At 35.1% G+C, this 125531-nt stretch overlaps 12 protein-coding genes and 2 pseudogenes across 20 annotated transcripts in view; 7 read left to right on the plus strand and 7 right to left on the minus strand.

Annotated features, from left to right (window-relative positions):
• LOC145601190 (uncharacterized) overlaps positions 1-483 on the minus strand; it is a 5615-nt gene extending 5132 nt beyond the window's left edge. Inside the window, exon 1 of the mRNA XM_081657146.1 lies at positions 1-483. This exon is cut by the window's left edge and continues 1086 nt beyond it. The gene's annotated coding sequence lies outside the window, so the exon portion shown is untranslated.
• A 1787-nt stretch (positions 484-2270) lies between these two features.
• On the minus strand, positions 2271-9077 carry LOC145601214 (phosphoserine phosphatase, chloroplastic-like). Its single transcript, XM_081657184.1, has 8 exons — positions 8836-9077; positions 5988-6222; positions 5228-5360; positions 5038-5145; positions 4178-4271; positions 3831-3980; positions 3696-3749; positions 2271-2782 (listed from the first exon to the last, which is right to left on the minus strand). The coding sequence occupies exons 2-8, from the start codon at positions 6211-6213 to the stop codon at positions 2657-2659; spliced, it is 891 nt and encodes a 296-aa protein (XP_081513310.1). The 5' UTR covers positions 6214-6222; positions 8836-9077; the 3' UTR covers positions 2271-2656.
• A 1284-nt stretch (positions 9078-10361) lies between these two features.
• LOC145588377 (respiratory burst oxidase homolog protein A-like) lies at positions 10362-19069 on the plus strand. The gene is made up of 14 exons (XM_081645025.1): positions 10362-10887; positions 11040-11180; positions 11594-11750; positions 11867-12029; positions 14487-14930; positions 15424-15810; positions 16623-16718; positions 16894-17009; positions 17173-17275; positions 17423-17605; positions 17793-17924; positions 18015-18143; positions 18309-18387; positions 18748-19069. Exons 1-14 carry the CDS (start codon positions 10680-10682, stop codon positions 18855-18857), a joined length of 2448 nt encoding a protein of 815 aa, XP_081501151.1. The 5' UTR covers positions 10362-10679; the 3' UTR covers positions 18858-19069.
• Positions 19070-19792: 723 nt separating this feature from the next.
• Positions 19793-22743, plus strand: LOC145588388 (octanoyltransferase LIP2p, chloroplastic-like). The gene is made up of 5 exons (XM_081645036.1): positions 19793-19921; positions 20346-20497; positions 20618-20882; positions 21370-21520; positions 21992-22743. Exons 2-5 carry the CDS (start codon positions 20355-20357, stop codon positions 22321-22323), a joined length of 891 nt encoding a protein of 296 aa, XP_081501162.1. The 5' UTR covers positions 19793-19921; positions 20346-20354; the 3' UTR covers positions 22324-22743.
• A 1095-nt stretch (positions 22744-23838) lies between these two features.
• LOC145588399 (protein MOS2 pseudogene) lies at positions 23839-25764 on the plus strand (annotated as a pseudogene).
• Positions 25765-26132: 368 nt separating this feature from the next.
• On the minus strand, positions 26133-30342 carry LOC145601219 (ATP synthase subunit gamma, mitochondrial-like; annotated as a pseudogene). The gene is made up of 9 exons (XR_014104364.1): positions 30127-30342; positions 28930-28973; positions 28662-28814; positions 27979-28092; positions 27738-27865; positions 27353-27475; positions 27155-27274; positions 26767-26888; positions 26133-26572 (listed from the first exon to the last, which is right to left on the minus strand). The product of XR_014104364.1 is annotated as an ATP synthase subunit gamma, mitochondrial-like (transcript).
• Positions 30343-33045: 2703 nt separating this feature from the next.
• LOC145588411 (uncharacterized) lies at positions 33046-38361 on the plus strand. Of its 3 annotated transcripts, none has more exons than XM_081645056.1 (9): positions 33046-33243; positions 34393-34529; positions 34707-34764; positions 34915-35064; positions 36413-36623; positions 36953-36998; positions 37259-37379; positions 37490-37562; positions 37938-38361. In XM_081645056.1, exons 1-9 carry the CDS (start codon positions 33129-33131, stop codon positions 38155-38157), a joined length of 1131 nt encoding a protein of 376 aa, XP_081501182.1. In that variant the 5' UTR covers positions 33046-33128; the 3' UTR covers positions 38158-38361. The 3 variants fall into 3 exon arrangements, with proteins under 3 accessions (XP_081501182.1, XP_081501190.1, XP_081501198.1); XM_081645064.1 differs by having other exon boundaries at positions 34414-34529; XM_081645072.1 differs by having other exon boundaries at positions 33144-33243; positions 34382-34529.
• Positions 38362-39961: 1600 nt separating this feature from the next.
• Positions 39962-45497, plus strand: LOC145601237 (DNAJ protein JJJ1 homolog). Of its 2 annotated transcripts, XM_081657220.1 has the most exons (4): positions 39962-41585; positions 41631-41826; positions 44816-44874; positions 44976-45497. In XM_081657220.1, exons 1-4 carry the CDS (start codon positions 40087-40089, stop codon positions 45031-45033), a joined length of 1812 nt encoding a protein of 603 aa, XP_081513346.1. In that variant the 5' UTR covers positions 39962-40086; the 3' UTR covers positions 45034-45497. The 2 variants fall into 2 exon arrangements, with proteins under 2 accessions (XP_081513346.1, XP_081513339.1); XM_081657213.1 differs by having other exon boundaries at positions 39967-41826.
• A 202-nt stretch (positions 45498-45699) lies between these two features.
• Positions 45700-53792, minus strand: LOC145601228 (histone deacetylase 5-like). Its single transcript, XM_081657202.1, has 14 exons — positions 53599-53792; positions 51575-51776; positions 50388-50534; positions 50123-50235; positions 49767-49978; positions 49227-49291; positions 48716-48886; positions 48527-48613; positions 47748-47844; positions 47518-47636; positions 46896-47089; positions 46588-46711; positions 46235-46299; positions 45700-46147 (listed from the first exon to the last, which is right to left on the minus strand). The coding sequence occupies exons 1-14, from the start codon at positions 53772-53774 to the stop codon at positions 45982-45984; spliced, it is 1938 nt and encodes a 645-aa protein (XP_081513328.1). The 5' UTR covers positions 53775-53792; the 3' UTR covers positions 45700-45981.
• Positions 53793-58827: 5035 nt separating this feature from the next.
• LOC145588432 (uncharacterized) lies at positions 58828-61503 on the minus strand. Of its 5 annotated transcripts, none has more exons than XM_081645090.1 (6): positions 61295-61503; positions 61120-61207; positions 60916-60996; positions 59967-60051; positions 59329-59485; positions 58828-59010 (listed from the first exon to the last, which is right to left on the minus strand). In XM_081645090.1, the coding sequence occupies exons 1-6, from the start codon at positions 61326-61328 to the stop codon at positions 58895-58897; spliced, it is 561 nt and encodes a 186-aa protein (XP_081501216.1). In that variant the 5' UTR covers positions 61329-61503; the 3' UTR covers positions 58828-58894. The 5 variants fall into 5 exon arrangements, with proteins under 5 accessions (XP_081501216.1, XP_081501224.1, XP_081501209.1 ...); XM_081645098.1 differs by having other exon boundaries at positions 61287-61503; XM_081645083.1 differs by having other exon boundaries at positions 60916-61006; positions 61287-61502.
• Positions 61504-61737: 234 nt separating this feature from the next.
• LOC145588467 (uncharacterized) lies at positions 61738-63149 on the minus strand. Its single transcript, XM_081645119.1, has 2 exons — positions 62852-63149; positions 61738-62758 (listed from the first exon to the last, which is right to left on the minus strand). Exons 1-2 carry the CDS (start codon positions 63105-63107, stop codon positions 62196-62198), a joined length of 819 nt encoding a protein of 272 aa, XP_081501245.1. The 5' UTR covers positions 63108-63149; the 3' UTR covers positions 61738-62195.
• Positions 63150-75051: 11902 nt separating this feature from the next.
• On the plus strand, positions 75052-75831 carry LOC145576119 (uncharacterized). The gene has a single exon (XM_081633912.1). The coding sequence runs from the start codon at positions 75052-75054 to the stop codon at positions 75829-75831; it is 780 nt and encodes a 259-aa protein (XP_081490038.1).
• A 10217-nt stretch (positions 75832-86048) lies between these two features.
• Positions 86049-86917, plus strand: LOC145576137 (uncharacterized). Its single transcript, XM_081633926.1, has 2 exons — positions 86049-86698; positions 86782-86917. The coding sequence occupies exons 1-2, from the start codon at positions 86049-86051 to the stop codon at positions 86915-86917; spliced, it is 786 nt and encodes a 261-aa protein (XP_081490052.1).
• A 10669-nt stretch (positions 86918-97586) lies between these two features.
• LOC145601254 (uncharacterized) lies at positions 97587-102890 on the minus strand. The gene is made up of 4 exons (XM_081657231.1): positions 102638-102890; positions 101972-102211; positions 101232-101265; positions 97587-98339 (listed from the first exon to the last, which is right to left on the minus strand). Exons 1-4 carry the CDS (start codon positions 102690-102692, stop codon positions 97973-97975), a joined length of 696 nt encoding a protein of 231 aa, XP_081513357.1. The 5' UTR covers positions 102693-102890; the 3' UTR covers positions 97587-97972.
• Positions 102891-125531: the final 22641 nt, after the last annotated feature.

Below are 125531 nucleotides of genomic sequence, written 5' to 3' on the forward strand. Positions count from 1 at the left end.
ATTATCAAATGCAACCCAATAATCCAATCAAATTAGTCAACCAAAAGAGCACAATACCATATAAGAACAAAATCTCAAAAACAAATATCACGAACCCTAATTTCACTCAGTAAGATACCCAACTAAAAATGAGAAAAACCCTTTACCAAAAACAGAAAAATGGATTTACCCAACAGATATTTTTATGAACAAAAATCAAAATTTGAAAAATACCCACTTGAAAGAGACAATTGTTGGTGATGCTGATGAACTTAACTAAGAAATTGAAATTCCTGCAATGGCTCCTTTTCATCAATTAATGCTCAATAAAAATAGACTTATTAGGAGAGAGAAAGAGGATTACTTTATTGTAGAGAGAGATTACTCAAAGGTTTGGTAAGCCTAAGCCAAATCTATGACATTGAAACTTTGAATTGAAAAAACATAAAAATTTAAAGCCGTTCTGATTTTTTAATTTTTTTTAATTGGTTGAATTGGACAAAATAAAAATAAAAAAAATAAAAAAAAAACCAATTTGATAATGTTTTGACGGTTGAGCTCGAATTGTAAATGGAAAGAAAAATGAAGAAGGAATTAAGGAAAAAGGTGAAAAAGGTCAAATGCAAAAAAACAAATTAATGTGGGAAAAATACAAGGCTTCTTACTTTCAATATTTTGTGTAAAAAAAAAAAAAAAAAAAAAGAGAAATACGTGTGTACTGTGTTATGGTGAAAAATAGAGAAATTAATAGTCTGATAAATTATATGAGTATTGCATTTATTTTGCAAGTTTTCTAAAAAGATAACATTGTGATTAATAAAGAATGAAGAAAATGTTTAGTACATAATCTTGCATTTTATACAATTAAGTATGGAGTACAGAGTAGTTAATTAGCAAATTGTTGACTTTATTAGGGAAATGTCGAAATATGTCTTTCATGGTTAGGTTTTTGTTAAGATCAATTTGAAATCTACTAAAATTTGATTTCAGGTTTAATTAGTAAAGATTTTACAACAAATTAATCATAGAATTTGTGAATACAAAAACGAGAAAGCATTTGGAAGGTAAAATAAAATTGTATCATAGAAAGTCACAACCCCACAAGGAAAAGAAGGGGTCATAATATTTTGTTTTAAAATGATTTTTTCAATCAAAATAAATTCACAAAAAAACTTATTATCGATTTGAATTCCACAACTTTTTGTAAAATTTGATACAAAAAAATTAACCAGGTTAATATTGTAAACAAATTTTAAAAATTTTTAAAATTGAAAAATTAAAAGTTTATTTTTTCATTATTGATAATATGACGGTATCATGTAGAATAAAATTTAAGGCGTATAACAACCTCTTTATTGGGTAAATCTTTTAAGTAATCAAGAGTTAAAACTCCATTATTTTAGTTTATTGCAAATTATATGATGGCATTTATTAACCCCCAACTATTAATGTGTCTACATTGATGGTTTGAACAATGCGATAGATGGTTTGAACAATGGGATAATGTTAAATTACCCGCACGATAAGGACTACTGAGCCCTAACCTAGGCACCTATCACAGGAAGCCTGACTCACAATGCCCGGGGGCTAAGGGGAGGGGATTTTATGACTGATTAGAATCGAACTTCGCATTTCTAGGATGCGAGGTGACCTTTGAGCCACTGCACCAGGAGGTCTCTCTCATGTTGTAATACAGTTATAGTTGTCAAGATTTCCAATTGTACTTAATTGTGTCCATGCCAACAATTCGATGGAAAAGTTATCATTATGAGATTTATGACAAGGGTCACCACCAAATATCTAACTTGATAAGCAAGTAAGCAACCCACAAATCAATAATCAATGTATATTATCTAGGGAATTATTGATATCGGTGGTCCGGTGGGGCTCTGGGGAGTCCTAGGCTATCAAAATCGTTGTTTATTACGAATACGGAGTATTTTCAAGCTACACGAAATAGTGTACCATTTGAAAATGTCTACTCTTAATGATTTGGGTTTAAAATGAACGCAAATAGCCCTTGGTATGGAGTACCGTACCAATAAAGAAATGTATTGATACTTTAGTAGCAAATCGGACCAAAAAGAGGCTGTGATGACTTACTTGACTGAGCAAACGTTTCGATAAACCTTCTCAAGTAAAATCCTAATTTACCTTTGAATAAAAAATAAAAATAAATAAAAATAAAAATAAAAAAATAAAAAAATCCTAATTTACAAATAACTCTTGTAATTCATTCTGGGCTTCTCTCCTTACATTTCCACTACTCCAGCAACAAATGGGAGCCAAGCAACAACAAAAGTTTAATTCCATTCATAGAAGATTAATCGTATTCCAAACACCATACAGATATATATAGGAATGAAATACAAAAACAAATAGATTCAACGTAAATAGTAAATACAACTCAAGATGGAACAGCATGCATGAACCTGTCTCACCTATGCATACAACCAGACACCAGTCACTTCTTAGAAGAATTTACCGATCTTCAGTGGTGTACGCCTTTAAAGTAGGAGGGTTGTGGACGGTGTTGCAGCTGATGTGTTATGTTATATGTTGTGCATCTATCTAATATTTTGACTGAAATAAAACCTCTATACTTCCTTGCTCTCAAGAGGCACCGGAAGAGCAGGAAATGAGGAACAAATGGTGATACTTTTTCTAGAAGGTTAAGCTAGTCCAGGGAATTGATAAGATCTTTAAAATTAAAAACTAGCCAGTCAGCTTTCGCAGCAACAGCCTCTCGAAGTTGAACTCCAGCAAAGCAGATGAACAAATCAGCACCCCCAGGTTGACGAGCCTACAGTTGCACAAAAACCCGAGTCATATTTATTTGACACAAAAAAAATAAACCCTTACGAAAATACGCCACAAAAGACACACTACAGTATCAAATAGCCAGAAGCCATGCACAATGTAGAAATCTTTTACTCTTTTAGCAAAACATAATCACTTTGCCATGATGCTGGTTGTCGAGATGAAGAAAAAACTGAACAACTGTAAACCTGTAACACTAGCTCGCTCTCTCTATCTCTCTCTCATTACACATCCTCTTAACTTTTTCAGTCAAAGTTTGCAAATTTTAATTGGTATTGCATATGATCTTAAAGCATCTTAAAATAATGAAACACTACGAAGCTTAACACACACACACACAAAAAAAAAAAAAAAAAAAAAAAACAAATATTCGCCTCAAAAACTAGAAAGGTCATAGGAGACATAATGTGAGACAGAATATTAGTTTTCTTAAAATTTACCTCCAATGGCCAGATTTTTTTTTGAGAAGCATGGGTTGTGGAAAGCAATGAAGCTTGGATCAGTAGGGCACAAAAGAAGGGCAACAATATTTTAAATTGATATAGGAATCAAAACAAGAATGGAAGTTCCCAAGCAAGGATGGAACAATTTAACTCAAAGTGGCTGGGGTTTAGAAGTTAGAGCTAACCCAGACTGGTCTGAAGATAAGGGTTACTTGATACAAACTCCAATTCCACTTTTGAACCCAATAGTTTGATGAATTCTTAATCTGCAATTAATTAAACTATTGTCTGAGAAGTCCACTAACTAGCACCAATATTAGAACAGCTAAAAGCCATCTGAGATCATAAAATGCTCTAAAACATCCTGATCCTTTAGATCAACAAAAATCAGCAAGTAGACCTGAAATCTAAATCATAAGTAACGTAAAATAAAATGTTGAAATGAATGGTTACCTCAAGATCCGTAGCTCCATCACCAATCATGGCTAACGTGTTGTACCCACGAGCCTGAAATTCAAGATTAGTAATGGTCCATAAATATTACGAAGTACTTTGTAAATCAATTATAAAAAGGGCAACTAAACAAACCTTCCGTATTTGTTGAACTGCTATGGGTTTTCCTCCACTCCTTGAAGTAGGCTCATTTTCATCGAACCCTAGAAACTCTCCGGAGTCTTCAAAAAGCATTTGATTGGCAAAAATGTTTTCGAGTGGAATTTCAAGGATCGATGCAACAGGCTTCAGGATGAGAAATTTGTAATGAATATTTGGAAGCCAAATTGGAAAAATATGACCAGAACTATTTAAGCTATCACAATTATATATTGAGTCAGCAGTGCTAATTAGTGATAAAGTTTCATCCATTATTCATTTTTGTAATCAGAGATGACAACTAACAAGGACACTAATAAGGTAGTGAATACTGGATAGCATACATTAATCATCTGCCGGAAGCCTCCTGAGATCAGATAAACATCAACGCCCTTAGCCTTAAGCTTCCTAACCAGCTCTGCTATGCCAGGAGATAGTCTGTATATCAATAAGGTTGACTGGTCAATGATATCTACAAAATTCATGAGCAAGATTCATAAACATGGAGTGCGCATTAAAGAACAATACCAGTAGATATATATATTAATAAGCTTCAAATATTAAATTCTAAAACAAGTAACCATAGTCTCCATTAAAGTCAAGTTCTACGCCAACAAAAACCATCAATAAAGATAAATATTTATGTTGCTAAATGCAAATAAAATAAATCAAAATATAGGGGGAAAAAACCCAAAGAAGATGATTATATCCACAATGTCAATACATTTGTTCCAAAATTTACATGGCTAACAAAACGAAGAACAATAGTGAAAAGACAAAAGGAAAATAGTACTTTAATCCAATAAATGGGGTCCGTTATTTTTAAGCAGATCCTGAGATCCATAAACCACATGGCCTTTCAGCTTATCAGAGTTATGAAGTTATCAGGCTATGAATTTAGATACGCAGATCAAATAAAAGTGGCATGGGTAAGAAGAATTGTACAAACAACATGTTACTCTGTCTATCCTATATTCCTATGTACATTAGTGGCTATGTCCGTGTCAACTAGGTGACGCTGAGACATTGAGCACTAAATGTTCAAATCAAAAAGATGGATCAATTTTCAATAATATTTCAAGCCAAGATAAGAGGATGACATCTTGGAGTTCTTTGGCAAGTTACTATATAAAGCATTTGGACATCATAAGAGTTCAGTAATATTACTGAAATTAGTTCATCCACATATTTGTTATTTGCTTACCTTGGAGGCCTCTTCTCTAGGTAATCCTGGAGTTGGGAAAGGGTTGGGTTTATTAAAGATAGCCTAGCAGCTAGTGCCTCTTGAAAGGTAACTGATCCATTCATTGCTCTGCGGAAAGAAATTCAAAAACTTGTATCAGCATCTAATAGAAACCCACCAGGAACCTTCACTGTGTAAGCATAAACTCAACCTTGATGTCCACTCAGCAACTGCTTTTCCAGCTCCACAAAACTCAGCAAATTCATCAATACCTTCATCTACGCACACGGTGCTATCAACATCAAAACAAACAGCATCTACATTTCTCCATAAGTCGAGTACTTCTGCAGAATTATGAAAAAAATGTCACTCACAACGATCATGAAGAAATCAAGTTGTAAGCTAATAAGAATAGTATGATGAGCAAAGTACAAGAACTGTAAAAGGCCTATTCTTATGCATCAAGTATAAACTGTACTAGCTTGCATGGAAATGTCCTAGACATCACCACAGGTGTATATGACTCTTCAAATGGATGCTTTTTGATAGTTTTTCTTTTTAGACCAACTTGCAGATAAATCAATCTTCATGATTAAAAACAAACCCAGGTAAGCATAACAAAGAGAACATATAATCCATCAGAAAACACACTTTACCTATTTTTAGGGAAAATAAAAATGATTCTGGTTCCAACTAAAGATGATCCTCCTATTAAAGCCTTTATTTAGTCTGCAATACGAGTGTACTAGCCTAATAATTAAAAAAAAAAAAATTAAAAAAAAAATCAAGAGTTCATGTAACTCTTTCATTCAGTAAAAGGTTTTGTCTAGAAAAAGAAAAAGCTTCAAATGGTTGTTGCCCAAAAATAACTGTTCAAGGGAGGAGGACAAAGACAAGCTAAAAACACTATTCTACTTCCAATAACAGAAATAAGGACATAAGAGATTTTGATGTAACAGCTCATTGGAAACCTTTGGATGGTAGTGTGTTGTCAAACCGTTCAGTGGTTGAAGCTTCCACTGGCTGGATTGAAGCAGTAACTGAATTTGTCAATTTGGAGCTATTCATCATCCCAAATGCACTCCGATGTAGCTTTCCAATTAATCTCGGAGGAGAGGGAGTGAGTAAAGAGTAATTACACTGCTTTACATGACAAACAGGAACCTTCACAACATGCGCACTCAACAAGGCTTCCATCAAATTTATCTGTTAATGCAGAAGGCTTAATTTAGTTTTAAAGAATAGAAAAATTGTGCACAATGTGCATAAAATTTTAAAAAATAAAGCAAGAAGGTACGTAATTTGAAATCACATACTTCAATTCACTAAAAGTTAGCACACAATACTTCTATTCTTGAAGTCAAGATACCACAAAATCAACAAACACTATGTAAGAGAACCATAATCTGCTATAGTAAAAGAAACCCACTTCATAAATGATCAACTCATAGGAAAAAAAAAAAAAAAAAAAAAAAAAAAAAAAAAAAAAAAAAAAACAGGGTGTATAACTTTAAAGAGGGGGGGATACTTTTTTTTTTTTAATGGAAAAGAAAATATATTAAAATTAGAAATTATCCAACAGCATCAGTTTAGAGAAGCCCATAAGGGGCTCCAAAACAGCAACACTTAAAATGCAATAACAAAGAGCTAAAAAAGAGGCAACGGCAGCAAACCAACGTAGTTTTTAACAAGCACAAGCAGCAGGGAAATCAATTGCTGCTGTCTCTAATGTCTTCTTCATAGACATCTTAGCACAATGAGGGGCAATTGCATGGTTCCTAACATCATCCTCCATGTCTAGCGCCATCTTGGCAAGATAATGGGCCATCCCATTAGCCTCTCTAGGAATCAAAGTAGCTGAAATCAAAGTTGCAACCCAAAATAAGCAGAGCTCCAATGTCTTTCAGAATCGCAGTGAGCTCATTAGTTCCATGCTTCCCCACATCCTCAGGAGTACTTATTAAAGATAATACATCAGTTTCAACTGTCACATTCTTAAGCCTGGCTTTCACAGCCATCTCCATACCACCCTTGATAGCCAGCAGCTCCGCCACAGATGGGTTTCTAGCTCTAATTTTCCAAGACTTGCAACGGTAAACATTATCCTCGAATCATCATTTAACTACATATTATACTCAATCCATTCCCCCCAACTAGTATTGAAAAAGGAATGATAATTAAACTCCTTATACAATCTATTACCTCTGAAAATCCTAGACCATAATACAGCAATCATAATTAACAAATTGCATACATTCACACATATTTAGTTTAGGCCACAAATATACTGTACCAATTAATGAAATTATAGTCACAATCAAACACATTAAATTTATTGGCAAATCAAATCAGAAGTACCAATACATGAATAAATTGATACATTCCCCATAATATAACACTTGAACAATTTCAGTTGAGCAATTCGATATTCTCTTTTTTTCAATAGAAAACTAACAATCTGCAATACCTAAAAATCCCACTTAACATATTTTGAAAAAAAATCAGATTTGAAATTAAATTACAAATTGGCAAAGTAATAAAAAAAATTTAAAATAAATACCTCAAAAAATACAATGGAAATGGAGAGAAAAACGAAACTGGGTTAAATTACAGATCTAGAATTCAGATTCTAATCCAATTAAAGGGAGAGGAGGAGGAGAGAGAGAAATACCAGTAAGAAGAAAATTGTTGGTGAGATGAGCAATACACAACAATGGCTGCCTGAAAAAGCTAAAGAGGAGGGAGTATGGAATGAGTGCTTTTCGTTTTTTTGGGTGGCTTGGCTCGATGGTTACTTTAGGCTTAAGCTTGGTAGCCTCGGACTATACTTTTTTTGAGTGGCTTGGCTTGATGGTTACTTTAGGCTTAAGCCAGGTAGCCTCGGACTATACTTTTTTTGGGTGGCTTGGCTCGATGGCTACTTTAGGCTTAAGCTTAGTAGCCTCGAACTATGAGGTTGTTTGGCAATCGACGGTTGACTGTTGGCTTGTTAGACTAGCTGGAAGTATTAGATGTATGGGTTGGCCTTTTAAGTTATTGTTTAAGCTAGGGGTGGTTACTGGGCGGGTCAGTGCGGGTCATTAGCGGGCCGGGTCAGTGCGGGTCATAACGAATATTTAGCGGGTCAGGGCCAATGCGGGTCAGGGTCGGGATAAAAATGAAACGGGCCATTAACGGGCCTTTACCCACATACTTCTATTTAACTACTCATGTAAACTGGAAACAAAAATACTCCCTTGAACATAAATACTCCTTGAACATCTGAGTCTGCAATCGAGGAAAGCGAATCAGAAGGCTGGGTTTTGTAATGGGTAGACACTGATTTCCTTATACCATCAACACAAGAACAACTAATGGGGATTCTGAGGAATTTGCAAAAATTCTGAGGAATTTGCAACTGATTTCCTTATACGAAATGTCGATTGAATTTGCGGTTAATAGAGCAATTGGGTCGATTCCAAAGAGGGCAGCTACCTCAGAAACCTTAAGGTCAGTGTATAAAGTGTAACCAAGCATAGCAATATTAAGCAAAATATTACAAGCTAAAATCATAATTAACATAATCAACAAAATATTCTAAGTTATCTCTTATCAATCTGATAAAAACCCAGCATGTTATACAATGAGATAGATAAAGTTAGCACCTTTCAGAATTGAATAGCAAGAACAGATAAATCAAAGCAAAAATTAAATTAAAAATACGGTAAGTAGATTGAGGAATTTTGACAAACACATGGTGTGCAACTAAATTTACAAAGTATAAAGCAAAAATTTCTCACTGATTTACAACAAATTCTGCTCGAATTTCAATTAACTAACCTCAATATTAATAGAAATCTCGAAATCAATTGTGAAGCTTGAAGGCTCAAAATCGCAATTGTAAAGGTCGCCTAATAGTGAAGCTTGAAAACTCGAAATCACAATAATTTTGCATTGAAGAACTTAGGGTTTAATGGAGATTGAAGCAAGATCGAAAAGAGGGGAAAGAATGAAAGGAGGTTCTGATTTTTTTAAAGAGAGGAGATGGAAAGGAGGAGAGAGAGTGTTCAACTTTTTATGTATTTAGGTGGTCTTTTTTTTAATGACCCTATATCTATTTTCATTTTTATAGGGTTGTTCACAAGAGCCCATTAATGACCCTTTTAGGAGAGGCCCTATACGAGCCCTGTCCAGTTAGATAATTAGAGGGTCATAGCCCTTTTAATTTGGCCCGACCCTGGTGCCCATTGGACTACCCTGTCCAATAACCAGGGCTAGTTTAAGCCGATTGTTTACAAAAGTGTGTGGTAAAATTATTAATGGTTGTTAGTTGTTTATTAGTGATGAAGTGGGCCAACAAGCCAAAAACCAATAGAAAAAGCTACTCTTATTTTAGCTTTTGGCTTTTGTCGAAAAAGCTAGTTTAAAAGCCAACTACCAAACATAATTTTTGGTTATTTGACCAAACTAAAAAGCCAAAATCTAGGCAAAAAGCCAATTGCCAAACACCCCTATATGCTTTTTGGATGGCTTGGTTCAATGGTTACTTTAGGCCTAGTTCGAGGGCTCGACGGTAACTATTGAAGTATTTTTTTTTAACTCTTTGTCCCAAATTACTTGTATGTTTTCATTGTCATTTGATTTGATTTTAATTTAAGCGAATAAAATTACGGAGTTATGCTGTATTAATGATAGTTAGTCTTGTCTAGATTGTAAGAAATGGATGTAGAGTATGTGTGTAGACTTGACAATTAGGTTGTTTGAGTTAGGTACGAGTTAGGTCATTTCGGTTCGGATCAGGTCAAGTTTTGGTCAATAGATAATCGGATCATATTCATGTCACCATATAATCGGATCAGGTCAGTTCGGCTCGGGTTAATTTTTAGCTTCATCTGTCAGGCCGTGTTCAAGTCACTCCATGAAAATTCCCCAACTTCCTCGATGTTATTTTTCCTTAGATAACTCAAATGTTGATCACTTCCTATGTGAATTATGTCTTTTTTTTATATTTTTTTTTCCGAATTTTATGAGGATTACGTATAATAATGATGCAATTAATTATTTTTTACATATAATTTTTTATGAGCATAGACGCATAGTTGAGGTTTAGTAAAATTAATTATAATTTCTGTTAGCTTAGCTATGCAAGAAGATTAACCTTCTTTTTTTAAAGATCATTATCAAATTCTAAACTATAGAGGTTTCATACTAAAAACCTACTCCAAATAAACCACAATCCAAAAGACTTTGCTTGATGAGTTGATCAATTGCATTGACTTGAGAGTTGAGACTACCACATACAATGATACAAGTATATATATATGCTTCTACAAGTAAATATAAGTTGTACCAACTTTTCTTATGGGCAAGAATAGACACTTAATTATACATACTAAACACTTTGGTTTAACTAAGTGTTACAAGCCAACAACCCCTCATTTTTCTCTCCAATATATTATCTTAAGTCCAAATATTTAATTTTCATAATTAGATATCTTCTTCTACATACATGCAATAATTAAGTGTTTTGTCCAACTCCAATACATAATATCTACTTTCTTTCCCTTTTTACTTCACCTAATTTTTCTATTATACTCTTGTACGTACATACTAGAGCAATATAGCTAGGAATTTCATTTATTTCAACAAATTACTTCAACCCAAAAAACAAAAAATAAGAGGTGATGAAGGATTGCAAGGAGGAGTTAGATTTATCATCATCTTCACATTCATCAACATCAAATTCCACTCTCGGATGTGAGCATGGTGACCCATCATTTTCGTCGTTATCATCACTATGTTCGGATGTTGACGACGAGGGTGTTAGAGAGCATCTAGAGGGTAGTCATCGATGGCTAAGATTTGTTGATGCAGGGGAGGTTGACCCTTTGGGTATGTACGACTCTACCCTTTAGGGAGCCCTAGGCCGAGCATTTATTTATATTAATAAAATGTTACGCGATTAAAAAATAACATAACTTTTACATACGTACTCTATTATGATGATTTTGAGGAGGAAATTGAAATCAACTTAATTGATGCAGGGGAGGTTGATGGCAAGGGTGACATGAGTTGGAAACAAGTTGAGCAACGATTCGATCGGGTTGCCTTTCGTGGTTCCTATGGACATGATGACCATGAGTCTTTCCCAACGATTGATGCCTCACAATTTGGGTATTGCATAGGTGAGACTTGATATAAGTATTGCATTATTTTGGTTAAGGTTGGTGTGTACTTGGTGTGTATGATTTGTTGTTCAAACTTCAAACATGCATGAACACCTTCTATTATTACTAAAAAATCTCAAAGGTGTACACATGAAAATGTGGCCTTCTAGTAGAAGGATCTTAGTTAATTTTCTAGTTGTATTCCATATACTGATATACATATATGGATTAATAAATGTGTTTCGTGTAATAAAAAAACATGTCCACTTACCAATCAACTATTATTAAAAACATCATATACGTACTCTTATATTTTACAGGGTTCTTACTGGTAGCTACGCTCTTTCGCTTCTAAAATTTCAATTAAGTTATTGATTAATAAGATCAAGGACCCTAGCTAATTGATCGATTTTTGTAATTTATGTTTATAGGCATGCAACAAACTGCACAATTTGCTGGTGAGCTTCTAGAAGTACTAAAAGGAAGAAAGAAGCACAACAACAAGCTAACCAAAAAGGAAATTTATGGCTATTGGCATCGCCTCACTAATCCTTCTTATAGTTCTTCATTGCAAATCTTTTTTGACATGTAATTATCAACTAAACCTATCAAATTTCATAGCAAAATGAACGTACTAATGCTCGAAATTAGGTTAATTGCAAATAAACAAAGATTGTTACATTGTATTTGATTCATATTTTCAGGTGTGATAAAGACATGGATGGAAAAATAACAAAAGAAGATTTCAAGCAGATGATAATGTTAAGTGTTACTACTAATAAATTGGACATGAAGCAAGAGGAGGTTGAGCATTTTGCTTCTATGATCATGCTAGAAGTTGATACTCAACAAAAGGGCTACATTAAGGTGAGAAATTAGTCTAGTATCTTGAACGTTTGTTTTAGAGTATGTACTACATTTTAGCATAATGAATTCATATACGACTACATCGTCTGATTTCTATAGTCAAATTGATAATGTAATTTAATTTAAAATATTACAACCAAATCGGAAGAAGATAGTTGCATGAATGCCATCATAAATTCATTGGTTTACCTGTTGCAAACATTGCACATTCATGTTAATACTATGTAAATAAGATAAGGAGAAGTACATATTTTTTCATTGGCGTTAGTTGTATGATTTCTATAAAATTAATATAGTCCGTACATAGAATTAATAAGTAGCTTCTTAGGTATTGAAGGAGAATTATTGATAATTGGAAAAGGACTGTTTAAGTACCTAATGTTCCAAATTCATTAAAATTTGAGATTCCATGATTTTTTTTTCTTTGGCTTTGTATTGTCTATTAGTAGGGCTCAAGTCAATCCATTTTTATGGTTTACTTTGAATTAGAGGATGATGTATGGAATTTGCGTTGATGTTTGTGGAGTAAAGCTTGTCATGGGTCGGCCTGGGCCCGATGGCCGTAGTCAAAAAAGATTGGCCCAAGTCTTAGAAGTCTCCCAATAGTACATTTTGATTACACGACATGGACCCACGCCTAAATAATGGTCGCCATTAGAGGTGGTTATTGGACAGGGTAGCCCAATGATAATAGGGTTAGGGCCAAGCTTATAGGGCTTTTAATGGACAGAGCTATTAATGGACAGGACCCTTATTGGGTAGGGTCAATATAGGGCCAACATGTTTTTCCAATTTAGTTGATAAAGAAAATACATAATGTAAAAATAATTATATAGATCAGATTAATTTGTATTCGTATGTATTTAATAATGATTTTGTCCAATATTTATTTTAATTGATATTTTGTAGGCTCGTCCATTATCGACCCGCGACCCGCATTGTCCCGACCCTATATTGACCCTATAAAATGTGACCCTCTTTGACCCTGACCCGCACCGACCCTGACCGACCGGCCCAATAACTAGGTCTAGTCGCCATACACAATTTTATTTTTTTAAATTATGAAGTCAATTACGAAGTAGTCGGTTCATTTTTAAATAATTGCTCTAATTTTCATGTGAGGAGTTTTATAATAAAATTAGTATGTGGCGCGGGTGATGTCTCAGATTACTAGTTTGTACTTCTTTAATGTAATAATTATGTTCTACGGTTTGTATAGTTAGTGTGTGGTTCAGACGTTGTCTCGAATGTTATTATTATTTTTTTATTATTATTATTATTATTAATTATTTTTACCTCATATATATATATATTTTCTAATTTACTTAATATATTAAAGGAATATATCATGTTAAGACATTAATCAAAGTTGATTGAGATGATAAATACTTATATTTGTATTTTGGAGGTAATACATAATCAATCGTTTGTCAATAGTGATTTTTGTCCTCTTATGGTGCTTAGTTGTATCACCCCTACTCTTTTTACTATTCTATAGTTTATTTGTCAAGCTCTTAAAATTGTGGAGTACGTGTTAGTCAAAGTAGAGCAATTAAAAAAAAAAGAAAGGAGCAAGACATGATTTACTAAGGGCCTGTTCCGATTGACTGAACTGAACTGAACTGAACTGAACTGAACTGAACTGAACTCAACTGAACTGAACTGAACTGAACTGAACTGAACTGAACTCAGCTGAACTGAACTGAACTGAACTGAACTGAACTGAACTTAAATGAACTGAACTGAAATGAATATTTTATAAGAGAAGGAAATTAGGAGCTGAGCTGAACTGAGCTGAACTGAACTGAACTGAACTGAACTGAACTGAGCTGAACTGAACTGAACTGAACTGAACTGAACTGAATTTCAACGGAACAGAACAGGCCCTAAGTAGTTTCAACTTCTAGGACTTTATAATTGTTGCTTAGCAGTGCATAGCATAGCAAGCCCGAAGCTCTACTTATTCAAGGGCAATTATGATTATCCTCCATTTTGATGGAAGTACAACTTTGTATGATATGCTTGTATATCTTTTCATGATTTGACCTAATTACATTTTTCCAATTCGAAGGAACTTTTATTTCAATTTGACTTTTGATGTTGTTAAACAACTACAGAGTAATTAATTATGGGAAATTTTCAATGGTAGTTTTCTATTTTTGTTCATTGTAGCCAATTTTCATTGTGATTATCAATAGTAGCCCTCTATTATTAAAAACTTGCATTTGTGGCGGCTTTATTAAGCCTAAAACTGTTAAATAGCCATTAACCTTAACCATTGAGAATACGTCAATAACATACATCTTTATTCTTCACGAAATAACAGAATCTCAATTATTTATAAGCTCTTTTTTTTTTTTTTTTTGTAAGTACACATTGAAGCGAATCCTACTAAATGACATCATAATAAGCTAGTACTATGTAACATACTTACACATTTGTTAAATTGTTTTGTAGTTCTATCAGCTAAACCAGCTCTTCAGAACAGCCTTAACAAAAGGGTACCTCTCAAAAGAACAGAATATAACAGAGTATACCACAACTTCAAGCTATGATCATCTTAGCATATACCAAGACAATTTTCATCAAGAACAACACATAATAACCAAATCGTTGCCTGAGATCTTGTTTCGAACGTACTGGCGGCGAGCTTGGATTGTAACACTATGGCTGATTGTTTGCATTACTCTATTTACATGGAAATTTATTCAGTATAAGCATAGAGCTGCCTTCCAAGTAATGGGGTATTGCCTAAGTACAGCTAAAGGTGCTGCTGAAACTCTCAAGTTCAATATGGCTCTTATACTTCTCCCAGTTTGCCGTATCTTGGTTACTTGGCTTAGGAGGAGCCCTCGGATTAGCTCTGTTATTCCCTTTAATGATACTATCAACTTCCATAAGGTACTATTGCAATATCGATGTTATTTCAAGTTTTTTCTCTAAATGATAGCCCACATTTCTAAGTACTTATTTGCGATTAGAAATAAGAAAGCACTTTTTTTATTGCTAAGACACATGTACTATATTCGATCATGATCTTAAAAGGGCCGGGGATGCATAAGTTTAACGTCTACAAGTACGAAAAAAAAAAAAGTAACCTTTGTGCTTTTTAATTCAAGGTTTGTGACCCAGCCTACTCACGTTATATTTTTATGATGAATGTTGTTACTTTTTTAGCTGAACCTAGTTAATTGTCTAATAGTTAGACCACTAACATAAATTGAAATATTCATGTAACAACTTTATTTCAAGTCAAACTACAATTTTGAATTTACTTTTTCACGTGAATTAATCACTATAATGAAAGCATAAAGAATTAGATATTATGAATTTAACTTAGTAAAAAGAATTTAATTTGCTAGTACTAACACTTGAATAATATGTTGAAGTGTAGCTAATTGCAGGAGGCATAGTAATAGGGGTGATCTTACATGGAGGTACTCACCTTGCCTGTGACTTCCCAAGAATAACAGGCAGTAACCCAATAGTTTTCCAAAGAACATTTGGGACCAAATTTGGGAACCAACAACCCTCATATTTCCAAGTTTTGTGCACAACTGAGGTTGCAACTGGGATTGCTATGGTCATTATAATGGTCATTGCCTTCTCTCTGGCTACGAGGATGCCTCGCCGCCAGTCACCGTCGTTGCCTCAGCCTATTCGCCGGGTGACCGGGTACAACACATTTTGGTATTCGCATCATCTTCTTATTGTGGTCTATGTTTTGCTCATCATCCACTCTATGTTCCTCTTCCTTGTCACCAGTTTTGCCGAGAAAACGGTATGCTTGCTTATTTTTCTTCTTAATTCATGCATGCATAAAATGCACAAAAATGATGTGATAGAGAATATACATCATATAGACATAGTCACCTTTGGGCTTGAAATGTGGATGAAACATGGGCTCTCCACATACACTGCGCGAAATATTCCACTTGAAAGTAGATTGTGGATGAGATTTGAACCGTGACCTTGTATCACGTTGGCTCTGATACCATGTTAATAAACCAACTTAACTCAAAAACTTAAACGGATGATTAAGGCTTATGACCGTGATATCTACTATATCAATTACTAACTACATACGTATGTAAATTTACCTAAAAAAATTCGTCATTGGTAAGGCTAGACTATAATGGACACGTACACATGTGGGTGCACACCCATGTATTATGGACTTATGGCTACCACGGTACCACCCTAGATAACCTTACATGAATTACAACCATTGCAAACCTAGATCCTCTAGAGTTGAACTCTATAGAGTTCAATAAATCTAGACCCTCCACAATAGATCAATGGCTAATATTCATCTTGCATGCATTTCAAAATAAAAAATAAAAGTTCAATAAAAAATAATTTAAAACTCTCACTCTCACAACTCTACAACTCTATAATTTTCAAACTCTAGAGGATCCAAACTCTATAATTTAAAACTTAGTGATGACTATTGAAAATATTGAATAGTTTTGCATATAATTAGCCAATTATAGACCTAAATTGCATTTTGTAGCCTTTTATAATCATGGAGAGTTTAATAACATCTTTTATGTATTCCTTTCTACAATCTACCTTAAACTTGTTCATGGTCAGACATGGATGTACCTGGCAATTCCAGTTTTACTATATTGTGGTGAGCGAATCTATCGAAGCATTAGGTCAGAGATTCATGAAGTTGATGTTCTTCAGGTAATTATAATCTTAACAATCCCCTATAAATTCATGTTTCAATTTCCATTGTTTCCAATGTACGCATTTAAGCTGAAATATCTTTAAAATTTCTATTAATCTGACTTTTAAAAGGTACTTATATTCATGACAATTCAAACAAGATCTATATTAACCTACAATATCATGTTTGCAGGCCAATATGTATCCAGGGAAAGTTCTAAACTTGAAGTTTTCCAAACCGGCAACACTTACATACAGTAGTGGCATGTATATTTTCATCAAGTGTCCCCAAGTTTCACCTTTTGAATGGTACGTATGCAACATACACAACTTCGTAATATATATACTACCTCCGTGACATATTAGTTGTAACTTTGGTAATATTTCAAAGTTACAACTAATGTGTAACGGAGGTAGTACATACTTAATTTGTACGATTCAAGTATATACTTAATTTGTATGTTCATTTCAGGCACCCATTTTCATTAACATCTGGACCAAATGATAACCATCTAAGCATTCATGTTAGAACCCTTGGAGATTGGAGTTACCAAATCCACAACCTTTTCCATCAAGTAAGCTTTGGTTAAACTAACATTATTATGCAATATTTAAGCGTGTATATTTCTTTTTTTTTTTTTTTTTTTTTTTTTTTTTTTGTAAGGTCTAAACTTTCGAAGTGATCTGATAAAAGTTTGTTGTGTCAATTTTAATTTCAACAGACAATGATGTCAAAACCGTTCGATTATCCTAAAGTATACATCGACGGTCCATATGGAGCAGCTTCTCAAGATCATATTAAGTACGAAGTGGTTGTACTCATTGGCCTTGGCATAGGAGCAACACCTTTCATTAGTGTCCTTAAAGACATAGGAGATAGGCTTCACAAACCATCTAACAATCAAGTAATAATCCGGTGATTTCACATAAATAACACTCTTTCTATCCAGATATAGTTGTCACACACACCATATTAACATATTCTCAAACAATGTGATAATTAATTCTAGACAAAGAAAAATATCATTAAAGTACCGTGTCATAGTATATGTGCACTCTAATAATCTAATTTGATATGAATTTAATGAATAGGTACATGACGTGGAAACCGGTTTCTCGAAAGGTCCTTTGAAGGCTTATCTATATTGGATTACTAGGGAACAAAGTTCTTTAGGGTGGTTCAAAGATGCCATGAACGAAATTTCACAAGAAAACCAAAAACAGGTTACTCACATTTATACCTCTAAATTGTTATTCTTCAATTGATTAATCTAAATAGTAAGAGATTAATGTGTATTATTTGCATTTTTTCAGAAAGTGATAGAGATGCACAACTTTCTTACAAGTGTATATCAAAGTGGTGATGCAAGATCAATTTTGCTAAGCATTATTCAAGCCTTGTATTTCACAAAAAGTGGGCTTGATGTTTTCTCTAAAACCCGGGTATACATTACTCCTTTCATTCTTAAATAATACTCGTATAGTAGATCATATTTGTTTTTGATATACTTTGAGAATGCAAAGTAAGAATTTGACCAATTGAGCCAAGTTGGTGTATAATTCATATTTAAAGCATTTCTCTCTCTTTCTTTTTCTTTTGTTCAATAGGTGCGAACTCATTTTTCTCGACCAAATTGGTTCAAAATATTCTCAAATTTGGCATGTAAACATGCAGGATCCCGTATTGGTAAGATAAAAGTTAAATGTTGTCATGAATACTACTCTACATCTCCATTTATTGTAAATTTTACGTCTTTAAGAGTGATAATTCAAATCATCTATCCCACTTTTTGTGTACCATATATATAAAAATTTAGTTTTATTGATTGATATTTGATAATCAGCTATTCATTTCACCATTATTTGTTCAAATTATGATATAAATTCGCCCAATCAAGGAAAATCATCCGAGTTTTGGTATGACTGTATGCCAAAAACAAGTGTGGCACACAAATAAACATGGAAAAATTGTCACACCATAAAAATGGCATAAACCTATATGAATTGAAGCAAAGTTAGCTAACTACCAAAGGATTGCTTGTTGCAGGGGTATTCTATTGTGGCTCATTGAAGTTGGCAAGGGAATTGGAGGGTTTGTGCACCAAATTTTCTACCAAAACTACAACTAGATTTGTCTTCCACAAGGAAAACTACTAGGTTTTCTCGGTTTTTTTATTTTATTTTATTCTTCAAAACTAGATCAAGATTTATTGTGAATTGTATCATTGTATGTATAGTCTAGGCTAATCCTACCAAATTTTTTAATAAGTGTATGATAAGAGGAGAATACTCATCTATGTTAGATGCACCAAATAATTTGTTCAAATGATTAGAGATTGTGGGATGTATATATAGAAAATTCATATGAATATTCATGTATTATTGTCATAAATATTGACATGTATAGGAGTTTTAATAGCACTATCCGAGAAGAAGAAAAAAAGCATTTTTTCGAGAAATATTGATGATGTTAATTCAATAATACTCAGACTAGGCTGTGGTCGGACTAGGCTGTGAATGTGAATCGCCACAGCCTAGTCTGATTAACCAATTAGGAACAAAGCCAATTAGGACTAATTAACCACATTTTTTGACAAACAACTACTTGACCGAACTACATTTTTTAATACAAAGTATTATTTCTCTCTTATCTCGTGATCATCACACAAAATCACCACAACTTTTTTATTACTCATGTTTATTTTCCACTTAACATCTTTTATTTTTCAATATATCTTAGTATCAACTCTACAATCTTAGTATCATACTCTGATTATTTTAAATTAAAGTCAATTGAATTGCATAAACCTATATATTAGTCAAAGTGTAACACTTACTGGAAGTCCAGAACATCAAACATACGTATCAAATTAGGACCAATTGGTTATTAGTGTAGTGGTGATTGAGACTACATTTGGTAGGGAGGACCCATGTTCAATCCCCGCAACAACAATTGGGAAGGAACTGGAAAACCTAATCACCCAGAATTGATCCCGAATCCGGATTAGCCCAAAGGGTGAATTGGGTGGAATACCAAAATAATAATAAGTAGTAATAATAATAATAATTAAAAAAAAAGTCAAATTGGGGACCTTTAAGTGGCTAGTAAGTTGTTGAATTCCTGTTGGCCGTGTTTGAAAGAGCCAAAGCGACTAATTCTGCGGCTGCCGGAGAATCTACTCGCCTGATTCCGGCCACCAGTCCGCCGCCCTCACATTGCGGTATGATTTTCAATTTTTAAGTTTCAAATTTCACTCTATAACATAAATTTCTGGTTTATAAATTGACCCATTGTAGTAATTTAATGAGCACAGTTGAATTAGTTTGATTTCTTTGAGTATTTTGTGTCATCTGTAATTTATAATTAGTTCACTCTTTCAGTATATAGAGTATGCTATTAATGCTATTTTTATATGATTGTGGATTGATAATTTTTCATTGCAATTGCAGAATTATAATGAAATGGGGTTTGTAAGATAATTTGAGCTTTTCTTCAAAAAAAAAAAAAAAAAAAGGATAATTTGAGCTTAATTTTTAGTAAAGTTTCATCATATTTGGACATTTGTTAGTGAATTTGATTTTGAGTTGTTTCAATTTAATGATGATGGTCAATTGATGGGGTTTCTGTCCCATATTATTGTACAGAGATATACAATGGCTGTTGTAACGCATGACTCGGTAATAATGTACCCAATTCACAGTCGATGGCGGTGTAACCGGGACTCTTATGCTCGTCGTTTAAACACACTTAACCGGGTTTCACTTAGTTTAACAAGTCAGTCAAAATGCTCCAAAAGGTGAGATTAAGTTGAACACCTTTAAGACTCATTTTGACAAGCTTTAACATATTGATTTGATGAACTTAAGTTGGAGTTTAACATTGTTTCTTAATTGGTAGTGTGACCGTTGTGCAACAGATGTGAGTATATTGACCTTCATAATGTGCTTGTACCTTATGGTGAGGCGTGGGCGTTGCAGAAGGCCATTGTTAAAGAGAAGAAAGCTTTGATTGAGAGGAATGAAGAGTGCCCTGATACTCTGATTATGCTGCAACACCCTCCTGTGTATACTTTGGGCACCGGTAGCTCCGAGGAGTTCTTGAATTTTAATGTGAAAGATTCCCCTTATGATGTTATTAGAACTGAACGCGGTGGTGAAGTTACCTATCATGGACCTGGACAGGTACATTTTCTTCTGTAATATAACTCAAATGTCTCTTTTCTTGTATCATTTCTTTTATTGATGAAATTTATCTTGTGCTATGCGTTTAATTGTATTTGTTTCTGACAATGGTTATACATTCATTTTTTGATTATTTTAACTAGCAAGATTTCACCTTTGGGCTAAAAATAGGATATCTCTGTTAAGATCACTTGAAGGTTTATATGTGATATATGTGGAGAGAGTGGGAGATAGCTCAAGTGACTAGAGCTTCCCTCCCAATTTCAGGAGATCCTGGGATCGATTCTCATCCCCGCCCTTGTGGCTCTCTATACACCAAAAGAAAAAATGTGGTACCTGTGGAGAAAAAAGAAAATGTGACTGCAATATTTTCTTTCTGCTGAAAGTCTGAAAAGTACTTGAAATTAGACTTAATTGTGCAGAGTTCTGCATATATCTTTGAGATCATCCCTTTCTCCTATTCTAACTATTTCATGTTTGACTGTAGTTGGTTATGTACCCAATCATCAACCTTCGAAATCACAACATGGATCTTCATTGGTACCTAAGGGCTCTTGAGGAGGTGGTGATTCGTGTTCTTTTCTCAACTTTTTCTATTGAGGCTTCTCGACTCCAGGGCTTTACTGGTGTTTGGGTTGGTACGTGTCATATTCCTTGATTCACCTTATTGTCCATGTCATTTGTCAATAGGTTGCATCCAGTATATTTGAGCATTATGTGCAACTATGCCTGCACGGTTGTGCTTGATGATGTTGGTTAATAGTGTATGTAGTGGAATTTTGGATCTTGATAAAGATTAAATGTAATGGTCATTTGACTTTCACAATGCGTAATTATTGTTCATCATTTTAGTTTAGTCTTTTTAAAAACCTTGCAATCATCTATTATGTCATAGATTCACATATCTATGTCGAATTTTCTGGAATATATGTATAATTTACTTGGAATATAGGTACCAATGTATCATGGTCTAGTTATCCCATAATTTATGTTCTTGTGACTTTAAGGGAGTGAGCAATATCATTAAGTTAGGTGTCTTTCGTCTCCATGTTACGTGTAGAAATCTTCTCTCTAAGTCTGCAGTTGCTCACTTCTAAATTCTAATGCAGGAAACCAGAAGCTGTCAGCGATTGGGATACGGGTATCTCAATGGATAGCATACCATGGACTAGCTCTGAATGTTTCTGTAGACCTGACACCCTTCCAACAGATTGTACCTTGTGGGATACGAGACCGAAAAGTTGGAAGCATCAAGCAACTACTTGGAGAATTCCAAGCATCCCACCATGATTCAAGCATGGATCAACTCAGTGCTGATGATCTTTTACTAATTGACATGGCCCAGAAATCACTGATTCAGGAATTTTCTGAAGTTTTCCAACTTAAACTTGAGCTAGTATCTCAGCCAGCATCATATCTTCTGAAAAAGGAAAATCCTTAGAGCAATGCATGCATGGTTCCCTAAATTTTTTTGCTCATTTTAAAAAATTTCAAATTTAGCAAAATACATCAAATGAGCGGAAAAAAAACCTCTAAGTTGATTCCCAATGAGTGAAAATTGGTCTATCAAAAGGATTACTCCATGCTGTCCTCAATATTCACAATATCAGTACTAGGAATGCACAAAAGAATTTGGCCATCAACTTTTGTAATAGTAGTAAATGTGATTTTGGCATACAGCATGATCAAAGCAAAACCTTGCTACAGGGATAGGCCTTTGTACGGTAAACAGTCAGGATTCCAAAGCACATTTGCTCGCTAGCTTTTTTTATTACGAGTACTTTATACTTCCTCTATTCTAATAATATTGCAATACGGGATATTTACACTGCTTATCACTCTTTTTTGATCATGAAATATAATTTTATACATTAAGCAAAATATAGTCACGTGAGATTTTGTTAGATTCGTCTTATAAAATACTTTCACAAATATCATATTTATATAATTTTCCTCTTGCTTTTTAACATATAAAATGTGCTTTGGGATGTTTAATTTCATTCTTATTGCAATATTATTGGAACGGAAAAAGTACATTTTTTTTTTAATTTATGTGTAGCGAATTGTTAAACCATTTTTACAATTGTACCATACCAATAGATTAATTAAGAGAGATTTCACTAACTCGATGTATTGTTATTTTACCCTTGCTTAGTTGCTTTCAGACTTTCAGTACTTAATTGATCTGTGCTAAGTTAAAAGTAAGCACTTCAACCTTGATTATGAGTTGTTATCTTTCTGTATTTTATTTTTAAAATATATATAAAAAAAAAAATAAAAAAAAAGGTTGTTAAATATCGCCCTCAAATATCTAACTGACACCCGCAAAATAAAATAAAATTACGTATTTATCCTTATAATAATTATAAAAAATAATTAATTTTTCCTCAATTTCACACTTTTACTATACACAAAATTTTTTACCGTTCTCTCTAGTGGTCAACGGCCACCAACGCTCATCGAACAACCACCGTGAGTTTCAAAATCAAACAAATTTTTAAAATTTTGCAAAATCAATTTCGTTAGATCTTATGGACAACGACGAAATACAAGAAACACAACCTTAGACGCTTGTAGAAGGCTCGTCAAACCGTATGAAATCGGTACGTCGCGATAAATTTTTTAAGAAAATTCAAAACCCAGGAAACACCTAGTTTTTTAGAATACCCTAGGCTGAAACGCCTAGTTTTTTCGAAACATCCTAGGCTATTCGAAAAAACTAGGCGTTTCAGCCTAGGGTATTTTAAAAAACTAGGCGTTTCACCTCAAACGCCCAGATTTTTCATACAACCACACGATTGTTCACAAGAACTAGGCGTTTGAGCCTAGGACGTGCGAAAAATCTAGGCGTTTTCCGCAAATTCAAAAAAAATAAAATAAGAAAACATTTTCTCCGTTGGCGATCGACTTTCCTTTGTCCTTACTTGTCATTACCGCGGCTGTGTAGATCGTGAAACCGGAAGAGGTGGTGGTGGTGGTGGTGGTGGGTATAGTAGTATGATGAAGAGGGGGTAAATTGATGGGGTAATTTTTTTGATAAAAAGGGTAAATTTGTAATTTTAGTTTATTTTGCGGGCGTTAGTTAGAGATTCAAGGGCAACGTTTATCTTTCTGTATTTTATTTTATTATTTTATTTTATTTTATTTTTACGAAGAGATTTACAAAGTTAGGAATGTTATCAGGACGAATATATGACGCAATAAATGATACGGAGTAATTGGGTGACCGCAAGGTATAAAAATAGCTAAAATATCATTAGAATTTTCTCTCTCCTCCATCAAAAACCATGAACAAGATCTCTTTCTCTGTATCATCAAATCAATCTTCTTCTAAATCGAACGCCAAAACCAAAAATCCCCAAATTAATCGTGAATCAATCACTGAATTCGACCCATCTCAAACCCTAACCCTAGATAAAGGCCCCAAAAAAATCGCCATCCCGCCAAAACAGAACGAATGGCGTCCCGCGAAGAAGATGAAGAATCTCGATTTACCCCCAATTTATTCAGAAGGAAAACCCCTTGAATTTGAAGTTGAGATTGAAGCTGATGTTGTTGCCCCAGAATCTGAATCGAAAATTTCATACGGGTTGAATCTTCGGCAAGATGCGGTTGATGGTAAGGGTGAATTCGATGTTTCTAATTCAATTGATGCGATTATGCTTAAGAAATTGAGAAATAATTTAGATAAGTTGCCTGAAGATGAGGGTTTTGATCAATTTGAGGAGGTTCCTGTTGAGGGTTTTGGGGAAGCTTTGTTAGCTGGGTATGGGTGGAGACAAGGGATGGGAATTGGGAGAAATGCTAAGGAGGATTTCAAGGTTGTTGAGTATAAACGCCGGAATGCGAAAGAGGGTTTAGGGTTTAGTGATGATGATGTGGTTCCTAAGAAAGTTGATGGGAGTGATAATAAGAATAAAGGAAAGTTTGAGGTTGGGAAAGAGGTTAGGATTATTGGTGGTAGGAAGATGGGGTATAAGGGTAGAGTAATTGAAGTGTTACCGGGAGGCGGTTCGTTGTTTTTGAGGCTTTCGCGTAGTGATAAGGAAGTCAAGGTTCGAGTGGATGAAGTGGCTGAGTTGGGTTCTTTGGAGGAAGATAAGTGTTTGAAGGAGTTGAAGATGCAAGGTTCTAAAGAATCTTTGAGGGGCAGCGATAAGAAGGGGAGTAGAGATTCGTCCAGTGAAAGAAAGGAAAGTAAGAGAGGTAGAAATGAGGGTAGGAGAGGTGATGTTGGTGAAGTTAAGAGTGAATGCAGGGTGCGGGTGGATGAGGAAAGGACTAGTAGTAGTGGAGTTTCTTGGCTTAGGAGTCATATTAGGGTTAGAATTGTTAGCAAGTCGTTTAAAGGAGGAAAGTTTTACTTGAAGAAGGGTGTGGTAATCGATGCAGTTGGAGTCAGGACCTGTGATATATCGATGGATGATGGTAGGGAGATTGTTCAGGGAGTAGAACAGGAGATATTGGAAACTGCTCTTCCTAGGCGAGGTGGTCCTGTTCTTGTTCTCTTCGGAAACCACAAGGGTACTTATGGCGGTCTTGTGGAAAAAGATTCCGAGAGGGGAACTGGTGTAGTTCAAGACGCTGATACACATGAGCTGGTTCATGTGCAGCTTGAACAAATAGCTGAATTCGTTGGAGACCCAGGCGACATTGGTTATTGATTATGTAATCAATGTGGCAAAACCTTGCAACAGGAATAGGCTTATAGGCTTATGTAGGGTGAAGAGTCATGCTGATTATTGTACAAGCAAATTTCCTCACATTTGCTCACTAGGTTTTTTATTACCTAGTAGTATATTTTGATTCATCCTTATGTTATTGGGTAGTGGATTGTAAAATCATTTTTACAATTGTACGGTGCCAATAGATGATTAAGAGAGATTTCACTAACTAGATGTATTGTTATTTTCTCCATGCTTTATACAGTACTAAACTGATCTCTGCTAAATTTAAGTCACTTCAACCTTGATTATGTGTTATTAAATTTTATTTTATTCTGACCTCCATATGAGGGCAATTGTATTGAAATGATTTTCACTCATTACCAGCAAAATAAGCAAAGCCCGCCCTGCAAAGTTCAAACTCCAGTATCCAATCCACAAATTGGGTTTTAAGTGCCACAAATCTCTTTCAACTAAAATCATATTATGGACAATTAATTGGGTTAGAGTTTCTAAAGGAATGTAAGGCTCAGTCTGCAAATCGCAAAGTTGAATTGGAAGTTTGGAACTAGAAAATTCACTTAAATGCAAAACTAGCAAAAATGTGCCCTTAAATACCAATAGAAACATGTTTGATACAGTACATTTGTCCAAGGATGAAAGGGAAATTACAACGCCGGCAGTTCAGCAGTATTGCCGACACAAGAACATCGATTGTTTTGCACAGAACCTCAACCACCATGTATGAATTTTTCAAATCCAAAAAAAAAAAATTAAAAATAAAACCCCTCGGGATGAAGAAAAGGCTTTCTGATGTTCCCAAAAAAATTTGTCAGGGATATTATTATATAGATATGCAGGATTCTCCCAAGGGCCAGCAAAAGGCTGAAACAAAGTCTACACTACAGAACTTATTTCGTCAACGTCAAGGTAAAGCACAGACAATTTCTTCTCGTCTAACCCTCCAAAGCAGACGCTCCAGAAATAATTTCAATAAGTTCAGTTGTGATGGATGCTTGACGGGTCCTGTTACACCACCACAACCAGATGATCAACCACATGAAATGTGAATATGGTGAAAAATAACATTAAATTCAGTTACTTTTCTCTAGAAAGTCTGTTTACTGTTGGCAAAAAATCAGCAACATAACTAAACACATTGCTTTTCGATTACTTGAGTCCATAAATAGCACAATTGAATGCAATAAAGGAAATTGAACCTGTTATAAGTAAGGGTGAGACGATCAAGCACTTCTCCAGCATTTCTGCTAGAGCTGTCCATGGCAGACATCCTAGCACCTTGCTCACTGCAGGCATTCTCCAAGACAGCATTGTACATCACCTGAAACAAATTAATTGATTAAGCAGGGTCCCAAGCAAAATTGGGGAATAATTCTAAATCTCAAATAACAAGGAAAGGCTTATTAGATAGAATAATAGAGCACATAATCTTTTTGGACATCATAGCAAGTGTACATACAAGTTCTTCATTTCTGGAATAAAGGACAACTTAAAAAATTACTATTGAGTACTACTTGCCCTGCCTTATAATCAGGATCCCAATTATGAAGGTAAGAAAATCAATTCTATCTATGAGAATATACTTACACAAGAAAATTGGAATTCTGCAAGATTCTGAAGTATCTCTGACTTTGTCTCTCCACCTTCAATTTCATAAGAATCAAGTTCACCAAGAGTGCCACCAGCCTCAGACTCTCTCTCAACAATCTTTACAAGAAAACAGCTTCAAATCAGTTACCAATAAAAAATCATAAAATGTCATTTTCCTCCAGCTGAAAATAGTACCTCGGGAGACAGGATAGTTGCCACTGTTGGCAAAAATGACACAACAGAGCTGAACTTGTTAAAAACAATTTTCAAGGCATCAAACTGCACATTCTTCAAGATATCATCTGCAACTGCAGCCACCTACAGAGGGAAGTTCAGTGATTCATTGATAAGAAAACATGGCAAAAACATATCACAACATTTACCACAATATACACAAATCATACGTATGGGGCCATAACAGCTCTCTGAGTCTTCATAGACATGATAAAGGAGAAACAACAGAAAAGCCATCATAGATCAAACCCTAGCTTATCAACATGTGATGTGTTAAAGACAAACTAGCACGTGTTACGACTTATGAGAACAGGCTAGTTTAGAAGAAATTTATGTATTTGAAAACCTGAGTATAATTCAGAGGATTCTTTTGCAGATCAGTCAAGCAGAGGCTGATGTCCTTCCTTGAATCACGAATTAGCTGCACTTTGGCCTTCTCTCCCAAAATAACAAATTTTGTTTCTGCTTCAGGATCTGCAGCCACAAAAGGTAAACTTATTTACTAATGACCAGTACAGAAGATCAAAGCTAACAAGCCAACAGAAACAAATTCGATAATATAGCTATACCAAGGTAACGATAATTACCATCATTCAGCTTGCGAAGAGCTCTGCTCACTTTGACTGAAGTGGTATTGATACCACCACAAAGACCTTTGTCAGAAGAGATTGTAACGATAACATTTTTCTTCACAGAAACACCTTTAAGAGCAGAGACGAAATCAGTTACAAACAATTCAAAATATGAAGAGGGCAACTTATCATCAGGCCTAAGAAAGTGTTAATTATTTCTCTCTGTCCCGTCTTTAAGTTTAGATTTTCAAAATTTATAATAATAAAAAAATAAGAAACAAAAGAATCAAATTTTAGTAAATTCATCTCTGCCTATTCTCTAAATTCGGGTCCAACAGGCCATACCCAAACATTATTTTTTCTCTATAAATTTTCTCACTATCTTTCCATGTAATTTACCAAATGAATATGGGAGGAGGGAATCTCTCTCAATAATAGAAGAGGATAAAATTATTGTGCAATACAGGTCTTCCAAACTAAATCCAAAGACATTTGAAAACAAAACAAGGACACCTAAGCCAATTATGTTAATGAATTATGTAGATCATCCTCAACCAATAAAAAAGGACAAGGTCAGAAATTAAGTTAGCACCCACTGATCCACCCTGACTTAAAGCCAACACATAGGCAGAAAAAAGCTATATCAAGCTATCAAAAAACAAAACATTTCATAGATAAACGCAAATGAAATTCCATACTTGGAGTGTCACCAAGAAGTGCTGTGAAAGGCTGCCATAAGCCACGGGAGTTTTCAGTTTTTGTTTGGACTTGTCTTAGCTTTGAGGCAGCAACCATCTTCATAGCCTTTGTGATTTTCTGGATGTTCTTAATACTCTTCATACGGTTTCTAACTGCATTAATCATCCACAAAATAAATAATAAAGCCATAGGTAAAGTCCATTACAGCAAATGGCAAAAAGGAGACAATCACAAAACCATATTAATCAAATTCCCCGTAACGCTCACCAATTTGAGTTGAAATGCATCGAACTCCCAAAGATGTCTGCTCCCTGGAAAAGAAATACCAGAGTTACAAAAAAACGTACATAAAATAGCTGAGTTCCATACATGAGACAGTGTCACTCATTAAACCCAAAAAACCTATCTGCCTTGAAAATTAGGACCCGCTAGCTAAAGCCAGAGGAGGATTTTGGTTATGGTTCATAGGGACCTAGGCCGCCTGGCCATCAATAAATATTTAAAAAGATAGTGTACTACACAAAAAGAATACATTGCTCATCATATAATCTGTTGTGGCACAATGATTAAGTGACTATATTGTTAAATCGAGGTCAAAGGTTAAAATTTTGGCCCCGCTAATTTTTGGTCCAAGATCCGCTACTAAGCTAAATAGTAGAATTCAAAGATAAACTCAATAGCCTAGAGTCATCCAATGTCAATATAAAATATGGACAGATTCAAAATGACCAAACATTCCCCTCATAAAATAAACTCCTTATGATGGTCATCAAACCTCGAAAATACCATTCTCTAACTTAACTATGGTTGTTCCTAACACGGCAATAACATAGTCCTCAAGGCCCAAACACTAAAATATTTTATACAACCAAATACAATACTTCCTCTCCAAATGTCCAACTTTCCAAAAAAAAATTAGCCTGAGAGCAGGGTAATTCTCAGAAAAAGTTATCACTAAATACCTATTCAAATAAGTGGTGAAATCCAGCAAAAATCATAACCCAGCCAACATCAAAATAATTCTAACCTCCATCGAAAACACTATCAATTATTGCAGCATTCACAAGATCACTAGCATTTTGACCTTACTCATAAAAACATAAAAATGAAGCCACTTTAGGGTCCAATTTCTAAAAACCCATCCTTAATTTGACCTAAACATCAATGCCCATCACATAAATCACTACATTATACATCCATAAAACATTGATTTAAAATCAACAGCAACATTTAACATCTTCACCCCCAATCCCCAATTACATTTCAATATAAAATCATGAATCACAAAATGGCAAATTAACATCGAGAATCTACGAAATCAACAAAACCCCTTTTTTCCCACAAAACCAAAACCCTAATTTCCAGATGACGTCGATCGATTCCACCAAATTAACAAAAAAAAAACATTTACAGAAATCAAATAAAGATCAGAAGGAAGGAATAGAAAGAGAAAAGAGATCGTACTCAGAAGAGAGGAGAGAGGAGCGAAGAACATTGATGGGATTGGGTGAAACGATGGAGGTAAAACGTTTACTCTCGCGCCTCAAAGCTGACATCGCCATTGCTGAGAATAATGGAGGATCGAAACCCTAGCTGAGTTGTTGTTGTATAAGAGAAGAGTGAATGAAGAAAATGGAGAAGGAACAAAAATTAGGGATTTGTTATGGGTGCTTTTTCTCTCTCCTCCTGGTTTTCATTCACGCATACACACTCTCTCTGTATCGAAACGCCGTCGTTTACTTGCTCAACGTATCAATTTTGACTTTTCGATTTTAATTTTACATTTTTAAATTTTCTCGTTTTATTATCACTTAGGGTCTGTTCTCTTTGACTGAACTGAACTTATTATAGCTGAATTGAACTGAACTAAACTGAATTTATTAGACTTGAACTGAACTAAACTAAACTAAACTGAATATTTTATAAGAGAAGAAAATTAGGAGCGGAGCGGAGCTGAACTTAACTTATAAGAGTTGAATTGAATTGCACTGAAAATAATCGTATGAGAACAAGCCCTTAATACGAGTAGACCCAAGTTACTTAACCGTACCCCAAACTGGACCTGAAGTTGTGACCCCAAATTCGACCTGAAAGTCTAAAATAAAAAATGATTCGGTCCAATACGAAGAGGAGTGACCCGGTGATCCGTTTTGACTCAATACTCAAAGTGACCAGACTTAATTTTACCGAACCCGAAAGTTATCTGATGCTTGAATTGACCCAATTTTAATTCAATTTATTTATTCAAATAGACTCGATTCCCAAAGCAACCCGATTTGAATATACCGATACTGATATGACTCGAAGCAAAATTAATCGACGCACAAATGACCCACGATGGTGTTAACCCAAACTAATTTACCTAAAGAGAGCTGAATTATAATGACCCGATTCAAACTTGATACTACGGGTCTGTTCTCATTGACTGAACTCAGCTAAACTAAACTGAACTGAACCGAACTGAACTTAATTGAACTGAACTGAAATGAATATTTTATAAGAGAAGGAAATTAGGAGCTGAACTGAATTGAGCTGAGTTGAACTGAACTGAACTGAACTTAATTTCAACGTATGAGAACATGCCCTAAGTCTAAACCAATCTCAAATTGACTTGATCCAAAACTCAAATTGAACGGAACTGAAATGAGTTTCAACGTATGAGAACAGGCCCTAAGTCTAAACCAATCCCAAATTGACTTGATCCAAAACTCAAATTGAACTGAACTTAACTGAATTTCAACGTATGAGAACAGACCCTAAATCTAAACCAATCCCAAATTGACTTGATCCAAAACTCAAATTGAACTGAGCTTAACTGAATTTCAACGTATGAGAACAAGCCCTAAGTCTAAACCAATCCCAAATTGACTTGATCCAAAACTCAAATTGACAATATTATATAATAACACGGACATATATAAAACTCGAATTGACCAAACTCGACAAAACCCAATTGGAAGTTGGAACTACTCCATTGTCAATATAAATAGCTAATTTATTTTAAGAATAATTAGTCAAGACAAATACTATGTATAAGTTCACAAACAAGTATCACATAAATAAAGGTCACAAATAATAAGTTCATATCAGTTTAATTCAAGAGTTATCCAAGTTTAAATGATTTGAATATGTTTTATTGAAAAAAAAAAATATTAATTTCATAAAGATAAGTTTGGGATGTAAAGTCAAAAGTGAAAATTAAGTGATTATACAATCTTAGTGCATGTTCGCTTAATCTTATACAAACAATAAAATGTACTCGAAACCCAAACCCGACTTAATGACAAATAACCCCCAAAATGTTTGGACTTTAAAGGTCCAAGCTGACATACCCAATTTAAGACTTAATTTGGACCTGGTACAATGATCTAGAGTTCAATCCGAGACCGAAGTGAGTCGAACACTATTTGAGGTGTTGTTGACCAGCTTTTGACTATATTGAGTTTAACTGAGCTGAAAGTTACCTTTTTTTTTTTTGAATAGGAGCTGAAAGTTACCTAATACTTGATGACCTAACCCAATTTTATCCCAAGTTATTTGATTGAATAATAACTATTTAAAAATAAATAAATAAATAAATAAATAAAATTTAAAGGTAAGAAGGGGAAAGGGTAAGGAATTTCCAACCTCAAAGTGTCACTAGCAAAAGGATTGAACCTCCAACCTAAAGGTTGAAAAAATGAAAAGTGCAATGTTTATTATGTCTTTATTTTGTAATATGTAACTATGTAAGTATGAATTTCAAATTTTGAGTATTATTTTAATTGATCTTCAATTTATTAATCAAATCTAATCTCAAAAAATATATTAATTCTAACTTTAAAATACTCGAATGCTCTAAAGGTGACACATTTAAACTTTACTGAAAGTCTCAACTAGAAACTCAATCTGACATGAAAAATAAAATGACTAATAATACGACCTGCTGTGACCCAAACTTGACAAAAAATTTAAATTTTTGTTAGAGCACTTAAAACTTAATTTGATTTAAAATGAGTAGATCTAAACTAACCCAATGTTACCCAAACTTGATTACTTGACGATGAGTCGATACTCGACTCCACTTGATTCGACCGAACATACTCTATAATACATGGACCAAATATGTACACCCGAAATGAATCGACCCAAAATACCCAGCCTAAGACCTGATCCGATCTAAAACTGAAACTCAACAACCCAAAACCCAAAGTGACCCTACTCGATTTTAACACCTAAAAAAAATGTTAATCTACATTAGTACATCATAATTAAACTAATTTCAAAATCTTTAACAAACACTTATACGATGTCGTTTAGAGAAAGGCCTGAAGCACATCATTGGCAAGGAGTAAAGTAATAGCGCGCCCACTTTCCATTTTCTCTCTCTTACATCTTCTTACACCCCAACCCTAACTACCTACGTCAACTACTCTTCTTTTAGGAGAGAGAAAACTCTCAATTTTCCAGACCTTACTCATCCTTCAATGGCGGACAATCGAGGAGGTCCTCCCCTCTCTCCGGCTACTTCAATGGCGTCTTCATCGACTTCTTCTTTGCAAACTCAAGCTCTATTATCGCATTCTACTCAATCATTCTTCGGTTAGTTCATTACCTTCTCTCTTTTTCGTGATCCTTTTTTCTGGCATGTTTTGCTGTCATTTGTGTTTTTTAATTGATGTTTTTACCTGATTTTAGCTTGAATTTTTGATTAATTGTTCCAAGAAACTAGTTGAATTGGATGATATTGAGCATTTGAGTTGATTTTGTAATTATTTCGTACTGATTTTGTAAAGATTGTTCTGATTTTCTGCATTGCGTTTTGTTAGTTGATTGATTAAACCGGAAATTGAATTGCGTAAGCCTTGGAAAGTTCAGTTTCAGAGTTTAATTTTGGTATAATTTTAATCGCTGAGCTGTTTTCGCACTTTAAGGTCTGCAGTGAAATGTGAAGGCATTGAGGCCTGAATTGAAATTGCGAGAGATGAAGTTAATGGAAATTATCTTGAATTTCTTGATTACAAACATTACCTCAAGCACTATGAATCGTCGTAAAGCCGGGATGAGATGGAGGTTAGGGTGGTCACTTGTCAGCTCTAAAAGTTGGAGGAGATGTGTGGATTTTGTATTGTGAAAACTGAAAAGAAATCCATGTGTATAATTTGGTTTATGTGGATTTGTAATGCAAACATAGTTGTAAGTTCAATTGAAAACTTTAAAAATGAAGACATACGGAGTACATGTAATTTGCATAAAGATAATACCGGTATTGTCACTTTAATGCCTTTATCTAATGAATGTGAGGACTCTGAGCAGAAACTGTCTTATATTATGAAAAGTACAGAGTAAATCGTAAGTTTGTAAATATAATTTGGATGCGGTTAATAGTGGGTGGCTTGCTCCCAATAGGAGCTTGTTAATGAACTTATCTTCTTATGTTTGTTAAGTGTTGTTGTGAATGTCATTTGTTAATTTTGCTTGATCTCATAATTTTGAGATGACACCTTGTCAATCTTAGATGATTGGTGTATCGGTAACTATGCCACATGGTTTTTATAATTTGATGTTCGATCCTGTTCTGGAAACAATGATAGTATCTTCACTAGCTTGGCACATGATTGGCTTGAACTACCTGAATCTTTGGGGATAAAACATGGATAATTTTTGCTTGCAGTATTTTTTATTGTTTAAAAAAGCTGCTCCAAATATGATCGGAAGCTGTTGATGAATTCAATGATAGGTAATTTTGAGTTCTGCTTTACTTGGCTGTAGTATGGAGAGAATTCTTATGGGGAGCTCTTGCTGGAGGGTTTGGTGAAGGAATGATGCATCCAATTGATACTGTAAAGACAAGAATTCAAAGTCAAGCTATTCTGAGTGGATCTCAGGTATGCAAACACACTGTCATTTGAGATCATTTTCATTTCATTTCATGTATCACATAATAAAGCTCTGTAAAAAAGATCTTAAGCCTAGTTTCACATGTTGATAAATTACATAATGTCTGTTTGAGGAGTGCAGATGCATTATTTGTACGTTATTATTAATTATCTATTTACTTGCAGCACCAAAAAACTGTGTTGCAAATGATTAGAACTGTATGGGCTGCTGATGGATTAAGAGGTCTGCTATGTATTGATTTAATTTATATGTAATTTCTTTGATTTATAGCATTTTATGCTCTCAACCTACTGATAGCTGCCGTAGATGGTGCTAGAGAATATGTCTTGTTTTTTGCTCCTTTACCCTTATCCCCCTTTTTTTTTGTTACAGGATTTTATAGAGGAGTTGCTCCTGGATTTACTGGGTCTCTTTTAACTGGAGCAACTTATTTTGGTTTCATTGAGTCTACCAAAAAGTGGATTGAAGAATCACATCCTAACCTTGGGGGTCACTGGGCCCACTTCCTTGCAGGGGGCATGGGTATGTCGTCGACAGTTTGAATGTTATTGTTGCTTAATTATTGCTATGTGTTGTCATTGGCCTCATGAAAAGTTTCTTAACGGGCTCAATTAGCTTTGCCTGGATTATTAATCATACATCTTACTGGTACAAGGCTATTATTTTAAGAATGAGGTTATTTGACCAATATGTGTGTGTTAGTTTCCGATTAGCAATTGGCAAAAGGTTTGAGCTACTGCAATAATATCATATTCTTATTTAATGCATATAATAATGGGAATTTTTCTAAGTCAATTTAAAATTCCACGACGAGGTTTATAATAGAGTTATGAGAAAAGAGCATATTGGAAAGCTTAAAGAGAATGAGAGAGTTTAGAGAGTACAAGAGAAGGCTTAATTATATTGATGTGATTCTATGAGTATATATAATACGCGAGTAAGCAATAAAATACAACTAGATACACTAGGTACATTAGCTGGGAATTCAGAAAATCTCTAAATAATACAACATTACAACTAGATACACTAGGTACTATTACACAAACTATAAACAGTAACTAATAATGATAATTATCCTTTAGTTTAGAACTGTATTTGTAAATCTCCAAGTAATGATGTGTTTTTCTACACATATAGCCACAGGAAACTGTTATAATCCTAAGTATACACTTAATTTCTATTTAGAGTAACTATTTTGTTGTGATCTTTTCCAACTGTACTTCCTACTAAGTGTAAACCTATGTTACTCGGTCTCTTTCATTTACCTCACGTGTCCGGGACACCGACACTTGGATACTTCATTTTTAACTAAAAACACAACTTTTTTCAAGAAAATGGGCGAGTCCGATGCTTGGACACCCATGTCTAATTTGACACTTCATCCGAGTCCAAGTAACATTGGTGTTATCTATTTAGTATTACAGTAGTTGATAGTGCCATAGATGCGGTTTGGGGTAAGATAATGAGTGGTAGTCTCCGTAATGAAGAGTTGATTTGAACTAGAAGAGGTGTTGTAGCTGTTGGTTCTAACTGGCAAAAGGACCAAAAGCGCTCAGATGATTGAAATATTTAGTGGAAGATTTTTTGTCCAGTGCTATAGCTCTTACTAGCAAATTTAGTGCTTAATTTGTGAATTTAAAACAAGTCTTTATATGCCTTTCAAGCATTTTGTACAAATGATAGGTTTGTGTCTGGTGTTTATAATTGATGATAAAGGTGAAGATCAGAGTATGTCTATAAAATGCATATTTTATCTGCATGAATAAGCTCAATGATTGTGTTGCTAATGTTTTGTGATATTAGCTGAAATGTAGTCTCTTTGATTCTTGTTATACTGATTTTCCATGTTTTATTCTGTAATTTGTTGCAGGGGACGCACTTGGCTCTTTTGTATATGTTCCATGTGAAGTGATAAAGCAACGGATGCAGGTTCAGGGAACGATTGATTCTTGGAATACTGTGATCTCAAAGGCTGAGAGTGGTAAGATTCCTGGAGTGCATATGTACGGTTACTATAATGGAATGTTTCATGCTGGACGCTCAATATGGAAGGAACAAGGGCCAAAGGGTCTATATGCTGGGTACGTTTGCTGTTGGTTCCCTGTTGGTTCCCTGTAAAAGGTTTATCCATATCTTCTCTGCCATCTAACATACATATAGGTGAAAAATTAATATGCTGATCTACTGAACACTTATTCTCCCCTTCCCAGTTCCCACTAAAAAAAAGACAAAATTTCTGCTGGAGCTTGTTTGGTATGTTGATGAACGGAAGGCTTGGGATCAATGTGACAACACTGAAACTTCAATGTCTCAGTATCTACTCTTTTGTGTTCATGTACAACTGCGGAATTTCTTCCCAAATTTGTAATTTCACTCTATTTTAATATCTTTTTACTTTAATATTTGGCAGGTATTGGTCTACACTAGCTAGAGATGTGCCTTTTGCTGGCTTGATGGTAGGCACTTTGATGAAATTCCCTGTTTACATCTTACTTTCACTATGTCCCAAATTCTTATTACACATTGGGTAACAATCTACAAATTGCTAGTTGCTTGCGTGTGTGCTATATGTTCTTAGTGTTATGCATATTCAAGTTAAGTGGTATACAAGTACTTTTCAGAAATTCTTGCCAAGGATTGTTTGATTGAAGATTGGCGAAAGTTCACATGTATGGAGCTATGAGAAAGCTAAGTTTTGCTCCATTTTAATTTGCAGGTAATGTTTTATGAATTACTGAAAGATTTGACAGATAAAGGGATGAAGAAGTGGACATGTGATGCAGAATACCAAATCAATAGTACTATGGAGGGATTGGTGCTGGGAGGAGTAGCGGGAGGTATGGATTCTGGTTATTATCTCTACGTTTTCTGTGGTTAGAAGTTTACATGTTACGTCATAATGTCACAACTTTCAGCTCAAATTAGAAACAACTATGAAACTTTGCAGGTTTGAGTGCTTATGTGACGACTCCATTAGACGTTATCAAGACTAGATTGCAAGTCCAAGGGCCAGATTTAAGGTATAATGGGGGGTCAGCTACACTTGACTTTTCTCTTCCGTGCCATATATATATTATGCATAATTAGACATGCTTAATCTATTAGACTTTATGATAAGTATGTATCTCTTCTTTCTGGACTGACACTTATTTTCGGAATGGACCGAGTAGATTGTCACTAGTGCTACAAATGAGCATGTTCTTGATATGGCCTTCCTTCTAGATAAAAAGGAGGGAAATTTGCTGGAGGATAATATTTTTGTACGGAGCATTTCTGTGTGATAATCATTCGTAATTTCCATTTTCTTATAGACATATCTGTTCATTCTGTTGGGCTTAGGCTATATATTTGATTTGTTTCTGCTTAGGCTATGATTCCTCTAATTTTTCATGTAGGTACAAAGGTTGGTTCCATGCCATCCACCGGACATGGATGATTGAAGGCATGAAGGGAGTGTTCAGAGGTAGCATCCCAAGAGTCATATGGTATGTTCCTGCCTCTGCACTGACATTCATGGCAGTAGAATTTCTCAGAGAGAGGTTCAATAGTGGGTCAGAAAATGAAGAAAATGAAGTTGCAAGCATCTCGGTTGACAAAAAGGGATCTTTGAACTAGTGGCTTAAAAACTCTTTAGAAGACGACATTTTTTTTCCCCATCCATTGATTTACAGATGATATATTGTTGTATAGATTTACGAATAGTTGAGATAGGTGTAGTTCCTGTTATAAATCTGATTGAGATGAAGGAAAAAGCATAGTGAGGGGAGTTACCCAATTTTGGAATCACAAAAATGAAATTTTTTTCTGCTTTTGGTTGCCTTACGCTTTATCTTATTATTTCTGAAGCAAAGCATTTGCCAATGGTAAGGTGGCTTCAAGTGATATGCTCAACTAGGCGATTAAGTGTACACAAAGTGTCGTACAAATCATGCATACTAATTTTGACACGAAAAGAATGATTATTATTGATAAAAAGTTATAGACATTCTCAAAATCTATTAAACATAGAAGCATATTACCAAGGATGCAAAAGCCTTTCTTGGTATATATATAGACATTTACTAGTAGTACTCATATTGTCATTATATGATAACTTATTATTCATATACTCAAAGTAACTAGAGATTTTCTTGGAGGGACATAAACTTTGGATGGCGTATCCCAATATGATTGCATGATGAACACACCTTATTTTTGAATTTATACATGATATCACGGAATAATCACCTTTCTGTACACATACAATTTAACTCTAACTAACCAACTAATGTTTACATTGTACTCATAACATTTAAGTATAACAATTTTTTTCTTAATTAAACGTGGCATTTGACCGGCAATAATGACTTGAGTAGGAACTGAAAATAATTTTAATGAATTTGATTTGCAAAATCAGAAAAAATGAATTTTTTTTATAGTAAATTATTCTACAAAATTGAGAAGTATATAAATACTAATAAATCTTTGTTGATTCAGGTTACATTAAGGGTTTGTTTATATTTACTGAACTGAATTGAACTGAACTGAACTAAAAATTAAGTAAATGTGAACAATAATTAATTGTATTTTATATTACAAGTCAGCATGATTTTTCTTAAAAGACAAATTTTGTATTAAATATCTAATAAAAAATTTAATAAATACTGTGTCAAATTTTTTTTAATAAATATGAAGTACAAAGTACATAATAGGCAAAGTTGGCTTCAACAACATGATTTTAACCACTAACAAGATACATGTAGTAGAATGGACTTAAAATATAGCTGACTAGCTATAGAAACACAAATCATAATTGAAACCCAATACCAGATATTATGTCGGAAATGAGAATCTTTAATATTTTAATATTACCATAAATCACCATGATCACGTGTCTCGATTTTCATGTTGGAAAATTGTTACGTTAAAATTGCAAGATAATTTTAACCCTTAACAAACAACTTTGAAATCATATTTAGTAAAAACTTGCAAAAAAAAAAAAAAAAAAAAAAAAACCAACTTTGATTTGTGTGCTACAAAACACATCGGTTAAGGTCAAGGGTTAATTTGGACCTTTAGGACCAAATTTGAGGTTTATTTGACATAAACGGAGTAACTAATAAAGTATCAAGATTTCCGGTGTCTAGTAGAATCATCGGTGTTGACTTTCATGCATCTAATGAAGAAGTTTATGCTGCTACGGTTGCTAGTCAAAATTCATGCTGCTACGTTTACTTTGTTAAAAGTTCATGCTATCGAGACCAATACTTTGACTTTTGAGACCGAAAATAAAATGCATGTTGGGACGACAATAATTAAGATACCGAGTACGAGTACCTTCTACGAAGTATTTTATATCGAGAAACTTTATTTTTTATATCGGGATGACTTTTGATTAGCTACAGAGGAGTCCACGAGGCGAATACCGTTTTTGTCACTTTCACCCAAACCTCTACCGAACCTCACAAAGACACAAACCCTCAATTAGTTAATACCTCTCTTTACATACACAACACCTACCTACAACCTACCCATCTCTTCTCCGAGCTCAAAACAAACACAACAATGGCGGCAACCGAGAAGAGGTGCTATTACGAGGTCTTAGGCCTCCAACAAAGCTGCACCCAAGACGAAATTCGCAGCGCCTACAAAAAGCTCGCCCTTCAACGCCACCCCGACAAGCTCATACAATCCGGCATCGCCTCCGCCGACGCAACCGCCGCATTCCAAGAGCTTGTTCGAGCCTATGAAATTCTATCCGACCCCAAAGAGCGTTCTTGGTATGATTCACATCGATCCCAAATCTTGTTTTCATCGAATTCTGGAAGTGATTCTAATTCCAATTCTGATTCCCCATTCCCTGATTTGTTTTCATACTTTTCTCCTTCTTGTTACACTGATTATACGAATCCTAAAACTGGGTTTTACAAGGTTTATGGTGATGTGTTTGATAGAATTTATGCGCATGAAATTAAGTATTGTAGGTTGATGGGGTTGAATTTAGGGTTAGTTAAGGAGGCCCCATTGTTGGGGGATTTGAAATGTGATTATAGTCAGGTGAATGCGTTTTATGGGTATTGGTTGGGGTTTAGTACTGTTATGGATTTTGGGTGGGTGGATAAGTATGATGCTGCTGCTGGGGAGAATAGGAAGTCGAGGCGGGTGATGGAGGAGGAGAATAAGAAGGTGAGGAAGAAGGCGAAGAGGGAGTTTAATGAGACGGTTCGGGGTTTGGCCGAGTTTGTGAAGAAGAGGGATAAGAGGGTGATTGATATGATGGTAAAGAAGGAGAAGGAGAGGGAGAAGAAAAGGGCGGAGGAGATGGCGAAGAAGAAGGAGAGAGAGAGGGAGAAGTTGGAGAGGGCTAGAATGTATCAGGAGCCAGATTGGGCTAAGGTTGAGGAAGTGGAGTTGGAGGATTTAGAGGAGGATGGGGAGGGAGAGGAGGAGAGGAAGGAGTTGTATTGTGCTGCTTGTGGGAAGAAGTTTAAGTCGGACAAGCAGTGGAAGAATCATGAGCAGTCGAAGAAACATAAGGAGAAGGTGGCTTATTTGAGGAAGTCTTTTATTGAGGAAGATGATTTTGAGGATGTCGAACAGGTGGATGTTGATGGTGGAATTCAACATGAAACTGTGGAGCCTGTGGCAGAAAATGTGGATGATAAGAATGATGTGGCAGGGAATGTGGACAGTGAGAAGTCTGAGAACGTTGTCGTTGATGATGGTTTTGTGTCTGCAGAGGATGATGTTGATGAGTTAGAAGAGAGGTTTCAGGACAGTGTTGGGTTTGAGGAGGGAAAAAGTAGATATGAACTCCCTTCTGATAAAGAAGATGGCATTGGCAATGATGAATTAAATGATATTAGACAGTCTCCTGGTGGATCCGATGATGAGTCAGTTGATCTTGAAGCCATGATATCTGGTCGCCGGAATAAGAAGCATGTGACTTCAAAGAATGAATCTTTTGAAAGCAATAATGTTCAGAGTGAGGATGATATAGAACCTATGGAGTATAATAACAAGAAAGTAAAAAAGAAGAGCAGAAGAGCCAAGAAAGAGAAGGACAAACCTTCTCAGGCAGAACCATCAAGAGTAGGTGATAATGTTACCAATGTGCCAGTTGTGGAAAACAATGGACTCAGTGCTTCAGATACAGCAAACAATGGGGATGATGATCAAGTTGATCATGACCCACAAACTAGTACCAAGGCCGGGAAAAAATCTTTTGGAAGGAAAGAAAAAGGTACCATCAAGCGAGATACTGAGGCAAAACCAAAGAACTCGTGTAAAGGAAGGAAACAAAAGGTGAGTAGTATAACTAGTATTAATTTTATCCAGTACTTTGTAGCAATTTCCTGCTCATTGTTTGCGATGATCTTTGTTTTCGACATTACTTATATCATGTGCAATTATCATATGCAATAATATCCATCTTGGTAACTTTTTTTTTTCTTCTTATGCGATATCTAGTTTGTATCCTGAAATAGTATTTGGTGTAAAGTAACTTGAGAGATGCAAACATTTGTCGCTGAATGGAGAATAATATTCATTCTTGAGGAAGATTGGGTTATTGTTTGATAGGGAGTAAATATAAATAAAAGATATTCCTCATTGAATAATAATTTCAGTACCATCAAATACCCTTTATGACCATAAGATCCACTGAAAGCTGCTTCTCACTTTCTTGCACATACCTGCTGGACGAGTTGCTTCTCTAGATACTATTCCCTCTACTATACTTTCCTTTTCGGGTGTCCTAAAATAATTTTTCCATTTCCTATTATGGTGTTCCAAAATAGTCCCTCCTTCCTACCATACTTTTCCCATTGAGAAAATTTCATTGGAATTAAGATATTTTGGAACATGTATGATTTGCAATTATTACCTTACATTTGTAATTGTATTTCTATTGGAAATTACATGATTCAATGTTTGAGGAAGAAAAAACATTTGCAATTGTAATCTTTTAGGAAATTACATGATTCAATGTTTTCGGGAGTAAAAACATTTGCACTCGTATTTTTATCCTCATTTTTTCCAGAAAATTGTACCCTTTTTATGCATGAGATTACGGGAAAATGATTTTTGGTCTTTTTTGCAAGAGTGTTTAGAATGCAACAATAACATCTATACTTTTATCTTCTCCCGACATTGAATAGTGTAATTTCCAATAAAAATACAATTACAAATGTAAAATAATAATTGCAAATCATAGATGTTCCAAACTTCTTAATTCTTATGAAATTTTCATATTAAAAATATAGTGGGACGGGGGAAGTATGATTTACCTACCCTCAAAGGCACACTATTATTATGAGCATATGGCTTGCCTGTGTGTAATATGCCCATATTTCTATTTATTGCTTGTTTTATTTCCCAATAGTTAAAACGGAAGGAATTGTGTTCTTGACTCACTTGCAATTACTAAATAGTAAGATCGCATTCGGGATATAATAAGTTCCTTTATTTGGGTCCTCGTTATGTCTTACTAGAGATCAATATTGATCAATGGACTAAAACGAAATAAATGCAACGCTGACCTAAACGGATTGTATAAGATTAGACATAATGTGTTAGATCAAACAAAAGAAAAAACGAGCCGAAGTTGGGCTTGGTGTGGCCGACCAAGTGGAGTGGAAAAGGGGAGTATTAAGTTGCCCTAATTATAGTAATATGATCATATAGTTGGGGTTTGGGAATAAAACATATACACAGTATATTTTACCTAAAAGAAATTACGTATAGTTTTACTCTCCCTCCCGCTCACATAGCCAATTCTATACTCTAAGTCTCCAAGGAGGAGGTGGTTTTCTTCGGTCGGCGGAGGTTTGATCTACACCGATGGAATATTTGTAGAGGAGCTTTAGTTGCGGTTCTTAATCTCCCAAAATGTCTAGTTTGCATAGAGAAAAATCATGCTACGAAGGCGTTACTCTAATCTATTTTGTGATCCTTTGATTGTATATGCATTTTGATCTTGGTTTGAGTGCTATGGATATGATACATGAAATTTTACTCGGTGTAACTCACATACTATATAGGGTTTTAGGTACTTTTAGCAAAATTTCATGTGTCATTTACATTGCACCTTAACCTAGATCAACATGCATATACAATTGAAGGATCATATAATATAGATTAGAGTACAACCTTTGTAGCTTGATATTCTTCAATGCAAACTTGACATTTTGGGAGATCTAGAGCTGCAACCGAAGCTCCTCTACAAATATTCCACCGTTGTAGATCAAACCTCTACCTTCTCATTCTTGGAGAAAATAGTCGGCTATTTGTGAGAGAGGAGACGAAATTATATGTAGTTTCTTTGGGTGAAATATGATGTGTATTACAAGTACTTTATATTCCCAAATCCCTAATTATATGATCATATTATTAGGGCAACTTCCGTTTGGCACACTAAGCCTACTTTGGTTCGGTTTATTTTATTTATTTATTTATTTTTAAAATCCAACATTTTATGTCTGACCTCATAAGATTCGTTTAGGTGGGCATTGTGTTTATTTCATTTTAGCTCAATGGTCAATATTGGTCTCTAATAAGATATAATGACGACCCAAATAAACAAACCTATAACTATTTGCTCTATAATCTCATCCTTATCATATTGTATTTGCCCGTGAGTCGAGGACACAATTCCTTCAATTACTATGACCAATCTACCAATGCTATAACGTGTAGTATAATGAACTTAAATAGATGATATTTTTAAAATAAATTTCCTCATATGATTTAATTAGTAAAAAGAATATCCTTGTGGAAGGATAAATTTTCAATAACATATTATGTATATATGCATAGTTCTATTTCCTATCCTTTAATTTGATATCTTTATATCCTAATATTTACCTATATACTATACTCAATCAATTGATTGAAATGAATCAATTAATTTATTGCTTTTTCTTGTAAGAATAGGTATGATTATTGGATAATCCTCGTTCACGGTTTGCTTTTTTACTACAATTTTATATTAAACAAAATTAAGTTAAATGTTAGACCATGCTAGATTAGTCCTCTTGGAAGTTCTATCTTACATTCTACGGTTGCCTATTTCACATTACTCTCTGCCCTAAGAGTAGAAGAGTAAGCTTGTGGAAAAGTTTTGTACATGAATCTCTAACCTTAAACTTCCATGCTTTAATGAACATGTCTTACTTTATTACTTGATGTTAAGTTGCTGATTGATTTTTTAGGAACAAAGCTCTTACCTCTTTCTTATTTATTTAACCAGTTTGTTTGCATGCTTATACTAAACTTACATTCTGACTTGCTGCAGGAAAAATCTAAAAATCATGAACCTGTATGTGAAAAATGTGGGGAAGAGTTTGAGTCAAGGTAATAATAAAATTTGTCACTAATCCTTGTTTAACTAAACTGTTGCTTTGATGTTTGTCGTAGTCCTGGTTGTTTCAATTTTAATGTGGTGCGTTTGACAGATCTAAACTTCACAAACATTTAAGTGAAACTGGTCATGCAACGGTGAAAATTAGATGATGAATTGGAAATTGTGTTGCATGAACACATTCTTCTCCCTCATATTGATGGTGCTGATTAGCTGCATGAGGATGATTATTCTACGTTCAAGAATAGATGTTGTCTTGGCCTGTCAATTCTTGGGAGCTAATATCCACAAAATCTGTTGCATTGGGATATCTTGCTCGAGTCTCTTCAACATAAGAGAGAATTTTGGATGTAGCCAAATTTTTTTCATGTCAGGATGACCGGGTTATGTAATTGTTTGTGCCATCTTTGGATGGATGTTCTTTATCTGTATTTTTTGACGGGGCAAGGGAGGTTAGCAAAAATTATTTGTACTGTGCTGGAAACAAGAAAGATAGTAGACAGGAAAGAAGAAAGGTAACTCAAAAGGCAAAATTTTTTGTACTAAATGTTTACATGGAACTTCATATAAATTAAGCTGTAAAGAGATATACTCCAATGACTACGTTTTTTGCTTAGCTTGTGTATCCCGTAAGTAGATATTATAGCTTTAACTGCATTACAGAGGTTTCTTTGCAAGAACGATTGCAGACATGCCCAATTTTTATGTAGGCTGTCTGACTCTTGTATGCCCGTAACGGCTGTAAGTACTTGCAGAAATTGGCTTCTGAAGCTGGTACACACAAAATAAATAAAAAAAAAATAAATAAATAAAAAAAAAAAAAAAAAAAACCAATCCTTCATTAATAATAAATTAACAGAAATGCTGATCCGTCCTTACAAAGAACTTTGACATGTTCATAGGACTAAGAAATTGATATGCCCCCCAATAACAATCACTGAGGCAGTACTGTAGCATAGAATTAAGTAGCCAAGCTAATTTACAAATTAGGGCACAACATATTTACAAAATCTAGTGCAAGCAACTTTGCATCATCACTAATCAATGATTATCCAAAATAATGATTTTTACAATAAATTAAGAATCTGCTCCATCTAGAATCAGAGAGGTCTTGCAGCAGCTTCTTTTATGTAAGCTAATGCTTCTTCTTCTGAAAGCTGTCTTCCTTCTGACAGTCCCCTGATCAAGGTATTAGCATAAAAATTGCCAGGAGCACATCGTGGTAATTTTGCAGATTTGAAGGCCTGTACATCATGCAGATCACACCTGAAATAGAAAAAGTCACATCATTTGATACTGGTTTGTGGAACTCATCATTTACAATCCACGGATAACAAGACTTGTAAAACGTACGTCATGGTAAGGATAGGAACACCCTGCTCCTCGCCCAAAAAGACTACATTTCGATACCAACCTCCCTGCATTTGAAAGAAATTGCTTTAATTAGCATAGCAGATGAAAATTTTCCTTGCTCCTACCATCAAAAACAGGAGAAATGGAGTGAAAGGAGGTTGGGGGGAGAATAAGTATAACTAGTGGATGTCAAAGCTAAATTTAGGTCCCATTATCACACCACTTGAATCCTAATAAATATTATGGTAAAATCATGAAATTAACTTGAAGCAGGACTATTAGAATTATATTGCACAATTATATCCGAACTCTGGAATTTAGATGTGCACTTAATATAGGGCTGTACAACTCACCTCAGCAATGGAGAAGGATCCAGTATTTTTAACAGTATTAAGAGCTTCCGATGTAATCCAAGGAGCATCAACATTACAACTTAAGGAATTTTCTTGAAACAAAACATCATTAAACTGCTCCAGCCTATATACAAATCAGAGTTGGCATTTTAAATGTTAGATGTTTGCTGAAGCTGTTAATGACATACCAAGTTGTACACCCAACTTGGGGGGTTGTGCATCCGTGTGTGTGTGTGTGGGGGGGGGGGGGGGGGGGGGGGGGGGGTTGGGCGAGATGATATAAGAAAAGATGGAAAAAGATCACTTACGTAAGTTTATACATGCAGATATAAGATTTTTCCACTGCACTACTTTCAGGATGAAGGAAAGCAACTCCACCAGGACCCCATGTTTTAGTATAATCACGGCCAAAGAATAATCTATGTGGAATACACTTCCACATGATATCTTTTGGTGGGCTACTGTCCATGGAACCTGAACATGACTTTTGCATACCTTCCACCTGATACATCAGCAAATTAAAAAAGCCAAATGAGGACTGACATATACATAACTCACTATCGACTCTAGTAACATATCACAGAACCTTCAGAGTACAACTATAAGATAACTTTACCCAAAAACCTCCTTGAGGACAACACAAACCACCACTCTCCAGACACTGAAAGTTGCCATTTGAACATGAAATTAAATGCAGTAGGCTACGTATATGTTCTATTTTATATGAGACATCTAGAGGTTATACTCTGGTGTTTAATTACAATGGCGTACAGAGAAAAAACAACATAATTACTTTTATTAACAGGAAAGGACATATAGAGCATGAGATTCATGCAAACATAAGTCAGCAGCAGCCACTAATTTAGTCCATCAGACCAATTCTAAAATATTATTTTTAGCAATTACTTGCATGTAGACAACATAGTTTACCTGTCCACCTTGGATATAACAGAGAAGTCTCGGTTTCCACATATTTGAACCAAAAGATGCATACCAAATATCAATTAGCTTCTGCTCAGCTCTCCAAGAGACTGAAGCATCCTTCTGATCTGCACTCCAATAAGACAGCAAATGAAATTAGATGGGGAGGGGCAGAAAAGGGTAGTGGCTGGAAACTTCTAATACTTGCTTGGAAGAAATAAAATTCCTTCTATCCGGACCTTCATCAACTTTCAGTGCTGAAAGCGGTTGTATAATATCCTTGATAGCTTCCTCAATATCTTCAGTTTCAGACTCAGAGCTCACTTCAACCAGCAGCTGTTTGCAGAAGAATTCAGTGACACATTAATGGAATATTGATTGTGATAAATAAATAAAATGGAGGTAGCATATATCTCAATTATAAATCATTTGATAAAATAGGCAGATGAGAAGTCAGGTTAACCTCTAAGAGAATGCTGAGATTGCGATTAACGCATTAAGGGAGATATAGAAGAAAAATATATATAAAAAAATGAAGGTAGATAACAGTGGTAGATGGGTTGAGGTAGTGATTGTGCGAGGAGGGAAGAAAGGGGAATTATCACCCCAAAAATCAACCTCCCCCCACCCCAACACACACACTCAAAACTGAGGTTAATAATAAATGCCTCATCCATTTCCCTCGTTTTACCATCACAACATCATCCCTTCTATTACAAATTTACAATGCCTCATCCGATTTGCTTTTTGCACAATTTTCAATGCAATATTGTAATAATAATATCTCAAGCAACATAATATAAAAAAAGTCTGAATATTACATATTTGGAAACTAAAAATCAAGATGAATCTAACAAGATCTCATAAGACTATATTTTGAAGTATAGAAAAATCGTGAAAAGTATTATATTTCATTCGATTGTAATCTCTCAAGATTCCAAATAGGCTTTGGCCACAAATATATGGAAAATGACAAGCAAATTCATTATGGCCAAGATTCATGAAGTTAAAGTATTACCTGAGATGCAGGCGCTTTCTGGCTTGTTAGCTTTTTTGGTAATTCATTGGCGAGGCTTGGCCAATACACACTCAATTTTTGCCGAACCTATGATAATACATGCACTTTTCATAGTAATACAGGAATATGCCCTCAAAGTCAAGGTGCTGTACATCAAAATTAAATAATAAAAACCACATATATACTCACATTTTCTATGACGCGCCATGTTGATTCAAATGGATAAGCCTCAGAAGATCCATCAATTGGCTTTTCTTCTAACAACACTTGCACACATGCATGAGCGGAATTTGCCAAAGATTCAAGATTATACCCGCCTTCCAAAGAAAGTAAAATTTTACCTTGGGCAAAATCCATTAACTACAAAAACAGAGTATAAGAAAAGAGCAAGTTTTGGTAAGCAACAGGACCTACAAAGAATTCAAAGATAAATTGTAGAATACAGCTATGTGCTTTGTCATCCTTTTATCATGGTTGGTCAAGTACAGTTACCCAACAAGCATTTTGGGGACTTAACTTAGCAGAAAAATCTTTTACCAAGATTGTAAAAAACATTCAACTTAACAAATACCAAACCATTAACATGTAAACAACCAAGCTTACCAGCACTATGCCATAAAGGACAATGATTCGTACCACAAGGTCCACAATGTAAAACACGTTAACAAGCATATATGCCTAAAATTATTTATATACCAACCTTTCTCAGCAAAACAGAGTAGCCATATGGAGAAATACAGCAACCGCCAAGAGGATCACGAACAGCTGTTGCAAAAACACTTTTAATACCTAGAGAAACTTAATAATATAAATCTAGATAAATGATCACAAAATCACATCTACCAGCTACAGATAATGCAACATTTTAAGAATAGAAAAAAAGATCGGAAAGTACCAAACAACTTTTTAGCATTTTTTTTAATTTCAAAACCATCAAATATGGAAGGGAACTCAAGCTGTTCCATGGATTTGCTTATAGTCTAAGCATCCCAAGATCATATTATGACAAGTTGACAACTAAACAGTAAAAGTTTTAAGAGAAAAGAATAGCTGGATGTCATTATTAGACAAAATAGATAAAATTGTCAAAATCTCAACAAAGTTAGCATAAAAAATGGCCTGGGCAATAGTTGAACAGCTTGATTGTTCATCAATGGTCTAATAACTAGGGACTGTTTCGGTACTACACAGTTCACACAGAAATTAATGAAAGCCATTAACCAATTTCATCTTAATCAACCTGCATCAAACCCGGCAGAAACTATAATCATGTCTGGATTGAATTCTTTAGCAACGGGGATCAATATGTGGTCCCAAGCAGCAAAATAGTCTGGATCACCACATCGACCTTGTTCCCAGGGCACATTAATGTTGTATCCCTCCCCTGGTCCTTCTCCAATCATACTAAGATCGCCATCATCAGTTCCAGGATAAAAACATCCAAAGTCATGCCTAAAAATACAACGAGCCAATGAATAAAAATATTAAGGATATATGTATCCTAATTGTTTGAATTCATACAGAGAAAATGAAACACTCGGAAAATGTTACATAACCATTCGAAGAATAGACATAGTAAAATTTTCTAATTTTTACCTGTGTACTGAGAAGAAAAGAACACGAGAATCCTTCCAAAACATTTTCTGAGTGGCATTGCCATGATGAACATCCCAATCAACAATCAAAATTCTGTGAATTCCCAATTCTGCCTGGGAACAAAATATTCAAAAAAAAAATAGTAAAGTCAATCAATAATCAACACAAACAATTTCTTTTTCTTCTTTTTTTTTTTTAAAAAAAAAAAAAAAATTCAGGTCCTTCAATAAACTGATGGAAGGGGGCGTCAGCAGAGAAATCTCACTCTTTCATTCAGCAGATAACTAGCTGCAACAGCCACATTATTGAACATACAAAAACCCATGGGCTCATTTTCCTCGGCGTGATGGCCAGGAGGCCTCACAATTGCAAAAGCAGAATCAAGCTCCCCTTTGGCTACTTTCTCTGCCGCCTATTTGGAATAGCATCAAATACTTAGTTTTAGTTCATAACAACATTAATACAAACAACACGAAGGAAAAACACCCAGTGGCCTAGTCCCCAGCAAAAAGGCAAAAAAAGAAATAAGCCTTTGCAATTGCAAGAGAAACCATGAACTAGCATTTTTGTCCAATACAAATATTTGACGTCCAAAGTTCATAATTTTTCTAAAGATTTTTAGAGAGAAAAGTAATGACAAGAAGTTCCTCTACAATGAAATGACTTTGACTCATGATATTAGAAATATATACTTCCTCCGTTTTTTTAATAAGTGCAACATCACTACTTATGGAAATGATCCCTCTTTATCTCTCTCCTCATCACCTGGGTCCACTTCTTTATCTCCCTTTATCTTTCCTACACACAAAAAAAAATGTACTTCTCCTACACTTCGCACTTGTAAAAAAACAGAGGAAGTATGCTAATAAGGAAGAGCCAAATAGGACTCTTGTAAGAGTTGTAACAAGACATACAATGAAACACCAACAGTAGACAGATCACAGACTGGATCACTGGATTAAATTTAATGGAGTAAAAATAGTCAATGACTTTTCATTAAAGATTTCAGCATAACAGACTCCCTACAATGGTATGAACAAGGCTGCTTGCAGATTTACCTTCCCTCCTTACCCCCACAATATTTACTCCTTTCCACTGACTCTCGGTCTCTTACTTTTTCCACTTTTTTCTTACACCTACTCACTGCATCAACACTCTCTCCATTAAGCTTAATTTGTGAGCAAATAGTAACCATAAAAAACTTACGAGATTTAACGTAGTATCATTATTATTTCTATTTACTAGCCTAAATAGTTTGCTAACTAATTTTTAACACACTTTCAACATTTATAGATTTAAATTATGCCAATTTGGTCACAGTATCCAGATCCTGCATAATTCCATTATAAGGAAAAGTTACCAAATTTTAACAGTGGACAGTGTATTATAACAAATTAACAATCAAGGGCAGCCATTAATTGGAGCAGCTCAGCATTGTGCTGAACTTATTACCTCTATAACAGACCCTGCAGCTAAATAAGCTGCTTCTGATGAACCTTTGTTAAGATAAATAGAATTATATTTCGAAGCGATCCTATCTCTGTGAGAATCAAACTGCTTGGAGCTTATATTGCGGATCAGGTCAACATGGGTTTTGGAGTGAACAGATTGTATGTATTTATCCTCTGCTTCCTTAGCATCCAAAACAACACACCTGAAAAAAGAGAAAGGAAAATATAAAATTTTAGAGTACACATTCAATAATAGAGTTGCAGTATAATGGTGCTCTAAACTATATAAGGTACTCATGAAAAAATAATACTGAACTTGCACAGCTTTACATAAACACTGCTTTCATTTTTCAAGCAACCACAACAGGACCACAAAGAGGCTGCGGATTTGCACAAGACTATATCAGCAAACACTTTTTCTGTACTATCCCTAGAAAAAAAGGTAACATAAAGTTTAGGGTGAGTTAACATTTGAACTTTCTTATATTATTCTTGAAGTTACCGTTAACTGAGATTCAAAGGAAATATACATTGTTATGATTGCAGAAAAATCTAAAAGTATACAACATAGCACTTTCCCACTGTTTTTGCTCTCCATACAAAGTTGTGGATTTGATCATTTACTTAATTCCAAGTTCCAACACAATAGTTGTTCATAAAAGTTAGATGCAAAAGGTGCACAACATCAAGCAATCCTTTACATCTTTTGCACGTCTTCAAAGAATTTGGTAAACCATTCTCTAGAACTGCACACGTCCACAGCCTAAATAACCTATGGATAGTCCATTCTCCTTCAGTCCAGCAAACTCCATATAAAGTACACAACACCTTACCAACAAAATTTAAAGACAATAACAACCTGAACTTCAATAGTGACACGTACTAGACCGTAGACAAACCTCGTCCCACAATACATTACCAAGGCCAATTTATAGGGGCTCTCGTTACTAATTCAAACCAAATGCTTCCACTTAAAGAACAAAATTAAGTGACCAAATCACGAAAACCCTCACAAAAGATACTAAATTTACAAAGAATAACATAGTCCCTACACCGCAGCGCCAAATTCGAACACACAATCAAAACTTCTTTGCGCTCATCTACTAGCAACTCTAAATTAAAAGTCCTAATCATGAATATCATAGTCCCTACTCCGCCAAATTCAAACTCTGCAATCAAAATGTGATAGATCAACCTAAGGAGGGGTAGTATAGGTATTCTACTAATATTAGCTCACTAGGTTTAGAGTCCTTAGTATAAATAGAGAGGGAAGGGAAGGAAATAGGCAGGCAGAAATTTGGTGTGAACCTTTCGGAGAGTTATGGCCTGAAGCCATTATTGGAGAGTTGTGAGCTAAACTCACTATCGAAGATTGATAGCCTTAAGCTATTACATTATCCCTTGTAACCCTTTCTCCATCATCAATCAAACTTAAAGCTTCCATCTTTATTAATTCTTGCAACTTACAAAAATCAGATAATCTACATTATTCAAAGAATCAATCTTTCTCTATAATTTTACTGTTATTAGCATGAGTTAGTAAGCAATAAACATCAGTCCATTACACAAAACTTCTTTCATTGAACCTTACACAAATTCGCGCTTATTTACTAGCAATTCTAAATAAAAAGACCTAATCATGAAGATCCTCACAAAAGATTATACATTTGCTAAGAATACCATAGTCCCTACTCCACCAAATTCAAACTCTACAATCAAAACCTCTTTCATTTAACAATACACAAATCCCCTTGTTCGTCTACTAGCAATTCTAAACAACTTCAACCACCACACACATTACACAAATCATAACACCAAATTCCTCACAAATAATTCATAAACAAATCATCACCCAAACCCAATAAAAATAGTAAGTTCTACTTCAATTTTGCACAACTTTCACACAAAACAAAAAAATTAACACAATAACCACATTAAAAAACCAAAATTCAGCAAAAATAGCAAACAAATAATTGAAATTAAAATTAAAAATAGAAATAAAGGTTAAAAAAAAAAAAGAGAAACCTTTCAGTGAGACCGGAATAACGAAGTTTGTTCCAAATAACCCTAATTCGATCAGGACATTCAGGATGATCATCACCATCAGGAGTAGTATGGTTGCACATTCGTTCATCGTAGACTAACCCTACTCTTCGTCGCACCGTATCATTTCTCTGAGAATGTCCTGCTTCTTCCGCCATTTTTTCTCTCCAATTTTGGTTGCTAAAAAAGTCAAATGTTTATAAGACTAGTCTACTTCGAACTAAAGGAAGAAAGAATCTGAATCTATGTACTTTACTTTACTTTTTTTTTTTTAAAAAAAAAATATTTTTTATGGATTAATTTCAAATTTAAATCACATCTCAAATTTTTTTTTTTTTTTTTTTTTTTTTTTTTTTTCCTTTTGGACTTTGGAGGGATTTTTTTTTTTTTAATTATTACTTTTTTTTTTTAGTAGCAAGCAATAATAACAATTTTATTTTTTGAATTTTTTTTTTGGTGTTAAGTGAGTCACAAGGGCGGGGTATCTCCTAAAATCGAGAGGAAAGCTCTAACCACTTGAGCTATCCCTCACTCTCAATTTTTATAAATTTAATAGGGGTTTTATATAGATTGATTTTGTTATCCGGTGGAAGGTGATCTACTTAAAGTGGTTAAATATATCATGTTCTATGAATGCTTGATTTTTTCTTTTGATCATATTCAAGTAAGTTTATATATATATATATATATTATAATGACTTATTGGGTTGGGATCCAGCGAGAAACATATTTAATGTGAGAAGCATGATGAGTTGAGTACTTTGAAAGTTCAATACGAATCCATTGTAAGCAAATAATAGATACATTGAAAATACACTATATATATATATATATATACATTCAAAATCTAGTTTTATATGAGAATGATATAAGAAAAAACAAAACAATAGGCTCAAGTTAATTTTAGTTTAGGACACAATTCAAAATAGAGGGCTTTGACCCATTAGAAGATGTCAAATCAATGTTTTGCACTATATATGTACCCATCAGCTAGGTTGCACAAGAACGGGTACGGACACGGATACGATTACGAAACGGATACGGTAAAACGTCTATCCCCAAATAAGGTACACGGGTACGGGATGTTAATATTCATAAAATATACTTTTTTAAAAAAAAAGAATTTGACCATATATTTGTCATTTCGTCCTCTCATGATATTATATAGTATCATATAACAACATGAAGGCACCCACATCATTTAACAATTACCTTATTTATCTTACTCTACTTAAAATTTCTCAATAAAAAAAAGTTGAACAACCTATATCATAGTAGGATACTGTCCGAGACGTGTCGTCATGTGTCCCACGGATATTAGTGTCTTGACACGGTGTCCGACCTGGGCACAACAGTTGGATGAAGTGTCCATGCATCCCATCAGATGTACAAATATCTCTCAGCATTGATCTAAACTCCACAAAATACTCAAATACATCTAATATGAATTGATGATACATTAAGTCTTCATTACAAATACATTGATTCTTCATTATACATTTGTTAAGTAAAAAATAAAAAAATAAAAAATTACCAATTAAGATCCAAAATTAATCATCACCTACTAAGTTTGCCATAATAGACTCACGAGATCGTCATAGAAGAGTTTACATTCTTTCAAACGAGTCACAACATCAATTATTAGGGCAATTGCCCTAATATTTTACATCTGAGTGGCAAGGTATATACTTTACTCTTGAGCTGAGAAATCATGGACCATAATTTGAACATGAGAAGTTACCCAAAAATTGCAGAAACGCATTGTATTTGATTAAGACGAATCATCTTTAAAAGAAAAGGCTAAGAGCATATGAGGTAGAAAAGTTGGAGTATTGCAGTGCAAATAAATAAAAGAATACTTAAATATACCTATATTTACCCTTTTGCCACTAATAAAGTGCAAACATTAGAGTCTTTAGATTTATTCAAGCTGATGGTATGTATACTATGTAATGCTTCTCACATAAATTATTCTTCTCACATGAGCTAAACCTTGATTTATAAACAAATTATACATATTATATGGTTATAAACAAATTCTGATTTCAACACCACTTAACTTTTTCATCCAAAAAACCGTTAGTGGGTCCCACATTATACACATGTCAATTGTGCATTGGATTAAAATAAAAAAAAAAAAAAAAGGAAAACCCTTAAAATACCCAGCCACCATTGACGCCGCCATTCCTACAACCGTTCTCCAACCCAGCCTCCACCGCCGTCACCCAATCCCAACCGACCACCCTCGACCCACAAAATCAGCCAGTCGACCACCCATTGACTGTCGAAATCAGCTCAAACGTACCTACGAAAGAACCCGATCCCCGATTTGGTTCAAGATGAGGGTGAGAGGAGTAGGGCGGTTAGTGGGTTTGGGTATGGGTGGGTCGGGGTTTCGGCGGTTTGGCGACGTCTTTTGGTTGGGTTTGGTAGAGGAGTACAGTGGCTGGGCTGGTTAGGGTTGGATTTGGGTGGTTTGGCGATGAATTCGGGTTAGGGAGACGATAATGAGGGCTGGGCTGGTTTGGGTTGGGTCTGGGTGGTTCGGCGACGGCAGGGAGACGATGATGGGGGCTGGGCTGGTTTGGGTTAGGGTCTAGGTGGTTCGGCGACGGCGGTGAGACGATGATGGGGGCTGGGCTGGTTTGGGGTCTGGGTGGTTCGGCGACGTCTGGGAGACAGTGATAGGGGCTGAGTTGGGGTGCCGACCATGGTAGGGTTGAGTTAGGGGCTGGGTTGGGGTGCCAGCCATGGGCGCCGGTGGTGGTGGTGGTGGTTGAGTTAGGATTATAGGGTTTTTTTTTTTTTTTTTGAATTTTTTATCCAATAGTTGATTGACACGTGTACTGTGTAGGGCCCACTTAACAGTTTTTTTGGATGGCAAAGTTAAGTGGTGGTGAAAGCAAATTTTTGGTTTTTTTTTTGTGGTGTTATAATAAAACTTTTTTTTGGTGGTGTTATTATCAAAATTTGTGACAATTTTTGGGTGTTATTTTCTAATTTTTCTAAAGTAAATGCAAGTCTTCATAGCAACCCAAGATACTAGCCTACGGAGTATTACTCTTTCATCAATCAGTGGGCCCAAGGTGGTGATTTGAGCAAGGTGTATATTACATATTTGGTACATATATATTTTAGAACCTGTGTTATGTACGATTTTACAGTACAATAATATTTTCATTATTCATTGATTAAAAAACGTATTAAACGAAATCATTGTTTGTAAAATAAAAGCATAAAAAAAACTATAATTGTAATATTTTATAGTACAAGTAATGTGAGAAGAAAGGAGTATGGAGTAATACTATCTCCGTTAATTATTATGTGTAACAAAGGGGTATTATTTGTAAGACATAAAATATTTCTTTGTTGCACATATTAATTAACGGAGGTAGTATTATTTTTAGTATTTATAATGTTAAAGCTTACTCTTATTCTCAATTAAGTAGTAATATATAATGTTACATAATATTTTTTATTTTTTATTACTACACTTTTAAATTTTATTTAATTATTATGGTTGCGCTTGTGCATCCTTCCTTCTCTAAATATAAGACTAAACTTAACAAACTTCTTTAAAAAAAAAAAAAAAAGTTACTGCAGAAATTTTTTTAATGAGCCATTGACAAGTATAATTTTGGGATAACTATAAAGATTATTTTAGTGTAAATAATCATCCATCATTCTCACGATGATGATGAAAAGGAAAAAAAAAATTCAATCATCCTGCAAGATGATGACGATGGATTAAAAAAAAAATGAATGTTTTATATATATATATATATATATATATATATATATATATATATATATATATATGACACGTTAAAAAATGAACACGTGAAAAAATATGAATGTTTAGGATAAACTGAACATTTATCGTACAATTTATAGAATAGCTAGATCAGACCATGCATAATAAAATGAACATTTCATATAAAAATATGAACACTTTTAAAAAATGAACATTTAATATTAGATGAATACATAAAAATGAACACATCAAAAAATGTTGTGAACATTTAGTATATTAAAAATGAATATGATTTTAATACTATGTGTATTCATATAGGTTCAAATTATTTATATATAATTATTAATAAAATATAAAGATAAAAATAAATCGTTAAAGTATGTTCATTTACTTTGTACTAAATTTTCATTTTTTATGTATTAAATGTTCATTTTGTACTACATGTTCATTTTAAAAGTACCACGTGTTCATTTTATTTTACAAAAATTATACACAATTTCTATTTTAATTATTTTAACTCCATAAATTTAAATATCCATCTTAAATCTTATCTTGGTTCATTATAGAGAAAATAATAATTGATCTATCATGTGATAACTTAGAAAATTACAAATCACAAATGAAAATTGATAGAAGTCAACAATTTTGTAACATTCACATATTTATAAACCAAAAAAAAAAACTCAAAATTACCTCACAATTCACAATCGCGAAGAAGATGATGATAATGGGGATTGATACAATGATGACAAATTGGAAAATGCTCGAAGTAGAAAGACAAAGAAGAAGAATTATGATTGAAGGAAAGTGAGATATTTACTAGTTCATATATTTTTTTTTTTTGAAAGAATTACTAGTTCATTTTTAAAGAAATAATAAAAGAAAGAAAGTTTCAAAATGAGGATAAAATTGAGGGGAGAGATTAATAGAAGTAATAAAAGAGGAAGAGTTAAGATATTAAGAAAGGGAAAAAAAAACGTATGTTTATTTCTGAAGTATTAAATATTCATATATATATGTTGCTGTTGCAGCTAGCTTAGCTACATAAGGGTGTAGCAAAGAATTTGCGCCCACACTTATACTACTATAAATATCCATCAAGGGGCCAAAGGTAAAGGAGAGGTCAGTCTTACACTAAAATGACCATCCTCCTCCACTCTCTCTCCTCTAAATCCTCTCAAAAACATGCATTGTATGGCATCTAACTTGGGCGTTGGAGGCTATGCCCCGGGGTGCGGGGTTCACTCCCTGGGGTTTATTTTGCAGGTCCATTCAAGGACCAAATCCGAAACACTTACATTGCTTTAATTATACGGATTTGAAGAAGTTACGACCTCTATTTTCTTTAGTTTGACTTTTATCTCAAATCATTTTTTATATAAATAACATACACCATCAGTAAGGACTATAATCATAGGATTAAAAAATCGAACACACCACCAAGAAAATAAAACAAAGAACAAATTGGATCTTTCATTCAAACACCATTTTTGATCCCCAAAAACATCACCATGCCTGCAACATCTAATTCTTAGTGAATAGATCAACCAAGTGAGAGTAAACCCTTTCCCTATATGTATCTCTGTTATTAGGGTCGAGCGTGTAGATGATTGCCCCCGGATGGTTTCTCAGCCTTGCAACTGCATACATGTTAATGACAGCGTAAAGGATTTGCAAATTTCATGAAAGCAACTTTGAATGTCGAAAACAGATAATAACACATATAGAACGAATTAAGGATAGAAGAGACTTGAGTTGGTCATACAATGAATAATCTCAAGTAACACTGACTGAATACGGTGTGAACACATAGTAAAAGACTTGAGAGTATAGACATATATATATATATATATATATATATATATATATATATATATATATATATATATATATATATATTCTAAATGATAGTATGACTCGTCAGAGAACAAAGAAGCTTAAGTCACTAGCTACCATACCTCCGGGTATATCTCGGCCATGTCTTGCGATTGGTATTGTAGCCAAGACAGGGATATTGGAGTTCAAGAGGTTCAAGACTGCAGGAAAGAATGATGAGCTATACAACTCCATCTTACCAACTTCATCAATAACAAACAAGTCTGTATCTTCTTTAATCTGGCAAGACAAAATTAGGCTGTCAAAAATCAGATGAGACAGATAAATTTCTAAACAGATATCAAAAGGTTATTATAGATAGTTGGCTGCTGAAATCATAAAATAATTTGTTACTGAGTAAATTTTATTACAACTGAATCTTAAAATGGTTTCAGAGTCAGCACTTGATATACAACGCTACCTTCTATGATTTAATCAGAAAAAAATATAGGAAATTCCCTCCATCAAGATTGAAAACAACAGATTTAAAACATAAACCAGTCAAGTATTCAGCAATAATATACTAGACATAATTTCAGTTGGCTTAGAGTTTTCACACAAGCATTACACGAATAATCCAAGCAGCAACTTTGTAAGGCTTATTATATTTTGTAATGAGAATTTCACTGGATAGTTATATCGCATTTGAAGTAGTCTTGGGGGAAGGGAAAAAAAAAAACTCATTTTCACCTGACAGAAGAGTTAGGACAGTGCAAGTTACCTGCAACTCAGGCAAAGCTATATTTTCAAAAGAAGCTATATCCACCCGATATCTTCCAACAGTAGGCCACCGCACAGATTCAGGGCTGCCACAATACAAAAATGTGTTAGATGTGAAAGGCATTGTTTCATGAGGCTAGAGATATTCTTCAACAAACAATTAAGGTAGATTCTTTCAAAATAACAATTAAGGCAGAGTTTAACATGAACATATAGGCAGTTGGTGCCTTGGTGGGATAGAGGAGAGGCAAAGCATAATTCTCAGCAAACAATTATTTCACAAGGAAGCTGGAAAACACCAGAAACTGTTACTCTTTCCATCGACAAGTGAGAATCGTGTATAGGTAACTAATGTAAGTGAAATGCCCATACAACTGTTCCACTAATTCAAATTTCAAACAGCTCAGGCAGATCATTGCATGCTTTCAGAATTACAGGAATTTGAAAGCATAATCAAACAACCAAAAAGGCATTCATGTTTAAATCGAAACAATACCAAACAATGGAAGACCCTGAGATTTTCAAATCAAAGTTAATCATTTGCCAATTCAATAAGCAAGTTCATAATAAAAAGGGAAATTTCGCCATATATGGAAATAAAGAACCCCATAATATCTCATTTGGTTATCTGGGTTCACAAGCTCAATTTGACTTGGTGATAACATACTCTTTAATAAACTAGACTAAAACCCCTTCTCATATGAAGGATGATATGACATTACTTTCACTCAATTATCCCAATTATAAGCACAAGAGTTGTAAAGTAAACATTCAATTATCCCAATTAGATCACAAAAAATTTTCAAAGCCCCCGAGGATGTCAACCAACTTAGTTGATTAAAGTCATTTTGGACAAATCCCAAAACACGCAATCAAATCCCGTCTACATCATTACCAGACATTATATCTCTCCACACACACAAATATGAAAGGGTTGGTAAAGTTTGTACCTGGGATTGTTAATAGAAGCAAGGGTACCTCGTTGACCATTCACAGTTACCACCTCAAAACCAACCCTCTCATTTCCTTGTCTAATCTCACCTTCCCAAATACACAATCACATCATTATCACATAAGTTTCATATTAATCAAAATTATTACTTTGAATAAAAAATTTGCAGAAAAGGGCAGCATAATTGGATAGAATTACTTACGAGTATAGAAACCTTGGACCTTCAAATTGGGGTTTAAAGCTCTCAGATTTTCCAATACTCTGATTATTAAAGTTGTTTTTCCTACACCCTAATAATCATAGAACAAGAATTTAAGCTCATAAATTGATGAAAATAGAATTATTAATTAAAAAAAAGGTGTTACTTACTGGGGCACCTGAAACCAATATGCATTTTCCAGGAGCTGCCATTGTTAAGAGAAGGATTCAGAGTATAGGAGGAATTGAGGAAATAAAAAAAAAAATTCTACCCCGTTGTCGCATTTTATACTCCGTGTAAGGTCCCCTTCACATCACCTTATTTTAAGAGGTGAACTGAACAGGCCTAAGACTATTGTTATAGAGTACTCCGTACTTACCTCTCATCGTCTTTTTATGTATTATTCAAGGGTTCCGGGTATATGAAGAAAAAAAAAATACCATAAAGACCTCATTTGAATATCGAGAAATATATCGATTTTTGCGTCATTATTTTATGTAGCCGTGAAAAATACTCTAGTAAGGTTTTAAGAGTAAACTCTTAGAAATTCAAATTGAACCCGAAATTGACAAAAGAACATACCCCTCCCATCCTTTTCCTTCTTTTTGCTACATGAACAAAGTGAAAAATGTAAGCTCATTTTTTAGATTTATAAGATTCAGCATCTATATCGTTCAAGGTTCAATCATTTCTCCTCAACAATAACAAGCTAATGTAATCCAAACTTAAGCTTCAAGTTTGTATGAGTTAAGATTCTACCAAAAGGGAGGAAAAAAAGGCGCACGAAAAAGAAAAAAAAACGAACACAATTTTCCATTTCCCACATGAAAAATACTTGTATGATGTAAGAAACAAAAAAAATCGAGTTTTGGGCTTAGTAAAGATCCCTGAAATTAGCCATCGCGCATACTTCTTTTCTGAGGAAACCAAGCTATTTCTGTCCTATATCTACACTGATTCCTGATGTAGCTCACTAATTTCCTGTATGCTGTTTGCTGTACATTTCTGGTATTGCCTAATTGTTAACAAGTTAATGCTGTCCACTGTCTAATTACAGATGATGTTATCATGCTCATCGCTTAGAATAGCTGCTCTTGGGCATCAGCCTCTTGTTTGACTTTGCTTACAAAACTGCCTGCATTTTTTAGTTCCATCAATGCTGCAAATCTATCAAAACTCCTTTGCAATTCTTTCTCGAATTCCAAGCCAGTGTCCTCTATTGCTTTTGAGTTAGTCCACTCTCTTTCAATTTTGATCGGAGAGAATTCAAGTACTGACTCCCCTGTGCTCTTTGGCGATGCTTTGACCTCGCTGCCTGTCTCTATCTCACTTTTTATGAGGCCATCACATGAATTGACAGTGGGTTTTAAAACAACAATGTCGATATTATCCAATTCCCTTCCTCCTAACATATCAACAACCATGTCTTCGGCTTCATGCTCTTCTGACATTGGCTGCTGTACTTGCTGGCTGTATGAAGAATGGACAGCATCATCCCTCGCTGACAAAGACTTTGTTCTTGACGGTTCTGTGATCTCATCTATCACCTCAGAGTTTTGTGCAGGAATAGTTGTCTTGGATGCTCCTAATTTAGCCACAGAAGGACGGAGGACTCCCCACAAGAAAGACTTTTGATTTATTTCTGTGGTAACACAAGGAAACAGAAATAATGACATTAAGTTGGAGACATAAAGTTGTCAAAAATACAAGTTTAAAGAGTAAGGGCAAAGCTTACTGCAAGAATCTTTTGGCAAATGTTTAGAGGAAAAAACAATTAGCTCCACTTCATCAAAGCTAGTTCTCAAGAGATAGTCATGCTCATCAAGATAGTCCAAAAGGGAATAGTATCTTTGCTCAAGGTCACAAGTTGATGCAGGAAAACCTCCATTCTTATTGGACAGCCTAGGAGGGAGAAAATATAGGCCAATGTGAAGCTCACCAGGGACATCGTCCTCAAAGATATCCACCCAATAATCCCTTTGAGGCAGCATGTTTAATGCAAGTGTCTTGGGAAATTGTTTCGACACCTGGTACACTTTCCTGTGAACCTTACAAGGAGGATGTGCTTGAATGTCATTGAAAATATTACAAAGCCCAACATCATTTGTGATCTGAAAAGTTCCCCTGTCGAAGCAAACAAGATTTCACATGTCAGAATAGGAAAGTCAGGTAAGTGGCAATGTTTACAGTTCAGCATATATCAGCTATAATGTGGTAGCTTCTGCTAAATTTGGCTACTGCAAAGTTGAATAATTTGCACTCTTGTCTACACTGGGAGGAGCCAGAAAATTCTCCAATTTTTTCCACAGGGAATGAGGGTCGTACCAAATATATTTAGGGGGCATAAGTTTTCCAAATCTGTGTTTGAAAAAGTTCATGGCACAAGATAACAGGGACCTTAGTCCCTAGGTGCAAAGCACAGATGTGAAACGTGTGCCTCATCAAACTAACGTGCACTTCTAAAATTTAAGAGATTATATACTTTTCATGTAAAAACATGTTGCAGGGATGAAATCAATAGTCAGTGCACCCTCACAAAAACTGCTCCAAATTAATAATCTTCAATATGTCAAAGCAAAGTGTATATCACCTCCACGTCGGGGACATTGCAGGATGGTTAGGTAGATGGCTATCAAACACCATTGTAACTTTTGGAGACTCCCTCCCCTTAGGATCAGTTTTCTTATTCCAAGCCTCAATACAAACATCCATTCCTGGTCAAACATATTAAACTATGAGAAATTCAGTCTGGAAAGTAGTAGGCTGTACAGCACTACAACTTGAGGACATATGTTTTGCAACAAATGCAGTAAACCAGGCTGGTGTTAGCTGGCTATACACCCTTTAGGAGTGGGGGAAAAGGTAAAGGGTTCCCCTCTCCCAACGTGCCACTAGTGGGAAATAAACCCCCAACCTTGAGGTTGGGAGTTTCTCTTTTGCACTAGGCCAAACTTAGCTTGGCACAATGCTTATGTAAATGATCACAACTAAAAAGCTTTCAGAGAGAAAACTGATTGTGACTTTTATAATAAGCATTTTGAACACAAATTCCCTGATTTGGTTAAAATTAAGAAGCCAAATGCACCTGGGTAATTCTGTAATAGACAAACAATTAATCTACATACTTCCATAGACATACCCGATGTTACATTAGGAAAAGTATGGACTAACTGAGAAGTATCCCCTGAGTTTATATCAGTTCTAGAAATATTTTTATTCGGCAAAAGCTCAGCAGCAGGAGTGTTTGCACCAAATTGCTGTGCACATCCATCTGGAACAAAGGTCAAGAAGCTGAGAAAGATAAATTTTGCAACGGCCAGCTAAAAAAATAAAATATAAGAATGATATAGGTAAAGAATCAACAAGTTGATCATGCTTTGGTTGTATAGTAGCAAAAGAAAGGTTTTGGTTGTATCTTACTGAGCACATTTAGTAGGAAAATCTTGATGAAACAACATAATAAGAATCTTCATCCTTAAAGTATCTGACTTGATCAGAAATTAATTTCTCAAGTGTCAACGTACCTGAACTTACAGCAGGCAAACGCTGACCTAACTGCGTGGAAGTATGGCCTGAATTGATATTGTCTCTTTGAGCAGCAGGCTTGGGAAGTTTCCCAAAAGTCACACGCTTAGCAGTCGGACTTTCCCGTGCAGATGCTTCTAGAAAGCGCACACGAAGACAAGTTGAGCACTTGGGAATATGGGATTAAGTAGTACATTTTGCAGCAGAAAAGCAAAAGCTACAAGACAATACAGAATTTCAAAATTCCGAGCAAGACAGTAGATTACTTAATAAGACTTTCTTTTATGACATTCCATGATAATCCATATAAATCACAATCTCATCTGAATCCCAGTGGATGCACCTTTTTATTTAACTAAACATGAATTAAGGAGCTTTTCTTAAACTCATTCCTTCATTTAACAAGGCATAATCAAACATAACAACCAAAAGCAAGTCTATTGTAAATCAGGCAGATAATAAAAATAAAACAAAGGGAAGAAAAAAAAAAAACTCAATTTTATAGTTACAAGATAGTAAACATACATAATTACTTACAGGAACGCGCTTATACATAAACATTGGTTTTGGCTCACTGAAATAGAGAGGCATAAGGGAGATCTTTGTCAAATGGAGGTCACAAACATAAACTCCAGGAAAATGGGATTTAGGCTATAGTCATTCATCAGCTAGTCATGTGGTTTGTTCACAGTTCACTCTTAGCTGACACCGGAAAGGGGGGAAAAAGGCTTAAAATAGGCCATCTTTACACAAGTGAAGTTGGAGTTAGCAGTCAATGAACCATAATAAACAGTGAGAAGAAAAGTGAGGTTATGCCTTGACCAATACACAGAAAGACAATGTCACTCAATCTTAAAAAAATTTCGCAGTTGTAAAAGGGAGAAACTTTTCAGCCATAAGGATCTTCTAGAGCTCGTCAATCTAATACAATATCAATATTTGACGCACAACACAGCCACCCAAAAAAAAAAGGCTATACATGCCTAGAAAAATTAGGACTTACAGCAAATCACCTACCCCAAAATTGCACTCATGGTCTCACACTAGTCTTCAAATTTCATGACTTCAATACGAAGTAATATGCACTCTGTAGTGTAGATGTACCTCATTCTCTTCCTTATACTTACATTAGTCTTACTTTTTTATAAAATAATTCTTTCATCAAACTTAAGCCAATCTTTTCTGTTATATCTTTCAACTTCAAATAATTCATTCCTTGAGACTACGAGTTTGAGAATGGCCATCCTGTTCAAGCTTAGCAACGCAGTAAATCATCATTTTGCTAGCACATACATGAAAATCTAAACAAGAATGCATATTATAGAATTTAATAGCAAGAAATATGAGCTTTTTTGCTCATGCGCTGGTAAGTAATGTACAGATGATGCTTACCTTTTTCCTTATGCATAACATTTGATGTTTGCGTATTTCTAGCTAAGGATCGTCTAGATGTCGATGAATCTTGCCAAGCATGCTCTTTTTGGAATACAGAATTCTCTACCACTGCCAAAGAGATCACAAATGTGTCATGCTTTGATAACATACCCTAGTAAATAGATGAGAAAAGACGATGGAAGCAGCAGCAAAGTGAATCATTGAATTATAGCAAAAAATGACCTTTTCAGGTTACAAAGAACATGTACAAATTAAGCAGTAAACTTTATCAGATAATGTGTTTCCTCTAAAGCCTAAAAGGCCCAAAACAAATTCTCACTTACAATAACTCCAAGGATTTATAAGAGATGGAAAACACTCAATATAAAAAACAATAATAATAAATAAATAAAAATCATGGTAAATTTTCAAAGACTATTTTAAGATTCACAATGAAATGTAATCCTTCTATGCATTGCTCTGTTTTTCTTTTTCATTTTTATAATGACACAAGGCTAGGAAGAGCACGGGGAAATTTTATAATGAAAATCCTTCTACGCATTGTTCCAAGTTTTATTGAATCATACAGCTTACACAAGTAAGCAATACTACAAATTAGAACCTTTCTACTGTTCTCCATCTCCACAGCTGAAGTTCAGAACATGTTTAGACTACACTACAATACTATCAATTACAAACCACTCATACAGAAAGCAGAATTATGCCAATTACATAAAGACAAAGGTATATCAATAGAGGACTAGAGATGTCAGAAACTAGAAAGAGATGGGCATACCAATCAATTAATGTGTGAATCAAAGCTACCCCTGGAAACACTCGTGCAATCATACCATAAAACAATAAATATGACTACACCACAAAGGTTTCTAGCTTGGAACACATATACTGATTGGTTTTGATACTCCATTTCAACCACAATTACTCCAGCAAGAAGAGCAAACCAACAGAATCTTTAGAAGGGTCCATAAACAAACTCATCCAATCCTCATAAATGCAATACCTTTGTTTCATATAAAAGGAATCCAGACCTATATATCATGGGTATATTATTGGAAATAAATGGACAAATGAGAAATCAGGTCAGCTATTATTATCAGACAAAATTTATTTGCAAAAACAGTAATTGGTAACAAGTCTAACAGCTACGACACATCTAGCCAATTTGGTCTTCCACTAGCTTAAATTAAGACTCAAGAGTGCAAACATTGTGTTGCAGCAAAATACAGCTTACAAGTAAACAGACATCACAGGGTCAATTTATATTAAAATTAACAAGCAGAAATTAAAGGACCTAACTGCTAGTAATTGAAACTTTATCTAAGTCTAATTCCTGCAGGAGCAGAAATGGTACCAGAATAGCAACAAGCTCTATTAAACAAGCTTCAGTGGCAAAAAAAAAATGGGAGAGGATTAGACATACAGAATCCTACACTCATTTATCTGTACTTCTACCAGGATTGGGTGTAATACAACAGAAACACAAGAAAACAAAAAAGAAATGAGGAAGAAGAAGAGAATTTGAGGGAAAATGATAGTAGATTGTAGTTTGATGCTATCAAATCATTAAATGAGGTTTACAATCCGAGTCATTCGAGTGCCTGAACAATCCCAGAAACAAACTAAAACAAAGTGAAAACCTCTCAATAATTTTCTGTTTAACCCTCTCTAACCACCTCTATACAAAGCATTTTCCATTCCTTCTAACAAACTCCCTGCCCCCTTTCCCAAGCTAACTCAAATAGACTAATTTGCATTACCACAAATTTTAGGTATCTTTACCCTCTTGCCAACTTTATCTGAGTAGCTTCATAAAGATCAAAAGCATTCTGCAAAATAAACATTTCTTCCTTGCCTATACATAAAAATAATCTCAGAAATAAAAAATTATCCACGTTATGCCCAGCAATTAACCATTTAAACCCTACCAAAAAATAAACAGGCACAGATCTTTCCACGAAATTTTCCAGGATAGAAGTAAAAAGATTCTGAATTGTCTGATACCAGTAGAAGCTAAAGACTTCCTATCTTTTGAACCGCTAGGCAAGCTCCAGTCACTCTGGGGCTCCCTGCGTCGAGAAATCCCAACTGTAGGATTTGGTTTAATTCTGAATGGTGTTGGCGACCTATGTGCAAAAGATGATTTGCTTGGAGAAGATAAGTTGTTTCTCATTGCTTCAGTTTCTAGGACTATTGCTTCCTCAGGTGATATATACTGCACCCTTGTATTTGGAGGGGGCTTCTTGATTGAAAACCTCAGCCCTGTGCCACTAGGCTGTTTGCTTGAAGCTGCAGAACAAATTAGTCATTGCTAGAAAGAATTATACAGATGTTTCCAGAAATTCAAAAGGATACCTGGTTTCGAAGGCAACTGATTTGCAACATTGGAGGAGTCGCATTCTTCGCAAACCCATTTTTCTTGATCACCATTATAAGCTACTCGCATGCAATAGCTGGAATTCAGATACAAACAAAAAGGAGGCCATCAAAACACTCAAAATTAATCAGTTTTTCAATGGAATTATTAATGGCCTTTCAAGAAATCCAAGTTATCCTTAAAGGGCATTACAGCACAACCATCCCCACCCCACCCCCCCCCCCCCCCTTTTACTATCTTTTTACAGTTCATGATGAACAAAAAAAAAGTATGAAGGTTGTAAACAAATTAACACGTTCAGGAAGATAGAAGGACCATGATCCTGACCCTCTTCTTTCCAGCTCTAGCAGCTAATATAAAAAGCGATATTGTGTATGATAATTGATGCAACATTGCTTGTGATTGATGAAGATGCAGTGAAAAGTAGGGACATAATGATCTTAAGGATGTGAACAATCTCCAACTCTGAAGATAAGTATGGTACAATATACCCAAATGGCCAAGAACAATAGCTTCAGAAGTCAACTTCAGCAATCAAATATTGTGAAATAAATGTCAAGAGAGAAGCCTGTCTAAAGACATTAATTAACTTCAAAACAAGATAGAGAATGACTTATAACTAATGGCTAAAATTTGCAATAATCAGAAGATATAAGTTACCATACATGTGTTCACGGGTTACTTTGCATTTAGAGCAAATTCTGAGGGGATCTACCCAGCCAACACTCCCACATATCTCACATGGTTTGTCCTGCACATAAGAGGAGAAAATCTTAGACTGTCAATTTACATAGCTCCTAAAACAGTTGCTCTTGCATGGAGAATATAATGCTCAAGTATCACTGGCCTTTGCAAAATCACGCAACTTTAAGGACAATTAGTGTCTCTAACTATTCAATAGTACAATAAAGATGTGTGCCAAAGAAAGTTAGAAAGGCACATTAGTACAGGCAAGGCAAGGCAATCATGCATGATTAATGTGTTTTGCCAGAGTGCAATTATCATGCATGAAATGAAACTATGAAGTAGACAACTATTCACAAAAGAAACAAGTATTTTAAGGGACAATAACCCCTCTACTTTGGCCATGTCCCTTGACAAAATTAGTTTTTCACGGGTAAATTAGCTCAACCTTTGTTACGATAAAAGGCAAGTGCTGCTTCACATAAAGCAATCAAATAAGCTATAAGAAAGATTCAAACACCAAGAAGACCATTGCAGAACCACGGGATGAAAGGTTATATGTTTCATTTAAGTCAAAATTGAAACGAGGACCTTTCATATGACACTAATCATAATTGAAACGCAATAGAGACTACATAATACAAGTTATCACCGCTGAGCCTTGAGAAAATTATGTAATTGATGGCCCATTTACAGAATACAAAAGAAGTAATCCAAATGAAAATTGATGGCAGCTATTAGCATAATTCACATCTGCCTTCTTTCCATGTGGTGAAGAAGTGTTAACAGATCCTAAAGTCTTGTGTGTCATCACATTGTAGCAAAAAAAAAAAAAAAAGTAACTTAAACACGGCTTACAAGGATTTATAAGAGTCTATCACTTAATAACAAGATGTGACAGCATAAATACACCTAAATGCTGCCATTAAAACGTGGTCTCAGCCCCCACAAGTTAAAACAATGAAAAGCAAAATATACTTTCAAATATGCATAAAACAGGTGAAATCAACAGTATAATCCTTCAGATGCTAAAAGAGCATAAATAACTAAGAAAGACTGTAAGCAAAAAAGTGGGACAAGCTGATATTATCCCTCTTCCCTTCCAAGGAAACTAAGGATATTATCACAAAATAAATCAAACTTAATTAGTAAATAATGCCTAGATCAACACAATATCTGGATGATCAAATGTTATAAAGACAAGACCATGTAATCTTTATATTAATTTGAATGCAACAAAATCAACTAGTAGCTTAGCGACATGACAAAAGTCAAAGTTTCTATCTGCCTAATAATGCATGGAGATTCTACTAATAAGCTGAATTCTTCAACCCATTTTTACAATTTCACCTCTCAACCAGACTAGAAGGATACCTTAAACTTAATAACACAATACCTATTGACATTGTCATTGCTCAACATGTGAACCTCTTTGCACCCAAAGGTCAACAACAATATCCTCTTCCTCGCAACTAGTTTTCTACTTCTAATGTTGTAAACATAGTATCTTAGGTTTTAATATTAAATCTATGCTTTTGAGCTAAGATTTCATTGGCATTTAATATATGTGCTCCTTTTACATCATTGCATATTTCTCAATCTAAGAGGTAATATCTCTCTACACAATGTCACAATTAAGCCTTTAATAAATTAACATATTAAAATAAACAAGATTCAAAGAAAGTATACATAAATAAGATGCAAGACAGTAGTCATTGAGAAGTTAACTAAACACAAATTTGCTATATCTAAAAGTATTAAGTCCCAAGTAATCAGACAAAAATACAAAGAGCTAATTACCCATTTTCCAAGCTAAAGAGAGCACGAAACACGTGAATAGTAACCCAAGGAACATTTACAAATCAAATCTCCATTAAGAACAAATTTATACAAGGTAAAAAAATATTACAATGATAAAATGAATTCTAAAAAAATTATCAACCTGAAAATGCAATAATATGCAATTTTTCCAGAAACTCATACACTAAAAAAACCAAAAAGTGCAAGTAAGCAAATCTAAGGAGAAGAAAGAAACATAGTGAATGACAAACAAATTAATTTATACTTGTGTTCATTCATAGTAAAGCTACAACCCACTTTAATAATCATTCCACAAAGGCACGGAGAACTAGAAAAAAGCCAAACACAAAAGGCCCATACACTTAGTACAGTAAAAATAAGCCTAACATTAAAAAATATAGTTGCACTTTGTGTTATTTATATACTAATACTCATGACTAATGAGCAAGACAAACTAGGAATTCGTGCCTGTAGAATGTTTGTATGAACTCTTTACCACAAAGCCTTGTAATTTTGACGGAACTTGATTTGCATTAATAATAAATTTTAAGCCAAATTTTCCCCACAATTGAAAAAACACGATAAGCAAGATTTTCTAAGTAACGTGCTACCCATTTACCATAACTTTGGCGGAACTTGATTTGCAACATTAATCATTCTGGCCTGTTTTTGACCTCAATAAGCTATTCTTACCAGATTTTTGTGGTAACCCTAACCCATTACTATCCTATGACTTCCCACCAATAAAAGCTTTTTGAACTCAGTACATTATTTATTAAAAGCAACAAAATGTACAGATTTTAAAACTTTGTTCCCAAGTATGATTAAAAAGTTCAGGAGTTTGCTGCTGTGGGGACTGGGATTTAAGGAAAATCAGAAAAGGGTGTGGGTAAATTATTTATAAATAAATAATGAGTAAATTTATGCAAAATCATCAAACTAAGCATAAGTGCAAAACCTAATTATAAGCCCAAATCTTCAAATTTTATTTTTCACCTAATTCTTCCAAAGTCCTCCATTAACAGTTCAAAGCCAAAAATTAAACAAATTATCCAAAAATGTAACAAAATTAGTGAAATGAACAAAAACCCATTTTCACCCACATGTATACTATCACATTGTTCATAATTTTACTGCACCCACAAAGTAAAATGCTAGAAAATACAAAATATATGCTAAAAAATGCAAACAAAATACAAAAAATAGCCAATTTAGGAAATAAATCAAGAAAAAAAAAACCCCCATTTTCACGTTACATTAAAATTAAAATTGCAATTGTGGGTAGTGCAACAACGAAGATGATCAACAACCCAACTCAAAATAAACTCAAAAAACAATAAAAAAGAGTAAAATAATGGTGGGGTTTGAAGGTTTTTACCGTAATTGGATTGTGTGGGTCACCCATATTTGTTGAATATTACAGAAATGATTTGTTTAAGCAATATAAAATGGCAGAAGAAGACTGAAGAGTGAATGCGACAAGAAAGTGGAGGAGAGAGAAAAGAGAAGACGAAGAAGAAGAGTATTACCAACGTCCTTGCATTGACTGGTGGGGACTAGTAATATTGGGGTGAAATTTGATTTTCCGTACACTTTTTTTATCCAGGAATTTCATTTTATTCCTTTATTACAACTTTTCAGCTTTATTTGTTTTTTTTTACAAAAAAAAAAAATTACTCCGTAAATTAATTAGGTGAATGGTTGAAATATCGGATCGAAAACTTTGTACTATTAAATGTTTTCTGCAACTTTTACTATTTTTGTCCGCTAAACATTATGTGCAACAAAAAATATTCTTTCCACTTTTAGTAAAAAAAAACTAGTCAAATGTTAATTTTACCCTCATTTAAAAAATTAAAACACAATTTACTAACTATAACCAAATTTAATTAATCACTAATCTCTCACCCAATTTTGATGAAAAGTTACTGCTTCTGAAGGAATTTCAAGGGGGTGAACAACCTTCTAAGATTGTGTTTACGAACTCACCAATTTGGGTTCGCTTATACTATGTTCCTTTGAACAAGAGGAATCCTACAGTGATGTATGAAATTGGGGAAGCCATGGGGGGTTTTATTGAGCTAGACGATTCAGACCCATTGGGGTGGAGTGAATTTATGCGGATCAAGATTTTGCTAGATGTGAATAAAAAATTGAGACGTGGTATTTTTCTGGCAGATAGAACATCTGACTCTGGGATGAAATGGGTGGACATCAAGTATGAACGATTGGGCGATTTTTGTTTCTTTTGTGGTATGTAAGACCACACTGATAAGGAGTGTATGCTAAAGGAATCTAGTGAAGAGCAAGAGAATGTAGTAGTATATCAATACGGTGCCTGGCTTCGTGCATCTCCACTGAAGAATAATAAAAAAAAAAAAAAACCTATGCTATGAGGGAGAAGGAAAGAAAGTGGAGTGATAAATTAAGTACAATAAAAGGGGGTTACGGTACGACTACGTCAAGCCGTACCACCATCAAGTTGGGTCCGATTGGAGCTGCAAGGAGACTACAATTTTCATCGCCAACTTCCCCTGATAAAAGTTGAAAACAGATAAAAAGACAGGCTATGTTGCAGCTAGAAACTGATGCCACTACGAATAAGAAAGTTTTGAGACTGAGAAAGATTGCTACTGAACAGAGCTTTGGGTTAACAAAGGGTACGAGCGAGGCTGGAAATTTGGGGAATGAGATTGTCCTTCCAGGGAATGGTGATGTTCAGCAGGAGGATGGTGGTAATTAAGGGGGCTGATGTAAGCAGTAGTGAGTGTGAGATAAATAAGGATGTCGAAGGAGAGTTGGGTGACGGATGTGGAAATGTTTCAATATTAGGGGGTATGGCTCGGAGGGGTGATGAGCTTATTATCAGTAAAGAGGCAGGGAGTGGAGTAGGGTCAAATATTGGGAATGAGGGAATTCGAAGAGGGTGGAAAAGATATGATAGAATCGAGGAGGATACACTGATGCTGAGGGCTGACGTTGGGGGTGAGGGTGTGGGGCAAGGAATGACAGGGAATAAAAAGAGGAGTGTTATTAGGGATGGCAACGGGTCGGACTCGAAGCGGATTATGCTAAATCCGACTCCGATCCGACAAGAAGTCGGATGTTAAATCCGACATCCGACTCCGACTCCGACATCCGACTCCGAAATCCGACTCCGACTCCGACTTCAATATCCGACCTCCGACTCCGACTCCGATCCGACCCGACTCCGAGTTTCTTTTACATTATTTAATATACTTTGAGATGTTGGGCTATTTGGGCCTTGACAACCCACACCCAATGCCACCATGACCCACACAAAAATCCACTATCTATTGGAGTCGGAGTCGGATAATCCGTCAAAGTCGGACATTTGTCGGAGTCGGATTTTTTTCTCGGATTTTTTTTAGGATCCGACTCCGACCCTCCTCCGACTCGGAGTCGGATTATTTTAACGGAGTCGAACTCGGATTACTTTTTTCTCGGACTCGGAGCGGATTTTTTACCTCGGATCGGGGCAGAGTAGGGTCGGATTCGGACTGGATTGCCATCCCTAAGTGTTATTTCTAGAGATGGTGAAATGTTATGTTGTAATGAGGAGAAGGGTGATAAAAGAATGAAGGTGTTTGTACCACAATTTACTGGAGACAGTCTAAATCTAGTAGAGGCTATTGGTGGGAACCAATCCCGGCCCTCGAACAGAAATGAAAATTTTGAGCTGGAATGTCCAAGGGATTGGCAACCCTTGGACAGAGAGGACTCTCCGAAATTTATGTTGGAGAGAGAGGCCGAAAGTGGTTTTTTTTTTTTATGGAGACGATTGATTCTACAGTTTTGGAGAAAATAAAAAGAAGATGTGGTTTTGAAAATGGTGTTTGTTTGAGTAGTGATGGTCGATCGGGGGGGATGGGATTTTGGTGGAGGGATGTGAATGTTGCCACTATTTCTTTCTCGAAACACCATTTTGCAGCGGATGTGTTGAACAGGGATGGTGTTCCGGTGTGGAGAGCGATTGGGGTGTACGGTTGGCCGGAAACAGAAAATAAATATAAAACTTGGGAAATGTTGAGAACCCTTAAAACGGATTGTATTATTCCATGTATCATGTTCGGGGATTTCAATGAAATTGTAAGCATGGAAGAGAAGGAAGGAGAGCGATGAGGAGGGAATGTTTAATGGATTCGTTTAGAGAAACCATCGATGTATGTGGTCTAAGAGATTTGGGGTATAAAGGGAATAAATTCACTTGGAAAAGAGGTAAAACACCGGAGTCTACAGTGAAGGAAAGGCTTGATCGGTTTCTTGCGGATAATGATTGGTGTTCAATGTTCCCAAGGAATTTTGTAAGACATCTCCATAGGGAAGAATCGGACCATACTCCTATTGTGCTTGATACAATTAATTACTACGAAAGGGGGAGGAAGAACAATCTGTTTCGTTTTGAGGCGTTGTGGTTATCAAATGATGAGTGCGCTTCGGTTATGGCAAAGGCATGGGCTAATGGATGTGGGACTGAAGCTCATATGCGTATTGCAGGGTGTGCGGAGAAACTTAAGAAATGGGCTGCTAAGTCTTTCGGTGAAACCAAGAAGAAGATTCGGCAATTAGAGGAAGAGCTTCTTAAGGCTCAAGGAGGGATTGTGGATGTAGAAATGTTGCATAGGTGTGAAAAGTTGGCAGGGGAGCTTGGAGAGTTGCGCCAAAGGGAAGATTCGTATTGGTATGCTCGTGCTCGAGCAAATGACATGCGTGATGGTGATAAAAATACGGCATACTTTCATCACAAGGCAAGCTCAAGGAAGAAGAAAAACACAGTTCATGGGTTAGTAGACAAAGATGGGATATGGTGTGAGGAGGATACAAAGATTTGTTCGATAGTCGAGGACTATTTAATTTTGCGGGGTTATTTACTACGAGCAGCCCATCTGATATGGAAGAAGCTTTGGTGGGGTTAGAAAGTCGTGTGTCAGGGGAAATGAATAATGTGTTGAGTGTGGAGCCGTGTGATATGGAAGTAAAGGAGGCACTTTTTCAAATGCATCCAAACAAAGCACCCGGTATTGATGATATGCACGCTTTATTTTTCCAAAAATTTTGGCATATTATTGGTCCCGACATTGTTACATTGGTGAAAAATTGGTGGAGGGGTGGGGTGAATATTGAGGAAATTAATAGAACATGCATTGTTTTAATTCCCAAATGTGATGACCCAAAAAATATGACAAAGTTCATACCTATAGGCTCTTGTAATGTAATTTATAATATAATATCTAAAGTTTTGGCCAATAAATTAAAACCTTTCCTTAATGATATTATCTCTGTGAATTAAAGTGCTTTTGTTCCGGGTCGTTTGATTACTGACAATGCTCTTATTGCTTTCGAAATTTTTCACTCTATGAAGAGAAAGGGGGAAGGCAGAGAGGGGAATGTAGCTCTGAAGTTAGATATATATGGGCAAAGCGTATGATAGAGTGGAATGGTGTTTTTTGGAGAGGGTGATGGGGAAACTGGGTTTTTGTGAGAGTTGGATTAGTAGAGTTATGGATTGTATTCGAAGTATCTCCTTCTCGTTTAAGGTGAATGGTGAAATCTCGGGCTCAGTTATTCCCACTAGGGGGATCCGACAAGGGGACCCCATATCCTCGTATTTGTTCTTGTTGTGTGCGGATGCTTTCTCTAATCTGCTAATGAAAGCGGCGGAAGAGAGGAAGATTAGTGGTGTGAAAATCTGTAATAGGGCGCCAAGGATATCTCACTTATTTTTTGCCGATGATATATAGTATACTTTTTGCAAAAGCTAATCTGCGGGAATGTTCGACAATAGCTGATATAATCAGTAAATATGGAAGAGCATCTGGTCAGAAAGTGAATTTGAGTAAGACAGAAGTAGCTTTTAGCAAATGTGTTTCGAGGGATAGGAGGCAATTGATAGTTGATACTCTTGGTGTTAGGGAAGTGGACAGACATGAAAAATATTTGGGTTTGCCGACCATTATTGGTAAATCTAAAAAATCTGTGTTTTTGTGTCTAAAGGAGTGGATTTGGAAGAAATTGAACGGATAGAAAGAAAAATTGTTGTCTAAGCCGGGTAAAGAGGTTCTTATCAAAGCAGTGGCGCAGGCGATTCCGACTTATATGATGAGAATTTTTAAAATTCCAGATGGTCTTATCGATGAAATTCATACGCTGCTAAATAGATTTTGGTGGGGGTCAAGAGAAAATGCAAGGAAACTACATTGGCAGATTTGGGATAAATTATGCTTACCAAAGGCAAAAGGCGGAATGGGGTTTCGTGATATGAAGTGTTTCAATCAAGCTTTGTTGGCAAAGCAATGTTGGCGTCTTCTCACTAATAAAAATTCTTTGTTGTACCAAGTCTTGAAGGCACGATACTTCAAAAATTCTGATGTGATTAAAGCAAATAGGGGTCATGACCCAAGTTATTCGTGGCGAAGTATTTGGGGTGCAAAGTCCTTACTATGGGATGGGCTTGCTTGGAGAGTGGGGAATGGAGAGAGCATTAATGTGTGGAATGACGGATGGCTGCTAAAAAATGGCTTGGTATCAGACATGGCACGACCACCTGTGGATGATGAAAATATGAAGGTGGGAGACCTGTGTTGGGGATTATAGGTACTACGCAGCGGAAATAATCATGAATCATATTCATATAGCACCTAACCAAGGATCTCATGCATAACACATAAAGAGTAAGAATTATACCTTTGAAGCGTGATTCCACTAGCAATCGAGCAAGAACAAGGGAGACAAAGAACCTCAAACGTGATTCCTCTACTTGGTCCACAGGCACAGGTTAAGACCTCCACTAATGCTAGTTAGTCGCGATCGAACTCTTCAATCGACATTCTACGGAGAGGTATGAGCAACGAACTAGTCACGAACCACCACGAACCACCGCAAACACCACCAGGGGTGATCGGCCGCAAGTCCAAGGGGGGGGGAAGAGGGGTGCCGTGAGAGAGAAAGAAGGAGGTGAGGGTATTGGGATTTGGTTGCCTTGATTCACAATCAACACAATTCACAGTAAGTTGATTGTGACTCTTGTGTCTGCAACCCTAGGCATAGATCTTATTTATAGATCATATCCATAAATAAGAGTCCATGACCAAGCCCAATTCCTAATCCCAATCAAACTACACTAGCCCAATCCTATTCATGATTAGTTAAATACTCATAAGGCCCAATAATGGGCCTCTTACTTGCTTAACCCAATACCTTTGTGTGTGACCTCATAGGATCCATTCTAGCGGGCTTTGGGCTATTTTACTAGCCCAAAGATCATCTCTCATAGTCTAGCAACAGATGATGACGCCCCAAGAGAACGAACTTATTATCTCCATAATAATGATCCTTGATATATCTAGTAATTGCACTTATCGAAGACATAACTCCTTCAATCTCCCACTTGTCTGAGACAAGTGCGCAATATTCAAATTCCTTAAGTCAATGTGTGCCGATTTGATAATATGATTGCATCTCATGTCGTGATCATATTAGTCCGCAAATCTTTTCTTGAAAACTGAGTGAGAATTACAAAACAAATGATTACTGTGTAATCCATTTGAGCACGGCCATGCATTTTCTGAATTCTCCCTCTTCAAGGGGCCAAGACACATTCCTAATTAAATAGGTAGACTCAATCCAATCTTGTGGCAACCAAAGCTCCCACTCAATTTCAGAAATAACCGGGAAACACCCTTTATAATCTCCAGTTATGGGCAGACGTTTGAGTGTACCACAGCCATAACATCCATTGAGTGAAATCAATATTCCACTCATGTCAAAGGAATCCACTAATATATCCGGAAGTTCTATACTTAAACTTCAAAGTAGGTCTATAGTTCGATCATGCATCATTCATGCATATCCATGTGATTGACCGAGCCTCACTATGCTCCTATAGCCCATGAAACCGCTATCCAATCAATCTTACATGCTAGTCCATTATTAGAAATCATTTATGTCCAATTTGATTCTGAACTAGGAACTTAAATAATACATGGATTTTGCTCACCTGTGGGGTTTCATTCACCAGATCATCAACCTGATGAGCCCATCAATCCATAATTATTTTGGACATTTTATTTAATATTGAAAACCATCATTAAATAAGAGAAATAATAAAATTTCTGATTAAACATAATTCTGCAAATGAGTGTATTACATGTGTAACTTATTTTTCTCCAAAAATAAATACAACTTCTAATTACATCATTTGCTTCAATCCAGCTTCACTAGCATGTTTCTCATGCTTAGGTAGTGGAAGGGGTTTAGTAAGAGGATTAGCGATATTCTCATCCGTATGAACTTTGCACATCTTCACATCTCCTTTGTTAACGATTTCTCGAATGAGGTGATACTTCCTCTCAACATGTTTGGATTTGAAATGTGACCTAGGATCCTTTGATTGAGCAATGGTGCCATTGTTGTCACAATACAATTCAAATCCATTTTGAGCACTTGGTACGATATCCAGCTCAGTTAGGAACTTCTTTATCCAAACTGCTTCTTTGGCTGCCTCAACTGCAGCCAAATATTCTGATTATGTTGTAGAGTCTGCGACAGTGCTTTGCTTCGAACTCTTCCAGCTCACTACTCCTCCATTCAGACAGAAAATGTACCCAGACTGTGATCTAAAGTCATCCTTGTCCGTTTGGAAACTCGCATCCGTATAACCTTTGACAACCAACTCATCTTCGCCACCATAAACTAGAAACATTCCTTTCGTCCTTCTCAAGTACTTAAGGATGTTCTTGGCAGCTGTCTAGTGTGCATCACCTGGATTTGCCTGAAACCTGCTACACATGCTCAGAGCAAATGCAACATCCGGCCTCGTACAAATCATGGCATACATTATCGATCCTATTGCAGAAGCATAAGGAGTGATAGCCATACGTCTCATCTCATCCGGCATAACCGGACATTGAGATTTACTGAGCGTAATGCCATGATACATGGGGAGAAATCCTCTCTTGGAGTTTGTCATCTCAAACCTGTCAAGAACCTTATCAATATAAGTCTCTTGACTAAGTCCAATCATCCTTCGAGACCTGTCTCGATGGATCTTGATTCCCAAAATGTACTCGGCGTTACATAAGTCCTTCATGGAAAAACAACTCTTCAACCATTCCTTGACTGACTCAAGCATTTGGTATGTCATTTCCCATGAGTAGTATGTCATCTACATACAAGACTAGGAAAACTATGCTGCTCCCACTAGACTTCTTGTATACACAAGGTTCCTCTTCACTTTTGAGAAAATCAAACTGTTTGATTGCTTCATCAAAACGAAGATTCCAACTCCTGGATGCTTGCTTCAATCCATAAATGGATTTCTGAAGTTTGCATACCTTACTAGGATTTTCTGGATCCTCAAAACCCTCAGGTTGTGTCATATACACTTCCTCCGTTAAGAACCCATTCAAGAAGGCGGTTTTGACATCCATCTGCCAAATTTCGTAATCGAAAAATGCAGCAATCGCTAGAAGTATCCGAATGGACTTAAGCATGGCTACTGGGGAAAAGGTCTCATCATAGTCAATACCATGAATTTGTCTGTATCCTTTCGCAACCAGTCTTGCTTTATGGATGTAGGCATTTCCATCCTTGTCTGTTTTAATTTTGTAAACCCATTTGCAACCAATAGGTTTTACCCCATCAGGCAAGTCAACTAGGGTCCACACTTCATTTTCAGACATTGATTCCATTTCGGACTTCATGGTCTCAAGCCATTTATCTGAGTTGGGGCTCGCCAAAGCTTGCTTGTAGGTAGTAGGTTCTTCATTCTCCAGTAAGAAGATTTCAGAATCCTCAGTTATCAGAACCTCAAAAAACTGTTTGTTTCTGATTCTGGCAGACCTACGAGGGGTAGGAGCAACTATAGAAATATTCTCTCCAACTCTTTGAAGATTTTCGCAAGAACTAGGTTCAAGTGGGACGATAGGAGTCTTGCTAGTCGAATTAGCTTGCTCCGACGCATGATTAATCGATTCATGCTCCCTCGCCTCTGATGTGGTGTTATCCACATCCATTTGTTGCTCGTCTCAAATTTCTTCGAGAATCACTTTACTCCCACTTGGCTTTCTAGACAGGAATTCCTTTTCTAGAAAGACATCATCGCGAGCAACAACCACTTTGTTATCTTCGCGATTGTAGAAGTAATACCCTTTTGTTTCTTTTGGATAGCCCACAAAGAAACACTTGTCTGATTTAGGTTGTAGTTTATCACCTTGTAAACGTTTTACATAGGCTTCACAACCCCAAATCTTGAGATAAGACAACCTTGGAACTTTTCCAGTCCATATCTCATATGGTGTCTTCTCAACTGCTTTGGACGGGCTTCTGTTTAGTACTCTGGCAGCTGTTTCTAATGCATATCCCCAAAACGATATGTGAAGATCAGTAAAGCTCATCATGGACCTCACCATATCAAGTAAAGTCCTGTTCCTCCTTTCTGACACACCATTCAACTGTGGCGTTCCTGGAGGAGTTAACTGTGAAATTATTCCACAATTAATCAGATGTTCATCAAATTCTTGGGTCAAATATTCACCACCACGATCTGATCGTAATGCTTTAATTGTTTTCCCAAGTTGGTTTTGTACCTCATTCTGGAATTCTTTGAACTTTTCAAAGGATTTCGATTTGTTCTTCATTAAGTAGACATAACCATATCTACTTAAATCATCAGTAAAAGTAATGAAGTAGTTAAACCCACCCCTTGCTTTTGAACTCATTGGTCCACATACATCCGTATGTATGAGTCCCAAAAGATCACTAGCTCTTTCACCTATACCCGTGAAGGGTGACTTAGTCATTTTCCCAAGCAAGCATGACTCACAATTTTCAAATGATTCATAATCAAATGAAGAAAGAAGTCCATCCTTGTGTAATTTCTGGATGCGCTTTTGGTTGATGTGACCAAGCTTACAATGCCATAGGTAAGTTGGGTTTGAACCATCTATTTTCTGCCTTTTATGATCAATATTGTAGACATGGGTTGTATATTCTAACACATACAAACCATTAATTAATTTGGCGTTAGCATATAACATATTTTCTTTCGAAATAAAACAACACTTGTCTCTTATTTCAAATGAAAATCCTTCAGAATCTAAAACAGGAACTGAAATAATGTTTTTAGTTATTGTTGGTACATAATAACAGTTATTAAGCACCAAAATAAGTCCAGAAGGAAGTCTCAAATGATAGCTTCCAATAGCAAGTGCAGCAACTTTTGCTCCATTTCCTACTCGAAGCGTTACTTCCCCTTTTGCTAACTTCTTACTTTCTTTCAAGCCCTGCACGTTATTAATGATATGAGCACCACATCCGGTATCAAATACCCAAGTGGAAGATGAAGTAAGATTAATTTCTACAACGAAAACATCAAGTAACTCTTTACCTTCAGTTTTCACTGGTGTATAGTGGGGACACCCTGGTGTATGGCATGGCCAACTACCGCAAAAGAAGCATTCGCTTCCTCTCCTCTTCAGGAACTCCTCAGCATGGTTAAGCAACAGATTGATCAATGTCACCGAAGATCCCTCATCATTATGAGTGAGCTTGACAATGTCAAAACCATCATGGAGTGAGAACAAAATAATATCATGAGCAGAGTCATCATCGATCGGTTTCCCAAGGAAATCCATTTGATTGAACATTTCAATCAATTCCCTTACATGGGCCCTTACTGACTGACCAGGCATGAGTCTTTTAGCCATTATTTTACAATGGACATTGTAAGCCTCATACCTTACAATGTCAGTCCAGGAATAGTAAATCTGAGGGATCGAGTTAACGATCTCTCTTACATTTTGATCATTTATGCCTCCACTACCTAGAGCTCCTATGCCACCTCGACAGATAGCACGAAGACATTTGTACAATATGGTTAGCTCATAGTGCCTGAATCTTCTTTTCCAACAAGTTGGAATAGATTCTAAAATGAGTTCTCTGATTTTCTCTGCAGCTGAAACAATTTCAGCATGCCTTTCAGCTCCATACTTTTCTGTGTATTTGCTCTCAACAGGAATGTATAAACGAGATTCAAGCCCATGGCTTGTGAGAACATTTCTCAACTCCTTTTCCCATTCCCTGAAGTTTCTGAGATTCAGCCTTAAGTTAAGTTTCATTGGTAAAATTGTGTTGTCGTATAAGTTATTCATCTACAAACAAAAACAAACGAGGCAAAGTTCAATAATTATGTTTAATAAACTTTTAAAGTACCATAAGCGATTATAATACTGGTAACTTTAAAACATTCATTCAATTTTTAATTGATCCCTATTGAATAGAATGATTCCAAGATCCTTTATTTGTGCAATAATTGACCGGACTTTGGCCCTACCATCAACTATTACATTTTCAAGGTGAGTAAACTCTTTACTGATTACAACTCTTTGTAATTCTTGGTTAAATAATTAACCATCACATGTTTAATTATTACCCTTAGCTTCAAGGTTCTAAACTCTTTAGGTAACCTTGTTGAGTATAACCAATCAAAAGTGTAAAATTTGTTTTACCCCCACTCCCCTAAGATATAATATGACACCCTGCTTTGGCATGACCCATCATAAATATCAAAGGTTTCATCGGGTTTTTGATTGGAAAAGCTACCTCAATATTACTGGGACCTAGATTTATTATGTTGTGATTATTTAGTGAACTCTAGCGCATCATCAAACAACATAAATAAAATCTAACATGCATAATCTACTAATGCATAAATAAAGCATGACATAGTATGGCCCCTTAATCCTAAGAAAACTAATAAAGCAAAAGCTCCAACTTGAACCTTCATGGATCTCATCCATCTTGCTCCTTTGGGCCTCCACTCCATGGATTCTTGGATTAACGGCAACCTGCAATTCTATTCTATTCTATCTACTACTTAAATAAAATAAAATAAATTACAAAAATACTTAACGGTACGCAGACCGTATTTAGATTACAAAAATACGAAACGATGCGCAGATCGTATTTAGAATCTATGGGCCATACTAGTCTATATAGCAATATATAACATCATATATTATAAAATGCCATATAATAAATCACTCATCATGCTTTCCTAGACTACAACATCGAATGTTCACAGTAAAGGAAACATGGCTCCTAAAATATCTCATATTTTAATTAATTACTGTAATTAGATAATATCATATATTATTCATAACCAATTATAAAATATCATATATTTTAATTTAGGTATGAGATAGAATCAAATCTTATTTTAATTATGGAAGATAAATCATATTTATTTTCCATGATTATCCTAACCTTTAGGAGATTCTATCCTAATTACTTGTCAATCACATATTTTAAATCAATTAATATCCTAAAATAATTATGGGATAATCACATTATTTAATCAATTATTATCCAAATAGAATCTTTTGCTCCATAGTTATCCTATCTTAACAAAATTAACAACTTTAATTTTGTTAATTATCTTTTCAAAATCAAAACTTATCTTTTAATTTTAATTTTGAAAACTGATTTTATTCAAAATAAAATAATTTTTTTTTTTTTTGAAAATTCGCGTCAGCCACCGTGGTGTGGCCAGCCGAAGCCGGCCACGGTGGCCGCACACCTTGCGGTGTGCGCTGCCCCTGCAGCGACGCGCGGACAGCAGCAGCAGCACACCTATCGGGGTGGTGCACTGCTGCGCTGCCCCTTTGACTGACCCGTGCCCAGCCCACCCTCCCTCCTGGACCACCGCTGGTGCGGCAGTCGCCGTGGCTGCGCCACCTAGCCGCGGCTGCCGCACCTCAATTCCCTTTATTTTTTTTATTTTTTATTTTTTTTTAATTTGAAACAAAACAATTTTATTAAAATTAAAATTAGTGTGGTCCATCCAATTTTAAAATTAAATCATATTCAATTTTAAAACTAGGGTTCTTCATGAATTTAATCCCAATTCAATTTAACTTTTAAATTAAATAGGTTGATCATGAAAAATTCATAATTTATCATGAAATCAATTAGATTAAATTCTTTAAACATAAAAATTTCGAATTAAATCAAACTCAAAAACACAAATTTCACAAATTAGGGTTAATGATTTCGAAAATTTCGAAATATTAAGGGGGTGGGAGGGTTCGAATTTTTTGAACTTCATAGGGCAATTTTCGAATCAAATTAGGGCTAATATGGAGCAAATTAAACAACTTTAATGATTCTATATTGTTAAATCACATTTAATATAATAATTGACCCATAATTAAATTATTCTCTCTCCTAATTGAATTAAAATTGTGGATCAACAAAGGTTTAATACTCAATATATGTAATTGCAAGAGGCTAATTGATACCACTGTAGGGGATTATAGGTACCACGCAGCGGAAATAATCATGAATCATATTCATATAGCACCTAACTAAGGATCTCATGCATAACACATAAAGAGTAAGAATTATACCTTTGAAGCGTGATTCCACTAGCAATCGAGCAAGAACAAGGGAGACAAAGAACCTTAAACGTGATTCCTCTACTTGGTCCACAGGCACAGGTTAAGACCTCCACTAATGCTAGTTAGTCGCGATCGAACTCTTCAATCGACCTTCCACGGAGAGGTATGAGCAACGAACTAGTCACGAACCACCGCGAACACCACCAGGGGTGGTCGGCCGCAAGTCCAAGGGGGGGGGGTAAGAGGGGGTGCCGTGAGAAAGAAAGAAGGAGGTGAGGGTATTGGGATTTGGTTGCCTTGATTCACAATTCACTGTAAGTTTATTGTGACTCTTGTGTCTGCAACCCTAGGCATAGATCTTATTTATAGATCATATCCATAAATAAGAGTCCATGACCAAGCCCAATTCCTAATCCCAATCAAACTACACTAGCCCAATCCTATTCATGATTAGTTAAATACTCATAAGGCCCAATAATGGGCCTCTTACTTGCTTAACCCAATACCTTTGTGTGTGACCTCATAGGATCCATTCTAGCGGGCTTTGGGCTATTTTACTAGCCCAAAGATCATCTCTCATAGTCTAGCAACAGATGATGACGCCCCAAGAGAACGAACTTATTATCTCCATAATAGTGATCCTTGATATATCTAGTAATTGCACTTATCGAAGACATAACTCCTTCAACCTGTTATCGGCGGATAGATTGAGCTGGAATGTTGAGGTAATTCAAGGCATGTTTAATCTAGAGATAAGAGATTTAATCCTTGCAATCCCCCTGCCTAATGTGCCTAATGTGGACTCTCATCAGTTCTGGTTTCTGGCGAAAAATGGAATATATTCAGTAAAATCGGACTACTGGCTGGCTAATCTGGGCGCGAGTAATGTGGGTGATAGTGCTGAAGAAGAAGAGTTGTGGAGATCTGTCTGGAAATCAAAAGGTCCGCCAAAGCTCCATCATTTTATCTGGAATGCTGTGAAAGGAAACATCGCTGTAAAAGAGAGACTCAGTCAAAGTGTGTATAACGGCATCAGGAGTGATATGCCTTTGCATGAGTGTATTGTGGCTGCTGAAATATGGAAATATAGTGAGTATCGTGAGCTGCTAGTTGAGGCGCCACGATCTTGCTTTGCTGAAATATGGAAATGGTTATGCAGGAAGTTCAAGGCGAGTATTGTAAGTTCAATGGCTGCTCTAATGTGGGCAGCATGGAGGGGCAGAAATCTGATTTTATTTCAAAATGAAACACCTGATGCAGTGTTGCTAACTGCGGGTTTCTTGCGGTTGGTGCGTGATTATAATAATTACGCTAATAAGGTGTTGCGGTTCCCCTCTGTTCGTATGCAGCCTTCAAGTTGTGCTGGTGGTCGTGTCCACCTAGGGGGGTTATTAAAATAAACACGGATGCTCATGTTTCGGCGGGATTGAAATGTGGGTTAGGTGTTGTCTTGCGTGATGCTGGTGGCAGGATTGTAGCTGCTGCTGTGAAGAAAACTCCCTATACTTCTCATGAGATTGCTGAGGCTATGGCGGTAAGATATGCAGTTCAGTTGGCATGGAGGTCGGGATATACAAGATGGTCGAAGTGGAAAGCGATGCATTGAATGTTATTAATGCAGTGAAGAGGAATGCTCATGGCTTAGCTCCAATTTATCTTGTCTTTGATGATATTAGGAATGGTAGTTTGTTGTTTGATAGTTGTCAATTTAAACATGTTAAGAGGTCGTGTAACACGGTGGCACACTTGGTTGCTAGGTGGGACACCGGTGAAAACTTTGAACTTGTTCGTTTGGGGTTTTTCCCCCAAAGCGTTATAGCTTTGGCGGATATTGATTTAGCTTAATAAAATGACAACGCTACCGTCCGTTCTTTCAAAAAAAAAAAATCTCTCACTCAATTTTTACCCCAACCACCTTCATCTTCATCTTCCCCCATATTTTCTCTCTCCTAATTCCATATCATTATCTCTCATCATCTTTTTAGATCTTCTTTTTCTCTCTCTCTTCAACTTTCAAGAAATTGAATTCTTGATGGGTTTGTTGAATTGGTGGTGATTATTTCGTAGTGGGTTTCCGTCGATCTATGGGGGCTTTCGTGAGAATGGTGGTGGTGGTTTTGTGGGGGTTTCGTTGGGCTGAAGATGGTTTTGTGGGGGTTTCGTTGGGTTGATGGTGGTTTCGTGGGGGTTTTGTGGGGGTTTCGTGGTGGTTTCGTGAGAATGAAGTTGGTGGTTTGATGGTTTCCGTCAAATCTAGGGGCTGGTGGTGGTTTCGTGGGGTTGGTGGTGGTTTCGGGAGAATGGTGGTGGTGGTGGTGGTGGTTAATTCCGTCAGATCTAAAATGGTGGGGGTTTCGTGGTTTCGTGGTGGTGTCGTGGGGATGGTAGTGATGGTGGTGAAGCCGACGTTGAAGGCAGCGGCGGTGGTGTTGGTGAAGGCGGTGCCACGGTGGTGGTGTTGGTGAAGGCGGTGTCGCGGTGGTGTTGGCTGGTCTTAGGGGTGGTAGTGGGTGGTTAATTAATCATCCAAATATTCTCTCTCCACCTTAATTACATACCCTTAGAATACATTAATCACTATTATCAAATTTTGCTTCGTGAACCGCAAACCCTCCCAAAGTTGCAGAAAACATTTAACGGAGGTAGTATTTATTATTCAAGTTCGGTTGAATCTAATTCGTGTTTTGTTTATTTTAATAAATAAATGAGTCCAATTTGAACAAATTTTAAAGCTTGTTTAATGAATGAGTTGTGTAGACACCCATTTGTGTCTCCCCAAAACCAAACCCAGTGATGAGTACCTTTCACGTCGAATCATAATCGAATGAAGCGAAAGTGTGGAAAGTCTAGTGTTGCGGATAGTTTTAATTTCTTTTCTCTTCTCTCTGTTTTTGAAAACTCATTTTAAGAAAACAGCCAATCCAGTTTGGTTGGTCAATGATATGGGTCCAATAATAGTGTAGTTGGATGGGGCTTCACAAGAGCTTTCCAACGATATATTATAAGCCCAATTCCGATGAATATTGAGGAAGTTATGGTCAATTTACTGAACTGGGCCCGGTTTGAGCTTTATATGTGGCCCAATGATCTAGGGGAGGGCTTAATATGATTTATCATTCCTAATGCAATTAGGAATGGTTTTAGCCTTCTAGATTCTTCTAGAAGGTTCTTTTCATTCCTAATTCAATTAGCATTGATAAATTGACTTTTGTTGACTTTTCAGAGTTTTGATTAAAATCAAAAAGCATTTTCGAGGAAAAGATACGATTTTATCCTCCAGTACGGCAAAACTTATCTGATTTTCAAAAACGCGTCAAAAACAGGTCTGGCGCCTGACTCCAGGCATTGGCGCCTAGAACCAGGCCTGGCGCCTGGCGCCAACCATTGGCGCCTAATGCTAGCCATTGGCGCCTGGTGCCAATTAGCTGGTTCTGGCGCCAGCTCTGTTTTGCGTGCACCAACCTCGTTTTTTGTGCGTCAGACTCTGTTTTGTTTATTTTATCTTTTTGGCTGATTTTCTCTATAAATAACGTATTAAAAACTCCGTTTTCATTCACCAACAACCAGATTTCATCAACAATCAGTTTCAATTATAATCACCTACAATCAGTTTTCATTCGCAATCATTAATTCTCTGATTCTCTCTTAATTCATTCATCTCTCTTCTCTTTTCTAAAATTGCTTTTCACATACAAAATTCCGCATTCACAAGATCTAGAAACACCTAGCCATATTCGAAGTTGCCTTCGCCCTAGACGTGAAAGGTTTCATTTCTGAGGGTTTGGTCCCAAATCTCTCTTTCAATTATTTAATTTAATTGTTTGTTTATTATTTTCCTTGAAGTTACTAACGTGTGTATTTTGTTATTAGAAAGAGGTACGAGGCATCAAAGTAAGTACTTTAATGATTTTTATTGATGTTATGATATAGAAATCATGTTTGTATTGTTATTATGATATTCCTAGTATCATGTCTAGGGTAATTTTAATACTAAATATGATTGTTATGATGCCTTTTATTTTCTTCCTAATATTTATGATTGTTAGTATCATGTTAGGGCTAAAGATTTGATTTTTATTGCTTAGTGACATGCTAGGGTTTGTTATTAATCTTGTTAGTATCATGCCTAGGATCTTGCTATTATTATGCTTTAATATTAACATGAACATGATTATGATTATAATTGTTATAATTTATGATGATTATGAATATTATTATTATTATTATTATTATTATTATTATTATTATTATTATTATTATTATTATTATTATCATTATTATTTTGATGATGATTATTTTATTTATAATGATATTATTGCTATAATTATTATTATTATGATTGTTATAATGATTGATTATTATTATGTTGCTTGATATTTATTGTTATTGCCTGATTTCGCCTTTTATGCATGCTTAAAGGGAATTTTATATTTGTAATCACGTTTAATAAGATATTAATAATCTTGTTAGGGTTAATTTGATTATAATTCAAGTGATCGCCAATAATAGTTTATTTGTGCATTTATATTCAACCAACATAGATAAACAGGTTTAGGGTTAATCCTATTGACTGTATGTTAGTCAGAAAGCGCACATGAATACGATCAGAATAAAGTAGAGGCCTATTATTAGGGCAGGTTCAATCTCTTCTAGGTTGGATTTGTACCTTCATCCCCGAACCCTTATTTGGTTCTAAACCTTATGGAGTTGACGATCTCTTGGATCGTTAAGGGGTGTAACCTTCACCCTGTGAACGGTTTACAAGTTCCTAAAACTTGTTGGCGACTCTTTTGCTCTATCTTCTTCCCTTTTGGACGCCACCGTACTTTAGTGTATGATCACAGTGGGGTTCAAGCTAGGGGTTAACGCTTGAAATTTATTCCCTACAAGTTGTAACATGAATATCGATATGTTTATTTATGCTTACAAACTACTCGTTTATTTATATTCATGGACTACTTGTTTATATGTTCACGAGCTACTTGTGTTAGTGTGATAAGATATGATATCTCGGAGACGTAAAGGGTTTTTATGTAAAACCTTTAATATAAATTGATAATTTTATAACTTTTTATAAATTATTGACTTATATTCACAATTATTTCCTTAATTTAAATCTAAAATTTTATAATTAAGATTCAATTATTAAGCTAATTTTGGTATTTTCAAATATCAAAAGTACAAAGCTCATTTATTAGACTTATAATTAAGCTTGTTCAGGAAACACTTGTTTCATTTCTCGTTTAATAAATGAGTTGTTCGTGAACACTATAGTGTGCCAAATAAAGAGAGGTTGAACAATTTATTTATTTATTTTGCATCAGTTTGACCGACACATTTGTCGAGACACAACTTTGATCGTTAAGTAGTTTAGTCCTGTGCGTTGCACGAAATAAGTAACCATTATTTGTTTAAATAGTTGTCAATTTTATATTAGGAAAAAAAAATCATAATCTCATCAATTAATTTTGGAAAAAGCACTATATTTATTTAGTTTTGGAATATAGTAGGGGAAAAAAAAGGATGATGGCAAAAATAGTTTAGGCGAAAAGAATTTTATTAAGAAATTGACATGTGTCCCTTAATGATGTCAACATGTTTTGTTTTAGTAATAGTTAATAAGATAGATATCATGCTTATAATTTTTGAATTTAGATTTTCTTAGAAAGATAAAATAAGTTTGAAAAGATCAAAAAATTGAAAGAGAATAAAATATGATGTCATAAGCAATTTTAGAGGGAAAATTTTCAATGATAAATGACACGCATATAAAGATGATAGCAACGGTTTTTACTTTGGTAAATAGTTATAGATTTATTTAATTGTTAATTAGTAAAAATTATAACAAAATTATATTATGAAACTAGACATTATGAGGAATCTAATGATATACTCTGTACTACGTATCATACAATAACATTTATTTATTTTATAGAGGTGAAAAAATTATCTCAGCCATGGTATGTGAATAGTGCAAAACTCAAAGTGATGCTTTAAAAAAAACGGAGGTAGTATTAATATTCATAGATAATTATATAATATATGTTAAATGGTCTTGGGTAGGTGGATGGCTAGTAGGTGGAGAAGTGCACCATTATCAAACAGTAATATTTTCTACTCCCTCCGTCCCCGAAAGAACGACCCATTTGGATTGATTACGCGGGTATTAAGAAAGTTAAATAAAAAGAAGTAAAAGTATATATTGAAAAGATAAATTTATATGGGGTTTGTAAAAAAATAGAGAGAGAAAGTAATAAAATTACATGGAAAATCAAATTTTTATATGAGAAAGCTAATTTTGCATAATTATTATTGCAAATTGATGGGTGTTTTAATTTAATGCAAATGGGTCATTCTTTTTGGGACTAAAATTAGGCCAAATGGGTCGTTTTTTAGGGGACGAAGGCAGTACAAAGTAATCATTTGAATAAGTCAAACTACTAAAAGCTACCTAAAAGTTACTCAAAAACTAATGTCAAACACGCCCTACATATGATCTGATACATCATCTACTTCATCAATCACCCGCTTTCACCATTTAATTTGGATTTTTGTTCATTTATTTAACGCATGCAATTGGATTAAATTAATGGACATTCGTTCAACATTGTCATCTCTACTTGTATCTTCCAAATCCTTTACACTAACATTCTAACAAATGCACCTTCCTCCAAAAGGTAATTTTACTACTATCTCCGTTACAAATTATATACAACGATTTGACATATAGCAGAGAGGAAAAATGTCTAATCGTTGCACATAACCTGTAACGGAGGTAGTATATAAATAAAAGATACTTTAACACTCAAACAAAGAATAACACTAGTATAAAGAAAAAAAGGTAAAAGGACTAAGGACTTGTTCATTTCAGCTTAATTTCCGTTCAGTTCAGTTCTTTATTTCCTTTTCTCATAAATAATTCACTAGGTTAGAACCCGTGCGATACACAGTTTATATAAAACTTATTTTTAATTTGTATATTTTAATAATAGATCGCTATTATACATAAATATAAATAAGAATTACGTACATTTTGTAATTTAAAATCTTTTATTTTCATCAAAACTATGATACAATATCTGTCGACGTCGTCTAATTCTAGTTCAATGTAGGAGACCATTTATTAGCGTGTTATTAAAAATTATTTCAATTTCCTACGATAAATTGATATGTTTTATTTGTAAGATAGAAGCTTCTAATATATAAATTTTTAAAAATGTTAAATAGGACAACTATACTCTACAAAAAAAAATGATGACATCATCATTGCATTTAGGCGGGAAATTTTTTATTAAGAGAACTACGCGTGGGCAGTAATGATGTCATCATCTTCTATTTTAATAATAGTTAATAGATTTTAACTCAATTTAGTTTAATTCAGCTCCAATCAGTCCAGTCAAGTTCAACTTAACTCAATAAATAATAACAAAGCCTTATTGAAAGGGGGTAAAGACTAGAATAGACCCGGTCTACAATAACTTATTGTATTATTTGTATACTCAACTTTCTAGTATACCATACGAATGTGATTATATCATACAAAATGTGATTATATTATTACAAAAGTGATTATACCATCCTGAAACTATTATGTAAATGTATTACTCAAAAAGTAAATTTATCATTATAAAAATTATCAAATAGTAAATTACATCATTCAAAAGATGATTTTTAAATTTTATCATCCTAAAGATAATTATATAATCTCATTAAATGGTTTAATATGAGATTATATAATTCAAAATATGACTCACAAAAAGATAATTATATCGTCTAAAAAAGTAATTATATCATCCAGAATGTAATTATTGTAGACCGGATCCATACAAGACCAATTGTTGAAAGAGAACCAAGGGTCAGTTTGGACAATAGTTTACCATTTATGAGACAAAATGGAGAATTTGCTAAATTTGGAAAGTTTTGCGACCATAAATTTACGAAACGTGTAACTACTACTCCGTATCATACGACCTGAACCTATGGTTTTAAGAATCTTAAAAGCCACCACCTTACTTTTTTCCACTTTATACATCTTACATGCTTTATTCTTCCATTTTTTTACCTTTTTTTTTTATTTAATTTTTGGGTTTTTTAATAAAGTAACCCTATTTTTTTTTTTCACTTTTCTACGTTGTGTCTTAACATATATCACTTTCTACACTGTTATAAACTCTTAAATAGACCTGGTTCACACTAATTTATTGTGGATCACTTATAATAGAGATACTATGGACGTTTTATTTATTTTAAAAAAAGCTCACTATGTTAAAATAATGGTCATTATGTTAAAATAAAAGTGATTGTGTTTTATAAAGGTCATAAGAGATAAAATTTTTTAAATGAAAATTTTAAAATACTGGTCAATATGAATAACATAGGTCACTAGGTTAAAATTAAGATCATAACACCATACTTTAGGTTTGCAACAATATTAAAAATCACACAAATTTTATTAAAGGTTACTATGTTAAAATTAAGGTTACTATATTTAATATTAGGGTCACTATGTTCAATACAAAGCCAGTTATGTACATGTAGAACTTCGGGTCCACAATAATATTATTGTGAACCAGGTTCATACAAGTTTTTCTGATACACTGTAACCCCAATATATTTTTTATCTCCATACGGTAACCTTGCCGTTAAAAAATTCTATTAGTGGGGCCCAATCTCCATTATTAATATTTTTTAATAGATTTGCGCGTTAGAAAAATTCCGTCAAAGGTTTCGAGGGCTATTTTGGCTCTTAGGGGTTCAAATTGAGCTCAGATTTGGCAAACAAATAACGTAAATGTCTCGTTTTGTTGGTTAAAATGTGAACACGTAAATCGAGACATTTCTTTAAAAGCAAAACGAGGCATTTACGTTATTTTTTTGCCAAATCTGAGCTCAATTTGGTTCCTTAAGACCAAAAATAGCCCTCGAAACCTTTGACGGAATATTTTTCAACGCCCAAATCGATAAAAAAATTAATAATGGAGAGTGGGCCCCACTAACGGAATATTTTAACGGCAAGGTTACCGTATGGAAACAAAAAATATATTGGGGTTACAGTGTAGAAAGTGATATGTGTTGGGACACAACGTAGAAAAGTGAAAAAAAACAGGGTTACTATATAAAATCAATTGTTTTAAATACATCAGATCATACCAGATTAGACCAACTCTGATCCGTATCAGATCAGATAAAATAAGAAAAAATAAGGTGAACCAATAAACCCTAAGAAAGACATGTTGTATTGTAGTGTCATTAGTGTTTGAGTTATTTTAGCTAAATTGTCCATTTAGGGTCTAGTCTGTTCAGCTTAATTTCAGTTCAGTTCAATTCAGCTCCAATCTGTTTAGTTTAGTTCCTAATTTCCTTTCTCTCATAAACAATTCATTTCATCTCTATTCAGTTCAATTCATTTATTTTCAATAAATCGGAACATGCCTTACTTTATCCAACTTACAAAATGCGTGTCGAAAGGACATGTTTTACTTTAAAAAAAAAAAAAACTTTATACCTTTGTAAATTTCTGGCACTAACCAAACAAGTATACAAAATTATAAGTATAAAAATTTCCCATTTTTGTAGGAAGTAATTTTCATGAATTCCCACTTTGTTTATTTTTTTGTGACTTGCACAGTTGCACAAGACTAAGGATCTGTTCTGTTTAGCTTGATTTAAGTTCAGTTCAGTTCCTAATTCCTTCTCACACAAACAATTCATTTCAACTCTATTTATAGTTCAACCCCAATCAATTCACTTCAATTGTTTTTAATAAATCAGAAGAGATCCTAAATCTTTAACCCCTCACATCTTAGTGTTCAATAATTGATTTCCCATTTCCCCTACTTACAATACTACGCATTATAAAAAGGCCTTAGAGAAATTATGTTTTACCAAAAAAAAAAAAAAAAAAGGGGAAACTAGGCCCAAATCTTTTGGACTCCAAAAATAAAACCGGGCCTTATTCATTCAACTTGTTAGAAGCCCAAATCGTCGATATTTCTTGGCAGTAAATCATTGATACAACTCCCAATAAGTATATGTCTTTTTGAATGATAAATTCTGTAATGTTGTGCACCTTTTTTTTAAGGAGTGATTGCTTATCTTCTAAAAACGGGTGTCTTCCCAACAATCATATCGTGCAAGATGATATGTTTCGGTTTTTTCCAAACACACTTTCTCTTCTACAATTGAATGATTAGTTCTTTAGTGACCGGTTCCATTTCCATTCCCCAGCTTGAAGATTAACTCGTTAAGGTAGCTGGTAAAAACTAACCCGGGAACATTTTAATTTCTTTGGATATCGGTTAAATTCACAACTCTTAATCAGCTCCGGTACAATTCACTCTTAATAAGGGTACAACACTACGAAGTAGTATCTATATGTCGTGTTTGACATTGATGTTTACATACTATGTGTACCTTGTGTGGCTTTAAAATGTGTAGTCAATGGTTGCATGACTCCTGCACCGTGATCTTTGATGTTTTGTAAGCTGTTGAGAATCAATGTACAGTTAACTGTTGTTCATGTCACTTCTGAGGTACAAATTTGTCTTTCTAAGTGTTAAATTGTGACTCGAAATCTAGTAGGGCTGACTTTGAACGATTATATCTCTCAAACTACAACTGATTTTGAAGTGATTCAAGTTGGAGGTGATAGGTTGGTTCATGAGCTTTCCAACGATAGGTCATATGCCCAATTCTGATAAGAAACGAGAAAGTTATGACCGTTTTACGAAAACATGACGAAGCTGGAAATTTGCAACGAGGTTGCGAGCTATAGCTCTATGCGAGTGAGCTATAGCTCGGCCCTATGAGGACTTGCGGTAGGCATGAGCTAGCTGCCGAGCTATAGCTCGATAGTTAGGTTATTCTAGGATAATTTATGGAATATTTCCTAAAATTATATCTTTTCTATGACGGCTATTTGAGTATACTTGGGGAATAATCTTAGGGTTTTATTAGGGTTTCCTTGTGTTATAAAAGGACCCTTTAGTTGATCAATTAGATCATACCTTTTGAGCCATTAGATTTAAGACTCCTTGTATTATTCTCTTGTTTCTTTCTCCATTATAGTGAAGAAGCTCTCAAATCCCCCACCCGTGGATGTAGGTCTATTTTGACCGAATCACGTAAATCCTTGTGTTCTTTGTTTTTCTTTTTTATTGCTTTTCTCGTTCTTAATTTCATTGACTTGTTCCGCATTAATCAAACACAATTGCACCCTAATTTCCTAACAGTAAGCTTCAGAAATCGGAAGATTTTCAATATAAATTAACAAAGCATGATGCATCAATGTTACAATTGAGTTAAAAAAATATAACAGCTACTACTTGGAGAAGTCAGAAGAAACTGATCTAGATATATTATTAAGCTCCCTATATCTGCAAAAGTACGTGATTCTGAAGAGCTAAAAACTTGTTGCAAATTTGAAAACCAGTATTTGTTTAAAGCTATATCTTAGATGACATTGAATGATATAAAGCCAGTATATTGAAATAGCTTGCTGATCTTCAGAAATGCAATTAGCATATAGTACCAGTACTTATTAGATGTTTTATTATAGACTACTATGTCCCTGCAGCAGCTATTATCCACAAAAGGCGTGTTTGATTAGCAGTAAAAGAGATGGTGCCTGAAAGAGAAGGGGAAGGGTGGTCTCTCATATTTGCATCTTCTTTCCCGGTTGTTTATGGTCTCTCATATTTGCAAAAGACGATGATGATTAACCTCTTAAGACCATCGAATTTCAAGGAAAACTATACTTGTATCAACCTAATTCAGTATGACATTGAATAAGGTGGGAAGGGGAAGGGTGGCCTCTTGTTTTTTCCTCTTTTTTCTACTCATACTCACCTTCACACTATCTTATGGAGTACTTGAGTACTTCCTTTTTTTCATTACTTTCTTACACAAATTTACTGTATTAACACTCTTTCTCAATTATTAATGTACAAACAGTAACCCCGCTAAATCATTTAAGAACAGAGGTAGTAAACAAAAAATAAGACGAGCCAATCTAAGCGGGACTGAGGGAGTAGCAGAGACAACAAAGTATGATGCGAAATTTTGATTCCATATATAAAGGACCTCTAGCTACTAGTACAAGAAGTCAAAATTAGGACCCCACTCCCCACCATGCTCGCCACTAATGGTGCTAACCATGCCATAAAACAGCATACTTGCCCTTTACGACAAAAGAAAGCAGCACAGAACAAAAAACAGCATGAAATCAGAATAATTTAAATACACACAATAATTGGACATTAAAAAAAATAATTAAAAAAAAATAGACTACTAATAATAAAGATTTTCCTACATAAGTTACACAACCCAGGGATGCTTACAATATTTAATACGTACGTAGTATACTAGTAGTCTCTCTCTGCCTTCCTAACTAGATCTAGATTATACAGAACAAATAATACGTCTTAACAATCCGTGGTCGAAAATGCGAAAAGAGAGCTAGGAAACAAGCATCCCTAAAAGATGATGTGAAGGATGGGTTGAAGATACAAAATAACCCTACTAAGCTTAGAATTGCATCATACATATGACTTGCTCTACTTTGAAAAGATTGAAAACCAATAAGTAGTGCTAATTCACATGCTTGCCCCACAAATCCTGCACATGGGCACGTACTACATCATTACTTGCAAAGATCCATCCTTCAATTCCACATAAGCGCGATGGCTGAGATCGCTAGTGTTGTAAGGATCAAGCCTGAACTCATGCTTTGAAGCTTGTTTCCAGCGTGGCTGTCGTCGTAGCTTCCAGTAGGAGCTAATCCGGTACCAACCCCACCAAGTACCCCGTTCCCTGAATTTGGTGAAGTATTGTAGGGAGAGGTGGAACCTGGGTTCATGCCAACACCACCAGTGCCAGTACCACCCATACCACCGGTGCCACCAGAAACCGGAGTTACACCGGGGGTGGAGCCAGACCCAGATATCGGGGTGGAGGTTGGTGTAGTAGGAGAAGTTGTAGGCACTGTTGTGGTAGGGGTACCACCCATACCGCCGGAAGTAGGAGAGCCACTGGTTCACAAAATTAAGTAACAAGTCCATCAGCATTTTTTGAAATCACACTTGAAAGTGACATCTAGATCTAGGCACATATTTGCTCAAGGCACTTTAAAATTGATGAAATTTTTTCAGAATGTACAATAAGACATATCACAAGGTCAAACAGAACAATGTCATAGTTAATTACAAGGCAATGTTATTTTCCCTTACTATAGTAAGATTTCATAAAGGTCATCTACCGAGTCCGGTCACTTGAATAAATTATATGAAGAGAAAATATGTTTTCGCTTTCAATCATGCAAAAGGCCGGAAGATATATATATGATAAAAGATTTAGATGCCTACTTTTATGCCTTTTAAACAAGGAAGACAAGCAAACCTTGTCATCACTTAGAAAAGAAACCTAATACAGAGTACCAAGTAGCTTTAGAGGATCCTTGTTAAATTAAATGATAGGTTCCTAATGCCTTTTATGTATGATCCAAATTACAAGTAAGCAGCTCCTACTTTAAAGGTAACAAACAAAGACAATCCCACATGATCAAACACATGCCAAGGTCCAGAAAGATGTCCCATGTGCAAAACTATAATCAAACACCAACAATATTACGGGCCAAACTAAGAACTACGCGAGTCCTCATACCACAGTAACCACACTATAAACTGTCCCCTGCTTCCGCTTTGGTTGAAGAGTATACAAACGTCATAGTTCATAAGTACATTATTAATGATACACTATACACGTCTCCTAATCGTCAACATAGCAGTAAACTAGATAGCCTGCCCAAAGAATAACGACACGAACATAAAACCGAACGACTTAATCCTAAGTTTCTTAACATTTCCAAGGTCTTAGAATTGAGGCCATTTAACCTAATATAATAATCCAGTTCCAAACAATAGTAGACAGCATTCTAGACACAGCTTATCAACACTAGAGGAATCTAAAATATCCAAGACAGAAAAAGAAGTGGCCACAAAAAGATTAACATCAAGTATATACAGTTGCATCTATAGAAAAATCCAGCATTATCTGAAAGCTGACAAATCACTGTAAAATGGTACAGTTTTGTGCCACTTTATTCATCCATGTGACACAGCATGATTACCTTTTTTTCCAAGGGTATTATTGGAAATGTATAGGAGGGGTAAAACTGTCTTTTTATGTCAGGTTACACAGCAAATTTCGTGGCACATTTAACTCATTAGATATAAAGTAGAAAACGTTATCTTTCATCAAAGTGCAAGCCACCTGTCCCTTAAAACACTGACAGGTGAGTCAAAAATGTAATCATACATGAAGGATTTGATGCAGCAAATTGCAAAATGACAAAATGATTGTGATTACCAAGTGTGAAAAGGAAATTTGGATTTGATTAAGATTGTTTTTAATTAAGATTATTTTTACACCACTCACTCCGTCCCACTAATGTTGTCTCATTTCTTTAATTCACTCTAGTTTATTCAAAAACATGTAGAGTTTAATATTTCTCTATGGTTGTAAGGGGGAAGACGCCGTGTTTAAAAAATGGGGCAATATTAGTGCAACGAAAGATTACTCTGTACCAGAACTGTTTGAAAAGGATATGCTCTCATCATAGTAATGATATTAAAGGAGAAGATGCTCAATATATCCACCATAGGAAAAAGTGAAGGCTTTAGGCAAAGGTCTTACTCATATTATACAAAAAGTAAACTCTTACTTTAATTTAGATTCATACTATAATCAAATGAATAGCTCCCTCTTTAAACTATATCATCTTGAATCCGGACCGGCCAAATCATTCTTATTATTTATGTAAACAACCAATTAATGGCATAATTAATGAACAAACACAGTACTACAACTAAGGAGTTTTTTGTGTGGATGTATTCCGCCGCTTTGTTTGCTTTAGAGCTTAGAATCTTTTGAGCTGGGCTCCAAAACTTTGAACAAGGGAAAGAAAAGGCAATTGTTTGAAATAATAGAGATGGTTTCAAGCATTTTTTTGACTCAGAAAAAAGCAACATATTAACAAATTGAACGGCTATAATTTTCAATGGACCACCTTTGAACTAAAGTAGACAAGTTTATCAAACAACAATGCATAATTTAAGGCCACCAAGGGAAGGGGATGTATATATGTGCAGGGTTAGCAAATACAGCGACAGAGACATCATAAAAATGACATGCCACCTAAGGCACCTTTATGATGAGATAAAAGCTTCTTACTACGTAATATATCAATACTTTATGATCACAATACATGATCTAAAGAATCACGTAAACAAATTTCAGTCTCATCTAACGTACCTCCTAAATATATAATTTACAAAATCAATAATGCAACAAAACACATTTAGAAAGGTCAATTTTCCAAATATTTGACTGATGAATGGTTACATCTCCAAACAACTTTGTTTGACATTTCCGTCGATGAGCCATAGTCCATTCACACATGGCTTCTAAATGCATCCGAAACATTCCTTCCCCCTCTACTACTTTTTCCGATGAGGTAATACTTTCCGGATACCACAAAGGACAGGTAAAGAGATATAGGGGGTAATTTTAGACGAGTCAACTTATGTCAGTTTTGTTATCTCTCACTCCAAATGGACCCTATTTAGAAGTATTTTTTTGAAACCTTGGAGACAGTCCTTGTATGTAATTATCGTTTTAAAATGTTGTTCCCCCTCTTTAATTACACGAGCAATCATACTAATCCACGTAATCCAAGCTAAACAACACTAGATATGTGATGTTTTCTAATTGGGTGTTACCGCTTTCTTTATCTAATCTTCAATAAAGTTAACAAGGAATGTATGTCATGCCAACCAAGTGACTCAACTATTGATGGTCTATGTAAAATCATAAACCCACGAAAATAACGATATTTAAACAGATTACACGAAAATGAGACATACCCAGATGAAGCTGAGTAAGAGCAACCTCCACCACCTGTAAGAATTAACACAAAAGAGAGAATAAATGAAAAATCGCGTCAGCAACCACCATTTGGGAAAGAAAAAGAGAGTAAAGTTTCTTATCTTCTACTACATCAAATTTGACATTCAATCAAAAAATAACCAATATGAAGATAAATAGGCCAATTTAAGAGTACAAGTTAACAATTTTATCCTCTATGGTCCAACCAGAACAAAAAGTAACCAATAAGAAGGTAATTAAACCAATTTAAGTTTGATAACAAGTTTTAAAGTTTGATAACAAGTTTGATAACAATATTCCCTGCTTTGCTGACTCGAAAGTCGGAATTAACATAGGATACCTCTAGATTTCTTATACTTCCATAGTTCCATATCTTTCTAACCCCATTTTTAGTAATAATAGCATAGAAGCCACTAGATTCAAATTTACACCTAAGTTGTCCACATATAACAAGAATTTCACCAAATAAGCCTTTTTTTGCATATTTTCATAGCCACTATTCTAAAATTTAAGGTTAAATTGGCAAATTCACACTTCATTTCCATTTTTTTTTTTTTACCATACCTATATATATTTAACAACATTATAAAAACACCGTCAAAGTAGGAACAACATTTAGAGACATGACAACTAACAATAAGTCCCCAAAACAAACATTATAATCATGTAATTAGTATTAAACTGAGATTATTTAACAAGAAAGGTGGAAAGAACTTACTGGGGTCAGAGTTAGTGAGAATGGCAGCACCACTAAAATCACAGGTGGCACCTTTAGCAGCATTTTTCTGGTAATAGCTGTTAACAGCATAAGAGCAGTGTGCTGTAATAGAGTTAGGATTGTAACATTGACCACTTGGGCTTATTGGTTTACAATCTGCTCCTGCTCCACAAGCATAGTCTATTGCTTTCTGCATCATGTTTGGGCTTACATTTGGCTTACATACACAAAAACTGGCACCTACATTTAAAACCCGGGTTAGTCAGTACGACTCGTATGACCACGACCACTGTCGCGTCACACTAATTTATTGTGAGACATTAAAAGTTACCCCCAACCCCCGTCGGTTGGTAAGACACGTGTAACACTAATTTATTTTATTGTGAGACATTAAAAATTACCTTTATCTCTCACAAATCTAACAATTTTTAATAATAATAAATTAAAATAAGGTTAAATCCAAATACTGTAATTAATTGTAAAAATATTATTTTCTAAGAATATTAGAGAGCAAGAACTAAGTTGAAGAACAAAAACTTTTAGTATGAGTATTACTATATTTAGCAAGGAAAACAAAGGAATACCTGAAAAAATTTAGTTAAAACAACAAAAGATACTATTTTTTAGGAAATATGTAAGAACAAAAGAAAAAAGTGAGCAGCTTACTTGAGTAACCAGCCATAGATAAGATGAGCAGACCAATAACAAGATGCACAGCCATTGATGAAGCTTGAACAAAGAAAAAACTAAGCTGGGTTTTTTTTTCTGAAGTTTATGCTTTTGAGGAGAGAGAAAGTGGAGATTTTAGAGAGAGAAAGTAGGGATTTTTAGAGAGAGAGAGAGTAAAATGAGGGGGAAATGAAAGGGGAGGTGAAATCCTTTAAAGTAGAGAGGAAGTGATGGGATGCCAAAGTGATGGTGTATAGGGATGTGTGTATGTGAGCAAATAGTTTGGAAATGGGGTAGCTAGGTTCATTTTTAAGGACCCATAAAACAATTTTTTTAATTACTCCCCCTGTTTTTAAATACTTGCTCCAATTTTCATTTGCGGCCGTTTTTGAATAATTGCTCTATTTTCTTATTTAAAAAGTTTTTACAATATTTAATTAATTTTTCACATCTAGTGGACCCAACATATGTTCTCTCTTCTCCAATTCTCTCCACTACTTTTTTCTTTTACGTTTTTTTATTCTTCCACCAACCCCACTACCTCCATATTTTATTACAATCTCCTAAAACTCCGCGCATGGAGAAATTGAGCAAGTATTTAAAAACGGAGGGAGTATTATTATTGTTACTAAGTACTTTTTCCGTTTTCTTTTAATCGTAATGTTTGAACTTATTTTAAACTTTAAACAAAGTATTTAAATGGAGAAAATACAAGTTTATCTTTGTGATAAACGAAAAAATTGGTTATGAATATTATTTTTGTAAATAAGTCAACAACTTTTATTAAATGCGGATACCGGTTGACTGAGATATTTTGTTGATTTATTTACCTTAATTTTACTGAACAAACGATTAAATCTAAATAAAAGTATTAATTTATTATTTAATCATTTGTAGATGATGTGTTGCTCTACATGATCAAATTTGTGTTTTGAAGACCATAAAATTTTAATGTAGCATTCAATTTATAATTAAGGGTCTGTTCTCTTCAGCTTAATTTCAGTTCAACTCCAATCAATTCAGTTTCTAATTTCCTTCTCTCATAAACAATTTAGTTCAGCTCAGTTCAGTAAATTAAAACATACCCTAAAAGAGAACATAAGAAATACCCATATAATTTTAATTTTTTTAAAAAAAAGGTAAATACTACTCCGTATAAAAATAAAATAAGTGATATTAATGGCAGATTGGCAGGAGAGAGTGACAGCACAAAACGGTGGTACACTTGTGGTGGCCCTTTTTTAAATGTCGGCTTCTTTGCTTTTGTAGTACACTCCTGTTAATTTTTTAAAATTAGATTGGCAACGGCAATATATGAACGATAATAATGCAATACTCTATTTTTGACATTAACAATAATATTTCATTCATTCGGTAAATCTTTCCCTTTTTTGTTTTTTAACTTGATTCTTGTCTATTTTTGAATTGAGGTTGTGGTTTAACCAATGTTACTGTTGGAATTTTTTATACTACCTCCGTCACAGATTATGTGTAACGATTTGACATAAAGCCGAGATGTAGCTTCGTTGAAGGTAGTACTTTATTGATCTTTTAATCTACTCAATTCTTGAAAACTTGTATTTGGGAGTTAGTATGTATGTAATGAAACGGTGAAAAGCAACAACAATTTATAGTATAATTCTAAAGCTCATATAAGGGAAATAAAAAAAATTGCCGAGGAAAACAAATAAGAGAGTTGTTTAGTACGACATGAAAATGGTTCAACTTAACACAAGTTTATCATATGGTCGACACACCATAAGAGTTATGCCATAGGTTATGGCCTCGTGGGTCATATATAAGCTTTACTTATAAAAGATCAACACACAATATAACTAGGAGTATATCTTAGCTTGATTTGGGTGTTGAGACCCACTTGAGCACGAAACACGCTAACATGGTTGTGGGCTTGTGGCATAGCTCGTGCCCACCTCTAGGTAAAATACTATAAAAAAAAAACTACTAAATACTAAGTGTGCAATAATTAATAAGATGTACCTTCTTACCTAAAAAGCTCACATAACAAATAGTTAGTACAAAGTTGAAAGAGGAACCCAAAGAGCAATGCATTTTAATGGAACTTCTTTACTAGAGGCCTGGAGCTAAGGTTATCTATTTTGTGTTCTTCTTTTTCAATCATATGGAATAAACTGTTAAACTCACAATAAGTTTAGGAGAAAAACGGCTTAGTGAGCCTTTAACATTAAACACGTATATATAGGCTTACAACATTAACCTAACATGCCAAAAACTCCTAACAAGATATATACAAATATATTCACAAAATATATCTTACTTAACATAATTATATCCTAACACTCCCCCTCAAGTTGGAGCATGTAAATCACGAATGCCCAACTTGTTTAGAAGAAAACCAAATTGTCGCTTCCCAAGTGCCTTCGTCAAAATATCTGCTAACTGATGACCTGTGGGAACATACGCAGTAGCTAGATTACCATTTACCAACTCATCACGAACAAAGTGACAATCTGCCTCTATATGTTTAGTACGATCATGAAAAACGGGATTTTTAGCAATATGGAGAGCAGATTGACTGTCACAATACAACTTCATAGGCTTGGGATGCAAAATACCAAGAGATGACAACAAAGATTTCAACCACTTTAATTCACAAGTTGTAACGGCCATAGCACGATACTCAGCTTCAGCAGAAGAACGAGATACTGTCGGTTGTTTCTTAGTCTTCCATGAGACAGGGGAACGACCAAGAAAAACCATATAACCAGACAAAGAACGACGAGTCAAAGGACATGCTGCCCAATCACTATCACAAAAAGCCGTTAAACACATGTCCTTCATAGGACGCAACAATATACCCTGACCAGGACTTCCTTTGATATAGCGAAGTACCCTGATTGCCGCATCCCAATGTTGCACCTGTGGGTTACTCAAGAACTGTGCAAGAGTATGAACAGAATAACTTAACTCTGGACGAGTTACAGATAAATAAACAAGTCTCCCAACTAAGCGACGATACTGATCAGGTTGAGAGAATGGCTCCCCCTCGGCATATGCCAGACGATGGTTTTGCTCCATAGGTGTATCAATAGGCTTACAGCCTAACATTCCTGCTTCAGATAACACATCCAAAGCATATTTACGCTGTGATAAAAATATACCTTCCGGACCACGAGCAACTTCAATGCCTAAAAAATACTTCAACACACCAAGATCTTTCATATGAAAGCAAGAACTCAAATAATTTTTAAAACGAGTAATTGCATCATGAGAAGAACCTGCAATAATCAGATCATCAACATACACAAGAACATGCAGAGAGATTTTACCCTGAATATAACTGAACAAAGAATAATCTGCATATGATTGTTTGAAACCATAAGACTTCAAGGCATTAGACAACTTAGCAAACCACTGTCGAGGAGCCTGTTTTAAACCATACAGAGACTTACGCAACCTGCAAACCTTTCCTGGAGTAGAACAATTATAACCTGGAGGAAGCTGCATATACACTTCCTCCTCCAAATCTCCATGAAGAAAGGCATTATGAACATCCATTTGATGCAACTCCCAATTTAAAGAAGCAGCAACAGAAAGAAAAAGTCTAACAGTTCCCATTTTTGCTACAGGGGCAAAAGTTTCATTATAATCAACACCTGCAACCTGACGATTGCCATACACAACAAGACGACCCTTAAGTCGCTCTACTGCACCCTTAGATGTATATTTAATTTTATACACCCAACCACAACCAATAGCTTTCTTACCTGGGGGTAGGGCTTCCAATGTCCAAGTACCATTTCTCTCGAGTGCATCAATTTCGTCTTTCATTGCCTTACGCCACCCTTCATGTTTCATAGCTTCACTAAATGAGGAAGGCTCTTTTCCCTTTGTAACTTCTGTCAGAAAGCATTTATGTCTCATAGAAAAATTGTTATAATCAACATAACAAGCTATATCGAATTGTTTACCTGAAGAACGTGATGGAGGAGCGGGAGCAGTACTGTTTGCCGAGGAAGTGGGGTCTATTTTCTGATGAACCACCGTATTAGTCACAAAACCATGAAGCTTCGAAGAGGGAAATTTAGTACGATGACCACGACCTAACTCAACATCAGTAGCAGAATTATTGTCCACCTGCTCACCACTAGTAGACGAACTCCCCCTCATAACAGTAGGAGCATTAGCATTAGCACCTGATGATGACACAGTACTAGCACCAACCACCTCCGCATCATCATTAATATTCCTTAAAGTAGCTACTCCTAAATTGTCATTACTCAAATTAGGAGCAACTTCATGCAAAGTGTCTGCATTACTAATACGACCAGTGGGGTCAACCCCATGCACATGCATTTCTTCAACATAATCCTCATCATCCCACAACTGAATTTGATTAAAATAATTCTCCCATTGTATTTTTTCTAACTCGTTAAATGACTCAATAAAAGGAAATTTGTCCTCAATAAATTGTACATCACGACTAATAAAAAATTCACGAGTCTCTAAATCATAAAACCTCCACCCTTTTTTACCATATGGATAACCAACAAATATACAACGACGAGACTTTGAATCAAATTTATCTTTACCACGAGAATTATTCACAACATAACTCAAACACCCAAAAACACGTACTTCATCATAAGAGGGTGGCTTCCCAAACAGACATTCATGAGGCGTCTTGCCTTTTAAAATAGGAGTCGGGGTCAAATTAATAAGATGAACCGCAGCTAAAACACATTCTCCCCAAAAATATTTTGGTAATTTAGCTTGAAAACGTAAAGCCCGAGCAACATTTAAAATATGCTTATGTTTCCTTTCAACACGACCATTTTGTTGAGCGGTATCTACACACGAAGTTTGATATAATATGCCTTTTTTTTCAAAGAAAGGTTTCAAACTCAAGAACTCCTGTCCATTATCACTCCGTAACACTTTAATCTTTTTATTAAATTGGGTTTTGATTAAAGCATAAAAGTCGCGAATTAATTTCCCTACTTCATACTTTCCGACCATCAAATAGACCCAAGTAGCACGAGAAAAATCATCGACAATAGTAAGGAAATATTTAGCATTACAACTAGATGATACTCTACTTGGACCCCAAATATCACAATGTATCAAATCAAATAAACCAGATGCTTTATTCATACTTAAAGGAAAAGAGTTACGGGGTTGTTTACCCATAAAACAAATATGACAATCAAACACACCACACTTTTTATTCTTACTACTACTAACTACTCCAGGTAAAGATAAAATAACTTTCATCGAAGGATGGCCTAAACGCCTATGCCACAACATACTTGCATCTGGGATTGCTACTGAATTTGCTTGAAACTTATGAGCACGAACCGGCCGAAAGAGATAGACCCCATTATACTGCACCCCCGCTCCAATCAGGTTCTCCAAAGTGTGGTCCTGAATAGTACATAGCTTGTTAGTGAAAAGAACAATAAATCGTTGTTTTTCTAATAATTGAGACACTGAAAGCAAGTTACATTTTAATTCCGGAACAAATAAAACATCTTCTAAAATTAAACCATCACTTAATTTTATTTTTCCTTCTTTAATGGCCGTAGTACTTTTTCCGTTAGGCAAACCAACGGGAGATAAAATATCACACAAATCAAAAAATAAATTCAAATCACCCGACATATGATTTGATGCTCCGGTATCAATTATCCACTCATTCGAACTATACATACCATGAGAAGTCTGATCAGAAGAAGAGTTAGTGGGCTTTGCACTTTTAATTGCACTCATAAATTGCTGCCACTGTTCATCAGTCAAAGTAGGAACAGAGCCACGATCATTATCATTAACATCTTGCGAACCTGATTGTCGAGAACCACTCACATTCGCAGCAAAACCACGGCCACCAGAATCTGCTGTACGTCCACCACGGCTGCCGCGGCCACCCCCACGACCAGACTTGCCACCACGTTGACCACCGCGCCCACCAGAATTGAAGGAATCGGGCCAGCCATGTAAGTCGAAACACTTCTCCTTCACATGCCCCTTTTTACCACAATGGTCACACATACGAACATCACCAGCGCTCGACCAATTTGTCCGACCTTGAGCCGAACCAGACGCAGCAAACCCGACAGCACTCTCCATACGATTATCATGAGCATCTGAGACAGTTTGCTTGCGTTCATCAGAGACAACCTTCGCATACGCCACATTGAGTGAGGGAACGGGATCCATCATTAGCAAAGTCGACACAACACTACCAAATTTTTTCGAATCTAAACCAATACAAAATTGGTGAAGCAACTCACTCTCAATGATCTTTGCATACTCCGGGGCAGCAGTACAAGAACACTTGGGAATTTTACAATAACTAGCCAATTCATCTTGCAACTTACGCAATTCACCAAAATAAACGGCTACCGGCCTTCCACGTTGCTTGCAATCAACAATTTGAGCCTTCAACTCAAGAATACGAGGACCATTGCCAAGGGAATATCTATCACGTAGATCATCCCATAAAGATTTGACATGGTCGGGAAAACGAACCGTAGAACGCACCGAAACATCCAAGGTATTCACAATCCAAGCAACTAGCATAGAGTTAACGATACCCCATTGATCAAAATTTGGAGACTCCTTGTCCGGCACCGTAATAGTGCCATCAATAAAACCAAGTTTGTTCTTAGCTCGAAGATTATTGCGCAAAGAACGAGACCACTCCTCATAGTTATCTCCTTTGAGCATAATTGGGCTAATCACAGCCCCTGTACCCTCACTTGGATGGAGATAATAAGCAGAAAATGGTTCATAACGAGGGGCCTTGGGAACATCATCACCACTCATGACTACTCAAAAGACGAATAATCACAAAGCGGAAGCACGACCAGGAACAAAACAGAATAATAAAACAAGAAGAACAAAGAACTAAGATTTGTGTTTAGGAATGAACCGGAAGAAGAAAAAAAATTCTCTAAATTAGAGGGCTCTTGATACCATGTTAAACTCACAATAAGTTTAGGAGAAAAACGGCTTAGTGAGCCTTTAACATTAAACACGTATATATAGGCTTACAACATTAACCTAACATGCCAAAAACTCCTAACAAGATATATACAAATATATTCACAAAATATATCTTACTTAACATAATTATATCCTAACATAAACAAGCTAGAAAAATATTACTGGAATACTCGTACCTGTAATAATTACTTATGACTTATGCGAATTCATAGTACTTTGTACTTCATATTTGGCAGATCATAGGGTCTATTATGACCGACTAAACTGAACTAAACTTATTGGAGCTGAACTAAATATTTTTTTTTTTAACAAGAGAACTAAATATTTTATGAAAGAAGGAAATTAAGAACTGAACTGAAAATAATCAAAAAGAACAGACCCATAGATTACATAAGATAATGATTACAGGTTACATTAGGAATTCTCTTGATAAGGTGGATTTTTTTTAATGCTTTTTTTTTTTTGGTACTTAACATTATATATAAATAAAAAATTATAATAATAATGATTACTCGTATGAGTTTTAAATGCAATTTTATGTGGAACGTTAAATTGTTTTTTATCTATATTTTATTACGTAGTAGTATTTCCTCAATTTTGCACTATATAAATACTTTACTTTGAATCACATAAGTTGCATAGCACTATAGCTTTGAACATTATAATGATAAACAAATATTTATAAGTCACCGACCAAGCAAAAATGCGAAATCCTTAAAAATCAATTCATACATTAAACTACAGTCCCTAGGAGATTATCATCAAACGGCAAAAGTGTTTATGTTTATTATTTTTAAAAAGCACTCTATTATTAAACACTTGACTGAACTTTCAGTCTTACATGTTCTTGTGTTTTGTACAATCATCAGGCTTTTATAATTTTGAGTTTCATAGTTTTAATTAATTATAAATTGTGATTTTATTTTCCCTATTTCAAGGAGATAATTAACCCAAGATGAAATTTAAAAAATAAAAATAAATATAAAGCCAAATACAGTAATTATGGGAAGTCGGTAAAGGGTTTTTTTTTTTTTTTTTTTTTCATTTTATTTTGTTCTTTTGTCTTTTCATAATTTTGTGGGCTCAAAATAGAAAGAAAGAGTTTAGAAACTGGAAATAAAAAAACAAAAAAGTGCAGCAGGATTACACAAGTGATGTCTTTGGATTCTCATCAACTATGAACTGTAATTGTATTTTGGAGTTTGTAGTAAAAATTTCAAATTAATTTATTGATCATCAAATGCCGGACGTGGGAGGGACATTGTTTATTACAAATAGGTACATTGGGTCCTTCACAAAATTTAACCCTTCATTTTTTTGGTTGCACTTTATTTTTTTATTTTTTTTTACTTAACCTCGTATTAGGGCCTGTTCATATTTACTGAATTGAGCTGAACTGAACTGAACTGATTGGAGCTGAACTGAACTGAACTGATTGGAGCTGAACTGAACTGAATTGAATTGAACTAAGCTGAATGAATATTTTATGAGAGAGGGAAATTAAGAGCTGAACTGAACTGAACTGATTGGAGCTGAACTGAACTGAACTGAGCTGAAATGAATATTTTATGAGAGAGGGAAATTAAGAGCTGAACTGAACTGAACTGAACTGAACTGATTGGAGCTAGACTGAACTGAACTGAACTGAACTGAAAATAAGTAAATATGAACAGATCATTAAAGTGGTCAATTAATCATTTTTGGTATTAATTCCTATCTATACCTTTTAATAAGTTTTGGATAATTATACTTTTTGGTACTCGTAATTATTTACTTACTCCGTACTAGATAAAGCCCGTGCGATGTACGGTTTGTTTGAATTTTTTAAAATAATTATATATATTTGATAGATTTGTTTTCATTGATGTTATGTCTTTTTTAAAAAAAATAAAAAATAAAAAATAAAAATTTAAGTTGGTGGCAAATTATACCACTAAAAATATTTGTATACATATTCCCTCTCATTAATATTACTACTCGTAAGTTGTAACGACTATAGTTGACTTTAAGACAAGAAGAAAGAGCTCCCAAGACATGATTAGTTATGCCGCGTGCGTGTTAGCCACCCTGATAAAAATAAAAATATGTTTTTGTCAGTTTTGGTATATAAATATAGCTGTAATGACACTACTTTGTTTCTTAAAATTTTTCCTATTTGGAAACTACACGCTATTATCTTTAAAATTATTTTCAATATATTAGAAAAAACATAGTTAAGGGTCTGTTCTCATTGACTGAACTCAGCTGAACTGAACTGAACTGAACTAAACTGAACTGAGCTGAACTAGACTGAACTGAACTGAACTAAGCTGAACTGAACTGAAATGAATATTTTATAAGAGAAGGAAATTAGGAGCTGAACTGAACTTAACTGAATTGAAGTGAGCTGAACTGAATTGAACTGAGCTGAACTGGACTGAATTGAACTGAATTTCAACGTAAGAGAATAGGCCCTAAGTGGAGTCTTAATTTCAACGTAAGAGAACAGGCCCTAAGTGGAGTCTTATTTAATTTGTTTAAATAACTTTTAGAATACCAAATCAACGCAAATTTTTATATACCGCATGTTGTATCGTGCGACAGGGGTTACTTGAGTTTCTCAGTCAAGGTTTACTTGAGTTTCTCGATCATGGGTTACTCGAGTTTCTGGGGTTACTTGAATTTCTCGGTCGAGGGTTACTCGAGTTTTTCGGTCAAGTGTTACTCAAGTTGTCGGGGTTACTCGAGTCACAATTTTACTTGAGTTTCTCGGTCAGGGGTTACTCAAGTCATAATTTTTTGTATGCGGCCTGACCGAGAAACTCGAGTATCCCTTGATTAAGTAATCCTTAATTGAGTGTACCCCTCGAGTAACCCCTGTCTGAACCCCTCAAGTAACCCTGACCGAGTTATTCAAGTAACCCTTGACAGAAAAACTCAGGTAACCCCTAACAAAAAAACTCAGGTAACTCTTGCCGCATGGTGTGCCTTGCTGCACCAAATAGTTGCTTCCAAATCAATGATTTTAAATGTGTATTGACAAACACGAAAAGGGGGCATGAGAATAACTTACGGAGTATATCCTATTCACTTTTACCTTATTTTTGTTGAACTGAAATTATTTTTATTAAATTGAAATTCTTTTTGCTCAACAAAAATAATTTTGATTGATTCTTTACTATATCTTTTTTGTTTTTTTTAATGGAATGGGGAGGGGTGAATTCATTAAATAAAAATAGTCATTTAGCACTTATAATCATCCCTTAAGAGAGCTAAATTCTCAATAAAAGAATTAAACACCCCTAAACTAATGGCATCACTTTTGAACTGCTCGTGGATAATAAATTTTAGGTACGGTATCTGTATAAAATTTTATAATATAATAAACTAAGTCATGTGGTTCTGTTCCTCAACTTGATGATGACACATGTGTGACACCTGTAAAGTGTCTTTTGATGACGTCAACTTGAGTCTGAATGCAGGGTGATGTTTGATAATGTCAACTTGAATTCAGGGGTTTTGTTTGAATACACCTAAACGAGGGCTTATGAAGCTTAATCTCGTTCAAACGTGTTTGTTGTATTTGAACAAGTCGGCACGAATTTGATGTGCTTATTGACTTATTTCAAAGAGAACTCCGTTTGAGTTTTACGAGCTCTTGGGAATAATGATTTTTAGATCCCTCAAATGAGGAATGAATGGTGTATTTATAAGAGGCAAGAACCCCTAAGTGGATTTAGTAGGTTTGGGCTTGGCCCACTTTAATGACTTGGAAGTCTTTTATTTTATTTTATAACCCGAATTGTATTTGATTAATTCGGATTATTGATTGGGCGGGCCAAAAAATAATTAAAATGGGGATTATTAATATGATTTTAACCCAAATTAATTTATTTAATTTAATGTAAAACACTAATAAAATTTCTATGTCTACAAATTGTCCTCTTAAGATTGTGACACATACACGATTTGAAGTGTTTGCGTGACAAGGTCTCGACTCTTTTATTTGACTTGGGAGTCACTAGCACTTAGTATTTTATTTTATTTTTTTTATTTTATTTTTTTGTACCGAGTTTGATGTATGGGGACGCATGGGCTTCAAGATAAGAGTCATAGTCGTACTAGGTTTTGATCTCCTAAAAGATCATTGTCCATATATTAGGGTAGCTATGTGATTCTATAGTGATCAAAGAAAATTTGATCATCATAAGGCAAAAGTGGGCCCAATGAGGTGTCATCCTCATGGCCACAAAAAAATCCCTCCTTAATTTAATTTTCCAAGATTCATTTATATAATTTTCCAAAATATTGAAAATCAATTTCAAATAAGATTTTGTTATTTACATAAATCAGAAAATGAAATAATTAGAAACTTAAAAAAAAAAAAAGATTTTAAGTGATGCTAATTACTCTCTATCTTAGGGTTTACTTAATCCCTTTCTCTCTCTTTTCTCCCTGTCATCTCCGGGGTCCGGCGACGATCGAAAATGGCTAATTACATTATCATAGTCTTTATAAACGTCTGGAATGGAGCTCATATTCATGGAGGCTATCTTTTTTAGGGTGTCTTCTGTTAGATTTACTAATAATTTTACCCCCTTTCTCTCTCCTTTGTACCACTGGGATTCGTTCTCCGGAAACCACTTTAAATCACCGCGAATCGATTTGTGGAAACGGATAGCCCTTGTATGGACTTCAATGGAGTTCATTGTATTCCTTGTGTTTTGGGTATGTGATAAATCTCGACAAACAGACTTTTACATCTCAATTTGATATGTTGTTCAATCAAATTAGTCTTTTTCAAAAAGTGAATTAGAGTAATTATGGCGTTTTATGTGCAATTTTAGAAATTTCTGCAATTTCAGAAATTTCATTAATGGTGGTCGAATGACCTGAGGGGGATGATGAACAATAACAATTCCTCAGTTGGAACGAGACATATAGTTAACGGAAACTTCCACCTCCGAACTAGGACAATTCCAACACCCTACAATTTAGGATATATTAAAAATTAAATAACAAGATATAACATGGTCGAAGAACTGTCCCATTGACACTGAAGTCCTACTCTTAACATGGCTATTTGGTCCAGGGTTCGATTCTCACTAAGAATTGCTAAAAAAATTTTCTCTTTTTTTTGGGCATTAAATTATTTGGACATGTCCAACTTCGTACAAGGTATATTCCAAACAAACATTATGTAGGATCTATCTATAAATCTACGTGGTAATTACCTTACTATATATTACTTTCGGATATCATAGTTATCAAAGTAGGTGGTTTGTCCACAAACCAAAAAAAAAACCCTACCCCTAAGAGGAAAATAAAAAAAACCAGCAATCACAATAAATCTAAATACAAGCATATAATCATACAAAAAAGAGCTACAGGGAATTGAAATAGGATTATAATGTTGTTTAATCAATTAAGTTAAGTGAATATGTCAATAAAGGGACAATCATTTAACATATGGTATGAAGGATGTAACAATGCAAGGAACGAGTGAGTAACATGTCCATATTTATGTAGCGAGCACAACTGACAATTTTAGCACATGGTGAGTCAAATATGTACCCTATATTTCAAGAAAAGAAACTACATGGATACAAACAGAACATGAAACATGAAACCATTTACTGATCTATGAACACTGAAGAGGAGTGTGACTTCATCCTAATGTTGGTTCCATACAAACCATGTAAAGACTATTAGATTTTAGATGGGAAAAGAATACCTACGTATACTAGTTATGGTCACTCGTCATTACAAGAAAACCAAAGTGCAACTTCGATGATTTCAAGGGTTTCATAGTAAGTACGAGAATTCATTTGATATGTACACCGAAATCACTTAGGACCTCGGATTACACAAAATGGTCAAGTTTGATCACTAAAAAAAATCTCAGCAAATCCACCGTCTACAACTATGAAAACATAAGTTCAATACATTGTAATTAGTTTGTATGAAGAATTCATTTGATCCGAATCACTTAAGACCTCGGATTACACAAAATAATCCAGTTTAATCACTCAAAGAATCCCCACCAAATCCACCGTCTACAGCTATGAAAACAAAATTTCAATACTCTACAACAAATTAAACCCTAATTATTATAACCAGATTTCACATTAACAACATAATCGGTTACATCTTACCAACTAGTTTACAATTTAAGTAGTTCACAAAGAAACTACATTGTAACAGTTTACAAATTACCTTGCACCGAGGGGGAGAGTTCAGAGGATGAACAGTATGGTAGAACAAAGAGAAAGAATTGAACGAATAATTTAGAAAGAGAAAACGAAAAGGGATTTATGAGGAAAGAGAAAATTTAGGGGTTTTTGTACATAGACGTTGGGGAACACCTACAAGGAACCGTTAACCACCAAAAAAAGTTAAAATTTTCAATTTTGGGAAACCGCCCACCTTTGGCTTCAAATCTTTTAAAGGAAATTGGATTTTGAATGCCATAGATATTACTAGGAACACATATGGATGGTTCAAAAAAAATTTGCTAGCCAAAGTTTTGGGGGTAGATAATCAACTAAATTTACACAAAATTCAAAAGTTTGGTTCTTTTAGCACAAGTCAAGGTTATATAGTAACGCGTTGTAGGTTATTGCGTACTCCATCACTGGTGTCGAGGCTATGTGTTGCCACTGGATGTTATTCACGTGCAGATAGCGTCGTTATCTATTAGTGGAAAGGACATGTTAATGGTATATCAACATGGTAACTGTTTCTACGTCATTGACATTGATAATCCTATGAGCCACGAGTTACGTATAGTTACGTACATGTTCACAATTATTACGGTCACATGCCCCTACTACATAAGTATACATGTTGTAACGTTGCGGCTGTAGTATATATGTAGTGCATTCACCTATACACATATGTGTATATGTTCTATAAGTTAATAGCAATATGTAATATAAAGTTCAAGTTTATCCAAAACATATGTGTCATTTTTATTGATCTTATTACCTCGTTTTTGTTACAGTGATAAAATATAAGTTACTGATGTCTTCTCATTTGAATGACCACAACCACTAATATATGCTAGTATCTACCACTTGTGTTTATGGATAATACCTACATATTGTGTATTGGCAAAGCCATGTACGCTATTGGATATATCCACGTAGTTTATATATTACCCCCACCTATCCACCCCATCACATAAACCAATTTTCTATACTCGACGGAGAGAGAAACAGTGACGGGGTCGTTGGTGATGCACAAGTGTTTATGTGGCAATCACCAATAATAACAGTTCACCATCTTCTTAAACTTATACGACCATCATCACGACAATCTCTGCAGTTTGAACTTGCCAGAAGTTCAATAAATACAAATAAAGTGACTCCATCATCACGACAATCTCCGTCGATGACTCTATGAAAAGGGATTTTTAAAAGAGAGAGGATCCCCATGGTTGAGAGGAGATTCCGGAAGACCGTCGGTGACTCCATGAATACGAACTCTAATCACTCGGTTTATAAAGGCTATGGTGATGTTCCATAATGATACGACAATTATGTCTTCCGTTTCCGGACAACGGACCCCGGTGGTCGACAGGAGAGAAAGGGGTAAAACAAACCCTAAAAAGAGAGATTCCAGAAATCTCTCGATGACTCCTTGAGTACATACTCCATGTTCTTTGTTTATAAAGGCTATGGTGATGTTCAGCAACGCACGACCGTTTTGGGAAGCAGTTGGTAGCTTGGTACAACCGGTGACCGTGAAGACTAATTCAAAGGAGAGAGAAATGGTGTTAAGCAAACCCCAAGAGAGAGAATAATTAGTATTACTCACCTTAATTTACTTAACTAATATATAACAATTTCTAATCAATTTATTTTCTGATTTTCAGAATTATTATAATCTGATTTTTCTAAATTATAAAATTAATTTACAAAAATTTCTTAGGTAAAACCTTTTAAAGTGACCTTTTTGTTCAAAAAAACCTTTTAATTTTTTTTTTGCCAAGAGAAACCTGTTTTAAATTTTTTTTTTTGTTCAAGACAGCCAACACCCATTTTCCGACGTTGACTGAACATATCCTGACGTTGACCACGTGTTTTCCCACATGTGTGTGGCACAAGAATTCTAATTTCCTAATGATACCCCATTTTCCCTAATTTCACACTTTTTTCCCTCGAATTAAACATTCTCTCTCTCTCCTTCTCTTTAATTTCCTTGTGGATACCCTCATCAACCCACTCGATTTTGTCACATCTCTTTGCCAGTCTAAAATACCCTCATCAATTCACTCAAATTTGTCACAACCCCTCTGCCAGTTTCATGGTCATAAATTTTGCATGCAATGAATTTCCTCCCAGGATTATCATGGGTCCATGAAGTCCTCTTTGCAACAGGAAAATCACAACAACACCTCATAACACCTCTTCAATCCATATTTGCTGCATAATTGAGAAAATTTAAAAAGGGGGAAAAAACCATAATTTCTAATCAAGAATCGAAAAACACAGAGATAGACAAATTAAACACTTACCTCTAGTCGAAAATTGGTGGGAAAGTCTTCTATTGCTTCGAATTGGCTGCACTCCAACAATGGTGTAACACCCCCAAATCTCCCTATATGAAAATACCAATATAATACGTATAATTATATCGTAGAGATAGACTTGGGCGTATTACCGCCGCGTGATTACGCAAGGCTACTCAAAATACTTAACTCAACAACAAAACTTGCAGCGGAAACTCAACTTTCTTTTATTAATACTTATAAAAAATAGTAACATTGTTATGAGGGCTCAAAAATAAAGACAAGACCAACATCCCTAAACTAGGTGAAGCAAATCCCTGGACTCCCATATGCTCATTTATGACTCCACCTGAAAACAGTCAACACTGCTTACCATTACAGTAAACAGGGCGAACCAAAACAAATAAGAAATACGGATTATCAAAATATGCTAAGTACAATAAGTGCAAGATAGTGTAAACTCCATTTATTTGCAAACATGCTTTTAAAACCAATTCCAATAATTAATCCAATAAATTCAAAACTCATTATTCCAAAACCGATTCCAATGATTCAATATTCAAAATAATAATTAATAAAACCAATTCCTTTTAATCCAATTCCTCACCCAAGTGTACTGTGCACACCCCCCAAGCTAGTCTCCTTATATTACAAGGCTATTCTTGAGGAAAGACCCGGTCATACAAAGTCCAAGGCCTTATCAATAAACCAAATCCGCATAGTGGGATTACTAACATGCTTATAAAGCATTAATAATAATAATAGTAATAGTAATAGTAATAGTAATAGTAATAGTAATAGTAATAGTAATAGTAATAGTAATAGTAATAGTAATAGTAATAGTAATAGTAATAGTAATAGTAATAGTAATAGTAATAGTAATAGTAATAGTAATAGTAATAGTAATAGTAATAGTAATAGTAATAATAATAATAATAATAATAATAATAATAATAAGGATAAAAAATTCTCTAGGTTAGGGCGATTAGGGGGGTTCCACGTTCATTTTCAGGCGGTTTTCCGGCATCAATTCAGGTAGCTTGTGGCGGTGGTTTCATCTTCCTTACAGGTCCGGCGAAGATTCTCAGTGGTGGCTCTGTTTTCAGGCGTTTAAGGGGCGACTTTCCAGGCTATTTCTGGCGTTTTTCAAGCGTTTTTTTGGGCGTCTATTCAAGGGGTTTTCTCAAGCAGCGACAGGGTTCGTTTTTCTGGTGTTATTGACGATATTGTGTGGCAGTTTCAGGGCGTGTTTTGGTGCAGTTTTGGGGTGCAATCAGTAGCAGTTTCGGGTCCAAATCAGTAGCAGTTTCGGGTCCAAATCAGCAGCAGTATCGGGGTGCATTTCAGTTGCAATTTAGTAGCAGTTTCGGTGCTATTCTATAGCAGTTTCGGGTGTTATTCTTTTTGGGTTTTTGTGGTCAGTTTTTGTTCTAGTGTGATTGGTTTTTTTTGGGTCTGTTGGCTCGAATTGCTTGTGCTTTGGTGCTTCTGGCAGTTTTGGTCATTTTATGCGATCAGGTAGTACTTTATCGCATTGCTTTGTTATTACCTTGCGTTGTCCAATTTGTGTTTGGTGTTGCTATATATTGTTGTGCTTCTCTTTGTGGCTGCATTCGGGGTTTTTGCATAGTTTTGGTGCTCTTTGATATGGTGATTTGGCAAGTGGTGGGTGTTGATGCTCTTTGTTTCAGATTGTGGGTTTTTGTTGGGGTTCTTGCTTTCAACTTTGTGGTCGGTTGTGTGTAGCTTTGTCGACTACTATGGTGCAGTTTCATTGTCCTTTTGTAGGTCTTAGTGGCTGTCAAGATGGAAACGGAAATGGTCTTACTAAAAGTTCTTTATTAATCAAGCATCTTCATGATCGCCATTGTTGTGTTGGTGCGCGGGATATCACACGACATTCTCTTACTTCTAGTTTGGCCGTTTATACTGAGGCAGAAGTTACTTTTTCTCGTATGGGGATTTGGTTATGTGGGGTTTGTTACAAAACTCATACGGTTCGTGCTAAGTGTCGTCATAGGGTGGGTGAGGATGTGTCACCCCCTGATGGAGGAGATGGTATTGTTCGTTTTGTGCTTTATAATTTCTCCAAGCCACAAGTTCCCTCTTCTCCGGCCCATATTGGACATGTGGATAGTTTAGGGCGAGATCAGTTCGGTGGTTTTGATGTGGCTCTCCTTAATTGTTTGTTCTCAAAGGGGTTTCGCACTGTGAAGTCTATCCCTCCTAAATGTCGTTTGGGGTTTTCTCGAGTCCTTAAAGGTGCTCTTGATAAGGTGATCTCTAAGCCTATGACATTTCTAGTTGGGTCTCGTTATTGGTGTTACCTCTTTGCACCCTTAAAACCTTTATCCCTCGGAGTAGTTGTGAGTCTAGGTCTTCCGTAAAGCGCCGGCATCAGGAGGAGAGTATTTCTCGGGCTATATGCTCTTGGAGTTCACCAGGTGGTTCTGAGCAGCTTGTGAGGGAAACTTTGGCAAAGGATTCTCCTACTTTGTCAGTGGTTGATGATGAGGATCTTGATTTGGATGAGCGTAATATCAAGCAATGTCGTAGGAAGATTTGTGATGGCCATTACACAGCCGCAATCCGGGTTCTTTCTTCTTCGGGGGTTGCTCCGTATAATGAGGCCACTCTTGCAGATTTACAATCAAAACACCCTTCTTTTCCAGCTCCATCCTTGCCTACTGATATACCGGTTGATCAACTTCATCTCGTTGCTACTTCTGCTGTTGTTTTAGATCGGATTAAGAGTTTTCCGCGTGGTACTTCTTGTGGTAGGGATGGTTTACGTGCTCAGCACCTTATAGATTGCTTGAGTGGTTCTGCTGTGGCTGTCTCAGATGAGTTGGTTGCCTCTATTTCCGGGGTGGTTAATCTCTTTCTTGCTGGCACATGTCCTATGGAATTAGGAGAGTATATTGCTAGTGCACCTCTCACACCACTTATCAAGCCCGGTGGTGGTATACGTCCTATAGCTGTGGGTACTATTTGGCGACGTTTGGTTTCGAAGGTCGATGCTATTATGGTTGGCCAGTCTTTAGGCAGTTACTTTGATGGTCTTCAATTTGGCGTTGAGGTTTCTTCAGGGGGTGATGCTATTCTTCATGCTGTGAATCGGTTGATTGAGGATCGTGGTTCTGATGTTGGTCGTTCTATGTTGTTGGTGGATTTTCAAAATGCCTTCAATCTAGTTGATCGTGCGGTCATGTTACGTGAAGTCCGTCGTCGTTGTCCGGGTATTTCACGGTGGGTTGATTTCTGCTACTCTAATCCAGCCAGATTGTATTATGGGGACCACACCTTATGGTCATCTCAGGGGGTGCAGCAGGGTGATCCCCTTGGTCCTCTCCTTTTTTCTTTAGTTTTACAGCCTCTTGTGTGTAAAATCAAAGATGCTTTTGATGTATGTCTTCAGGCATGGTATTTGGATGACGACACTATTATTGGAGACACTTTGGTGGTAGGGAAGGTTCTACAGTTGATTTTGGAGGAAGGACCTCGTTTTGGGTTGCATCTCAATGTGGAAAAAACTGAAGTTTTATGGCCTACAGAAGACCCTCGTAGCAGGCTTGTGGGTGTTTTTCCCCCTTCTATTGCTCGACCATTGCATGGTGTTAAGCTGCTTGGTGGTCCTGTTAGTTCTGATTCCGGGTTTAGTGGCGAGCTTCTGATGCAGAGGGTGACCAAGACCTTTGCGCTTATGGACAAGGTTGATATGCTGGATGATCCTCAGTGTGAGCTGTTGTTACTTAGGGCATGTACTGGAGTTTCTAAACTCTACTTTTCCTTGCGTACTTGTCCTCCAGGTGCATTTGAGGCGGCTCAGCGCGTTTTCGACGAGGCTCTTCGATCTTCCTTGGAGCGTATTGTTACTGCTTCGGGGCCCAGGTTTGGTGATTGGCAATGGCGGCTTGCCACCTTACCATTTGCGTTTGGAGGGCTTGGTGTTTACTCCGCAAGTGATGTTCGTCACTATGCTTTTCTTGCTTCCCGGTTGCAGTCTACTGGGTTGCAGACGCAGCTTCTGCGTCGTACTGGTATTGTGGGTCTTGGTCAAGATTTTGAGGATGCGTTGAGTTTGTTTACTGGAACGGTTGAGTCTGACATTTTAGGTAATCCTTATGAGGTCGCTGCCCCTAAACTCATGAAGAAATTGGCAGATATATATTTCACAAAGGTTACCGCTTCGGCAGAATCCACCTTTTCTTTGTCTCCTCGGCAGTCGGCATTGTAGAAGTCGCAGCAGGGTGATCACACCTCTGCTTGGCTTCGGGCAGTCCCTATTTCTGGATTGGGTCAGACGATGAATGCTAAGACATACCGATGTGTGCTGTGTTATCGGATGGGTGTTCCATTGTTCTCTGTCTCGACACCGTGCTTTGCTTGCTTTCGGGTTTTTACTGGGGATGTATTCGGTGACCATGCAGTGTCGTGTGCGGGCATTGTTGGTATTAAACATCGACACAATGTTGTTCGGGATACATTTGTTGATATTTGCTACAGATCTGGGATTTCAGCAAGAAAGGAAGTTGACATAGGATTGTCTGGAGGGAATGACGGGGCCCTCAGACCTGCCGATGTGTTACTTTATTCATGGGATCGTGGTCGTGATGTATGTGTCGACTTCACAGGATCTTCTCCTTTGACACAAACAAGGTTATCTGACTTTGTTCCGGGATGGGTTGTGGCTGATGCGGCTCATCGGAAGCGGGTTAAGTATGAAGCTCGTTGTCTAGCGATTGGATATGGTTTCATTCCCTTCTCCTTTTCTTCGCTTGGGGATTTAGAGAAGGAGGCTGTTGCGTTGCTGAAGCGGATTCAAAGGTTCTCAATGACGCAAGACATTGAGGCTCGTGCTGCAGCTCACATATTCACTAGGGTAGGCTTTGCTATAGCTAGAGGAGTGGGGGCCCAGATTGTATCTCGGCTTCCCACTAATTTATTGTAGGTTGTATGACTTTTGTTTTTGAGATAATAATAATAATAATAATAATAATAATAATAATAATAATAATAATAATAATAATAATAATAATAATAACAACAATAATAATAATAACAATAATAATAATAATAATAATAATAATAATAATAATAATAATAATAATAATAATAATAATAATAATAATAATAATAATAATAATAATAATAATTTGTATTTAATTTGAAAATAATAATAATAATAATAATAATAATAATAATAATAATAATAATAATAATAATAATCCAATGGTTCAATATATCCTTTTAATATTCAATAGTTTAATATTATTTAAACACGATAAGTAATCCAAACCATTCAAAACATGATTTAAAAATCAATCATTCAAATAATTTTATACCTTCAAACATAATTTATTTCAAAATCAATTTAATTCAATCACCAATCAAATCATGTAAAACATGTTATTCTAACCAATTACTTTCTAAGGTATTTAGCCACCTAAACGTACCTTGATCCTTGCTAGAAAAACCACACAAAAAGAACCTCAAGAACCTTGATTGAACACACCCTACAAATAAATATAACCTTAATCAATATAAGGTTCACAAATAATTAAATTAAAACCTCCCAACTATATGTACATGAACCTTTCAACATAAATATTATTAAAAATCTGATTTTATTATCTATAAATCCCCCATAATAATAATAATAATAATAATAATAATAATAATAATAATAATAATAATAATAATAATAATAATAATAATAATAATAATAATAATAATAATAATAGTTGAATAAGAGAAGAGAATAAGAAAAGATAAGAAACTAAGGAAAAGAGAAGAATTGGATTTGCGTTGGAAAGAATAGGCAGAACTTGTAGAGACTATAACTCCTTCGATATAACTCCGAATTGGGTGATTCTTGAGCCTAACCTCAAGGATTTTTCGAGAGGAACAATATTCAGTGAACCAGAAATGCCCAAAAATTGGCTTCAAATATAAACGGGATGATTTGTGTAAAAAGAGGAGAAGAAAAGTAGAGAATTGGTGTGAATAAGTGGGAAGAATTAAGGGTCTATTTATAGTGTTGAGGGTGTAGAAAGGATAGAGCTTAAGGTGGAATGAGATTAGAATAAGAACATGATAAGTTTATGTTTGTTGAATGAATTTGAGTAACATTTGGTCTAGATTAGTAGGTTGGTTAAAAGATAAGAAAAATTAAATGGATACACATATGGTTGGGAGAAGGAAGATAGAAACAAAATGAGATAGAGAATTAGAGGTTAAGTTAAATAATTATTAACAAACTAAGGTGATAAAATCACTCTTAAAACATGATAACTCACGTTCACATTTTTTAAAAAATAAAAACGAAAATCATAATAAAATAATTGAATAAATAAATATTTTAGATAATATTAAAATTAGTTAAATACATAATTATATTAGATATTTCTCTTGAAATAGTTAGTATAATAAAGTGTGGACCGACCTAAAAAAAAGATAATTAAACCTATATTATTAATTTAGAAATTCAAAAATAATTAATTATTCATATGATTAAATACTTATATTTGACGCCAAAATTCAAATATTATTTTGGATCCAAATAATGAATTTACTAAAATACCCTTTTTATAAAATAATTCTTAATTAATTAATTAGAAAATACGTATGAAAATATGGGGTATTACAAATGGTGTGAGAATTTGAGAACACAGAGTAGAGAAAGAGATGAAATAGAATAAAGAGAAAGAGAGAGTAGGAGAGGGAGTGTTTAATTGGAGGGAAAAATTGTGTGAAATTAGGAAAAATGGGGTGTCATTAGGAAATTAGAAGCCATGTGCCACTCACATGTGGGAAAACACGTGGTTAACGCTGGGAAATGTTTAGTCAACGTCGGAAAGTGGGTGTTGGTTGTCTTGAACAAACAAAATTTTAAAACATGTTTCTCTTGGCAAAAAAAAAATAAAAAATTTAAAAGGTTTTTTTGAACAAAAATGTCACTTTAAAAGGTTTTTCCCGACAAATTTTCCTTTCTAAAATGATTTAAATGATTTTTGAAAAAAAATAGGGAGGACCCACTTTATTTATTTATTTATTTTTTAATGTGTGTCTTATATTAAGTCATGTCATATGACTTAAGGTGATCAAAGTGACCTTAGAATTTTCAGGGTAACTAACAATATTTATTTAGTTGTCAAACAATACCTCCTTGGTGAGCCGATATCCCAATATTTGATCACTTCATCACTGTCACATTTACTCCTTGAATTGTTTTCCATCGCATCCCAATTTTGATTTTTTAAGCTAACTTTTACTTTTCCTATTTCAATTAATTCTCCAATTATTCGCTCCATCCACTATGAGTATAACTTCTTGAGATCCCTTAGCTTACCCCAACTAAACTAATCAGATCTAATTAAATAAAATTGTAATACTCCCTCCGTTTTTTTTATATGC

The sequence above is a fragment of the Chenopodium album genome, chromosome 2, assembly GCF_948465745.1.
Source record: "Chenopodium album chromosome 2, dcCheAlbu1.1, whole genome shotgun sequence".
Lineage (NCBI taxonomy): Eukaryota > Viridiplantae > Streptophyta > Magnoliopsida > Caryophyllales > Amaranthaceae > Chenopodium > Chenopodium album.

Bases quoted from the DNA above. Each gene is read 5' to 3' on its own strand.
- LOC145588411 (XM_081645056.1), top strand. From the start codon at position 33,129: ATGGCGGACAATCGAGGAGGTCCTCCCCTCTCTCCGGCTACTTCAATG. The intron at 34,530-34,706 runs GTATGCAAACAC...ATTTACTTGCAG, and splicing joins CTATTCTGAGTGGATCTCAG to CACCAAAAAACTGTGTTGCA. The intron at 36,999-37,258 runs GTAGGCACTTTG...TTTAATTTGCAG, and splicing joins TGCCTTTTGCTGGCTTGATG to GTAATGTTTTATGAATTACT.
- LOC145601228 (XM_081657202.1), bottom strand. From the start codon at position 53,774: ATGGCGGAAGAAGCAGGACATTCTCAGAGAAATGATACGGTGCGACGA. The intron at 51,777-53,598 runs GTTTCTCTTTTT...CTCTTTTTTCAG, and splicing joins TATTCCGGTCTCACTGAAAG to GTGTGTTGTTTTGGATGCTA. The intron at 47,637-47,747 runs GTCCGGATAGAA...ATTGGAGTGCAG, and splicing joins AGCACTGAAAGTTGATGAAG to ATCAGAAGGATGCTTCAGTC.
- LOC145601214 (XM_081657184.1), bottom strand. From the start codon at position 6,213: ATGGAAGCCTTGTTGAGTGCGCATGTTGTGAAGGTTCCTGTTTGTCAT. The intron at 4,272-5,037 runs GTAAGCAAATAA...ATTGATATACAG, and splicing joins CTAGAGAAGAGGCCTCCAAG to ACTATCTCCTGGCATAGCAG. The intron at 3,750-3,830 runs GTTTGTTTAGTT...CTTGAATTTCAG, and splicing joins CAGTTCAACAAATACGGAAG to GCTCGTGGGTACAACACGTT.
- LOC145601254 (XM_081657231.1), bottom strand. From the start codon at position 102,692: ATGGCTGTGCATCTTGTTATTGGTCTGCTCATCTTATCTATGGCTGGT. The intron at 101,266-101,971 runs GTAAGTTCTTTC...TAATTCTTACAG, and splicing joins TCTCACTAACTCTGACCCCA to GTGGTGGAGGTTGCTCTTAC. The intron at 98,340-101,231 runs GTATGTCTCATT...TTTGTGAACCAG, and splicing joins TCTTACTCAGCTTCATCTGG to TGGCTCTCCTACTTCCGGCG.
- LOC145588467 (XM_081645119.1), bottom strand. From the start codon at position 63,107: ATGCTGCCTCAAAGGGATTATTGGGTGGATATCTTTGAGGACGATGTC. The intron at 62,759-62,851 runs GTAAGCTTTGCC...GTGTTACCACAG, and splicing joins TTTGCCAAAAGATTCTTGCA to AAATAAATCAAAAGTCTTTC.
- LOC145588377 (XM_081645025.1), top strand. From the start codon at position 10,680: ATGAAGGATTGCAAGGAGGAGTTAGATTTATCATCATCTTCACATTCA. The intron at 14,931-15,423 runs GTACTATTGCAA...GTTGAAGTGTAG, and splicing joins ATACTATCAACTTCCATAAG to CTAATTGCAGGAGGCATAGT. The intron at 17,010-17,172 runs GTACGTATGCAA...TGTTCATTTCAG, and splicing joins CAAGTTTCACCTTTTGAATG to GCACCCATTTTCATTAACAT.
- LOC145588388 (XM_081645036.1), top strand. From the start codon at position 20,355: ATGGCTGTTGTAACGCATGACTCGGTAATAATGTACCCAATTCACAGT. The intron at 20,883-21,369 runs GTACATTTTCTT...GTTTGACTGTAG, and splicing joins CCTATCATGGACCTGGACAG to TTGGTTATGTACCCAATCAT. The intron at 21,521-21,991 runs GTACGTGTCATA...ATTCTAATGCAG, and splicing joins CTTTACTGGTGTTTGGGTTG to GAAACCAGAAGCTGTCAGCG.
- LOC145576119 (XM_081633912.1), top strand. From the start codon at position 75,052: ATGGATTCGTTTAGAGAAACCATCGATGTATGTGGTCTAAGAGATTTG.
- LOC145576137 (XM_081633926.1), top strand. From the start codon at position 86,049: ATGTTTAATCTAGAGATAAGAGATTTAATCCTTGCAATCCCCCTGCCT. The intron at 86,699-86,781 runs GTTATTAAAATA...TGCTGGTGGCAG, and splicing joins GGTCGTGTCCACCTAGGGGG to GATTGTAGCTGCTGCTGTGA.
- LOC145601237 (XM_081657213.1), top strand. From the start codon at position 40,087: ATGGCGGCAACCGAGAAGAGGTGCTATTACGAGGTCTTAGGCCTCCAA. The intron at 41,827-44,815 runs GTGAGTAGTATA...GACTTGCTGCAG, and splicing joins GTAAAGGAAGGAAACAAAAG to GAAAAATCTAAAAATCATGA. The intron at 44,875-44,975 runs GTAATAATAAAA...TGCGTTTGACAG, and splicing joins GGGGAAGAGTTTGAGTCAAG to ATCTAAACTTCACAAACATT.
- LOC145588432 (XM_081645083.1), bottom strand. From the start codon at position 61,328: ATGGCAGCTCCTGGAAAATGCATATTGGTTTCAGGTGCCCCA. The intron at 61,208-61,286 runs GTAAGTAACACC...TATGATTATTAG, and splicing joins TATTGGTTTCAGGTGCCCCA to GGTGTAGGAAAAACAACTTT. The intron at 59,011-59,328 runs GTATGGTAGCTA...ACATGTATGCAG, and splicing joins TGGCCGAGATATACCCGGAG to TTGCAAGGCTGAGAAACCAT.